Source organism: Hyla sarda, chromosome 9, assembly GCF_029499605.1.
Source record: "Hyla sarda isolate aHylSar1 chromosome 9, aHylSar1.hap1, whole genome shotgun sequence".
Classification (NCBI taxonomy): domain Eukaryota; kingdom Metazoa; phylum Chordata; class Amphibia; order Anura; family Hylidae; genus Hyla; species Hyla sarda.
In genome coordinates this window covers 73,143,213-73,280,248 of record NC_079197.1, presented here as the reverse complement: position 1 = coordinate 73,280,248, position 137,036 = coordinate 73,143,213, and the positions used below count along the sequence as shown (strand labels likewise).

Below are 137,036 nucleotides of genomic sequence, written 5' to 3'. Positions count from 1 at the left end.
AATGGTCTTTCAGCCATTTCCACGCAAATTGTGCATGAATTGCGTGCAAAAACGATGTCAGGCGGAATTTTTTTTTACCATTGACTTCTATTGATTTCTGCTAGCGGATTCCGCTTGAAGCATGAACATGCTCATTCTTCAAGCAGAACGGAATTCAGCGTCGGAATTCCGCTAGCAGAATTTCTGCAGTGTGAACAGGACCGCGGAAAAAACATTAAAGTCAGTGGGCAGAGGAGATGTGCATTAATTTGGAGCGGAGAATTCAAGAGGAATTACTCGAGCAAATTCCTCTTGAATTACTCCATGTGAACGCACCCTTATGGGGTATGTGGTCGCCCATTACAAGAGTTGCCCTCCTGTACCCTTTTCCATCCTGTGTGGTGGACTCTGTCAGTGCCCCCTGGGTCCACCTCTATTCTACAGACCCTAAGGGGGACATTTATCAAGGGATTTAAAGCTCTTTTTTTGCTTACAAAAGTCATACAAAAAGTCACATTAGCACCTAAGCAAATTTTTGTGTGACTTTTGGCTGTAAGCAAAAAGCTAAAAAAAAAAAAAAAAAAAGAGCATACAAGAGTAAATTATTTTTTTTAACTTTGCAGTGGTCAGGGATTAGTCGCACAAAAAGTCGCAAGCCCTCCAAAACAGCGTAAATGTAAGCCAGCCCGGAGTTGGCTTGCAAAACGGCTTTGGAGAGCAAATTTTTATATTTCCCGTTGGCAGCCGTGATCACAGCTCCAGCGGGAAATATGATATTACAACTGTACAAAGGAGCCCGGGCTGGCATCACTCTGCAGCTGCCTGGGCTCTGTCTGATTCTATCCCTGCTACCCTAACATAATGACGGGGACACTGATTTACATCCCCCCCCCCCCCTTGTCTTCCACCCGCCCGTGCTGCATATCTCTTATCTGTCTGCTACCTGTTGCAAAACTACAACTCCCAGCATGCCTTTACAGTGAGGGCATGCTGGGAGTTGAAGTCTTGTAGCAGGTAGGAGATGTGCGACGGGCGGGTGGGAAAAAGGGGTGATGTAAATCAGTGTCCCCGTCATTATGTTAGGGTAGCAGGGATAGAATCAGACAGAGCCCAGGCGGCTGCAGAGTGATGCCAGCCCGGGCTCCTGTTAACATACCTCAGCGCCGCAGAGTTTCTGTATCCCCTACTGTAATTTCATATTTCCTGTTGAGTCCCGTGATTGGCCGGAACTGAGCAGCCAATCACGGGACCCAGCGGGAAATTTGATCTGACAATAGGGACTCTGCGGCTCTGTTATATGTTAAAAGGAGCCCGGGCTGGCATCATTCTGCAGCCACCCAGGCTCCGTCATATATTATACCCCTAGTGCCGTTGTAAGGAACCCGGGCTGGCCTCACTGCAGCCGCCCGGGACTCCATCATATATTTTCCCTGCGGCGCCATGGTAAGGAGCCAAGTCTGACATAACTCTGCAGCCACCCGGGACTCCCACAACCGGGCAGGGAGATGTGTAGGAGCTGTCCTTGCCATCCCTCAGCACTGCGGCACACTCTGAGAGATGGGAGGGACGGCTCATGCACATGTCCCGGGTGGCTGCAGAGTTATGTCAGCCCGGGCTCCTTACCACGGCGCCACAGGCTTTACTGTAATTTCAAATTTCCCGCCAGGTCCTGTGTCACGGGACCTGGCGGGAAATATGAAATTACAGTTATTTTCTTATCACCCCCAGCCAAGGAGCGGATAACCACTCGCTTCCCTGGCTTGCACGACTACAACTCCCAGCATGCCCCCTAGCCGTGTGGGGCGGGTGACAAGCTTGTCACCTGCCCTCTGCTGCACAACTACAACTCCCAGCATGCCCTTACTGTAAGGGCATGCTGGGAGTTGTAGTTGTGGGGCGGGTGACAAGCTTGTCACCTGCCTTCTGCTGCACAACTAAAACTCCCAGCATGCCCGTTGTAGTTGTAAGGCGGGTGACAAGCTTGTCACCTGCCCCACAACTACAGCACCCATCATTTCCTTACTGTAAGGCCATGCTGGGGGTTGTAGGGGGGGACAGGTGACAACCTTGTCACCCGCCCCCTGCCGCACAACTACAACTCCCAGCATGTCCTTACTGTAAGGTCATGCTGTTAGTTGTAGCTGTGCGGCATTGGCGGGTGACAATAAATGTATTAACCTATTTTTCTTTTTTTCCCCTCATATCAGATCCTTGTATCCTGTGGACTACTTCGGATTCGGTGGACTGTGTCGATGACCAGCATTTTTTTTTTCCTTTCTGTTTAATGTTAATAAAATGGTTAAGGAGGGCTTGTGGGGGAGTGTTTTTTTGGAATAAATTGTTTTTAAACATGTTGTGTTTTAAAAAAATTTACTTTATAGGCTTAGTAGTGGAAGCGGTCTAATAGACGGAATCCATTACTAAGCTGGGCTTAGCGTTAGCCCCAAAAGCTGCTAGTGCTAACCCCTAATTATTACCCCGGTACCCACCACAACAGGGGTGCCGGGAAGAGCCGGTACAAACAGGCCCGGAGCGTCAAAAATGGCGCTCCTGGGCCTAGTCGGTAACAGGCTGGTGTTATTTAGGCTGGGGAGGGCCAGTAACAATGGTCCTCGCCCACCCTGGTAACGTCAGGCTGTTGCTGCTTGGTTGGTATTTGGCTGAAAATTAAAATAGGGGTAACCCTATGCATTTTTTTTTATTTATTTAATTATTTATGCAAAAAAAAAAAAAAAAAAAGCATAAGGATCTCCCTATTTTTAGTCTCAGCCAAATACCAACCAAGCAGCAACAACCTGATATTACCAGGTTGGGCTAGGACCATTGTTCCTAGCCCTCCCCAGCCTAAATAACGCCAGCCTGTTAACGCCTAGGCACAGGAGCGCAATTTTTGATGCTCCTGGCCTGTTGGTCCCAGCTCCTCCTGGCACCCCTGTGGCGGTGAGTAGCGGGGTAATAATTGGAGGTTAGTGCTAGTTGTTTTTGTGGCTAACACTAAACCTCGCCTTAGTAATGGACTCCGTCTAAAGACAGCTTCCACTACTAAGCCTGTAAAGTAAATAAAAAAAACAACACATTTAAAAAAACATTTTATTCCAAAAAAACACTCCCCCCACAAGCCCTCATTAACCATTTTATTAACATTAAACCAAAAAAAGTTGGTAATTGTACTCCTCTGAATCTAAACTAATCCACAGGATACATGGATCTGAAATGAGAAGTAAAAAAACAAAAAATTAGTAAGTACGTTTAGGGGGAAAAAAGTGGTTAGAAAGATGCAATGAACACACAAACAGACACACACACACACACTTATATATATATATATATATATATATATATATAGAAACCAAAAACAGGCGCAGCACTCCAAAAAACAGTGTGATTTAATATCTCATGTCAGCATTACAATGTTTCAACTCCTCCTGGAGCCATTTTCAAGTTTGAAAATGGCTCCAGGAGGAGTTGAAACGTTGTAATGCTGACATGAGATATTAAATCACACTGTTTTTTGGAGTGCTGCGCCTGTTTTTGGTTTCTGTCTATGGAGGACTTTGATCGAGTCTCTTTTTGGACGCTGGCACCACCATTGTTTGCTGGACTAGATAAGTAGTGCTTCATTATTTTGGGACTATATATATATATATATATATATATATATATATATAAATATCACATTTTTTTTCAAAGCTGCAAATTGGTGTTCTGAAGTCATTTATTGGTTTTTGCTTATGTGTGCTAAAAAAATTGTATTAAAAAGTGATTTATTGGTTTTTGCTTATGTAAGCAAACTATTGATATAATAAATGTGTCATACATAAGCAAAACCAAAAGCAAGAAAAAAATGCCTATAGAACTTGCTTACCAAAGCAACGATGATGAATGTCCCCGTAAATGTTTAACAGTGTATTATGTTATTTATTAATTTATCTTTCTGATGTTAATGTGCCTTTAACCACTTAAGGTCGCAGGGTTTTTCGGTTTTTGCATTTTAATTTTTTCCTCATCACCTTTTAAAAATCATAACGCTTTCAATTTTGCACCTAAAATTCCATCTTATGGCTTACTTTTTGCATCACCAATTCTACTTTGCAGTGACCTAAGTCATTTTACCAAAATATCCACTGGAAAAAAAAGAATTGTGCGTCAAAATTTAAGAGAAAATGCCATTTTGTAACTTTTGGGGGCTTCCGTTTCTACTCAGTGCAGTTTTTGGTAAAAATGACACCTTATCTTTATTTTGTAGGTCCCTACAGTTAAAATGATAACCTACTTATATAGGTTAGAGTTTGTATTACTTCTAAAAAAATCATTACTACATGCAGGAAAATTTATACGTTTAAAATTGTCATCTTCTGACCCCTATAACTTTTTCCGCTTACTCCGTAACTTTTCATCAGAGTGATTATTTGCCCCACGCCTGGCCCAGGAACCAGCGGCCATACCTCGGGTGGTGTAGAAGATAACCACGCCCTAGCATCACGAATACCAAGTGTTAATAACATCTGCCCTAAGGGTTACAACATCTGCCCTTCATCACACCATCACCACAGGTACAAAAACTTTTTGATTAGTTTTTATAACTTTTTTTGGGGAGGCAAAATGAAAAAAAATGTTTTTAATGTATTTTTTTTTTTTAGTGTTCACCATATGGTATAATTGACATATTTGTTACTATTAACTTAAAGGGGTGCTCCGGTGCAAACATTGAAGATAGATCTTGGGGGTCCCGTCGTTGCGGACCCCCGCGATCTCCGCTGCGGCACCCCCTTCAATCTGTGCTCGGAGCGAACTCTGCCCCATGCCTGATGACTGGCGATGCCGGCTGCCACGCCCCCTCCATCCCCCCCTAGAGGAGGAGGCGTGACAGCTATGTACTAGCCATCACGCCGTCACGCCCCCTCCCATAGACATGAATGAGGGGGGCATGGCATGACATTACTAATGCGGAAGCTGCAAGCTTCCATGTTCAGGATGTCGCCATTGCTGGCCCAGAGATCACAGTGGTCACTTTGGATAGGGGATAAGATGTTTACAGCGGAGTACCCTTTTAAGGGCATGCCAATTTTCATATTTGCACTTTAGCTTTTTTCTCCTCACCTTCTAAAAATCATAACTCAGTTTTACACCTACATACCCATATAAGGGCTTTTTTTTTGTGTCACCAATCGTACTTTGTAATGACATCACTAATTTCACCACAAAATCTGCGGCGAAACAAAGAAAAAAAAAAGCGAGAAGGCAGGTAAGGGCCCTCCCGCTGTCCTCTCAGCTGATCAGGACATCGCGGTTTCACTGCGATGGTCCCAATCGGCTCCGCTGAGTTAACTGGCACATTAACCCAGCATTATGCAGATAGCAGTCAGGACCCACTAAGTTTGAAGCGTTCTCCACTCGTGAGCATACTTCAAATACCGGTAACGGGACCAGGGCGTACAGGAACGCCCTGCGGCCTTAACCCCCACTTAAAGACCACAGGTTTATGCATTGCTGCACTATCGTATTTTCCAGCTTTACTTCCAAAAATCTGAACGCTTTCAATTTTGCACCTACAGACCCATATGAGGGCTTGTTTTTTGCGACACCAATTGTACTTTGTATGACACAAATCATTTCACCACAAAATCTACAGCGAAACCAGGAAAAATGGGGGGAAAAATTGGGGGGAAAAAACACAGTTTTGTAAATTTTGGGGGTCTGTCGATTCTACGCAGTGCACTTTTCAGAAAAAATTACACCATATCTTTATTTTGTAGTTCCATACTGTTTCAAGGATACCAAAATTAGTATGTTTTTTTTTTTCAAAACATTTTATTCATAGAAGCAAAGTGCATCAGATAGCATACAACCGTAGCAATGCTGCATAAGACATGTAATAAAATAGAATTACAATATTACAGATATGTAGAGACATGTAAGAGCACTTAACATCCGTCTTTTAACGTTTAGCCAGTAAGTTGCAGTATATCATTAAAGCAAAGAACTGTTACCATAAAACATAACATATAACATGACCCAACCTAATCTCTCACAACAATTCCTGTTTCCTCACGTGTCTACATCTCAGTTAGACCCTGCCAGGCTTTGGAAGTTGTCCTCCTATCAATCAGCTAAGTGACCAGGTGTTAAATCTGTACGTCCCGACCTGCAACCTCGATAATAGCTGGGATGCTAATACGCTAAATGGGCGGACACTTATGCGGGTAGTTCCAGATTTCCTAAGGAGCCCTTTAACCGTTCTATAGAGTACCATGCCGATGATTTAAAATGTGTTACAATCCTGAGCCTTTCACTTTCATCAGGTAAATGTTGTAAGTATCTATGCCATTTAGCAAAAAAGGATTTGGCATGTAGTTCCGAATTTCTGATTGCTAGCAGTAACTCCTTATGTAGTACCACATGAACCTCATTGAGAACTTCTGTCAAGGTCGGGACAGTTGGTACAAGCCAATGTCGTAAGAGACACTGTTTCGTCACCAGGAACACTAGATGAATACCCCTGTGCAATTTACCTCTGTCAGGTGGGTCAGAAGCTGTCGGAGGAAGAAAATGGAACAGGTAAAGTTCAGGTGTGAGCGGGAAGTCATGGTCCCAGACGTCATAGACATATCGTCTCATACCCTCCCAAAGCTGCTGTACTCCCGTACACTCCCATATACAGTGCCATAAATCTGCATCAATTAGCTTACACTTTGGGCAGTGGGTGAGATATGGGGAGGGGGGGTGGATGGCCCTTCCATTTAAAAGCGTACGTAGCCTTATGCATAATCCTCCATTGAATTTCTCTGAGTTGAGCACTTGGGGTGGCTCCAAATGCTGCCGCCAGACCTTCTCTAGACAACATCTGTAAATCAGGATTATCAATATGGGTCGACCATTTGGTCAGCGATTTGGCAGCTGCTCCCTTTAACGCTACATCCCTGATGTTTGCGTAGATGAACGAAAGGGAGCAGCTGCTGACGGACCTACCCAATATGCTATCAAATGGACTTCTCTTTTCTGCGGTGGCATAACTCCTATTCAGGCTATGAAAAAAAGAACAGAATTGATTATAGAGCCACTGATGGGAGGCAGGCAGAGCATATTTTTCACTAAATTCCCCCCACCTCAACAAGGAGCCATCCTGGGTTGACAAAAAAATCATTAAACGAGAGGATATTTTTGTTCTCCCACACCTTACGGTTCAGGTTAGTTGCACAATGTTTCAGGGTAGGGATATACCATAGCCCCAAAAATCTCGACAGACGCCAAGACAAACCATAAAGCTTGCGAACCGCTTTCCACGTTGCGATGGTATCGCGGTAGAGAGTATTCTGGCGGATTACCCAGGAATATCCCTGTAAGAGAGGTGAAGTAATGTTGGAAGGGAGCCTATGGGACAGAGATCTGTCTCAAGTACCGTATTGGAGAAATATCCTGTGTTCAGGGACCAGTCTCGGACATGTCGGAAAAGCGCTGCCAGGTTATAAAAACGAACATGAGGCAACTTCAGTCCCCCCACCTCCTTGCCCAGACATAAAATATCATAAGACACTCTCGGTCTCTTACCCGCCCATACAAATTTAGTGAAACTAGAGTGAATCCTTTTGACGTCGTCATGACGCAATAACAATGGAATTGTCTGCAACGGGTAGAGAAGCTTCGGGAAGCACATCATTTTAATCAATTGCACTCTACCCATCAGAGACAACGGCATCGATTTCCATCTGTCCAGTTCCCTTTCGATTTTGGCAATGAGGGGAGGATAGTTTAAATTATATACAGACAGAGGGGTGCGCCCTATTTTAATCCCTAGATATGTGATATAATTTCTTGCTACTTGAATCGAGATATCAGAGAGCCCCAAGTGACCACTCGATCCCAGGAACAATAGCTGACATTTAGAGGCGTTGATTTTGTACCCAGAAAAGGTACCAAAGTGTTCTAAGAGTGCTAGCGCTGGTTTAAGCTGTGCAATTGGATTTTCCAAGTATAACAGAGTGTCGTCAGCAAAACAACTGATTTTTATCTCATGCTCCCCCACCAATATGCCTTTAAAAGTATCATGTTGTAGAAAGAATTGTGCCAGGGGTTCTAAAGCTAAGTTAAAGAGGAGGGGCGACAATGGGCAACCCTGCCTCGTCCCTCTATGCAAAGGAAACGGTTGGGACAAATATCCGGGTAGGTGGATTCTGGCCAAGGGATTCGCATAAAGGGCCTTCAGAAATACTCGAAATTGTCCCAGTATACCAGCTCTCGTTAAGACCATATCCAGCCAGACCCAGTTAACATTGTAGAAAGCTTTTTCAGCATTGAGCGCTAACAATGCTGGAATCTGGCTGGAATCTGTTCTGGAGGATACCGCATTTTGTACCGCCAACACTGTACGCAGGTTGGAAACTGCTGCCCTACCCTTAACAAAACCCACTTGTTGCATCCCAATTAATTTTGGCAACAGCAGAGATAACCTGTTGGCCAATATTTTTGATAGTAATTTGACGTCTACATTTATTAAAGAAATGGGGCGGTATCCCTCCGGAAGGGAGGGATCCTTACCCAATTTATGTAGAACTTTAATATGAGCTAGGAAACCCGAAGGAATTAGGTCTCCGGTGTTCAAGATGTTTGTATAAACCGCCTGAAGCGTAGGGCTTACTTTGTCCTTTAATAATTTGAAAAACTCACCGGAATACCCATCCGGTCCCGGGGCTTTCTGACTTTTTAGTGTTTAGATTCCGGACCTGATTTCATCCAATGAGATAGGGGCGTTGAGCAAGGACCTGTCCTCTTCCGTTAATGAAGGTAAAGTAAGTTTGTCTAGAAATAACCTGGCAGCCTTCTCGTCACAGGGTTGGTTACTATATAGGGTTTCATAAAATTTTTGAAAAACTCCCACCACCTCTCTGGGGCGTTTACGGAGTACCCCCAAATGATCAAAGAGGGGTCTAATTGGGGCCACAGATCTCTGTCCCCTAGCCATGTTAGCTAAGAGCTTTCCAGCCTTATTACCATATCTATAAAATTCTGCTTTGAAAATATCACCATGAAACTTCTCTACAGCTGCCAGAGCTGTGTCGAAGTTCCTCTGGGCCTGTATCCAGGCCTGTCTAGTCTGTGCAGAAGGAGACACCTTAAAATCCGTATAGCTCCGTCTAAGGACCTCAGTTAAAGCGTTGTACCTGTCTCTCGCCCTTTTCTTGTTAAATGCAACATGGGCTATTATCTTTCCCCTCAGAACCGCCTTACCCGCCTCCCATAAAAGGCATGGGTCATCTGCATGCACCACATTATCTTGGAGATACTCCTCCCACCAGTGGCCCAATAGCTGCGCAAAGGACTCGTCCTTGACTAGAAAAGATGGGAACCTCCACACTTTATCTGATCCCGGTGGGTATGTAGGGATTACCTCTACCCCCACGGGTGCATGGTCTGATATCACCATATCATGGATGCGGGCCTCAGTTATCCTAGACAGGAGAGGCTGTGAGACCAATATATAATCTAATCTAGACCATGACCCATGGGAATGGGAATAATGCGTGTACTCCCTCTCAGTTGGATGGTGATGTCTCCATACGTCAAATAAGTGCACTGCCTGAGCAAGAGAGGACATATGAGACTCCGGAATGGGCATAAGTGTCTGGGTCCCCCTCTTCCTGTCTTCTAGTACATTCATAACTGAGTTGAAATCCCCCCCCTACTACAATGTCCGTCGTCTGGTCGCCCCGAATCCGATTAGTTAGATCGTCAAAGAATTCAGTTTTATTCGTATGCGGCCCATAAACATTGTAAATACCCAGTAGAGTGTCTCCCTCTTCCAGAAGTAAGTATTGTAGCAAGCCCCTTCCATCTTCCCAATGGGAGCGAACAGACTGTGCAAACTTTTTATGTAATAATATCACCACTCCCCCCTTTCTACCATCAGCCGGTGAACCAATGACCTCTCCAACCCACAACTTTTTGAGCCTGGCAAAGTCTTCCTGTAATAGATGTGTCTCCTGGAGCAACGCTACATCAGCCTTTAATCTCTGTAGGTGTCTGAGTACCATGGAGCGCTTTCCAGGAGACCGTAAACCCTTTACATTCCAAGTAAATATTTTCATATTATATGCACATGGAAAAGTGGATATCAAGCAAGGCTATACATAAATATATGTTAGGATAAGAGAACAACTTGGCAGATGAGTACTCGGTACTAAGATGTAGCAAATCTGGCATATCATTGTGAGAGCTATAAACAACAATTACAATTTCAATTTCCCCCCACCCGCCTCCCTCCGAACCCCCCAACAGAAAAAAAACAGTAAATCTGAATAACTCCAGAACCGTCAGTGAGCACGCTATCTTCCAGACTTCACTTTTTTCGCGAACCAAACTGGGGAGCTCACATCCCCAACCACTCACGCTTAAAAGCGACCTCAGCATACTCAAACACATAGGAGACAGACCGCGACCAACAACAGGGTATACACAGCGACACGGATACAAGGGATAGGGGAACTGCTGGCAAACAGAAATACGCAGGGGAGACAAGAGATAAACAGAAACAAACAAAAGGGGCAAGACACACAGAAACAGGGGTATGCAGAACCAGAAATATAGGGCGCCACTATAGGTAAGGTGCATTCCGACACCTCAGATCTCTGAACTCTGAACATCTGTCCAGGGACAAACAAACATTGCATAGCACTGTAAAAAGATCTGGACTCTCTCCTGCAATAATGAAATCCCTTATTAAACAAAAGAACACAATCTGCTGATCACAGGAGATAACCCCCAACAGTCAGATAAAAAGGAGAGATAAAAAAAATAAAACAAAAACAACATAATAAGACAATTCCCGTCATACGGAAAAATCAACCGCGGAAAAGAAAGAAAAAGGCAGTCATCACCTTCATAATGGGTCAGCCGAACTGACCTCTTAGAAATCAGCCAGGAAGCATCTCTTGAATCTCCAGTATAAGTCACTCCATAACTTCTAGTGCGGGCGGGGGGCTCTTATGGCGTCTGCGTTTGTTCTGTTCCGTCCCAGTGACCGCCACGCCAGCCGTCCGGGCTCTCAAAGATGCTTGTGCGTCCTCAGGTGTGGTGAATATTTCAGTAGAACCATCAGGTTTAAAGATGCGTAGGATTGCCGGATATTGCAGAACAAACTTCGTCTGTTGGGCCACTAACTGAGAGCAAATGGGAGAGAATGCTTTACGCCTTTTAGACACCTCAGCCGAGAAGTCATTAAACAGTAGCACACGGTGACCACGGATATTCAGGGGAGCTGTCATCTTCTTGTAGGTAGTTAAAATCAGGGCCTTTTCCGCATAATTGAGATATTTAGTGATCACCTGTCTTGGGCGAGTTTCAGCCCCCTTCGGCGAAGTGGCAGCGTGGACTTTCTGTGGTCCCAATCTGTGGGCGCGCTCTACTAAGCATCGGTTATTAATTCCCAACGCCTGTGGCAATTCCTCTGCACAGATAGCATGCAGTTGATGAGCCGGTATGGATTCAGGTAGCCCCACCAACCTGAGATTACTTCTCCTTGAACGATTTTCCAAATCGTCCATTTTGTCTTGCAGGGACTTAGTCATTTTGAGACACTGCTGTAACTTCTGTTTAGTAGACATAATTTCCACCTCCACTATGCTCAACCTTTCTTCCAGCTCAGAGATCTGGCTGGTATGTAAAGAGACATCACTCTGTATGCCTGTCAGCGCTGCAGCTATAGCTGTATCAATCTGAACTTTAATGTCAGGAAGGAGGATTTTTGCCACCTCCGCTGCCATCTGCACTGCTAGGGCTTGAAAAGATACAGGGAGGCCCTGGACCGGTGGACCCTCAGCGACATAATGTCAGTTGCACTTATCTGAGAGGTGTTAAGGTGCTGCGCTCCTTCCTCCACAACGGCGCGAGCTGTCGCCATCTTTCCTCCACCTATCTCCCCCGGCCTCTGAGGTGAGGTTCCTGTGCGCTGCGTCTGGCCGTCCCTGCCGCGGTTCACAAACCGATCCATCTGATGCGGCAAGCACACAGAGGAACGGGGGTACCGAGATATCCCGGAATGAGCAAGATTTGTAAGGCGGGGAGGTGTTTTAGTTGTGGTCTGGCCGGAGCTCCGTCTCCACACTCCTTCACATTCGCGCGCCGGAACCGGAAGTCCAAAAATTAGTATGTTTAAAATTGTCCTCTTCTGACCCCTATACATTTTTTTTTCTGTATACTGGGATGTGTGAGGGCTTATTTTTTCCACTGTGATCTGAAGTTTTTATCGGTACCATTTTTTATTTTGATGGGACTTTTTGATCGCTTTTTATACATTTTTTAGGGTATACAAAGTGACCCTGCGGTTTAATTAACGTTATATTTTTATAGTTCGGACATTTACACATGCGCCGGTACCACATGTTTATTTTTGTTTACATTTTTTTTTTTATGGGAGAAGGGGGGTGATTCAAACTTTTATTAGGGAAGGGGTTAAATCACATCTATTAACTTTTTTTTTGACTTTTATTTAGTCCCCATAGGGGACTATTACATGCAATCTTCTGATTGCATACACTGAACAATGCTATGCCATAGCATAGTATTGATCAGTGTTATTGGTGCTCTGTTGCTCCAGCCTGCTGAGGCATCCTGGAGCCAGTGGCGGATCCGGATTAATTTCCCCCCTCACATTCAGGACATCCCTGTGTCCCGAAAGATCTTTTCGGGTCACAAGGATGACATGGTTATCTTTCTGCGGCCCCCACAATAACTTTAAAATGCAGGGGCCGCCGGGAGGTAGCGCACGCAGGGATGTCACTGATGTCCTGTGCGTGTGCCCATAGGAGCAGAGCAGCAAGGACGCGCGCATGGCAAGTTACCAGAGGCACGTCATCTTCAGTCCTCCGACCACCGCTCCTGCCATAGCAGTAGATCGTGACCCCGGACCAGAGGAGCGGTGGTCGGAGCACTGAAGTGGGGTACACAGACATACAGCCTCCAGCCATACACTGTATATGGCTGAAGACTGTATGTCTGTGGGGAACTATACTGCCAACCTAATGGGGGGGGGACTAGACCCTAATGTGGGGGACCATACTGCCAACCTAATGTGGGGGAACTATAACCTAATTTGGGGGGAACTATACTGCCAACCTAATGTGGGGGAACTATGCTGCCAACCTAATGTAGGGGAACTACAACCTAATGTGGGGGAACTATGCTGCTAACCTAATGTGGGGGAACTATGCTGCCAACCTAATGTGGGTGAACAATGCTGCCAACCTAATGTGGGTGAACAATGCTGCCAACCTAATATGGGGGGAACTATGCTGCCAACCTAATGTGGGGGGAGCTATGCTGCCAACCTAATGTGGGGGGAACTATGCTGCCAACCTAATGTGGGGGAACTATGTTGACAACTTTATGTGGGGGGAACTATGTTGACAACTTTATGTGGGGGGAACTATGCTGCCAACCTAATGTGGGGGAACTATGCTGCCAACCTAGTGTGGGGGAACTGGGAACTATGCTGTGTAGTTAAAGCGGTACTCCACTGCCCAAGCATTGTGAACATTTTGTTCCGAACCCTGGGTGCGGGCTGCAGGGGTTGTTACATCACACCACGTCCCCTCGATGCAAGTCTATGGGAGGGGGCGTGTTGACCAGCGCACGATACTCTGATAGTGCCCCTCCCTAGACTAGACTCTGGATTCGCCCCTGCCTGGAGCATCAGACCAACGATTGGACAGTGAGGAGGCAGGTAAGCAACCTCCTGCGGTCCCTCTAAGCTGGTACGATTTCACCACGGCTGTCGCGAACACCCCGCTGAGCTAACCGGCATGCGTTTACTTCCGTTTTAGATGCCGCAATCAACTTTGATTGTGGCATCTAAAGGGTTAATACCGGACAAAAGCCCAATCGGCGATGTCGGGTATTAGCCGTGGATCCTGGTTGCTGATAGCAACCGAGACCCACTGGGTATAAAGCAGCACCTGAGCGTGCTTCACATAACAGGAGTCGACAATTGATGTAAATATACAATATACGTACCGATACACCCTGCGTCCTGAACAGGTTCAGTAGTATATATGACCTTTTGTGGAGGCAAGATGAGAAAAATGTTAGTTCTTTCTTTTTTTTTACTTCTTAGGCTAGGTTTACATCACTTTTATACAATACGGGACCACATACGGCTGGGGGGAGCTAAAACGGGCGCTCCCGTATCCCTGCCGTATGCGGCCTGTATGTAATGTATTTCAATGAGCCTACCGGATTGAAGCGCTGACTCCGGTCGGCTCATTTTTGTCACATGCGGTTTTCCCACTGGACCTTAAACCGTACTCCGTTGCTCAGCGTTTGGAACAAACTGTTATGAACGCTGGAGCTGGCACCGGGAGCTTGTGATGTCACGCCCCCTCCCATAGACTTACATTGAGGAGGAGTGGCAGTGACATCACGAGCCTCCACCCCACAGCACCTGTCACGGAGCGAAGTTGGATGTCTGGGGTGCCCAGGGCCGGATTAACGTAGGGGGCAGATGGAGCGGCAGCTCCAGGCCCCTGCATTAAAATAGGCCCGGGGGCCCGCACAGTAGATGTATATAGCCCCCACAGTATTATGTCCCTGTACTCACTGGCCGGCCTATACATGGTGACTAAAAGAGTGTAAAAAAAAAAATTATAAAAAAAAGTAAATACATGTGATTTAACACCTTCCCTAATAAAAGTTTGAATCACCCCCTTTTCTCATTTTTTAAATGAAATAATGTAGAAAAAAAACACTATAAACATATGTGGTATCGCCACGTGTGCAAATGTCTGAACTGATAAAATATAATGTTATTTAAGTTACACAGTGAAAGGCAAAAATAACAAAGTCCAGAAGTGCGTATTTTTGGTCGGAAAATAAAACACGGTCAAAAGATGTCATAAAAAAAATGGTCCTGATAAAAACTTCAGATCACAGCACAAAAAAATAGCCCTCATATAGTCCTGTATGCGGAAAAATATAAGGGTTATAGGGGTGAAAGCAAACTCATTTTTGTACAAGAATTTTTTTTAAATAGTTAAATAGAAATAACCTATATACATTGGGGATCATTTTAATCGTATGGACCTATAGAATAAAGATTGAGTCTTTTTACCAAAAAGTGCACTGCATAGAAACGGACGCACCCCAAAAGTTGCTAAATGGTATTTTTTTTTTCAATTGGTGATTGTGGTCTCGATCAGTATTTGAAGTCTGCAGAAAATGATGCAGGGGCCTCATTTTCGAGTTACGCCTAAGGCCTCCCAAATTCTAGAGCCACCTCTGGTTAACACTAAAAGAGGGCTGGCCCTGCGATGTCCCAGGCCGGCCCACAGGCTTACCTACGGCACTGGTGGTGACGTGGCTGTGTAACCTGCGTGCCCCAAATGACATTAGGGTAGCGTATGAGACTCCTCCCCCCGTTCGACCAGCGCCCGCCAAGTTTAGAAAACTACTGTGTGTGCTGTAGCTGCCACCTGCCTGAGGTCCCGCCGCCGGCGCATATTACTCTGCCCCAGGAGTTTCCCCCAAAGGTATCATTAGTCCACCAGGCATAAACTAACTTGATATTCAGGTGCACAGAAAAGCTAGGTGACAGTGTCTCACCTAGCTTTTCCATGCTCCTGAATGGCATGTCTGCTTGTAGTAGCTGAGCTATTATAAGAACATATGCCACTCAGGAGTATGAAAAAGCTAGGTGAATCATTGTCACCGAGCTTTTCTGGCTTCGTTAATGGCATATCTGCTTATCATAGCTCAGCTATTATAGACAGATTTGCCTATAACATATAATCAAAGCTGTCTATAATAGCTGAACTATGATAAGCAAATATACCATTCAGGAGCCCAGAAAAGTTAGATGACAATTTCTCACTTAGCTTTTTCATGCTCCTGAATGGCATATCTGCTTATAATAGCTCAGCTGTTATAGACAGCTTTGACTATATGTTATAGGCAAATATGTCTAGAATAGCTGAGCTATGATAAGCAGATATGCCATTCAGGAGAATGAAAAAGCTAGGTGAGAAATTGTCACCTAGCTTTTATGGCTCCTGAATGGCATGTCTGCTTATCATAGCTCAGCTATTATAGATAGTATAGTAGCTCAGCTATTATAAGAACATATGCCACTCAGGAGTATGAAAAAGCTAGGTAAAACATTGTCACCTAGCTTTTCTGGGTTCGTGAATGGCATATCTGCTTATAATAGCTCAGCTATTATAGACAGATTTTCCTATAACTTTTAGTCAAATCTGTCTTGAATAGCTGAGCTATGATAAGCAGATATGACATTCAGGAGCCCAGAAAAGCTAGATGACAATTTCTCACCTAGCTTTTTCATGCTCTTAAATGGCATATCTGCTTATAATAGCTCAGCTATTATAGAAAGCTTTGATTATATGTTATAGGCAAATCTGTCTATAATAGCTGAACTATTATAAACAGATATGCCATTCAGGAGCATAAAAAAGCTAGGTGTGAAGAGCTTTTCCTTGTTTCTGAATGACATATCTTCTTATAGCTGTACTACTTAATGCAGTGCTGGGTGATTGCTGCACCTAAAATGTTTCCCTACCAATTCTGCAGAAATGATATACGTCTGGAAGGAATCGTCACAGCGGTCCGAGTGAGATGGAAAATAAAATACAAGAGGACGACGCTGATGAGAGGAGATATTGCCTGTGAGTCCCACTAAGAAATGGCATTATAACCATTTGGGCACTATAGATAGGCGGGATTCACACTTGTGAAAATTTAAATTGTTTAAAGTGCATCTGTCGTATGTTAGTGTCACACTGCCGTTGCGCCCTGTCCTTAATGACGTCACAAGCTTCCTGCTCCAGCGTTCAGAACAGTTTGTTTCAAATGCTGAGCAGCGGAGCGCCCCATTAAACAGCCGTTAGGCCTTTTTTTTTCCCAGCCTTTAAAGGCAGTTTATGAGATGGGGCACAATGTACAATAACAGGTCCTGATGGATCCAATTTACTATAATGGGGTCTGTCGGGCGCCATTATTTTGTAACGGGACCAGCAGGAGAAGATGGCGCAAGCAGTCATTTTTCTCCCGCTATTCCCCCAGGCTCCCTTGACGGCCGTCATACTACCGTGTGCTAACGCAGTGTGAAAAAAGCCTTATGAATATTAAATTGCTAGCATAGCCATAAAAGATGTTGGTGTATGGATACTTTACATATCTTCATAGATGTTGTTTGATCCTTTATTTCACAAAAAAAAATATTACATTTTTTAGGGATACATTGAGTGTGAAAGAGGTGTAGCTAGGGTGCGCTAAGGCAACACTTCTCCGCATCTTCTTTGACACATGCATCCCCTATGCGCTGTGAATGGGGATTGTGATGCATGAGCGGTCCCGACAGGTGTGAACTCAGACCTGACATCCTGTGCATGCACCATCAATAGGGATTGTGGTTCACAACTGGCAACACATCACTGGCAAGCAAGCCCTGCGTGTTAACCAAAGAAGCAGCGGATGTGACGTCAAATCGGATAGGTGTTACAGTCTGGGGGCATAGAAGACCCTCTACCACAACTCTTTGACATTCTGAGTCCCCATAAAAGTGAGTTGTTTATTTTTTTTTAGCTAAAGAACAGATTCTATAAAGATATGCAACGTTTCCATACACTAACATATATTCATCTATCCTGGTAATTTAAAGGGTAACTCTCATTAAAACTAATTTTTGCTATTGCACTCCTTATGGTAAATGAAAAATATTTCTAATATACTTTGTTTAAAAAAAATGAAGTTTTCTATGTTTTATTTGTGCTTAAAAAAGCTCAAGAGCACATTTCCCCCCAACTCATACACAGACTTTGGACCAAAGTCCGAACACAGGAAGTGCCTCCTGGAGTGCCTAGGGGGAGGGGGGGGGTCCAGCCTCATCCAATCATAGCTCCTCTAACACATAAATGCCATATGCTGTTGGCTGGACACCTCCCCCCCCCCCCCCCTCAGCACTCCAGGCGGCACTTCCTGTGTTTGGACTTCGGTCCAAAGTCTGTGTATGAGTTGGGGGAAACATGTCACATGTTTTATGTTCATTAAATGGGCACTCTCATTAAAATTTTTTTTAGCTATTGCACTCCTTATGGTAAATGGAAAATATTTCTAATATACTTTGTTTAAAAAAAATGAAGTTTTCTATGTTTTATTTGTGCTTAAAAAAGCTCAAGAGCACATTTTCCCCCAACTCATACACAGACTTTGGACCAAAGTCCAAACACAGGAAGTGCCGCCTGGAGTGCTGAGGGGGGGGGGGGGGGGTGTCCAGCCAACAGCATATGGCATTTATGTGTTAGAGGAGCTATGATTGGATGAGGCTGGACCCCCCCCCCCCCTAGGCACTCCAGGAGGCACTTCCTGTGTTCGGACTTTGGTCCAAAGTCTGTGTATGAGTTGCGGGGAAATGTGCTCGAGCTTTTTTAAGCACAAATAAAACACAGAAAACTTCATTTTTTTTTAAACAAAGTATATTAGAAATATTTTTCATTTACCATAAGGAGTGCAATAGCAAAAAATTTTTTAATGAGAGTGCCCATTTAACCCCTTAAGGACCGGAGGTTTTTCCGTTTTTGCATTTTCGTTTTTTGCTCCTTGCCTTTAAAAAATCATAACTCTTTCAAATTTACACCTAAAAATCCATATGATGGCTTATTTTTTGCGCCACCAATTCTACTTTGTAATGACGTCAGTCATTTTGCCCAAAAATCTATGGTGAAGCGGGAAAAAAAATCATTGTGCGACAAAATTTAAAAAAAAACGCTGTTTTGTAACTTTTGGGGGCTTCCGTTTCTAGGTAGTACATTTTTCGGTAAAAATGACACCTGATATGTATTCTGTAGGTCCATACGATTAAAATGATATCCTACTTATATAGGTTTGATTTTGTCGGACTTCTGGAAAAAATCATAACTACATGCAGGAAAATTAATACGTTTAAAATTGTCATCTTCTGACCCCTATAACTTTTTTATTTTTCCGTGTATGGGGCGGTATGAGGGCTCATTTTTTGCGCCGTGATCTGAAGTTTTTAACGGTACCATTTTTGCATTGATAGGACTTATTGATCGCTTTTTATTCATTTTTTCATGATATAAAAAGTGACCAAAAATGCACTATTTTGGACTTTGGAATTTTTTTGCGCGCACGCCATTGACCGTGCGGTTTAATTAACGATATATTTTTATAATTCGGACATTTCCGCACGCGGCGATACCATTTATGTTTATTTTTATTTACACTGTGTTTTTTCTTTTATGGGAAAAGGGGGGTGATTCAAACTTTTAATAGGGAAGGGGTTAAATGATGTTTATGCACTTTTTTTTTGCAGTGTTATAGGTCCCATAGGGACCTATAACACTGCACACACTGATCTTTTACATTGATCACTGGTTTCTCATAAGAAACCAGTGATCGATGATTCTGCCGCATGACTGCTCATGCCTGGATCTCAGGCACTGAGCTGTCATTCGGCGATCGGACAGCGAGGAGGCAGGTAGGGGCCCTCCCGCTGTCCTGTCAGCTGTTCGGGATGCCGCGATTTCACCGCGGCTATCCCGAACAGCCCACTGAGCTAGCCGGCATGCTTTCGGTTTCACTTTAGACGCGGCGTTCAACTTTGAACGCCGCGTCTAAAGGGTTAATAGCGCGCGGCACAGCGATCAATGCCGTGCGCTATTAGCCACGGGTCCTGGCCGTTGTTAGAGGCCGGGCCCGAACCGCTATGACGCGGGGCCACGCCGTGGCCCCGCGTTATAGATCGGGAGTGGACACATGACGTTCCAGTACGTCATGTGTCCTTAAGGGGTTAATGAGCATAAAACATGTGACAAAATTGCTTTGTGTTGCGTTTTCATTTTATATACTTTGATAAAAAGGCCCATCACAATCTTCAGCACCAGGTCCATGATGCTCTTAATCCGGCCCTGGGGGTGCCGCAGCTGAGATCGCTGGGGTCCCCGCGATCAGACATCTTATCCCCTATCCTCTAGATAGGGCATAAGATGTCTCGGGGTGGAGTACCCCTTTAAGTACTGCATCCTTAAGTGGTTAATGACTAAGGAAAATTTTCAAAATCTGACATGTGTCCACTTAACTTATGAAAGCGATTCTGAGAGTTTTTTTGTGATATATTGTACTTTACATCAGCGGTAAATGTTGACTGATAAATTCAGCTTTTTTTGTAAAAATAATAATAATAATAATTTTGAATTTTTTTAGATATAAAATTTTCTGCTTGTACGACAAATAGTCATACCGCACCAAATTAACCCCTTGGGGATGGAAGGTTTTTCCATTTTTGCACTTTTGTTTTTCCTCCTTTTAAAAATCATAACCCTTTCAATTTTGCAGCTAAAAATACATATGATGGCTTATTTTTGGCGCCACCAATTCTACTTTGTAATGACATCAGTCATTTTACCCAAAAATCTACAGTGAAAATGCGATTTTGTAACTTTTGGGGGCTTCTGTTTCTACGCAGTACATTTTTTCGGTAAAAATGACACCTTCTCTTTATTCTGTAGGTCCATATGATTAAAATGATGCCCTACTTATATAGGTTTGATTTTGTCGTACTTCTGGAAAAAATCATAACTACATGCAGGAAAATGTAGACGTTTAAAATTGTCCTCATTTAGTTTTTAGCGGTACCATTTTTGTATTTATTGGACTTTTTGATCGCTTTTTATTAATTTTTTCAGGATAGAAAAAGTGAGCAAAAATACGCAGTTTTGGACTTTGGATTTTTTTTGCACATATGCCATTGATCGTGCGATTTAATTAATTATATATTTTTATAATTCAGACATTTCCGCCCCGCCTCTCTGGCCAGATAGCTTCGTGCGGTGGTCAATATGCACTATGGCAGAGCCGGAGATTGCCAAAGGCAGAGCTCCGGCTCTTCCATAGAGTTGTATTGAGGGGGTGTGTCAGCCGCCGATTTGTGCGGTGGTCAACACGCCCTCTTCCCGCGGGCTGCCGGGGCCCAGCGATCTGAAACGTATCCCCTATCCTTAGGATAGGGGATAAGTATTTCAGCACTGGATATCTCCTTTAAATGATCTTTATTAACTTTTTTTCCCACTTTTTTTTGCAGTCATCCTATAGTCTCCCATAGGAGACTATAACACTGCACACACTGATCTTTTACATTGATCAATGGTTTCTTATAGGAAACCATTGATAAATGATTCTGCCGCTTGACTGCTCATGCCTGGATCTCAGGCACTGAGCAGTCATTCGGCAATCGGACAGCGAAGAGGAAGGTAGGGACCCTCCTGCTGCCGCGGCGATCCCAAACAGCCCCCTGAGCTAACCGGCATTCGTTTACTTTCACTTTAGACGCGGGGTTCAACTTTGAATGGAACGCTTAAAAGGGTTAATAGCCACGGCTCCCGGCCGTTGTTAGAGGCTGGGCCTGACCCGCTATGACACAGGGTCATGGCGTGGACAGCATTATAGAAAGGGAGTGGGCGAAGGGTGTACAGGTACGCCCTCTGTTCCCTACAGGTTAAGGACATGCGCTGCATAGTGTCACTTTGTGCACAGCGCCGTACATTTACTGCACGTCTGACGCGAGCGCAGGAGCTGCACTCGCTTCATTCCCGGTGCCTTTATTCTGAGGGTCAATACGATTAAAATGATACCCATTATTACATACTTTTCTATTATTGTTGTGCTTAAAAAAAATCACAAACTTTTTAACCAAATTAGTACGTTTATAATCCCTTTATTTTGATGACCTCTAACTTTTTGTATTTTTCCATATAAGCGGCGGTATGAGGGCTCATTTGTTGCGCCATGATCTGTAATTTTTTTTTGATACCACATTTGCATGTAAAAAACTAAATTTTTTATAATTTTTTTAAAATAAAATGTATTAAAAAAGTAGCAATTTTGGACTTTTTTTTTTTTCGTTCACGCCGTTCACCGTACGGGATCATTAACATTTTATTTTAATAGTTCGGACACTTACGCATGCGGGGATACCAAATATGTCTATAAAATTTATTTTTTACGCTTTTTGGGGGGTAAAATAGGAAAAACCGGACGTTTTACTTTTTTATTGGGGGAGGGGATTTTTCACTTTTTTTTTTACTTTTACTTAAAAAATTTTTTTTACACTTGAATAGTCCCCATAGGGGACTATTCATAGCAATACCATGATTGCTAATAGTGATCTGTTCTATGTATAGGACATAGAACAGATCAGTGTTATCGGCGATCTTCTACTCTGGTCTGCTCGATCTCAGACCAGAGCAGGAGACGCCGGGAGCCGGAAGGAGGAAGGTGAGGGGACCGCCGTGCGGCGTTCTGAATGATCGGATCCCCGCAGCAGCGCTGCGGGCGATCCGATCATTCATTCAAATTGCGCACTGCCGCAGATGCCGGGATCTGTATTGATCCCGGCACCTGAGGGGTTAATGGCGGACGCCCGCGATCTCCCTGGCTGCGATCAGCAGCCGGGATCAGCCGCGCATGACACGGGCATCGCTCCGATGCCCGCGGTTATGCACAGGACGTAAATGTACGTCCTGGTGCGTTAAGTACTACCGCACCAGGACGTACATTTACGTCCTGCGTCCTTAAGGGGTTAAACGTCTCTTCTCAAGACTAAACAATTGTAACTCCTTTAATCGCTCCTCATAACTAAGATGTTCCATGCCCCATATTAGTCTAGTCGCGAGTCTCTGCACCCTTTCCAGCTCCACATTGTCCCTTTTATGGACTGGTGCCCAAAACTGAGCAGCATATTTCAGATGAGGCCGTACCAATGCTTTATAAAGGGGGGAGTATTATGTCCCTGTCCCTCGAGTCCATGCCTCTTTTTATACATGACAATATCCTGCCGGCCTTGGAAGCAGCAGCCTGACATTGCATGCTATTCTGTAGTCTGTGATCTACAAGTACACCCAGATCCTTCTCTACCAGTGACTCTGCCAGTTTAATCCCCCCTAAGACACACGGTGCATGCAGGTTATTAGTACCCAGATGCATAACTTTACATTTAGCCACATTGAAACTCATTTGCCAAGTGGATGCCCAGACACTTAGTCTATCCAATTCTTTTTGTAACCTATACACATCCTCTATAGACTGTACCGTGCTACAAAGCTTGGTGTCATCTGCAAAGATAGAAACAGAGCTGTTAATGCCATCCTCTATATCATTGATAAATAAATTAAACAACAGCGGGCCCAGTACTGAACCTTGGGGTACACCACTAATAACCGGGGACCAATCAGAGTACGAATCATTGACCACCACTCTCTGGGTACGATCCATGATCCAGTGTTCAATCCAGTTACAAACTAAAGTTTCCAAACCCAAAGACCTTAACTTACCTGTCAGATGTCTATGAGGGACAGTATCAAACGCTTTAGCAAAATCCAGAAACACTATATCCACAGCCATTCCTCTGTCAAGGCTTCTACTCACCTCTTCATAAAAGCAAATTAGATTGGTTTGACAACTTCTATCCTTAGTAAACCCATGCTGGCTATAACTTATTATACAATTATCCCCTATGTATTCCTGTATGTAATCTCTTATGAGATCCTTCAAACAATTTACCCACAATGCACGTTAAACTTACCGGTCTATAGTTTCCTGGGGAAGACCTAGAGCCCTTGGAATAGGATTCCATGAAAAAAAAAAAAAATTTAGACATCCAAGGGACCTGCAGGAAGGTAGGTATGCCTCCAGCAGACCAACATTGCAACCTTAGGAAGGGGAACAGAGTGATGCTGCTGTGGCTGAGAAAGTCCCTGGAGCCTGCAGAAAAATAGAATGTATGAGGAGCAGGAAACATGCAGACACCATTGGACCTTACCGGTAGAAAAGGTCCCGTGAACCCACAAAGATACACTTACACTGCGGAAGGTCACCTAGAAGAGAGACACCGGACTGCAGCCGTGGCATCAGCAGAAATGGAGGAGGTGACCTGGTGAACCAGAAAAACATACAGGCACAGTCTTTGTATGTGGCATAGGGACCACGGCCACACCAGTATCGCATACGGAAAAACACAGCAAAGTAAGATCCCAGCCTTAAGACAGAGTAGCAGGCATGCCAAGAAGAATCTGGTAAAGTAGGGAACAAACCGGCACGTGGAGCATTGTACAAAGGCCATGGTCCACCCGAGGAGAGTCACTTGGAACTACCCTTTGGCAGTGGGTTATACCAGAACCACCGTCCAATGGTGTGGAAAGAGTATGGCAGGTGACCCCGTCGTAGTAGTAGGCCATGCGGAAAACCGTCTGGCAGACTGGAATAGGATCCCTGAGTGCACAGGGTCACTCCATGCAACCTCCCACAGAAAGCGGAGAACTGGAGTGCGGCTCATCCAACAGGTGACCTGGTGGCGTAGAAGACCCAACAGACTAGGACTGTCTGAATGGCATGGATCCCATGTATCCATAGGGACCCTCCTCCAGAACCTCCACCAGGAGACATGAATAGGGGAAGGCTGAGGAGCTGTGGAATGCACCCGTCATCAGATAGGGTCCGCCGGAAATGCTTGGTCAGTTCTACGTATACCACACACGGCAGTGGGGCACCAGAACTCCAGCCACAGATACATCAGCAGATGAAAGGCGGTGTAGGAAACCATGCAGACTACTGTCTGGCGTACTGGCACGGGTCCAAAGTAGACGGTAGTGAGGTACCGGAAGTCCAGCCGTAGCTGCATCAGCCATGTGATGTGTGATAGTCCATGCAGACCGCTGTTCAGCTTACCGGTATGGGCCCAGAGAGGACAACGGGTAACTCCATGGGACCTGTAGCACAGAAGTGAGTTACCAGAACTCCAGCCACAGAGACATCAGCCGATTGATGTGTGACAGGCGGCAAAGGAACCATGCAGACCACTGTCTGACTTAGTGGTATGGTTTCATAGTGGACAACAAGTCATGCAGTCTGGCACCTCACAGTAGAGAGTTACCGGAACTCCAGCCGCAACTACATCAGCCGTGTGATAGGCGATGTAGGAACCATGCAGACCACTGTCTGGCTTACTGGTGTGGGTCCACCGTAGACAACGGTTCACTCCAGCAGACATCCTGCTCAGTAGTGAGGTACCGGAACTCCAGCTGCAGATACATCAGCCGTATGATGTGTGACAAGCGGCAGAGGAAACCATGCAGACCATAGTCTGACTTACTGGTATGGGTGCATAGTGGACAGCAAGTCATGCTGTCGGGCACCTCACAGTAATGAGGTACCGGAACTACAGCCGCAGCTATATCAACCATGTGATGACCATGTAGACCACTGTCTGGCTTACTGGTATGGGTCCATAGAAGACAATGGTTCACTCCAGCAGACATCCTGCTCAGTAGTGAGGTACCGGAACTCGAGCCGCACATACAGTACATCAGCCTTTGGAGAAGTGACAGGCAGCAGAGAAAACTGTGCAGACCACTGTCTGGCTTACTTGTATGGGTCCAGCGATCACCTCGCACTGGCAGTGGGGTCCCGAAACTTCAGCCGCAGATACTTCAGTCCTTGGAAAAGAGACTGGCGGCAGAGAAAACCATGCAGACCACTGTCTGGCTTACTGGTATGGGACCATAGTAGACAACGGGTCACTCCATCAGACTCCTCGCTGAGTAGTGAGGTACCGGAACTCCAGCCGCACATACATCAGCCGTGTGATGTGCAACAGGCGGCAGAGGAAACCATGCAGACCACTGTCTGGCTTACTGGCATGGGTCCATAGTACACAAAGGATCACTCCTTCGGACACCTCACACCAGCAGTGGGGTACCGGAGCACCAGCTGTGACATGCGAGACTACTGTCTGGCATAATGATATCAGGACCAATCCATGCCCCCGCAGGAATACTGCCATGGAGACCTACCGTTGAATGTGGTGAACCAGAGCACTAGCCGCGGATGCGGTAGCATGTGGAGAAGGGAATCATAGAGCATGACATGCCAATAACACCCTGAGGATGGGAGGCCGGCAGACCTGACAGATGCGGAATCTCAAAAGAAACCTGAGCACCTCACAGGAACGTAAAAGGGCTCGTACATTGTATGTTGTATGTGCTTGAATATATCCCCCAGAAGTTTCCAAGGAAACGTGAAGCTCAGGCAACCCGCCACGGCGGTTTGCCTATGCTCCATGATGGTGGGATTATGGATGCCAGAGGTACACCTCAAGCGAGTGTGGACCTCAAAGGGGTGCCAAACCACACCAGAAGGTGTTAGTGGCCAAGGAATACACATACATAAAAATATATTATATCATTTTTATTTATAGTTAATTAAAATTTTGTGAGAAAATATGGCAGGGCACCCTGCAAAGAGCTGCACGCAGTACATATGTCCCCCATATGCAACATGAAGCCCCTGGAGCAGCAATGGCACATAGCAGCGTGCTATAGGAGCACCTGCCAGCCGACGTACAGCTCCGAGGCAGGGGACAATTGCAGGCCGAAGCAACGAGCTCCCGTTGGGCTATGCCTGTGGAGCAGAGATTTGTCAGGAAGGGCCGCCGACCCTACAATGGAGAAGGGGGCGGAGCTAAGCATCACAGTGAGAGGGGATGGCTCCCAGCAGCACGTGAGCCGGAGAGGAGCTGCTTGACCTCCCGGTGCATTGCCGTAGAATGAGATTTGCCATAGAATGAGATGGTCCGCCTCCATCACATCCTATTGGCTCACTCTTGTCACGTGACATATTAAAACGTCACGCATCGATGCGCACAGCAGTGTCAGTTTGGCTATCACAGGGAGGGGATCTCCTCTCGCTGTGATAGCTGAAGCTGTACGGAGCTCTCATGGCCTCTGTGGCCCGACAGAAGTTCACACATGCACGCAGCTCATACGGCTGGCTCATATACATTTACTGTTGATCCACAGCGCTATGGGGATCCCGATGCCCGATGGCGCTGTCATCAGTGTGCGTCCCCGCGAGCGCCCCACGCCCACAACTCTACTCCCCGTCCCGTTAACGCTCAGGGAGCGGGGAACAGAAAGTAGAGCATCGGGCGCAGGTAAAGTAGTACTGCGCATGCGCAGCACTACGCGAATAACGTAACCTGCGCCCGATGCTCTACTTTCTGTTCCCCGCTCCCTGTGCGTTAACGGGACGGGGAGTAGAGCTGCGGGCGTGGGGCGCTCGCGGGGACACACACTGATTACAGCGCCATCGGGCATCGGGATCCCGATAGCGCTGTGGATCAACAGTAAATGTATATGAGCCAGCCGTATGACCTCCGTACAGCTTCAGCTATCACAGCGAGAGGAGATCCTCTCCCTGTGATAGCCAAACTGACACTGCTGTGAGCATCGATGCGTGACGTTTAAATATGTCACGTGACAAGAGTGAGCCAATAGGATGTGATGGAGGCGGACCATCTCATTCTATGGCAAATCTCATTCTACGGCAATGCAACGGCTCGCAAAATTGAGTAAGGGGGGGGGGGGGGGGGTTTGAAGAAGGGTGGCACTATGGCCGCCATGGTCCCCCTAAATCCTGTCAGTGGGATACCCCGGAGCGCACCTCCCGCCAGGTCTGCTGTGCAGGTGAGGAGGAAACTGCTCCAGCCAGCAGGACTGTCAAAGTGAAAGTAAAAAAGTCCCACCGGGAAAAGAATAGCGCAGCTCCCTGGCAACACCTTCACACCCCCCCCACCAGTTAGGAGTTGCAGACATATGCTCATTCGCGGGGGTTGGGGGGGGGAGTTTGTATACTAACCCAGCCGCCACATACTCACCCTCCAAGAGTTCAACCAGCTGGGGCCACCTGCATTAAGCCAGCTCAGAAGGCAGACAGGGGCAAATGGGGGACCCAGCCCCAGGGTACACCGCCAGACGCTGGTTGTTGGCGAGGAGGGGTTAACAGCCCATCCAGCAATGCACCGTGCAACTAGCTTGCAGGTGGATCAGGTAGCGCAATGCTCCAGTCGCCCCATGCTAGAAAAACTAAAGGAGAGAAAAACTAAACTTTAGACTGAAACTAGGAAAAAAACAAAAAAAGGGAGAAAAATACCAGGTCTGGGGAACTCCCAGACCTGTGTTTTGCCTCCTGCTGACACTAGCTAAAACTGGTTACCTCACTTCCAGTGCGCGGGTATATCCTACCACGTAGGAGCCTACATTCTTTTCCTAGTGTCAGCACCTCCTAGTGGCAAGAGCATATACCCATCAGTAAGGTGTCCCACAATAAAGAGCGACTGAGAAAGGGCTGAGTCTTTAAGGGGTTAAACAAAGTTTGTATGTTTTAGGTCACCGTATTATGACCCCTATAGCTTTTTTTCATTTTGTCGTATACGTTTTTTTTGTATATAACAGTTTATTTTCATTTTGCGTATGTGAATTTTTGATCACTTATTAAAAAATGTTGGGATGTGATTTAATCAAAATGCAGCAATTTCTGCCCTTTTTATTTTTTCACGTTTACGCCGCTCACCGTACAGGATCATTAACATTTTAATAATTAGGACATTTAGGCACGTGGCGATACCAGATTTTTTTTTTTTTTTTTACACTTTTTTTTCTTTAAAGGGAAAAGGGGGACTTAATTTCAAATTTAAATTCACATTTTTTTTTCTATATACTTTTTTTTAACCTTAGCGGTTATCCCGAGCGTGACTCAGGGTTAATTTTCCCTGCCAGGAGCGGTAACCCCGAGTCACGCTCGGGGTAGCATTATAGAGTTGCCGGGGTACGATATATCGCAAAAACAATCAAATCGCGATTTTTTGCTTTTTGCGATATAGCCCCCCCGGGAAAACATGCGATTATCTGCTCGGGTCGGCTCCCGTGGCAGGGGCCGGCCAGAGCAGGTAAAGACATATCTAAATACTAAAAGTCAGTGTTTCCCAACCAGGGTGCCTCCAGTTGTTGCAAAACTACAACTCTCAGCATGCCCAAACAGCCAAAGGCTGTCCGGGCATGCTGGGAGTAGCAGTTTTACAACAGCTGGAGGCACCCTGGTAGAAAAACACTGAGCCAAGTGTTAAAGGCCACCGGGAGGAAAATAAAAAAAAAAACCTTCTGCTCACCTACTCCTAGTCCCTGCAGATGCCGTTCCCCCTCCGTGCGGTCCGGGGTGTCCTCTCTTAATTATTCATCTTGTAGGACCATTCCTTTTTCAGCCAATCACTGGCCGCAGTGGTGGGGAAAGGACTTGTTCGGCAGCAAATACACTAGGTTTGAAATCTGCCCGGCAAACTTGTGTGTGTTGCTGCCGAACAAGAAGGTGAGAAGGGGGGGATGAATGTGACATAGAGGGAGAAAGAATGTGACAAGGGGGAGGAGAATGTGACAAGGGAGGAGGGAGAATGTGACAAGGGAGGGGGGAGAATGTGACAAGGGAGGGGGGAGAATGTGACAAGGGGGGGGGGGGATGTGAAATGGGCGGTGAGCACAAAATGGGTAGGTACAATACATAATGCCAAATTTCCATGCAAAAAAATGTACCACTTTTGGTAGAAATTTCCTGACAATCATACCGCCAGGGAAGTTAACAATTTTTTCCTACTTTTATTACAAATTATAGTCCCCATAGGGGACTATTTATAGCAATCACTTGATTGCTAATATTGTTCAGTGCTATGCATAGGCATAGCACTGAACAGCATTAAACTGTGATCTTCTGCTCTGGTGTGCTCTATTGCAGACCAGAGCAGAAGACACCAGGATGACGACAGGACGCAGGTGAGGAGACCTCCACCCGCCATCTTGAGTGATCGGATCGGCGCTGCAGCGACATGGGCGATCCGATCACCCAAAGTGCTGCACTGCCACGATTTGTATTGATCACTGCATCTGAGCGGTTAATGGCGCAATTGCGGATGTCTGCCATTACCGGCGGCTCCCTGGCTGCTGATAGCAGCTGCGACCCGACGTGCATGATTGCAAGCACCGATCCGATGCTCCTGTCATGTATAGGATGTAAATGTATATCCTGGCACGTTAAGTACCAACGCACCAGGACGTACATTTACGTCTAAAGTTGTTAATATAAAAAAAAATAATAATTCTGTGGTTAGTCTCTATTTACTCTGAGTGAGCTGTAGGAAAGAGTTATTATTAGGCCAACAATCAACCGTGTAAATTTCTTGATTTATCTTGCTAGGTGGGTGGTCATAGGGTAAAATCTGCGGTAAATTTTGGTAAAGGCTGGCTTAAAAAGAAATTTTTGATTTCTTCACTTGTCCCCATCCCAGCAGGGAGACTAGGATCCATTTTGGATATTTGGATTTGAGCCTCCAGCTGACTGAGACAGTCTTAAAAAGGGATTATCCAGGAATAGGCACCAAATACAGCACCACACCAAGGTTGTGAGTGTGTGGTATCACAACTGGGCTCCATTCACTTCAATAAAACTAAGTTGCAATACTGCACACAACCAGAGGACAGGTGGTGCTGTTTTTTTTTTTTTTGTTTACTTAAGAAATCCATTTTAATCCTGGATATACAAGTTTTCTGTTTGCCTATTCATACAGGCTCATGTTCATAATACCATCTCTGAACGCAGACCACATCAAACTAAGATGGGCTACAGCAGCAAAGGAGCACATCAGGTACCATTCGTGTTAGCCAAGAACAGGAAACCAAAGCTACAATTCGCACAGGCTCACCAAAATTGGACAAGACGACCGGAAGAACAAGGCTTAATCTGAGGAGTCTCATTCCAGCTGCGACATTCAGATGGCTGGGTCAGAATTTGGCTTAAACATAAAAGCATGAATTCATCCTGACTTGTAGCATAGTGATGTAGTGCTGTGGGGGACATTTTCTTGGCACACTTTAGGCCCCTTAGTACTAATTCAGCATCGCTGACACACAACAGCCTACATGTGTATTGTTGCTGACCATGTCCATCACCTCATTGTGCCCCTCTTCGGATGTCTACTTCCAGCAGGTCCTGGAGAGATTTTTGCTGATGAATTAGTTAAAACTAGTGTGAACTTGAAGCATGTTTAAGTCATAATTCCATATCATATTATTGGAAAAGGTTTTCCTGTCTGATCTTCTTTAGAGTAAGAATCTACAAAGTATCTCACCTTCAGCAAAATATAGCCTCTAGCATTGTACCGGCAGCGATGTCAGACAGCAGGAGCGAGTGCTGGCCGGGGGAGCCAGCGCTTGCTGTGTAAATTCCTGTCGGTCAGCGCGCACATAAAAAATCAAAGGGGGCGGATGCGCTGGGACCTGTGTGTCAATCACACTGCAGTCCTAGCACTGGGGTATAGGGGATAGGCGTGGTGGCAGGAGGGCATAGCAAACCCCTGGCCACACCCATCCGACTGTCAGTGACTGCCAGGGGTGTGGAAATAAAAAAAAAAAAAATAAACTACTTGTCCAAGGGACTAAAGCGGAACACAATCTACTTGTCCCTCAAGAAAATCCACTTGTCCTGGTAGATAAAATAATTTCAACCAAAATAGTATGATTCACCCCACTAGACCACCAGGGATGAATATAAGATCCCTTTAGACACTGCTGTCAATTTAACAGCGGTGATCTAATGATTTAATAGCGGCCACAGCGATCGCAGCATGCCAGGCTATTAGCGGCGGGAGAGCTGTAGCTAGCTACTTTTACACCCGAGGCCCCCCCCCCCCCATCTGACGCCTATAACTCCAATTTTTCCATATACAGGGATGTTTGAGAGTAATATGTGCTGTGATCTGTAGTTTATATTCGAACCATTATCGGAACTTTTATTAGGAAAGGGGCTTATTCGCATATATACGCACTTAAAATATTTTAATCACTATTTCTCAGTCTTCATAGGAACTTATATATGGAGCCTTTTGATTGGAAACCACTGAACAACGCTGTTACTGGGGGGGGGGGGGGGGGGGGGTTCTGCTTCTCCAGTTTGTGGTGCATTTTATTTTATGTGTCATTACGTTGCATTTAGTTACTAGATAACTACAACACCCAGCATGCCCTGATACAGCCTATGGTTGTGTGGGTGTTTCAGCATGTTGCACTGTATAGTACAGTTAAGGTTATTGTGTAACATGCTGGGAGTTGTAGTTTTGGTTTGTGTCAGCTGCAGAGCCATAGGCTGTGTCAAAGAATACTGGGAATTGCAGTTAGTAACTACAACACCCAGCATGCCCTGATGCAGCCTATGGTTCTGCAGCTGACCCAAACCAAAACTACAACTCCCAGCATGTTACACTTTATAGTTCAACAGTTTAGGTTATGGTGCAACATGCTGGAAGTTGTAGTTTTGGTTCGGACGTGTTTGTGTGCATCCGTGAGGCTCTTGGTTGGCGGGTGAGTATGAAGGTGCGGGTGGCCAGAAGCCACTAAAAATAAATTAAAAAAATTAGATAGCACAACTGGTGGCAGCACTTGTCAGTCATACATGCATGCATACACAAATACCCGCCGCTGCCCCCCCCCCCCCCCACATCATACATTACACACACATCACACACACACAGATCATATATGCACATACACTCACACCATAAATATACACCATAAATATACACCATACATATGCACACACCTGCCGCTTCCCACCCCACATCATACATTACATACACACACCATATATACACATGATACATACACCATACATATGCACACATCATAAATACACCCCCCCCCCCTAATCATACATTACATACATATACAACCACCCTTCCTGCCACTTGCATGCTCTGCCTCCTCACCTGAGCCGGTGTGAGGTGAAAAAAATCAAACCCATGAAAAATTCGGACCGAGGGCAGAGCCCGCGGTCGCATGTCTACAGGACATAAAGCCACGCCCCTTCATCCCCCCTCCCGGAGGATGGAGAGAGCAGCTCTGCATATAATACAAGAAGATAGGGGGACAATTAGGATGTACACAGCTCCTCCCCGCCCCTGCTCTGTCTACGCAGGACCTCACTTATCACGGGGAGGTTTCAAGTTTTCACGGGGAAAATACTGAGCAGGGGGAGGGGAGTGGAAGTGTGTGTGTGAGGAGACATACTGCACGGCACGGACTGGGGATTTCACCTCACACCGGCTTGAGGGGCTCTGAGCAGCGGCCCCGGCTACTGAAATCAGCTGGGGGCCGCTGCCCCTCCATACACCCTGAGCGCCGGTGTGAGGTGCAGACTTGCATTGGCTCCTGCGCCTCACACCGGCATTAAAAGAAAAATAAGGGGGAAGTTGGTCTGTCCCTGTTTGCCCGATACAGGGCTAAATCTATGAAAAATTCACCTGCCCGGCGCTCGGAACTACATGTTCCGGGCGTCGGGTGATAGGATTTCCACATCCCTGGACTGTAAAGAAAAAAAGTGTTTTTTGTGGTAATTACACCTGGAATAAAGAAGGTAAAAGTAATGCTGGATTACTAGTCTACACACAATACACAGACTATGGTTAGTTTATATGCCCCAAACTTCATGACAGTTGTGCTTTAACGATTTTATATCCTGGATCACTGAGATTCTTCAAAAATAACTTTCTCAAGACTTCAGCTGCAGAGGTTTTTTAGTATACAAGTAGAGTTTTTTTTTTTTGGCATATACCACACCCCATGTAATCCTTCCACATAAAAAGACATGTACAATTGTTTAAGAAAATTAGACAGATTAGGAAAAGCTTTATGTATACCAAAGAAAACAAATGTATACATAAAACAAAAGATTAAATCTAAAAACACTTTACTGAACATAAGAAATTACCAGTTAATACATATGAATAAAAAGTGACAATTATACAGCTGAAAAAGCCAACTGAGTTTATTAAATCAAATAGGCAATGTGCAGAGGCGCATTAACTTATCTAATCTGTTGCGGCACATGCTTATTTTCCACACAAACAATGCGTTACATCCACACAGTAAATGAAAAATTAATATTTCCCAAACAAATTTCTGTATGAGCAACATTTCAAGGAGTCCACAGCGTGCAAAGTACAAGTACATACACCAAATAAATCTCGTTTAGTCCATTAAATATGTGGGACATCTATCAGAAATTTGCAGTACGTGTGCTTTACACTCCTCCATAGCACAGTTCATTTCAGCTGCGCACCTACCATTCGTACAACTTACACTTAATGAGTTGGGATAATACAGGTTTAATATGAAGTCAGGCTGAGTAATTGTCAAATCAAGCAAATGTCTGAAGGGAGACACTTTGTGTGTGCTCTGATTTAAATGAAACTTTTCCCAAACAGGCCTGCTTGTAAACAAATGCCAGACATTAAAAGGCTACAAGTGGTTTATAAAACCTATAAAAAGGACTAGAACACCATTAATGATGCTTTGTGATTTTTTTTTTTTTACCTCTTTCAACCTGCACAGTTAGCTACAAGATTCAAGCTGAGATTCATTTTTGAGCTAGCAGACACACACAAACTCATGTTTAAAAGCCCAAACTTGAAGTATGCATATTGCAAAGACAAAACTAAAATTCTCCAAGAACAAATAACGGTCCATGGAGTTGTAATTGGATGGCGATTTGCAAGATTCCCTGTAAGTTTAGCCAAAAGAAAAATTAACGACAATGTCCACGTGTCTCCACAGTAAGATGACTTCACTGTGAAAATTTACTAGCAAGAAATATCCAAGATTAAGAGCATTCCTGGTTATGCAGATTCAGTGGTTTCCACAGGCTTGAGGAGATGATCAGGTTTATTGCCGGCTGCAAAATGCTCCCACATTAGTAGGTATAATCTCTCCAAATCCATAGTATACTGCTTGGTATTGAAGAGAGGACTAGATATCCTTTGCCTCCAAACTTTTGCACGGATCTTTTTCAGGCTGTACAAAAGAGGGAAAAAAATCTTATTACATCTTGTAAAAACCATTTACCAGGTACTACTTGCCAAATCAATCTACAGTACATTAAATTATTAACCCCTTAACAAACTGACTAATCAGGCCTGTTTGTCATGTAATTGTTTTCCTGTTTCCGTTCCTGTATTTAAAACCGCTAACTTTACTTTCTTATCAAAGCTAGAGATGAGTGGATCAAAGCTGACAAACCCGTATTCGTAATGAATTTAATGAAATATTTGATTCATAACGAACGCGAATATCACGCAAAGCGCTTCAATAAACTCCATTTACTGCGGTCCATGCTCCAGGACATCTAAAATGGCGGATCCACATGTCAGTACATGGAGCAAGGAACGCTGGGAAGGGAAGTAGGCCGGATGACCCTGACTCACATGCAGGATGCAGCCCATCAGCAACCAGTCACCCCTGTGATGTCACAGCCCTATATATTCAGCAGACATTTTGCAGCTCGTCATATTCATTACACTGCATAGAGATAGGATGGACATCGCTGTGTGTGTGTGTGTGTTACACAGAAAAGCTAATTCAAGCAGCGTTTCACATCCTAGTCACATCAGCGTTCTGGTGGACAGAGCAGTGTTTTTTTTTTTTCACTGAAAAGTATTTTTTACTGCAGCCATTAACCTCCCAGTTACTTTCTTCAGCATTGTATTAGGCTGGGTCCACACTACGTTTTGTCCCATACGGGAGCGCATACGGCAGGAGGGAGCTAAAACCTCGCGCTCCCGTATGTGACCGTATGCGCTCCCGTATGTCATTCACTTCAATGAGCCGACCGGAGTGAAACGTTCGGTCCGGTCGGCTCATTTTTGCGCCGTATGCGCTTTTACAACCGGACCTAAAACCGTGGTTGACCACGGTTTTAGGTCCGGTTGTAAAAGCGCATACGGCGCAAAAATGAGCCGACCGGACCGAACGTTTCACTCCGGTCGGCTCATTGAAGTGAATGACATACGGGAGCGCATACGGTCACATACGGGAGCGCGAGGTTTTAGCTCCCTCCTGCCGTATGCGCTCCCGTATGGGACAAAACGTAGTGTGGACCCAGCCTTACAGAGAGGGGCAGATCGCTTTGTGTTGCCTCATACATTTCAACAAGCTGCCTCAACTTCATAAACCTTTGCAGAGGAGGCAGGATTAATTTTTCAGCTCAATTCTGTGTCTTTGTTCCACAACAAATCATCTGCTGGTTATACTAGTCTGTAGACTGTATAATACCCAGCAGTCCATTCCTAATAGTCTTTGACAGAGTGCAATTTTGTGTTTAGTACACAGCTTTTTTGCGCTACAGCACTGTTGTGTTCTGCTGGTGTTGTGCAAAAATACTTAACCGTACCGCATTTTTGTGCCCTCATAAGTGCATACCACATACCTACATCTAAGTAGTGTACTATTTTGTATCTGTTAATCTGTCTAGGTCCTAAAGGACAGCCAAAAATAATCACCGGCTGGTGTTTTACTCCAATACGTTTATTAAGCATACTGTGGCGCATTTTTATGCCCTCATAAGTGAATACCACAAACCTGCATCTAAGAAGTGTACTATTTTGTACCTGTTAATCTGTCAAGGGCCTAGATACTGTGAAAGTCCAGGCAAAAGTACACACCTGCTGCTGTTCTAGACAAATACTGTTTTAAGCTTAGTGAAGCGTTTTGTACTCTCCTAATATACGCACTAAGTATGTCAGGCAGAGAAGTGCCAGTACGTGCACAGAGGAGTGGCAGAGGTCTAAATTAATCAGACAGAGGTCGCAGCAGACTAGGGGCAAGTGGCAGCAGGAATCGCAGTGAGAGGCCTGAGCTCCCGGTAGTGTCTCGATAAGCAACCCATCTGAAGTCATTGATTGGTTAACACGCTCATCCTCTTCATCACAAGTGACATCTGATACCCCCAGTCAACAGTTGGTGGGTTCCTCAGACACAACCCTCATAGTCTGAGGAACCCACCAAGTCATTGGCATAGTCCAGAAGCAGTCCCTGTCCTCCCATTGCCTCTGTCCTATGCTGTTCCATCCCCTAAAGTAGCATCTTATGCTGTGGGTTCAGTTCCACTATTCAGTGAGGACGATCCAATAGAGGACAGTCAGCAGCTACTGCCCAGCCACTAGGTGGGCAAGTAGTGATGAGGAGAGTGACGGGAGAAGAGTTGTTGCCAGGGTTCAGGGTCCTGAAGCAGAAACTTGAGGAATCTGAGGAGGAAATCCGTGACGTGCAGACACTTCTTGATGATGCCAATCGGATTTGGAAGCCGGGTGCAGAAGAGGCATCATCAATTCATCATCATCATCCTCATCAGGAGAAGAGGGTTGCAGGTTGTCCGTGTGGTAGCAGCTGAGCCAGCAAGGTGGTAGCATGGTTGGCAGTCAGCATGGTGGCAGAAGTAGAAATTCTGGAGCTAATCGTGCCCGGAGGAGACCAACTGCTTTGCAGCAGCTTACCTTCCCAGGAGGTAGTGGAACAGTGGTTCCTGGAGACGGTAGCAGTCAAGTAGTGCAGACTTTTGGTGGGAAAATCGGCTACTCGGCGGTGTGGCAGTTTTTCATCAAGCATCCCGAGAAGGTTCACATCGCCACATGCAAGATGGTCCCAATGATGGCCCTGCGTCAACATATAGTTCGCCATCATAAAGCGGCCTGGAAGAACCGTGGCTACGATGTAGTGGTCCAGCCTGCTGCACCACCCAGTGGCACGCCGCTCCCTCTTTCAGCCAGCCAAGGCTCCACCACCTCAGCTGAAGGGAGCTGTGTGTCATACCCTCCTTCTGCTGCTCCAGTTGCTTCTGCTCCTACTTTTAGTCAGCCATTCCGCCAACAATCCGTCGGCGAAAGCCATGTCCAAGAGACAACAGTATGCGCCCAATCATCCAATGGTGCAGAAGCTGAATGTGCTCCTGTCCAAATTGCTGGTGCTGTAGTCCCTCCCTTTTCAAGTGGTGGACTCTGCACCTTTCAGGAGAACTGATGGCTTGTGCCGAGCCGAGGTGGAGAGTCCCAAGCAGTCATTTCTTTGTGAAGAAGGCAGTACCAGCTCTGCATAATTTTGTGGAAGAGAAGGCAGTCCAGTCCTTGAGCCTTTCGGTGTGTACCAAAGTGCATGGCAGCGCCGACATCTGAAGCTGTAACTATGGTCAGGGACAATACATATCCTTTACGGCTCACTGGGTGACTGTGGTTCCTGCACAGCCACAACACCAACTTGGACAGGTCACGCCGCTTCCTCCTCCACGCTGTCAGGACGTTGGTCCTGTGACAGTGTGCAACTCAGTTGCCTCATCCTCCACCGTGTCCTCAGCCTCCACTGCCCAGACAAGTCTCAGTGGCCCTTCCTTCAGCATACCATTTGTGCAGGGAATGGCGGCTTCGCACCGTTCTTCACATGGTTTGCCTTGGTGAACAGAGTCACCCAGGGGAGGAACTGCTAAAAGTAATTTGTAAAGAAATCGGAGCATGGCTTACTCCATGAAAACTGGAAACGGGAACCATGGTGACTAACAACGGGAAGAACATCTCGTTTGCGCTGGGACTGGGAAGGCTGAGCCATGCGTTTGGTTTTGAAGCAGTTCCTGAATATTTCCCCCCATATGCAAGACATCCTAACAATGGGAAGGAAACTTTGCATGCACTTAAGCCACTCCCTCCTTGAGCTGCAGCATCAGAACTGTTTCTCCCAACAGTCTGATTTGTGACTTTGCCACACGTTGGAATTCCACCCTCCATATGTTTGACCGACTGTACGAACAGAGAAAAGCCATCACCGATTTCTTGATGATCCAAGCAGATAGGGATACTCCCCTGTGTAACTTCAATGTGAACCAGTGGCAGCTCATACGTGACACTTGTCGTTTGCTCAGGCCCTTTGAGGAAGCCACATTATTAGTAAGTGGCCAGGATTAAGGGATGAACAACATCATTCCACTACTTCATTTCTTACAACACGTGTTGGAAACAATGGCTGGTCAGGGCAATGGAGACATGGTACCTACATCTCACGGCCACATGAGCCCTGTGGGGCTGAACTGAAGGAGGAGGGGCACAGTTTAAGTTTCAACAAATGGGCGGTTTTTCTAGTAATCTGACAGGAGAGGAGGAGCAGCCAGAGGAGCTAGAGGGTTATGAGGAAGGCGAGAGAGGACCCAGACACACCGTGGCAGTATGCAGTGGAGACGGAGGCAGGGAGTCCCTCTGAGTCACTTGCACAAATGGCATGATGCATGCTCACTTGCTTGTGCAGTGACAGACAAATTGTCACCATTCGGCAGCAGGATGACTTTCTGGATCTCCACCTTATTGGACCCTCGCTACCGCCACAAAATAGGGGCATTTTTTTTTTTTTACACCAAATTAGAGGGACGACAAAGTGACCAACTACATAGACATCCTATGTAGTCAGTTGGTCGATGCCTATCGGCACCATCGTCCATCCTCTCGCAGGTCTGAATTGGGGGGCCTCCTGCACTCACCTTCCACTGCCATGGCTGCTGGGGAGGGGTGGAGTGGCAGGAACAGTACCAGCCTACAGTCACTAAGGAGTAGCTTTCTTCACCTGCAAAGTGATGCAACTCATCAACAGTAGGTACACCTAGAGCAGGACCTGAACCAGCAGGTGGTTGCATACCTTGACATGCCCATGCCAACACACCTTGAAGATCCACTGGACTTCTGGCCAGCGAAAACTTGATTTGTGGCCGTAACTAGCAGAGTTTGCCCTGGAAAAGCTGTCCTGCCCGGCCAGTAGTGTGCCATCAGAGCGGGTGTTTAGTACGGTGGGGACCATAGTCACCCCAAGGAGAACTCTTCTGTCCACGAAAAATGTGGAGAGACTGACCTTTGTGAAGATGAATCCGGCATGGAACAGCCAGGATTTCCAACCACCAATGCCTAATGCATCAGAGTAGATTGACCATGGTGCCACACTAACTTCACAAATATGGATAGTTCCATACAGATTTAAAGCGCTGCTCCCCAGTTACAAACATTCCTCCACATCAGACCTTTTTTCACCCATCTTCGTCACCAGGGACTGGTATTGCCACCCACCGCACCACTCTGTCACCAAGTCACTTTCAGGATTCCTGATGCTGCCACCTCCAGGCTGTTTCATTCAGCCACTATATCGTCTCCTCATACTTCAGCCACCTCCAGGCTGTGCCATTTATCCAATATATGGTTTACTGATGCTTCACCAAGCTCCAGTCTGTCATTCAGCAACTACATGATTTAGTGATGATGCTGGGCCTAGGAGATTACATATATATATATATATGTTTATGGTAGCACTAGGTACAATACATCTTCAATGGAAATTTCAAAATTCATCTTTTATTCTTAGAGATTGTGAGGCCCTATTGTCTCCTCATCTGCCGCCAACTCCAGGCTGTGCCATTCAGACATTATATGGTCTCCCCATGCTGCCAGAAACTCCAGGCAGTCATTCAGCCACTATAAAGGTCTCCTCATACTGATGCCACCTCCAGGTTGTCTCATTCAGCCACTATATGCTCTCTTCTCATGCTTGAGCCAAGTCCAGGCTGTGCCATTCAGCCACTATATGGTCTTCTCATACTGATGCCACCTCCAGGCTCTGTCATTGTGCTGCCATGTGACTCCTTGTTAGATTTGGTCCTTTGTACCCACACGCCAGGGCCTCAAACTTGGGAATTAAAATTTCAATTTCAAAATCCTCAATTTCAAGTTAAAAATCTTAAATTTCTATTTCAAAATATTAAATTTCAATGATCTGCTCATGCTTCTGCAAACTACAAGCTGTGCCATTCACACTATATGGTCTCCTCATGCTTCGGCCAACTCCAAGCTGTGTCATTCAGCCAATATATGGTTTACTGAAGCAGCTGGGCCTGGGCCTACATTTTATTTAAGGTAGTACTAGCTACCCTAAATGTTTAATTTAAATGTCAAAATTCATCTATTTATCTTAGGGATTGTGAAGCCCTAGTGTCTACTCATGCAGCTTCCAGCTCCAGACTGTCATTCAGCAACTATATGGTCTCCTCATGCTTCAGCCAACTCCAAGCTGTGCCATTATGACACTATATGATCTCCTCATGCTTCAGCCACCTCCAGGCTGTGTCATTCAGCCACTATATGGTCTCAATATATTGACTGTATATTGTAGGAAACGTGGGTATCCTTGAGTTACTCTCCCAGCATTATTGCCATGTTGATACCAGTAATAAAAGGAATATTGCCAAGGACTAGCAGAAACAGGGAACGGTGGATACTGACCACCAGCTGTTGGAATTGACTGACTATTCCAGTTGGTAGATTTACCATTTTTAAGTTCCTCAGTTCCAGTAGGCTTTAAGTCTTCTATTCTTTGTTGCGGTTCTTCAGTTGCATGAATTAAGTTGTATCATGGCTTCCTGTTCCTCCGATGAGCTAATGTCGCTGGAACACACAATACTTGTCATCTAATGAAGGATCCTTTTCTTCAGAGAACGTATGTATCATTTTCTTATTTTAAATCTCAGGGGGTATTCTGACATTTTCTTATTATAAAAGGAATTTTGGAATCTGGGAAAGGTTAAAAAAAAAAAAAAAAAAAAAAAAAGATTTTTATGCTTACCGTAAAATCTTTCTTTCTTTCTCGAAGGATCCATTGGGGGACACAGACCATGGGTATATGCTGCTGTCTCTAGGAGGCTTGACACTATGGCAACAGAAAAGTTGGCTCCTCCCAGCAGGGTATACCCGCCTCCGGGCAACTGAGCTTATCAGTTTTAGTCTCATAGTAATAAGAGAAGACCGACAGGTCAAGAGAAAAACCACAAACTGTCCGAGAAACCAGAAGAAAAAAGGTAACTGAACGCACCCTCGGACAGATAACTGAAATAGGAACACCAGAAAAAGGGTGGGAGCTGTGTCCCCCAATGGATCCTTTGAGAAAGAGATTTTACGGTAAGCATAAAAATCTCCTTTTCTCTAACGGCTCCATTGGGGGACACAGACCATGGGACGTACCAAAGCCGCCCTTTGGGTGGGCAAGGAAATCAGTCAGGTGGACGGCTGGACCACCGTCACCTGCAACACCTTATGGCCCAGACTAGCATCAGCTGATGCAAAGGTATGAATCTGGTAGAACCTTGCGAAAATGTAAAAAGACGATCAAGTGGCCGCTTTACAGATCTGCGAGGCCGAAGCCTTGTTGCGGAGGGCCCAGGATGCCCCAACAGAAGGGGTGGAATGAGCCAACGACAACTGTCCGTAAGAACATAAAAAAGGAGTCACACTACCGAAAGGAGGAAGTGACAGAGATCCGAACAGCCCTCACCACATCAAGTTTGTGGAGCAAAAGTTCCCTGGGATGAGAAGGGGCCGGACAAAGGACGGTAGGACGATGTCCTCATTGAGATGAAAGGCCGAAACCACTTTAGGTAAGAAGGGTGGAGCTGGACGGAAAACAACTTTGCCCTGGTGTACAACCAGGAAGGGAGAATGGCAGGAAAGAGCTGCCAGCTCTGATACTCTCCTAATAGTAGGTAATAGCAATAAGGAATGCCATCTTCCAGGCAAAGAGGAATGTCCCTGAGAGGTTCAAAGGGAGTGCCTTTCAGGGCACATAAGACCAAGTTTAAGTCCCAAGGGGGACCAGGGGACCGATGAGGGGGAGCGTGTGCCACTCCCTGCTTTCTAAAGTGAAGACAAATAAATCACAGGGGCCTGATTGGATACACCCAAAATTATTAAAAAAGTATAGTGGTGAGCTAGCAAAACCGTTAACAGATTTATTTAACCAATCAATGGTAACAGGAGCTGTCCCGGAAGATTGGAAATTAGCAAATGTTGTGCCCATTCACAAGAAAGGTAGTAGGGAGGAATCAAGCAACTATAGGCCAGTAAGTCTGACATCAATAGTGGGGAAATGAATGGAAACCCTACTAAAGGATAGGATTGTGGAACATCTAAAATCCCATGGATTGCAAGATGAAAAAAAACATGGGTTTACTTCAGGGAGATCATGTCAAACAAATCTTATTGATTTTTTTTGACTGGGTGATGGCAGAGGGGCAGTAGACATCGCATATCTAGATTTTAGTAATGCTTTTGACACTGTCCCACATAGAAGACTTCTCAATAAACTAGAGTCATTGAGCTTGGACTCCAATATTGTTGAGTGGATTAGGCAGTGGCTGAGTAACAGACAACAAAGGGTTGTAGTCAATGGAGAATATTCAGAGCAAGGTCTGGTCACCAGTGGGATACCTCAGGGATTTGTACTAGGACCAATATTGTTTAACCCCTTAATGACCAAGCCCATTTTCACCTCAAGGACCAGGCCAATTTTATTTTTGTGTTTTCGTTTTTTCCTTCTTGCCTCCTAAAATCCACGACTCCTTTATATTTCCATGTACAGACCGATATAAGGGCTTGTTTTTAGCGTGACCAACGGTACTTTGTAATGAAACCTCTCAGTTTACCATAAAATGTACGGCGAACCCCAAAAAACATTTTTAGGGAGGAAATTTTAATGAAAACCAAAATTTTGCACATTTTGGAGGGTTTTGTTTTCACACTGTACACTTTAAGGTTAAAATGATAGGTGTTCTTTATTCGGTGGGTCAATACGATTAAAATGATACCCATGGCTAGATACTTTTATATTTTTGTACTGCTTAAAAAAAATCTAAAACTTTTTGCACAAAATCAGTAATCTAAAATCGCCCTATTTTGACCACCTATAACTTTTTCATTTTTCCGTATATAGGGCGGTATGAGGGCTCATTTTTTGCGCGGTCATCTGTCTTTTTTTTTAGACACCACATTGGCATACATAAAACTTTTAGATCATTTTTTATAAAAAAAAAAGCAGGATTTGTGGACTTAAATTTTTTACGTTTATGCCATTCACCGTACGGGATCATTAACATTATATTTTGATAGTTTGGACATTTACGCACGTGGCGATACCAAATATGTTTATTAAAAAAAAATTACGCTTTTTGGGGGTAAAATGGGAAAAACTGACAATTTTCATATTTATTGGGGGAGGGATTTTTCACTTTTTTTTTTTTTTAATTTTTCAACTTTAATTAAATTTTTTTTTTATTTTTTTTTTACACTTTTTATGTCCCCATAGGGGACTATCTATAGCAATCGTTTGATTGCTAATACTGTGCAGTGCTATGCATAGTACACAGCACTGCTCAGTATTATCGGTGATCTTCTGCTCTGGTCTGCTCAATCGCAGACCAGAGCAGAAGACCCCGGGAGCCAGCCGGAGCCAGATGAGGGGACCTCCAGCTGTCATGCTGGATGATCGGATCGCCGCGGCAGCGCTGCGGGCGATCCGAGCATCCAATCAAAGTGCTGCAATGCCGCAGATCTGTATTGATCACGGCATTGGAGGGGTTAATGGTGGACATCCGCGCGATCGCGGATGTCGGCCATTACCGGCGGGTCCCCGGCTGCTGCTAGCAGCTGGAACCTGCCGTGTATGACGCGAGCACCCTTCCGATGCTCGCGGTCATACACAGGACAAAAATGTATGTCCTGGTGCGGGAAGTCCCGCCAAACCAGGACGTACATTTACGTCCGTGGTCGTTAAGGGGTTAATATCTTCATTAGTGATATTACAGAAGGTCTCGATGGCAATGTATGTCTTTTTGCTGATGACACAAAGATATGTAACAGGGTTGATGTTCCTGGAGGGATACGCCAAATGGAAAAGGATTTAGGCAAACTAGAAGATTGGTCAGAACTCTGGCAACTGAAATTTAATGTGGATAAGTGCAAGATAATGCACCTGGGGCGTAAAAACCCTCAGGCAGAATATAGATTATTTGACACAGCCCTGACCTCAGTATCTGAGGAAAGAGATTTAGGAGTAATTATTTCAGAAGATTTAATGGTAAGAAGACAATGTAATAGAGCAGCAGGAAACGCTAGTAGAATGCTTGGATGTATAGGGAGAGGTATAAGCAGTAGAAAGAGAAGTGCTCATGCCGCTGTACAGAACACTGGTGAGACCTCATTTGGAGTATTGTGCGCAGTACTGGAGGCCGTATCTGCAGAAGGATACAGATACTCTAGAGAGAGTTCAAAGAAGAGCTACTAAACTAGTACATGGATTGCAGGATAAAACTTACCAGGAAAGGTTAAAAGGACCTTAACATGTATAGCTTGGAAGAAAGGAGACAGAGGGGATATGATAGAGACTTTTAAATACATAAAGGGAATCAACATGGTAAAGGAGGAGAGCATATTTAAAAGAAGAAAAACTACTACAAGAGGACATAGTTTTGTTCTGATCAGACTTTTTGATCACTTTTTATTCACTTTTTTGTGGTATAAAAAGTGATAAAAAAATGCGCTATTTTGGACTTTGCAATTTTTTTGCGCGTACGCCATTGAACGTGCGGTTTAAAAAGCAGTATATTTTTATAAATCGGACATTTCCGCAAGTGGCGATACCACATGTCTTTCTTTTTATTTAAACTTTTTTTATTCTTGGAAATGCCGGGTGATTCAAACTTTTATTAGGGGAAGGGATAATTGAAACCGTTAATGATTTTTTTTTTTACACTTCTTATGCAATATTATAGCTCCTATAGGGAGCTATAACATTGCATTAACTGATCTTTTACACTGATTGATTCCTTCCTATGGAGATGGATCAGTGTTTTCGGCGATTGAATGCTCAAGCCTGGATCTCAGGTTTGAAGCATTCAAATCGGCAATCGGACTGCAGGAAGGAAGGTAAGATACCTTCTTCCTGTGCTACAGCTGTTCGGGACGCCGCGATTATACCGCGGCGATCCCAAACAGCTCCCTGAGCTAACCGTCAACTTTCACTTTCGTTTTTAGCCGCGCGGCTCAGCTTTGAGGGTTAATAGCGCGCGGCACCGCGATCAGTGCCGCGCGCTATTAGAGGCGGGTCCCAGCTTCACTATGACGCCGGGCCCGCCGCGATACGATGCGGGGTCACCGTGTGACCCCGCGTTATATCGCAGGAACGGGACACAGGACGTGCCCATACGTCCTGGGTCCTTAAGAGGTTAAACATGCATGGGATAAGGCTATCCTTCATATTAGATAGGGCCAGGGACTATTCATAGTATTCAGATTATTGGGCAGACTAGATGGGCCAAATGGTTCTTATCTGCAGACACGTTCTATGTTTCTATGTCCGGACATGAGAATTGGACGCCAGAGGATGTTGAAAAAGAATGGAAAGGGACGAAACTTGACCCTTAAGGGAGCCGAGAGCCAACCCTTGTTCCAGCCCCGAATGCAAAAAGGAAAGGAGTCGGGGAAAGGAAAACACGACCGGAGAAAAAGACAGCTTCACACCAACGAAAATAAGACTGCCAGATACGGTGCTAAATCTTTGCAGAGGAGGGCTTGAGCACCCTGAGCATGGTGCGAATCACCTGGGGAGAGAAACCTCCGGCCCTTAGAACCGCGGTCTCAACCGCCACACCATCAAATGCAGCAACAGTAAATTGGGGTGGCACAGGGGACCTTGAGATAGGAGGTCTGGACGAGGTGGGAGGCGCAGCGGTACGTCGTCCAGGAGGCTGACCACGTCGGCAAACAACGCCCTCCAGAGCCAGTCTGGAGCCACGAGAATGGCGGGAAAGCCCTCTGCCTTGAGTTTCCTCAGGACCCTGGGAAGGAGAGGAAGGGAACGGAACAGATAGGGTAGGGCAAAGCCCGACTAAGGGAGCACCGGGGCATCCACAGCTAGAGCCAAGGGGTCCTGGGACTTTGACACAAAAAGAGGAACTTTTCGGTTTTGGTGGGACGTGAAGGAGGTCCACATCTGGAGTGCCCCAGAGGTTGCAGATCTCTGCAAACACCTCCGGATGCAGGGACCACTCGCCGGGGTCAGCTGAGAAAATCCGCTTCCCAGTTGTGCACTCCCGGAATGTAAACTGCAGAGATGGCTGGAACCCTGAGTTCCGCCCAAAGGAGAATTTTGGTTATCTCGGCCATCGCCGCTGAGCAACCAAGTGCCGCCCTGGTGATTGATGTACGCCACAGTATTGGAGTTGTCCGACTGGACACGAACAGGGCGGTCCTGAAGGAGCTCCCAATGAAGCAGGCAAAGATAGATTGCCCTCAGTATGTTGATGGGGAGAAGGGCTTCTTGGGGAGACCAAAGACCTTGAACCGTTCGGTCCCTGAAAACACCTCCCCAGTCCGACAGACTGGCATCTGTCGTGACAACTTGCCAGTGGAGGGGCAGGAAGGAGCGCCCCTGAAGAAGCAGGGGAGAGCGAAGCCACCATAGAAGGGACCGACGAGACGGTTGAGAGAGAACGACCTTGCGGTCGAGAGACAGTGGAGATCTGTTCCAGCGTGAGAGAATCGCCAGTTGAAGAGGACGGTAATGAAGCTGGGCAAAGGGCATGGCCTCCATCACGCCTAGGACTTTCATGCAAAGGCGAAGAGAAACTGGGGCAGGGTTTCCGAAGTAATCGGACTCCTGACAAGAGAGTCCGCCACTTGTCCGGCGGAAGTCGAATACGGGCAGTGGCCGTGTCGAACTTGAGCCCCAGGAGAACCAGTGACTGGGAAGGAGAGAGGCAGGACTTGTCTTGATTGACCATCCAACCGAAGCAAGACAAGGCCTGGAGGGTGAGACCAAGACTCTCCAGATTCTGAGCCCTGGTTGGAGCTTTGATCAAGAGGTCATCCAAGTACGGAATCACCGAGAAACCCTTTGTCCTTAACAGGGCAACCAGAGGCGCCAGGACCTGGGTAAAGACCCACGGAGCAGTGGCCAGACCGAAGGGGAGAGCTACAAACTGAAAATGACCTGCCGGAACTGAAAAGCAGAGGTACCGCTGATTACCAGCAAATATAGGAATGTGGAGGTAGGCATCCTTGATGTCCACCGAGGAAATAAACTCCCCTTGATCCATGGATGCCACTACCGAACGGAGAGACTCCATTCGCAAATGGAGTAGAAGACGCTTGAGATCCACGACTGGGCGTATGGAACCGCCTTTCTTGGGGACCACAAAGCGGTTGGAGTAAAAACCCCAAAAACATTCCCAGGGAGGAACCGGGACAATTACTCCCTGGATGAGAAGGGACTGGAATGCTCCCCAAAATTCTTTTGCTAGCGAGGGAGACCGGGGGAAAAAAAGCGATCCCTTGGAAGGGAGGCAAATTAGTACCCGTTGGCTACCACGTCCCTGACCCAGGAGTCCTGAACGTGCGTGGTCCAGGCATCTTGGAAGAGTAAGAGATGACCTCCCAACCGAGAAAAATCCGCGGGTGGGGGCGTCCCTTCAGACCGAGATAGGTTTGCGGGTGCCTGATTTGGCCGCAAAACGGCCAGAAGTTATTCCTGCCTGGACCCTTTATTGGGACCAAAAGTCCGAAAGGACCGGAAAGAGGAGTACTTCCGACAGGAAGTAGTGCTGTGAGCCTTATTCTGAGGCAATAAAGAACTCTTTCCGCCCGTCGCTTCTGAGATAATCTCATCTAGGCGCTTGCCAAAAAGCAGAGAACCAACAAAGGGAAGTTCAGTTAGAGACTTCTTGGAGGCGGCTTCGGCATCCAAGGCAAGGTCTCCACCACATTTGCCAAGGTCTCTACCTTCTTGTCTGCCGGATCCATGAAGGCGGCCGCAACAGCCAATGGCAAGGAAGTCGCCTTAGAGAGGCAGGAGACCGGTGGATCCACAGTAGGGGAGGAAGTCCACCGAGCAATGAGGTCCTTGGCAAAGGGATATTGCGCTTGAACCTTCTCTGTTTCCTGAAACTTGTCAGTGTGCCTCCAGCAAGGAGTCAAATTCAGCGCGAGAGATGAAAATCTTGGGCATCGGTCGGACACAATGAAAGGAAACTTCTGGAGCTACGTCCGAAGTTCCTGGGTCTTCTAGGTGGAAGGTGTCCCATATGGCCGAAACCAATGAGTCCACCCAATCAGACACATCCAGGTGAGTGGGGAAAGAGTGGAGGCAGCCCTGGAAGAGGGAGATACTGATCTGGTATGCGGTTCTGGGGCGCGATGCTTGCGGCAAACTGGAGCAGAGGGGCAATGCCTGTGAGGGCAGCGCCTGTGTCTGCTAGAAGATTCAGGAGATGAGTCGGATGATACACCCCTATTACGCTTAGGAGAGCGGTTAATATAGGGAGAGTGGGTCTCTTTGGAGGGTCGGTGTATGGAGGACCTCTCCAAGGCAGTCACCACAGAACGGGAGACCTGAGCCAAGTCTTAAATAGACTGGGAGAGGGAGAGTACCCAGACTGGAGGGATAGCCGAGCCCACAGGGTCTGGAGGAGCATCCTGAGTAGAAACACCAGGGGGGGATCAGAGGGTGCAGTGGTACAGGCGGAACAAGTGGGTTCAACAGAACCAGAAATTTTTGTATTACAGCCCTTGCAGGTATAATAGGTGACCAGGGTCCCAGATAACTGCTAAGAGGGAGAAACAGGTCTGGGCTCGGACATAGTAAAATGGAACAGTCCTGGAGTCTGTGTTCCCCAGCAACGCAGCTGCTGTGAGCAGAACATCAGTGCAGCTGAGAGAGGGGGGAGGGGCTAGGAATGTTTGGCCAATGAACAGAGGGGTCTGTGAAGAAACAAAAGTGCCTCTGATTGGGCCAGAGAAACCCCTGTGAGCCCGCACAGCACTTGCTGGAGAAGGATTCGCGCACTAGAAAAAAATCCTAGCTGGCCGCGGGTGGGAGCTTAAGTCCGTGCAGAGCCCGCGGCCGCATGGGGATAATGTCCCCAGCTCCCAGCGCTGATCGCATATGCGAGCGACAGGGAGTGGGCAAATACACGTCCAGCACTTCACTAAGCTGGCGATGGAAAAACTATGTCAGGACGCGAGCTGCGGTCGGACTAAGCCGGCACTCGCATGAAAGTGAAAGTAAGCAGCCGCGGCTGCTGAGGGAAGAAGCTGGGAAGAAAACGCCAGCGCCAGTGTACAGTCCCACACCACTGCATTATGTTCCCCAATAAAGTAAGGTAGGACCCACAGTCCTTCCTAAACATGCCCCCATTCCTCTGTGAAGAGTGGTCCAGGTGATAAATAGGCCAAAAACTGGGGGTCTCCAGAGGTTGAAAGTCCCCTAGCCTGTAAGAAAAAGGGGGAAAAAATACTCACCTCAGACTGAAGAACTTACCTAATGAAGTCTTTAGTCAGCTTTGTCACCTGCATCATGCCGGACTGTAAAAGCGAGACGAGCAGGGAGGTAGGGGGACCCGGACCCCTGAGGTACAACCCCTGGCGCTGACTGTTGGCAAGAGGGGGTTGACCGTACATCCACGATGCCTGTGCCCCCTCAATCGCAAATGGGAAACAGTGAACGCTATGTTCCTTAGTCTCCACCTGAAAACGGAAAAGAAAAAGGGAGATAAAAAATCTAAACGTCCCTAAACTTGAAAATAAAAAATGAGAGATCTGGTTTGGGGAGAACCCAGACCAGCCTCTGCCTCCTTAGACACTAAGCTAAAACTGATTAGCTCAGTTGTCTGGAGGCGGGTATACCCTGCTGGGAGGAGACGACTTTTCTGTTGCCATAGTGTCAAGCCTGTGTCCCCCAATGGAGCCGATAGAGAAAGGTATTTTTAAGTGTACTGTAGTAAATTTTTCTGCCCTCCTAAGTGCATACCACATAAATACATCTAAGTAGTGTACTATTTTGTACATGTTAATCTGTCATGGATCTATATACTTTGAAAGGACAGCCAATAGTACACACCTGCTGCTGTTCTAGACAAATACTGTTTTAAGCATAGTGAAGCGTATTGTACTCCCCTCATATATGCAATAAGTATGTCAGGCAGAGTAGTAAAATTTCAATTTCAAAATCTTAAAAGGGGTATTCCAGGATTATTTTTTTTTATTTGACTATGCTAGAGGGGCTGTTAAGTTAGTGTAGTTCATAATATAGTGTCTGTTCCTGTGACGGTTTTCTCACAATTCTTATGTGATTTTCACCCCAATATTTATTTTACCAGCATACAAAATGACTGTTGTCTCAGATTTTTCCCAGCTTGCAATGCGGCCGAGACCTGAGTCACTAATCAGCCTGTCTGCTTCAATGGGTGGAGCAATCGCTTGGTGGGCGAGAGATCAATCTGCAAGAGCTGTAGGCACCCTGATTGAAAATCACACTGATTTGAATGGATGCAGCTCATTTATGTTTCAATGGGTGGGGTGGCTCATGTGTGGGAGGGAGGAATATGGAATTGTGGGATTTGTAGTAAAAAAAAAAGAAAAAAGTCAAACGTGTTAGGTCAAAGCAAAGTGTTCTACACCCCTATTGAGGCTCTCTGTAGTCCAGAAATAGTTTTTTAATAAATAAAATAAATTCGGATCGAACCAAATTTTTTCGAAAAATTTGGCGAAACGGCCAAATCACATTTTTTCAAGTTTGTTCATCTCTAAAAACAATGTTACCTTTATTCTACATGTGAGTACGACTAACAGTACCATCTGTGTGTCAGTCAGTCATTTGACGTTAAGGTGTTAAAAGGCATTTGGCCTATCTTAAAGAAGAAGTATCATGGACCAAGTCACAATTTTTTTTTATATCATGTGAAAGTGCATCAGCTCATCATTCTGACAATCTGCTCCTCATGTATCTCACCCTCTCCCTTCTCCTGCAATCCCCTCTGAAAGATCGGTACTTCCTGGTCCATGGAGGTCCCTGACTTCCTGTCTCCCATAATGCCTTCCAGTTCATCACAGAAGTAGCCCAGCCTAGACCAGTGCTTCCTAACCAGGGTGCCTCCAGCTGTTGTGAAACTAAAACTCCCAGCATGCCTGGGAGTTTTAGTTTTGCAACAGCTGAAGGCACCCTGGTTGGGATACACTGACCTAGACACTAATCACTTTCCTAACAGCAGGCTCAGTGTTTCCCCTCCCCCTGATTCTATTCTCAGGACATCGTCAGATTGTGATCAGTGCAGGGGATAGCAGGGATCTCCCCTCTGCTTCTTCTCAGGACATTGTGCTTGCTCTTATAAACACTGAGCTGGCTGTCAGATGCTTCCCTGCCGAGGAGATGAAGACGCTTGCTCTGCTCACTGGGGCTACTATGATTGGCTGAAGCTGCACATGGGAGGTGCCCTGGCCGTGCACAGAGCTGGCTGAGCTAACGGCAGCACACAGAACTATGGGAAATTGTGACATCACGGCCCCCAGCATAATGCAGCTCAATGGGGGCGTCGCAAGTCATCAGAACAGGGAGCTGCTGAACTTCTTCTCTGAACAAAGAAGCTAGAAAAACAGGTTTTACATACAAGATAGGTAAAGTCAGTGATTTACAAAGTGATATAACTTTTGCGTCTGCATTTAAAACACAATACTTTTTCTACATGAGACATCTCCTTTAAGCCCTACAATAATAGATCAGTGAGGGTCCGCTTCTTGGCATAAAAGTACTGATGCTCTGGCACACAGTACCCTGTTTCACCTACCAGGTACAGCTCCATACTTTTAGTATTGGCTATGTCCGTTATTGCAGCTCAGATCCATTCACTAGGTTTGGACACAGCTAAAGTAAAATGCAATACCAGTTACTAACACAAAGCTGTGCTTGGTAAATAATAAGGGGAACACAATACTTTTTACACAGCTGAATTATGGTACATAATGAGAATCTGATCCCTCAGCTTCCCAACAGATAGAACTTGAATTTTAAAACCTACATAGCATCTGTCATTTATCTAGGAATTAGAAAGCCATTTCATGAACACAGATTGACATTATTGATATCTTATTGGACAACTGATAAATGAAACTGTACAATCTTATTCCCGTTCATATCACTTACTATTCTAGGTCAGTTCCCAGTTTTACAGCTGTATCTTCATATTCTTGCCTGCTTTTAGCAATTAATTCTGGACATCCAAGACAGGTCAGCTGTGAAGCTGCAACCCTAGATGCAAGTGTATCACCTACAATCAAAGACAATTTTATTTTTTTATTTTACAATGAAGCTGTCTGTCACTGTTACCTTTTATATGCTGGCATACAGTACACAGTAGTTGCTCTCGCTGGCTCACAGTATTACACAGCTTTTAGCTGTGCTCAACATGCATATACAGTTCATAATGCAATCCAATTCACAACAGAAAGTTAAGCAGCAATTATCTTGCTAAAAGGCCTCTTTTTCTTTACTGTACAAGTAAGGCACAAGACAAAGTGCTTTGTAAGTATTTCAGATAAAGAAAAAGAAGAAATACATAACTCCTACCTCCAACATGACATTTTAGACAAGTAAAAGGAACGCTACATTGACAGGAAACTTAGCATGTACAAAGGCAGCTTGAATTTCAGAACCTTGGCTTACTGTCTACTCTACAATTAACTTGTGACAGAACTGTCTGCTGTCACCAACATTACAGAGTTCAATAAAAATGTGAGATTGTGCTGTACCTGGCATAGTGACCATTGGTGTCCCTGCCCAAAGGACATCCATTCCAGTGGTGTGCCCATTGCACAATGGTGTATCTAAACAAACATCAGCCAACTGTCCTCTTCGAACATGTTCTTCTTTAGGTGCAACTGGGGAGAAGATTATTCTGGACTGTGGCAGCCCCATGTTCTGGGCATACTGTTGAATATTAGGCTCTCCTACTGCAGGAAACCTTAACAGCCAAAGAACACTATTTGGAACTCTCTTCAGAATCTGAAAAGAAGAAACATGAATACCTTTTCAAATTAGGAAATATTAGCCAAATGTTATTGCAAAAGAAAGCAAAATACACTTCTGCAATATATACAGAGAATAGTTTATACACCCTCCCCACTGTTCACAAATCCAGCTAGTCACTTACATTTGCCCACATCTGCAAAGTAGGAGGGTCTATCTTGTATAGCTGGTTAAAGTTGCAGTACACCACAGCATCTTCTGGCAGACCATACTGTGAGCGTGTGGTAACAATAATGGTACGAGGAACCTCTTCGCCTGTAGCTGCTTTATTATTTATCTTGGGGGGAGAGAAGACATAACTTTAATAACACACCTAAAGGTGAATGTATATAATATACAGCTACATATTCACCATAATTCTGTTAGTGCACAGACTTGAAGTAGTTCACACATACACCTACCTGTGTTGTTGCCAGGCCGTTGCTAATATTAAATCCATTAATAGTTATCTGGATTTGTCCTCTATTGATCATTTCAATGATGGCTTCTGCAATTGTGTTCATTGGGATAACTGGCATGTTTAATGCAGAGTTACTATCAGCACTATCTGCACTCTCTGATCCTTTCATCTACAAAGAAAAGATAAAACAAACATATAAAAAGGTGGACAGACAAGCAAAAAAAAAAAAATGTCAATACTAAATAATCATAGTACAGTGCAAGTTATACTGAGACAAAAAGCAGCCCCCTAAAGGTGGATAACAAAAAATAAATAAATAAATAAAGTGGACCAGCATACTGCCATACACAGAAAGCCAGAATGTGAACAAAAAACAAATACTTTTCATAACATTGTAAAATGTGATCTTAATCTTACCTTCACAATTTTTACATCAGGAAGAGTTTCCAAAAATGCTTTTAACTCTATCCCATTTAGAACTATTCTGTTGTCATAGATATGGCCATTGGATTTGAAGTCTATCACAGCCTTTTTCTGTAAGAGATCACTAAATATCAATCTGTAAAATTACTAAGCAAAAAAAATAATCCAATACAAGTTATTTGTGTGTGTATTTTAGTCTGTTAGACATGAATGGAGGGGTTGTCACGTCTCCCGCTATGGGAACACAAGATTTTTTAGGACCTTTATAGCAAGTTTATTTTATTTTTATTTTTTTAACAAAAGCTACATATAGACGTAATTTAGAAAAAGCATGCTCATGCCAGACAAAAAGAAATTGTTTTTAAAACCCTAAAAAATTTAACATGGCAGTGTTGGTGTATACAGTTAAACAGTGTATGCAGCATATATATATATATACTATACCTTTAGATGAGGGAACATGTTGGCATGATCGCCAATGAAAAAAGTGTGGGGCATATATGCCATTTTCTCAGAGTACTGTTCAGCAACGTCAGTTGGAGAAGTCTCTTTGTCAGTGATAATATAATCCATGAATGGTGCCCCACTAGTTCCAGGATATCCCAGCCACATAGCCTTAAGACACCAATACAAATCAAAAATCAATCAATAATGATCAACCAATCAAGTTGTTACATAAAAATGTAGAATGCAGTACCATTCCTATTCTATATTAGGAGATATAGTAAGAATACAATTTATTTATTGTCTAGTTATGAAAAAAACATATACATATTACAAACTCTAAGTAGGGAGGGCCCCATACAGGAGATCGCAGGGGGGCCCCAGCAGTGAGACCCCTGCAATCAGACACTTATCTCCTATCCTGGGGATAGGGGATAACCGTGTGAAAAATTCAGTTCCCCAGATTACCCCTTTAAAATCTGTGAACCAGAAACATGTTTTTTATCAATATTCAGTAGAACCGATGACTAAGAACAATGCACATGGTTTAAGAGGGATGTTACTGATACAATTATGATTCAGTATTTAAAAATGTAACTACATATGTTTTTATGAAAAAATAAATAATATCCTGTTCTAAGCTGCTTACGCACCTGAATTGGAGCTGCTCTTAGTGCAAATAGTTCATTCCGTGCTCCTTTGGTGTAGCCATTCATATTAACTAGAATATGGACTCCATCCTGATGTATGCGATCAGCGGCTTTTCCATTACAAGGAATCTAACATAACACAAAAAAAAAAAAAAAAACATTATTACATTTGAAAGATAATTTACCCCTTCCAGTACTGGTACGTCATGGGTCAGGTCCGCGTCATAACCGGCAGAGTCCCGCTGCTATCAGCAGCTGACATCTGCCAGTAATGACACACATCAAAATGGTTAAATGCAAAAGCAACAACAACATTTAAACATTAATCTCTGGGTTCTCGGCTACCCATCTGCAGCTTCGCAATGTAATTGCAATCTGCAGATGGGTTGCCGGTAAGAATAGGGACTTTCCCGTCCTTTACGATGCTCCGTGGCTCATTGATTACCTAAGGCTGCCTTAGGTGGCCCTCTGTAATTAGGCACCAAAAACAGATCAATCTAATGATGGCTTATGATAGGCCCCGAGGTGGGGAGGGGGTGTGGGAGGTTAAAAAATGTGTTTAAAAATATTTAAAAATAAAAGGTTTAACCCCTTAAGGCTCATTTTGGCCTCAAGGACAAATTTTATTTCTATGTTTTCGTTTTTTCCTCCTCGCTTTCTAAAAATCATAACACTCATATCTTCATCCACAGACTAGTATGAGGGCTTGTTTTTAGCGTGACCAGTTGTCCTTTGTAATGACATCACTCACTTTACCATTAAAATGTATTGCGCAACCAAAAAAATACTATTTGTTTGGAGAAATTTAAAAGAAAAAAAAACACAACTTTGCAAATTTTGGAAGGTTTAGTTTTCACGCTGTACAATTCATAGTAAAAATGACATGTTTTCTTTATTCTGTCAGTCAATACGATTAAAATGATACCTATGATTACATACATTTCTATTATTATACAGATTAAAAAAAAACGCTAACTTTTTAACCAAATTAGTACGTTTAAAATCCCTCTATTTTTTTGACCTATAATTTTTTAATTTTTACGTAAAAGCAGCGGTATGAGGGGTCATATTTTGCGCAGTGATCTGTACATTTTATTGATACCACATTTGCATATATAAAACTTAATACTTTTTTTAATAATTTTTTTTTTTAATAAACGGGATAGATATATAATATTATATTATATTATATAATTATATTATATAATTATATATATATATATATATATATATATATATATATATATATATATATATATATATATATTTTAGGGATGTCCCGATACCATTTTGTTTAAGACAGAGTACGAGTACCAATACTTTAATTCTAGTACTCGCCGATACCAAGTACGAGTACTTATATTTTAAAGGAAATCTGACCCCAGGGTGACCCGGTCTCTGGCGCTGCTTAACGTATGATATGTGGGTCCTTGTTGTGTACAATGAAGGCTGTTGCTGTAGTATGAGCCAAGATCTCTCTTCTCCATTGGGCAGAACAGGGAATTTGCATTGTCGGTGAGAACAATGATCACATGTATGGACATTTATCAACGGGTTTAGTCAGGTTTTCTTTACTATAATTGTTGCAAAATTGTCGCAACTGCAACTACGCAATTTTTCGTGCGACATTTTGACTGGAAAGCGAGAAAAGCAAGTTTCCAAAAATTAACTACGTAGTAATAATTTTAAAATGGACTACGGGTAGTCAAGTATTTATTAACTGCGACAGTCGCAACTGCGCAAAAAAAAAGTCGCAACAGGGTTAAAAATTGACTAAATTTACTCCAGCTCAAACATGGAGCAGAAATAGCTACTACCAAAGTAAAAAAGGAAAAATTGCTTACGTGAAAGAAAATTATCAACAGGCTGAAACCAGTTGATAAATAAGTCACACATAAGCAAAAAAAAAAGTAAGGAAAAAATTACTAAAAAAAAAAGAATACATAAGCAAACATTGATAAATGTCCCTCCAGGTGAGCAGCGGCAGAAACCGGGTCACCTGAATCTACCTATAAATTCAAGTTAGTACAGGTGACTCTGCAGTAAGATTGCCTTTAATAGTAGGTAGTATTCCCTTGCAGACATTAGCAGCAGCCCCCTTGTAGACAGTGGGCCCCCATTTAGACAGCCCCAGCCCCCCCCCCCGTTTAGACATTAGTAGAAGCCCCCCTCCTTGCAGGCAGCTCACCTCCTCTATCGGGTGCTGGTGCTGCCGCTCCACATAATGGCGTCCTATGGAGGAGCATGTGACATACGTCCCTCTGCTTCCTCCGTAGCGTTACTCTGGGCGGAGGAGGTGGAGTGACGTGGGTGTCACATGCTCCTCCATAGGACGCATGATGCGGCCCGGAGGACGGAAGAACGGGACAGTGGAGCGGCAGCAGGTATCGGGCATGTTATCGGGGACATTAAACGAGTCCCCGATACCATGCAAAATAGCTAGTATCGGCCCCAATACCAGTATCGGTACATCCCTAAAATAATATAATTAATCTATATCATTTTTTTTTAAATTTTTTTAGGGATCGACCGATTTTGAAATGGCAGATAACACATACATACATACATACATACATACATACATACATACATATATATATATATATATATATATATATATATATATATAATTAGGGATCGACCGATATCAATTTTTTAGGGCTGTTACCGATAATCTGTGACCTTTCAGGCCGATAGCCGATAACTTATACCGATATAAGTTATCGGCTATTTCCAAATAATCGGCCAATCCCTAATATATTATTATATATATTACACACACACACACACACACAAAAGTGGTACCGTTAACTACAGCGTAAAAAATAAACCCTAACATAGCTCCGTAGGGGGAAAAATTAAGTTATAGCGGTCAGAACAAAACATTACCCGAGTTTGCTATCATTGGAATCACACTGACCAATAGAAGATAGCAAGTCAGATTTACCATATTGTGAACTCTGAAAAATGATTGCTCCTCAATATTGGGCAATTGCTTTTTTATTTTTATTTTGCATTACATATATTTTTTTCTGGCTCCGTAACACATTATATGATGACAAAAGTGCACAAATTTAAAAGTACAACTTGTCCCACAAAGATGAAGCCCTTATACAACTTTGCCAGTGGAAAAATAAAAAAAAGTTATGGGTCTTAGAATGTTAGGAGTAAAACAAAGTGAGCCAAAAATTAAAAAAAATTGCTGGGTCCTGAAGGGGTTAAAGAGAAAGTGTGGGAAAAATGATGCGCATTTCACACAGAGATAGACTACTTACCTGGGACAAGTCAATGAAGTGGTTTGCTTCTGCCATAACTTTTACACGAAAGTTTGTACCATCATCAGGACTAAGTGCATAACAGAAGATCTAGGGAAAAACAATTAATTACATTTGTCTGAGTTATTTCTAATTAAACTCAAAACTAAATATTCTTCCGTGATCTGAATAATATGATCAAGAAACTACACAAGATACATAATGCACAAAAGACTACCTAACATTAAGCAATTCCTTACCTCAAATTTATCTGAATTATGCATGCCAGGTATTGACTGCATCAAATGAGAGGTAGGGTGATTTCCAAAATCTGAGCTCACATAGCCCACCCTTAGTCTTCCATCACTGGCTTTCAAATCCTTTGGATGCTCATAAAGTGGCTTGTGAAGAACATTTATCTGCAGGATAACCACATTGCATATACCAATTACTATCAGATGTAACAGTCAAGTATCCCATGTTTAATATTTGCTTAACCCAGTAAAAACAATCCCAAATTATATACATAATGCTGCAGTCTTACTTTGTCTAAACACAGGTTTCCATGCCTTTCGGCAATAGCTTTCCTAAAACCATGAGACAATGGATACAGCATACTATGGTGTGGATGTACAGATGGAAGTCTGTTCTTATCCAGCTGATCTGCAACAATACTGACTAATTTCTTCATTCGTTCATCGTAATCAGTCCAATCGCAGACAATCTGAAAACAATCACATTAATATAACTCAATAAAAGAGATTTAAATGAACAAATTAAGACAGGGACATTGCAAAAAAATAAAATAAATACATCACAAATAGAAAATATCATTTTTTTCTAAATATTCAGTTTGGAAAATCCAGTATTCCAGAATCCTCCACCCAAATATAAATATTTTAGAAATTAAGCATTAAAAAAGGGTTTCCCCAAGGTGTACCATAAAATGCTTATAAAAAGGTAATCTGCTACTGGCACAACCACCAATTCTGCTCAACATGTTCATTTTGGTTCTGGCTGCCCCAAAAATGGTGGCTGCACAAGCCCTCACATATGATGACACTACCCTAAAAAAAGCCTTTAATCATTTACAGTCTTACCTGAAGACAATGTGCCAAGTTGCAATATGCATCTGGGAAATCTGGTTTAAGCTTCAGAGCAGTTCTGTACGAAGCAATTGCTTCTGGTATATTACCAGAGTCCTATGAAAAAACAGACATTTAAAAAAAGGTATAAACAAAAGAAAAAGGAAACCATTCAAATGTTTTACCTCCACAAGGACGAAGGGTGTACAGGTACACCCTCGCGTCCTAGTACTTAAGGACCAAGGGCGTACCTGAATGCCCTCGGCGTTCCCGTTCACCACCAGTAACCGGGCGGTGAACGGAATGGGATGCCTGCTAAAATTGTTCAGCAGGCATCCCGTGCCAATGCCTGGGGGGGGGGGGGGGGGCGGCGATTCCAAGTCCTATGGGTCTCAGGTGACCCGGAAAATAATGGTGATTGATGCTGTCCGAGACAGCACCAATCACCCTTGCCCAGCAGGAGTGAGGTGGCACTGGTGCCACCTCACGATAGCCCTGAATCAGGACTCCTGCGGAGCGACGTCACTAACAGCACCTGCCTCGCCCCTAGTCCGGAGGGCGAGAGCTGGCAGTGTCCACCAATAGAGGGGGCTCTCGATCAGGACCAGCAACAAAAGAAGCAGAAGGTAAGAAATGTGCCCCCTGCTGTTGCATAACTACAACTCTCAGCATGCACAAGAGGGCATGCTGGGAGTTGTAGTTATGCAATAGCAGGAGGCACACCACTATAACTCCCAGCATGCCCTTTGGCAGTCTGTGCATGCTGGGAGATGTCGTTTTGTAACAGCTGAAGGCACACTGGTGCGGAAACACTGAGTTAGGTAACAGACTAACTGTTTCCACACCAGTGTGCCTTCAGCTGTTGCAAAACTACATCTCCCAGCATGCACTGATAGACCGTACATGCTGGGAGTTGTAGTTTTGCAAAAGCTGGAGGTGTACGCGCAACACTTTTCTTGAAAAATTGATGCTAAAACTTGAAGTTCAAAAAGTAAAAACATGTCAATTTTGAGATGCAAACAAAGTAGGCATATTGTATATGTGAATCAATATATAATTTAATTGGCATGTCTATTTTCCTTACAATTGTCAAAGTTAGAAAAATGCGAAATTTTCAAATTTTTCATAACATTTTGGAATTTTCAATGAAAATTTACCACTAAACAAAGAATATGTCACGGAAAAACTCTCTCAATATCAAATTATAAGTAAAAGTATCCCAGAGTTATTAATGCATAAAGTTACAGTGGTCAGATGTGCAAAAAATGCTCTGGTCCTTAACCTTCCCTCTTTGGCAATTTTTCATTTTTTCACTTTTGTTTTTTCCTCCTTACCTTATAAAAATCATAACCCTTCCAATTTTGCACCTAAAAATCCATATGATGGCTTATTTTTTGCGCCACCAATTCTACTTTGTAATGACATCAGTCATTTTACCCAAAAATCTACAGCAAAACAGGAAAAAAATAAAAAAATAAAATAAAAAACATTGTGTGACAAAATGGAAGGAAAAAAAAAACGCCATTTTGTAACTATTGGGGGCTTCCGTTTCTACACACTACATTTTTGGGTAAAAATTACACCTTTTTATTCTGTAGGTCCGTACGATTAAAATGATACCCTACTTTTATAGGTTTGATTTTGATTTTGTTTTATCATAACTACATGCAGGAAAATTTATGTGTTTAAAATTGTCCTCTTCTGACCCTTATAACTTTATTTTTATGTGTAAGGGGCAGTACGAGGCCTCATTTTTTGCACCGTGATCTGAAGTTTTTATTGGTACCATTTCTGTTTTGATCAGACTTTTTGATCGCTTTTTATAATTTTTTTATGGTATAAAAAGTGCCCAAAAAAGGAGATTTTTGTTTTCTTACCGTAAAATCTCTTTCTTGAAGGATCCATTGGGGGACACAGACCATGGGTGTATGCTGCTGTCTCTAGGAGGTGTGACACTATGGTAATAAAAAAGTCAGCTCCTCCCAGCAGGATATACCTGCCTTCAGGCTCTGAGCTAGTCAGTTTAAGTTCCAGAGCAATAGGAGGAGACCAACAGGTCAAAGAAAAACCCAAAACCGTCCGAGAACCAGAAGAAAAACATAACTGAACACACGCTCAGACAGAAAACCAAAGGAAAATCCCAAAAAGGGCGGGAGCTGTGTCCCCCCAATGGATCCTTCGAGAAAGAGATTTTACGGTAAGTAAACAAAGATCTCCTTTTCTCTATCGGCTCCATTGGGGGACACAGACCGTGGGACGTACCAAAGCCGTCCCTTGGGTGGGCAGATAAGTAATCAGGCGGACAGCCGATCCACTGCCGCCTGCAACACTTTACGACCCAGACTAGCATCAGCCGATGCGAAAGTATGAACTCGGTAAAAGTTCGAGAAAGTGTGCAAAGACGACCAGGTAGCTGCCTTGCAAATCTGCGAGGCCGAGGCTCTATTCTGGAGAGCCCAGGATGCCCCAACGGAAAAGGTAGAATGAGCCACAACTCTGAAAGGAGGAATCTTCCCCTTACAGCGATAGGCTTCCGAAATGGCGGACTGAATCCACCGAGAAATGGTGGTATTGGAAGCCGGTTGTCCCTTGCGACGACCTTCCGTAAGGACGAAGAAGGAATCACACTGGCGAAACGAAGAAGTGATTGAGAGATAAGACCGAACAGCCCGAACTACATCCAGCTTGTGTAGTAAGCTCTCCTTAGGATGAGAAGGAGCAGGACAATAGGACGGGAGGACAATGTCCTCATTGAGATGAAAGGCAGAGACCACCTTAGGCAAAAAGGAAGGATCTGGCTGGAAAACCACATTGTCCTGGTGGATCACCAGAAACGGAGAACGGCAGGAAAGAGCTGCCAGTTCAGACACCCTCCAGATGGAGGTGATCGCAACAAGAAAAGCCCCTTTCAAAGAAAGAAGGCGGAGAGACACCTCTCTAAGGGGCTCAAAGGGTGCACCCTGGAGGGCACTCAGAACCAAATTCAAGTCCCAAGGAGGAGAGGGTGACTGATAAGGAGGAACAGCGTGCGCCACTCCTTGCAGGAAGGTCCGGACATGAGAACTAGAAGCCAGGGGCCACTGGAAAAGAACAGCAAGGGCGGAAGCCTGACCTTTAAGGGAACTGAGAGACAACCCCAGTTCCAACCCTGACTGCAAAAAGGAGAGAAGACGGGGAATCGAGAAGGTTACCGGGGAGAAGTCCTGAGAATCACACAAACGAAAATAAGCCTGCCAAGTACGGTGGTAAATTCTTGCGGAGGAGGGCTTACAAGCCTTGAGCATGGTGTGAATGACTTGGGGCCAGAATCCACGGGCCCTCAAAACCGCAGTCTCAACCGCCACGCTGTCAAATGCAGCGACTGTAAATTGGGGTGGCAAAGAGGACCCCGAGAGAGTAGGTCCGGGCGGAGCGGAAGGCGCAGATGAGCGTCGTCCAGGAGCCTGACTACGTCGGCATGCCACGACCTTCGGGGCCAATCTGGAGCTACTAGAATGGCGGGGACGTCCTCTGCCTTGAGCTTCCTCAGCACCCTGGGAAGGAGCGGAAGAGGAGGGAACAGATAGGGTGGGGCAAACCCCGCCAAAGGAATCACTAGGGCGTCCACGGCCAGAGCCTGAGGGTCCCGGGACTTGGACACAAACGGAAGGATCTTCAGATTGTGCCGGGACGCGAAGAGGTCCACATCCGGAATGCCCCAGAGGTCGCAGAGCTGCGCGAAGACCTCCGGATGAAGAGACCACTCGCCAGGGTCGGGTGAGGACTGACTGAGGAAGTCCGCTTCCCAGTTGAGCGCTCCCGGAATGTGAATCGCCAAAATGGAAGAACCTTGCTCTCTGCCCAGGTGAGAATCTTTGTCACCTCGGCCATGGCTGCCGAGCTGCGAGTGCCGCCCTGTCGATTTATTGTCCGAATGATCGCGGACAGGACGGGACTGAAGACGGGACTCCCAATGAAGAAGACAAAGAAGAATCGCCCGTAATTCCAATATGTTTATCGGAAGAAGGGTCTCCAGGGGAGACCAGAGTCCCTGAACCGTCCAATGCCTGAACACGCCGCCCCAGCCCGACAGGCTGGCATCCGTTGTAACAACCTGCCAGTGAAGGGGAAGAAACGACCGCCCTTGGAGAAGAAGGGGGGAGCGGAGTCACCAGAGCAGAGACTGACGGACCCTGTGAGGGAGAACAATCTGACGATCGAGGGACAGAGGGAGACCTGTTCCATCGAGAGAGAATCGCCACTTGAAGGGGGCAGTAATGAAACTGGGCAAAGGGAACGGCCTCCATAGTTGCCACCATCCGACCCAGGACTTCCATACAAGTGCGGATGGAGACTGAGACCTGGGTCCGAAGGGAGTGGACCCCCGACCGAAGCGCCCGACGTTTGTCCGGCGGAAGACAAATTCAGGCAGAGGCCGTGTCGAATCGAAGTCCCAGGAAGGTTAGAGACTGGGTAGGACGGAGGACTGACTTGTCCCGGTTGACCATCCACCCGAAGCGAGTCAGGATGTGGAGAGTGATGCCCAGATTCTCCAGAGTCTGGGCTCTGGTTGGAGCCCTGATGAGAAGGTCGTCCAGATAGGGTATCACCGAGATTCCCCTTGACCGCAACAGGCCCATCACTGGCGCAAGGATCTTTGTAAAGACCCAAGGATCCGTGGCTAGACCAAAGGGGAGGGCTATGAATTGAAAGTTCCAGGGACGCCACCACCGAATGGAGAGATTCGATTCGGAAGTGGCGGATGAGAAGGTGACGGTTGAGACGCTTGAGGTCTAGGATTGGTCGCACAGAACCGTCCTTCTTGGGGACCACAAAAAGATTTGAATAGAAACCCGAAAACGTTCCCCTGGAGGAACAGGAACGATAACCCCCTGGAGAAGCAGAGACTGGAGAGCCGCTCGAAATTGCTTCGCCAGAGGAGGAGAACGGGGGGCCCGGGATCGAAAAAAATGATCCCTCGGAAAGGAGGCAAATTCGATCCGGTAACCGTTGGACAACACGTCCCTGACCCAAGAGTCCTGAATGTGTGAGGTCCAGATGTCTCGGAAAAACAAGAGACGACCTTCCACCCGAAAAGAAACCGCGGGTGGGGGCCTCACTTCATGCAGAAGTGGGTTTGCGGTTGCCAGATTTGGGTGCAAAACGGCTGGACCGGTTGGAGTCCGAATTCCAAGACGGGTGTGCCCGGAACAAGGGAGCTTTCTTGTCCCACGAGGGCGCTTGCCCGGACCCTTTACTGGGGCCAGAGATCCGAAAGGAAAAGGACTTCCTTTGGGAAGTAGGGCGAGCCTTATTTTGAGGTAACAAGGAACTCTTACCTCCCATTGCCTCAGAGATCATCTCATTAAGGCATTTGCCAAAAAGACGGCCTCCCATGAAGGGAAGCTCAGCGAGAGACCTTTTGGAAGCGGCATCCGCATTCCAAGCTTTAAGCCACATAGAGTGGCGGAGAGCCTCTAGGTGACCCACAGCAAAGGCAGAACAACGGGCTGACTGCATGGAAGCTGCGCACAGAAAGTCCCCAGCTTTAGCGCATTGGAGAGCCAGAGCAGATAGATCCTCTGGGGGGGATCCCACTAAGATATCCTGATGGAGCTTTTGGCACCACTCCAACAGGGCCTTGGACACCCATGTCGAGGCGAAGATGGGAAGAAGAGAAGAGCCAGCTGCTTCAGAAGCGAACTTTGCTAAAAATTCTACCTTCTTGTCCGCGGGATCCTTGAAGGTAGCGGCATCTGCCAGAGGCAGTGTAATCGCCTTAGAGATCCGGGAAATTGGTGAATCCACTGAGGGAGTGGAAACCACCTTAGCAACAAAGTCCTTGTCAAATGGATAACGTTCTTGAATTGTCCTGGAGTGACATCCGAAGATCCTGAGTCCTCCAAGTGCAAGGTGTCTCTTATGGCTGTCACCAATGAGTTCACCGTTGCAATTGAGTCCGGGCGGTCCTCTGAGTCCGATGCCTGCTCGGAAGCCTCGTCCACCAGTTCACCAGGGGAATGTGAATGAGTAGAGGCAGTCCTGGAGGGGGCGACCCAGACAGAGTACGCGGCTCTGGCGTGGCAGAGCGGCGACTCCGAGAACGTCCTCTGGAGGAGTGACGTTTGTGCCCAGATAATAGGGGGGTGGGCGGGACCCGCAGGGGGTACGCTCACGTCTATCTGAAGACTCAATGGAAGAGTCAGACGAGGCACCCCTAGTACGCTTGTAAGAGCGTGAAGTATGAGGAGATGAGGAGCTGGCCCTCTAAGAGGTCCTGCGCAGGGAAGACCCTTTCAAGGCGGACACCACTACCCGGGAGGCCTCAGCCACCGAAGGGGAGATTTGGGTCAAGTCAGCCATATACTGGGTCAGGGAAGAAATCCAGGCTGGAGGAGCGGCTGAACCTACCGGGACCGAAGGTGCATCAGGGGGTACCAGGGGGAACAGTGGAGGAGGCAGGGCAAGTGGGCTCAGCAGAGACTGACATTTTGGTATTACAGTGCTTACAGATAATAAGTCACTGAAGATCCAGGTTCCTGTTTAGAGGGAGGAACAGCCCTGGGTACGGACATAATGTGGGGAAAAAAAAAGGAGACAGGAACTTTCCCTAGTCTGTGTCCCCTGAGAACTCGCTCCGTGCAGCCAGAGAGACTGAACAGGCCAGCCAATAGGAAGGGAGGGGCGTGCCTGAAGCAAGGCACACAGTAACAGACCCCTTCACACTGAAAATCGCGCCCACGGCGCTGATTGGAGGCTGGTTCGCGCCTCTGAGAGCCCCCACAGCCCTACGGGCGGAGTTACAGACCTGCCGAGAAGAACTGTCATGGCGCCCACTCCTTGTCCCGAGCACCATGTCTAGCCGCATATGCGCTCGGGGGAAGAGAGCGGGCGGCCTAAACGCCGGCAGAGACGGCCGGCGAAAGTGAAAGTAACCGGCACTGAAGCGCCCGGCTCGGAGCAGCGCCGCAGCTTGTCAGTCGCGATAAGGCGCTGCCGGCAAAGGGAAAGTAAGGCGGCGGTGAGAGCGCCCGACCCGAAAACAGCGCCGCGGCTGACAGCTGAATATAAGGCGCTGGACATAGTTGCACCTAACACACACACACACACATATATATATATATACCATAAGTAAAGTGCCCCATAATACATGCCCCCTCAGGTGCCACTGCTCCCCCAGAAAAAAGTACAGCTCTTGTATATGGCAGCCCCATAGGCACCGTTCACACTACGGAATTTCAGCGGCGGACATTTCCGCCGCTGAAAGTGTTCCGCGCAAAGAAAGAACATGTTAATTCTTTACGCGGATTCCGAGAGCGGACCATAGCCGTCAATGGTGACTGCTCGGTGCCCCGCGGCCCTAGCGCCGAAGCAACCTCAGCGGCGGCCGCCAGGCGGAATCTCCGCTCGCGGAATTCAGCAGTCAGAATTCCGTAGTGTGAACGGGGCCATAACCTGAATGTGGGCCAAAAACAGGGGGTCTCCAGAGGTTGCGAGTCCGTACCTATGGAGAAAAAAGGGGGGTACTTACCTCAGTCAGAAGAACTTACCTAATGGAGTCTTCAGTGAAGTCTTCAGTCAGCTTTTTGCCCCTGCATCACGCCTAGCTGCTATGCGCGAGCGAGGCGAGCAGAGAAATAGGGGGACCCGGACCCATGAGGTACCAACCCAGACTGACCGTTGGCGAGGGGGGGTGAACCACGCATATACGCAATATCTGTGCCCCCTTACTCGCAATGGGGAAACAGGGAACCGGAGCCCCTGAGCCCCCACCTGAAAACAGAAAAGAAAAAGGGATAAAAAAAAAACCAAAAAACTAACACGTCCCTATACTAGGAAAATAAAAATCAGAAGACCTAGTCTGGAGAATCTAGACCATGTCCACCTCCTTCAGACACTAAGCTTAAACTGACTAGCTCAGAGCCTGAAGGCGGGTATATCCTGCTGGGAGGAGCTGACTTTTTTTATCACCATAGTGTCACACCCCCTAGAGACAGCAGCATACACTCACGGTCTTTGTCCCCCAATGGAGCTGATCGAGAAATACGCTATTTTGGACTTTGGATTTTTTTTTTGCACGTACGCTATTGACCGTGCAGTTTAATTAACAATATATTTTTATAGTTCGGACATGTACGCATGAGGAGATACCACATATGTTTATATTTATTTACACTTTTTTTTATGGGAAAAGGGGGTGATTCAAACTTTTATTAGAGAAGGGGTTAAATCATCTTTATTAACTTTATTAACCCATAGGGGACTATAACATGCAGTACATTGATTCAATATGCTGATCCCTGCCATTAAATAGCAATACATTGATCAGTGTTATCGGTGGTGATTACTCACGCCTGGCTTTCCCTCCTGTTGCGTTCTAGCTAATCGGGACATCACAATTTTACCGAGATGGTCCCGATCAGCCTGACTGACCTGCCGGGAAGCTTTTTCTTTAACTTTAGACGTGGCGATCAACTTTGATCTAAAGAGTTAATGCCAGACATCAGCCCGATCGGCGATGTCCGGAATTAGCCATGGGTCCTGGTTGCTTATAGCAACCAGGGACCCGGGTATGATGCACTCTCACCTGCTGAGCGCGCATCATACCTTGTGAGCCGCTTATGGACGTTTATAAACGTCCATATACGGCAAGGGGTTAAAGGTCAAAATGGTCTTCGTCCTTAAGGGGTTAATAGTGTAAGTCTCATTCAAGCACAGATTAACCCCTTAAGGACCCTTGACGTATGCATACATCATGACACGCTGGTACTTAAGGACCCATGACGTACGCGTACGTCATGAATTCCGGTCCCCGCAGTGCGCCGGGCGGGGATCGGACCAGGATGCCTGCTGAAATCATTCAGCAGGCATCACGTGCAAATGCCCAGGGGTGGTCATCAGACCCCCCCAGGTCGGAATTCACACCTGCGATTTGCTGCGATTCCGGTGATGCACCCCCAATCACCCACTGTATCTATGGGAAGGTGGCAATTTAGTCGCCCCCCCCCCCCCCCTGCAGAGATCGGAGCCCCCATCAGGAGAGAAGAAGCCCCATAGAGCAGGGACAGAATAAAACCCAGGGACAGGTAGAACTAAAAATCCCCTCCCCCTAATAGGTCTGGCGCAATTTTTCAGCATGACCCGGGCCCTATTAGGGGTTCAGGGCGCTGCATTTGGCCCCCCATTTTTTTTCTGGCCACAGCACTTTTTTTTCCCCCCATACAGTTACAGCCACACCAAGCACACACACTACATACTCCAACCCCCCCCCCCCCCCCCCCACACACACACACACACACACACACCAGCTCCCCCCTCACCAACGCCCCCCCCCCCGACAAGTGTACCGGAGCCCCCTTCACGGATTCCGGAGTTTGTTGGCGACTCCGGAATCCAGATTGACTCAGCAGAGTTCACTGAAATTTACTATTTCAGTAATTTTTTCAGTGACTGCTTTGTTAATCACATGGTGGAGCAGATGGATCTGTACGCCCAGCACCCAGATTCTTTTTTGGCCAGGTCCAATGAATGGTACGCCATTGATGCAGCAGAAATGAGGAAATTTTGGGACCTCTTGCTGCATATGGGCCTGGTCAAAAAGCCAAGTGTCAGGCAGTACTGGAGCAGGAACGTCCTATACAAGACCCCGCTTTACATTATGGTCATGACACGGAAGCAGTTCGAGGCCATTCGGAAATGCCTCCATTATGCAGATAATGCGGCATGTCCACCCCGAAGTGATCCCGCCTATGACCGGCTTTACAAAGTGAGGCCGGTTAATCACTTTGGGGCCAAATTTTTCGTCTCTTATCAGTTTTAAGAGGAGACTCATCTTCTGCCAGTATTTTCCCTCGAAGCGGGCACGGTATGGCGTGAAGCTCTATAAACTTTGTGAGAGTATCTCCGGGTACACTTACAAGTTTAGAGTGTATGAGGGACGAGATTCCCGTATTGAACCCCCAGATTATTCCCCCACTCTGGGTGTTAGCGGGAAACTCGTTTGGGACCTTATGAACCCATTGCTGGATAAGGGTTACCACGTGTATGTGGACAACTTTTAGACCAGCATTCCTCTGTTCACATCCCTTGCCGCCAGATCCACGTCCGCTTGTGGGACCGTGCGGAAGAACCAGAGAGGCCTCCCTCTAAATTTTATCCATACACCTATTCCAAAGGGTGAGTCCCGTGCCCTTACATATGAAAACCTGTTGCTGGTCAGGCATAAGGATAAGAGGGATGTCCTTCTGCTGACCACAATTCATGGTAAAGGCAGCTCACCTGTCCCTGTGCTAGGTACCACAACACCGGTCCTCAAGCCTGATTGTATTCTGGACTACAATCAGGATATGGGGGGAGTTGATCTTTCTGATCAAGTCCTCAAGCCATACAATGCCATGCGCAAAACACGGGTATGGTACAAAAAAAGTTGCGGTTTACTTGGTACAGGTTGCCATGTACAACTCTTTTGTACTGTACCAGAACGCTGGCAACACAGGGACATACCTTCAGTTCCAAGAAGAAGTCCTAAAGGTCCTGATCTTTGGCTACTGGGAAAGAGCAGGCCGGACTTCCCAAGGAACTGGAAATATAGGTGCCAGGATCGTCCCAGGTGAAGTCCCCCACACTGGAAAGAAGTGACGGACCCAGAAAAGATGCAGAGTGTGTTACAAGAGGGGGATACGGAAGGATACCACCACTCAATGTGACACTTGCCCTGATCATCTGGGCCTCTGCATAAAGGATTGCTTCAGGGAGTATCACATTTCCATGCAGTACTAAAATTTCCCTTCTCATTTTAATTTTCCACAATTTGACCCCAATGTACCAAGTCCAGAGTACATTCCAAGTTTTAACCCCATAAACCACTAAACTGCCCAAAATAATGTTTCTTCTAAAAAAAAAACAAAAAAAAAAAAAAAAAAAAAAAGAAAAACACTGATAAGACATCTTGGGGGTATTAAAAAAAACATAAAAAAGGGTCATGGGTACCTGAGGCACTATCATCGGGGACTTTTTATGTTGCCTCAAATGGGCAGCGCTCTTTCCACTTGAGCGGTGTGCACATTTGAGATAACAGGTTAGGGACGGCCACACACATCACATTCCCAGAATGACGATTCAGAGCATAGGGTTTGGGGTGGGCCTATTTTTTTTTAGTTTTGGCTATGCTCTAGGTCATCATTCTGGGAACATAACCTGTTTTATAATTTTATGTCCGACTGTACCCCATTTTAGTTAGTGTACCCCAGTTATTTACCCCATGTAATGCCCCTTGAGAGGGGGGGGGTCCCTCTGTTCTGGCTCCATAGGCAGCAATGCAAATCTCAAGGCCCTGACTGCGCTCCTGCACCTCAGAGGAGTGTGCACGCTGTTTATGTCCAGATATGAGGTATGTCCTTACTCCAAAGAAATGTATTTACAAATTTACCATGACATTTTCTCCTAATACCACTTGTGAAAATGAAAAATTTGGGGTAACCCCAGCATTTTAGTGTAAAAAAAAATAAAAATTTTTCCTTTTCACATCCCACTTAATGAACATTTATCAAACACCTGTGGGGTGTTAAGGCTCACTGTACCCCTTGTTACGTTCCTTGAGGGGTGTCTTTTCCAAAATAGTATGCTATGTGTGTGGTTTTTTTTTTCTGTTCTGGCACCACAAGATCTTCCTAAATGCGATAAAAATTTCCTCTCACCAAATATGACTTTTTCTATTCTGAGCATTGTAGTTTGCCCGTAGTGCACTTCAGGTCAACTTATGGGGTACCTCCATACTCAGAAGAGATGGGGTTACAAATTTTGGGGGGGGGGGGGGGGGGGGTATTTTCTGCTATTAACCCTTGCAAAAATGTGAAATTTTTTTTTTTTTTGGGGGGGGGGGGGGGGGGAAACATTTTTGTGAAATTTATTTTACATTTTTTACATATGCAAAAGTTGTGAAACACCTGTGGGGTATTAAGGCTCACTTTATTCCTTGTTACGTTCCTCAAGGGGTCTTGTTTCGAAAATTGTATGCCATGTGTTTTTTTTTTGCTGTTCTGGCACCATAGGGGCTTCCTAAATGCAACATGCCCCCCAAAAACCATTTCAGAAAAACTTACTCTCCAAAATCCCATTGTCGCTCCTTCGCTTCTGAGCCCTCTACTGCGCCTGCCGAACACTTTACATAGACATATGAGGTATGTGCTTACTCAAGAGAAATTGGGCTACAAATACAAGTATGCATTTTCTCCTTTTACCCCTTGTAAAATGTCAAAAATTGGGTCTACAAGAACATGCGAGTGTAAAAAATGAAGATTGTGAATTTTCTCCTTCACTTTGCTGCTATTCCTGTGAAACACCTAAAGGGTTAAAACGCTGACTGAATGTCATTTTGAATATTTTGGGTGGTGCAGTTTTTATAATGGGGTCATTTGTGGGGTATTTCTAAGATGAAGACCCTTCAAACCTGAACTGGTCCCTGAAAAATAGTGAGTTTGGAAATTTTGCGAAAAATTGGAAAATTGCTGCTGAACTTTGAAGCCCTCTGGTGTCCTCCCAAAATAAAAACACGTCAATTTTATGATGCAAACATAAAGTGGACATATTGTATATGTGAATTTAAAAAAATAAATACATTTTGGAATATTCATTTTCCTTACTAGCAGAGAGCTTCAAAGTTATAAAAATGCAAAATTTTCAAATTTTTCATAAAATTTTGCGATTTTTCACCAAGAAAGGATTCAAGTTACCACAAAATGTTACCACTATGTTAAAGTAAAATATGTCACGAAAAAACATTCTTGGAATCAGAAAGATAACTAAAAGCATTCCAGAGTTATTAATGTTTAAAGTGACAGTGGTCAGATGTTCAAAAAATGGCCGGGTCCTAAGGTGTAAAATGGCTGGGTCCTTAAGGGGTTAAAGACCAAGCCCATTTTCACCTTAAGGACCAGAGTTTATTTTGCAAATCTGACCACTGTCACTTTATGCATGAATAACTCTGGAATGCTTTTACTTTTCATTCTGATTCAGTGATTCTTTTTTCATGACATTAACATTTAACAGTGGTAAATATTGGAGTTACTTGCATCCTTTCTTGGTGAAAAAAAATCCCCAAATTTGCTGAAAAATTAAAAAATTTTGCATTTTTTAACTTTGAAACTCTCTGCCTATAAGGAAAATGGACATACCCAAATAAAGTATATATTGAGACATATTGTATATGTAAATACTTTATGTTGGCATCATAAAGTTGACATGTTTTTACTTTGGAAGACATCAAAAGGCTTCAAAGTTCAGCATAAATTTTCCAATTTTTCACAAAATCTTCAAAATTGGAATTTTTCAGGGACCAGTTCAGTTTTGAAGTGGATTTGAGGGGTCTTCATATTAGAAGTACCCCATAAATTACCCCATTATAAAAACTGCATCCCTCAAAGTATTCAAAATGACATTCAGAAAGTGTGTTAACCCTTTAGGTGTTTCACAGGAATAGCAGAAAGGTGAAGGAGAAAATTTAAAATCTTCACTTTTTACACTTGCATGTACTTGTAGACCCAGTTTTTGAAATTTAACAAGGGGTAAAAAGAGAAAAAGCCCCCCCAAAATGTGTAACCTAATTTAGCTCGAGTAAGGAAATACCTCATATGTGGATGTCAAGTGCTCTGCGTGTGCACTACAAGGCTCAGAAGGGAAGGAGCGACAATGGGATTTTGAGAGTTTTTCTGAAATGGTTTTTGGGGGCCATGTCACATTTAGGAAGCCCCAATGGTGCCAAAAAAATAAAATAAATAAATAAACAAACAACCTGGCATACTATTTTGGAAAGAAAAATCCCCTCAAGGAACATAAGGGGTACAGTGAGCCTTAACACCCCACAGGTGTTTGACAACTTTTCATTAAAGTCTGTTATGTAAATGAAATATATATTTTTTTTTTCCCCTAAAATGCTGGTTCCCCCCCCCCCCCAAATGTTACATTTCTACAAGGGTTAATAGGAGAAAATGCCGCCCAAAATTTGTAACCCCATCTCTTCTGAGTATGGAAATACTACAATGTACTATAATGCTCAAAAGAGAAGGAGTCACATTTGGCTTTTGGAAAAGTAGATATTTTTTTATCCTTACCATAAAATCTCTTTCTCCGAGGATCCATTGGGGGACACAGAACAGTGGGTTTATGCTCTTGACACTAGGGGGCGCTGACACTAGGCATACAAAAAAAGGTCAGCCCTTCCTGGCAAGATATTCCGCGCCTACTGACCCTGAGCTAATAAGTTTAGTCCCAAAGCAGTAGGAGGCAACAGACAAAAGAAACCAGTAGGAGTCGGAGGGAACCAAACAAAAAAGGAGCCGAACCTCCCCTCAGACAAAAAAACAAAAACAAAACCTGTGCACAAACTATGGGTGGGTACTGTGTCCCACCAACGGATCCTCCGAGAAAGATTTCACGGTAAGCATAAAAAAAAAAATCTACTTTTCTTGATCAGAAACCGTGGAACATACCAAAAGCAGTCCCCGTGGTGGGAAGAAAAGGATCCAACACAGAATCAGGCAGAGGACTGAGCCACTGCCGCCTGCAACACCTTACGGCCCAAACGGGTATCAACAGACGCGAAAGCATGCACTTCATAGAATACAGTGAAAGTGTGCATGGACGACCATGTGGCTGCCTTACAGACTGGCAGGACTATTGCAGAGAGACCAAGAAGCTTCAACGGGGGGCAATGCAGAGTCACTCGAAAAGGAGGGACCTTCCCTTTGCATTTGTACGACTCTGAAATGGCCGAACGGATCCACCGTGAAATGGTTACCTTGGAAGCTGGAAGACCCTTGTGACTACCCTGAGGATTCACAAAAGGAGTCCCCTTGACGAATAGAGGTGACCAAAAGATAGATCCGGACAGCCCGAATGTCCAGGCTGTGAAGGGAACGTTTCAGACACCCTTCGAATGGAAGTGATGGTGACGAGAAAGGCAACCTTCCACGAAAGGATGAGAAGGGAGGCATCCCGAAAGGGTTCAAACGGAGCCTCCCTCAAGGCCCCGAGTACCAGGCTGAGGTGCCACGGAGGGGTGTGGGATCTGAAAAGTGGGACCTTATGGGCCACAGTGTGCAGAAAGCTGCAGACATAAGAATTGGAAGCCAGTTGCCGCTAGAACAGAATAGAAAGGGCTGACACTTGACCCTTAAGAGAGCTGAGGGTCAAATGCTGATCCAACCCCGATTGGAGAAAAGCCAGAAGGTGCGGAAAGGAAAAAAAAAAGGACTGTGCCTCGCACCACCGGAAATAAGTTTTCCAGGTACGGTGATAAATCCTGGCGGATGAGCGCTTCCATGCTCTAAGCATGATACCAAACATCCCGGAGGAAAACCCCCGTGCTCTTTATACCGTGGCTTCAACCACCACGGCGTCCAATGCAGCGACAGTAAACTGGGGTGGCAAAGAGGACCTTGTGAGAGCAGATCTGGGCGAAGAGGAAGACGTATCGGTACGTCAGCGACCAGCCGAATCACGTCGACATAATACCCGCGTCTGGGCCAATCTGGAGCCACCAGAATGGCATGAACGCCCTCCGCCTAGAGTTTCCTGAGAACCCTTGGCAGGAGAGGAAGGGGCGGAAAGATGTAAGGGAGACGGAAGGACGACCACGGAACGACCAGAGCGCCCACCGCCAAGGCCAGAGGGTCTCGCAACAAAGCGGGGAACCCTCCTGTTGTGGCGATACGCGAAGAGTTCCGTGTCCGGGGTCCCCCAGAGATTGCAGATCTGTGCAAACACCTCTGGATTGAGAGACCACTCCCCCGGATCCACGAGGAGCGCCTGAGAAAGTCCACTTCCCAATTGTCCACCCCCAGAATGTGCATTGCAGAGAGAGCAAGAACTCGAACCTCGGCCCAGATCAGAATTCTGGAGACCTCCTCCATCGCAGAGCGACTTTGTGTGCCGCCTTGGCTTGATGAACACAGACCGGCCGATCCTGAAGGAGACTCTCCCAGTGGAGGAGGCAAAGAAAGATGGCACGGAGCTCCAGAAGATTGATGGAAAGGCGGGTATCCTGAGGAGACCAGAGACCCTGGACCGTCCGGTCCCGAAACACACCTCCCCAGCCCTGGAGACTCGCAACGAACGACGACCTGCAAATGGAGGGTGAGGAAGGACCTCCCTAGAAGAAGAAGGGGAGAATGGAGCGAAAGAAGGGACCACCGAATTGCCAGGTGCAGAAGGATCTGTCAATCCAGAGAAAGGAGACTTGTCCCACCTGGCCAGAATGGGGGCAACAATGAAACTGGGCAAAGGGGACTGCTTCCATGGCAGCCACAATTCGGCCCAGGACCTCCATGCAGAAACAAATTGGAATCAGGGAGGGGCGGTGGAGACGATGGACACCCAGCTGCAGGGAGCACAGTTTGTCCAAAGGAAGGCGAACACGGGCTACCACGGTGTCGAAAAGGAGACCCAGAATTATAAGAGACTGGGAAGGGGACAGTTGAGACTTCTCCCAGTTGATCACCCAGCTGAAGGAGGATAGAGTCTGAAGCGTGATCTGAAGGCTCTCCAGGTTTTGGGACCAGGACGGGGCCTTGATTAAAAAGTCATCCATGTAGGGGAGAACTGAGATCCCCCGGCTCCGTAGAATGGCACCACTGCCGCCATGACCTTGGTGAAAACCCTGGGAGCAGTAACCAAGCCAAAAGGGAGCGCCACAAATTGAAAGTGGCACACCTGAACAGTGAAGCAAAGGAAACGCTGAAGGTCCGGGAAAATAGGGATGTGGAGATATGCGTCCCCGATGTCCACCGACGAAAGAAACTCGCCCTGGTCCATGGAGGCCACCACTGATGGGTGAGACTCCTTCCGAAAATGACGGAGACGCAAATGGCGATTGAGTAATTTGAGGTCCAGAATGGGGCGGAAAGAGCCCTCTTTCTTGGGAACAACGAAGAGGTTCGAGTAGAACCCGGAAAAACACTCCCGTGGTGGAACTGGCACTATCACTCCCTGAGAGAGAGGAGTGTATGCAAAGCGACCTGAAAAGCTGCTGCCAAAGAAGGGGAATGCGGAGGGTGGGATCAGAAGAAACTGTTCTTGGGGATGGAAGCGAATTCTATCAGATAACCCTTGAAAATGACGTCCCGCACCCAAGAGTCCTGGACCTGAGCCAGCCAGATGTCCTGGAAAAGAGACAGGCGACCTCCCACCCGAGAAGACGACGCGGGTGGGGGCGCCCCTTCAGGAAGTAGAAGGCTTACAGGCACCTGGCATGGCCGAAAAACTGCGGGAACCGTTGTCCGACTTCCAGGAAGGACGCGCCTTGAAAGAGGGAGCTTTCCTAGGCTGGGGGTGCGCCTGTTTGGGAGGGCGACCCGATGCAAATGGCCAAAAGGAAGCCATTTTCCGATGGGGCTTGTTCTGTGGCAACAGAGAACTCTTCGGCTAGGTTCAGACTACGGAATCTCCGGGCAGAAAATTTCCTCCCAGAGATTCCGAGTGCGGCCAGCGCTGACTGAATCAGACAGCGCTAGGACCCCGCGGACACTGCAGTCTCCAATAGACTGCAATGTTTTCCGTACGGATTTCCGCCTGAAGAAAGAGCAACCCCTTTCTTCAGGCGGAATTTTCCAAGTGGATTTTCCGTTCACAAATTTCGCTTCACAAATTCTGAAGTGTGGATTTGTGAACGGAAACCCATTCACTACACTATATATTTTAGCGAGCGGCACTTCGGCATGCAATTTCAAAGAGGAATTGCAGGCGGAAATTCCGTAGTCTGAACCTAGCCTTATCCGTACCTTCGGAGATAATTTCATCCAGCCATTTCCCAAAGAGCCCGGATAAGGGTAACTGTTAGTTATCTCTTTGAAGCAGCATCAGCATCCCACGCCTTCAGCCACATGGAGCGGCAAATGGCGACCAAGTTACCCAAAGCAAAGGCCGCGCAACGAGCAGACTCTAAGGCCGCAGAACAGAGAAAGTCACCGGCCTGAGAGAGCTGGCAGGCCACGTCCACCAATTCCTCCCTAAAAACACCCGAAAGGATACCCTGGCGAAGCTGGGAAGCCCAAACAGAAACCGCCTTGGCCACCCAGGTGGAACCAAAGGCGGAAGGAATGAGGACACTGCCGCTTCAAAGGCGGATTTCGCCAAACTTTCCATTTTCTTGTCTGCAGGATGCTTAAGTGATGCTGCATCCGCAAGAGGCAGAGTAGTGGACTTGGACAGACGGGAGACCGGAGGATCAACCGTAGGTGGTGCTGACCACTTGGAGACTAGGTCCTGAGGAAAGGGAAACAGAGCCTGAACCTTCTTGGTTCCCTGAAATCTCCTTCCCAGGTGTTTCCAAGCTAAGTCCAACAAGGTGTCATGAGAACTGAAAGCCTTGGGAGTACGCCAAAAAATATACTCCCCTTACACCCGCCACACTTACCTAAAGACTTCTTCAGCCAGTTTTTCAGTTACCTGCATAACGTTATGCTGCAACAGACAGGACGAGCAGGGAAAATAGGGAGACTTGGACCCAAGGTGTGACCCCAGGGTGCAGGCTGTTGGCAGGAATGGGTGAACACTGAATTTTTGAATGTTATGCCCTGTGCCCCTTAGCCGTGTATGGGGGAACAAGTAGCACCATGCTCCTGAACCCCACCTGAAAACAGAAAATAAAAGGAATAAAAGAACATAAAACAAAAAAAGATGACCAGATCTGGAGAGCTCTAGACCTGTGTCTTGCCTCCTATGACACTAAGCTAAAACTGATTAGCTCAGGGTCAGTAGGCAGGGTATATCCTGCCAGGAGGGGGCAGACCTTTTTTGTATGCCTGGTGTCCACACCTGCTAGTGGCAAGCGCATATACCCACGGTTCTGTGTCCCCCATTGGTTTCAGACTGAGAAAGCAAATTTAGCTGAAATGGTTTTTGGGGGGCATGTCGCCATTTAGGAAGCCGCTATGATGCCAGAACAGCAAAAAAAAACACATGGCATACTATTTTGGAAACTACACCCCTCAATGAATGTAACAAGGGGTACAGTGAGCCTTAACACCCGACAGGTGTTAGACAAATTTCAGCTAAATTTGGACGTGAAAATGAAAAATTTGATTTTTTTTCACCAAAATGCTGGTGTTACCCCAACTTTTTCATTTTCACAAGGGGTAATAGGAGAAAGCCTCCCAAAATTTGTAACCATTTTTTTTGAGTATGGAAATACCCATGTGTGGATGTAAAGTGCTCTGCAGGCGAACTACAATGCTCAGAAGAGAAGGAGCGCCACTGAGCTTTTGGAGAGAGAATTTGGTTGGAATAGAAGAAGTTGGGGGCCATGTGCGGTTACAAAGCCCCCCCTTGGTGCCAGAACAGTGGACCTCCCCCCCACATGTGACCCCATTTTGGAAACTACACCCCTCAAAGAATTTAATAAGGGGTGCAGTGAGCATTTACACCCCACTGGCGTTCGACAGATCTTTGGAACAGTGGGATTTGCAAATGAAAAATTTCATTTTTCATTTTCACGGACCACTATTCAAAAGATCTGTCAGACACCTGTGGGTCTAAATGCTCACTGCACCCCTTATTAAATTCTGTGAGGGGTCCACTGTGGGGGCTTTGTAAACACACATCAACGGCTTCAATTTCGGACACATTCTCTCTCCAAAAGCCCAATGGCGCTCCTTTCCTTCTCATCATTGTAGTTCGCCGGCAGAGCATTTACATCCACATATGGGGTATATTCTTACTCAGAAGAAATGGGGCTACAAATTTTGGGGACTTTTTTCTATTTTCCCTTGTGAAAATGAAAAAATGTAGGGTAACAACAGAATTTTTGTGAAAAAAAGGTTTTCATGAAAATTCTTCAAACACCTGTGGGGTGTCAAGGCTCACTATACCCCCTGTTACATTCTGTGAGGGGTGTAGTTTCCAAAATGGGGTCACATGTGGGTATTTATTGTTTTACGTTTATGTCCGAACCACTGTAAAATCAGCCACCCCTGTGCAAATCAATTTAGACCTCAAATGTACATGTGGGCTCTCACTTCTGAGCCATATTGTGCGCCCACAGATCACTTAACACCCACATATGGGGTAGTTCCGCTTGTGAAAATTAAAAAGTATGGGGCAACACTAGCATGTTAGTGTAAAAAAAATTCATTTTTTTTACACTAACATGCTGGTGTAGACCCCAACTTTACCTTTTCATAAGGGGTAAAAGGAGAAAAAGCCTCCCAAAGTTTGTATCACAACTTCTCCCGAGTACGGAAATACCCCATATGTGGCCCTAAACTGTTGCCTTGAAATACGACAGGGCTCCAAAGCGAGAGCGCGCCATGTGCATTTGAGGCCTAAATTGGGGATTTGCATCTGCCACAAAAATACTCTACGGCAGTGTTTCCCAAACAGGGCATCTCCAGCTGTAGCAAAACTCCCAGCATGCCTTATGCCTGTCTGGCAATACTGGGAGTTTTTCAACAGCTGGAGGCTCCGTTTTGGAAACAGTGCCGTACAAGACTTTTTTTTTTTATTGCAGGGGGGACTGTGTAGGGGTATATGTCTATGTAGTTTACTTTTTATTTAGTGCTAGTGTAGTGTAGTGCTTTTAGGGTACATTCGCACGGGCGGGGGTTTACAATGAGTTTCTCGCTGGGAGTTTGAGCTGTGGTGGAAAATTTGCCGCATCTCAAACTTGCAGCAGAAAACTCGCTGTAAACCCCCGCCCATGTGAATGTACCCTGTACATTCACATGTGGGAAGGGCAGGTCAAACCTCCAGCTGTTGCAAAACTACAACTCCCCGCATGCAGTCACAGACCATACATGCTGGGAGTTGTAGTTAAACAGCTCCAGGCACATTGGTTGCGAAAAAGTTTGTTACTTAACTCAGTGTTTCGCAAACCAGTGTGCCTCAAGCTGTTGCAAAACTAGAACTCCCAGCATGTACGGTCTCTGTGGATGCTGGGAGTTGTATTTTTGCAACAGCTGGAGGCCCACTGGTTGCAAAACACTACCAGTTAGGACACAATCTGTTTCACAACCAATGTGTCTCCAGCTGTTGCAAAACTGCAACACTCAGCATGCATTGACAGTCGAAGGGCATGCTGAGAGTTTTAGTTTTGCAACAGCTGGAGGCACAAAAGCTGGGGGGGGGGGGGGGGGGTTGCACGGGGTGGCTGCTGAAGGCGGGGACCGAAATTCCCACGGGCGTAACTATGTCTGTCCTTAACTACCAGGACGTCCTATGTCCTTAAGGGGTTAAATATTTACTTACCTTATGAATGGATGCAAGGTTACTATGAGCATCAGCAAATGCTGGATTGATCTGAATTGCTCTGGTATAGCATTGCAATGCTCCTTGGACATCTTGCATCTCCTTCAGTGTGTTACCCATGTTTGAATAGGCATCAGCAAATGTTGGACTGATTCTGAAAAGCAAATTGATCCTTAAGAAATCATGCACGCCCACACACAAAAAATGTTATTCAAAACTTTATCATAAAGCTTGTATTACCGAATGGCTTCCTTGTAATGCATGAGAGCTTCTTGAAGCTTTCCTTGTTGTTGCAGAACACTGGCCAGATTTGAATGAGCTGCTGCAAACTCTGGGAAAACCTAAAACGCATAACGTGCTTTATAGATTCATTTTGAGCGTAAAATAGGAAATTCAACAACTATGTGAGTATGTACCTCAAGAGCTTTCCTATAGAGACGTACAGCCTCCTCAATGTTTCCTTGTTCTCGTTTAATGTTTGCAAGGTTGTTTAAAGAATCAGCATGAGTTGGACAGAGGCGAAGAGCAGTATTGTAGCATTCTTCTGCATCAACCACCTTAAAGATAAAAAAAAATAATAATGTATGTTACCAGTGCAAGCAATTTTAAGGCATAATTTAGTATACTACAGTCAATATATAAATAGAAAAGAAAAAAAAAAAGGAAAAAAAGGGCATTAGTAGCTGGGTTCTTCTGCACCTAGGTTTTGAGATGTCAGATTTATGAATAAAAAAATCCCCATAACTTTACTTACACTGCCTTTTTCCTTGAGAGCATTGGCAAGATTGCAATAGGCATCAGGAAAGTGTGGTTGAAGCTCTATAGCCCTTCGGTATGTGTCAATGGCTAGATCAATAAGCCCTTGTTCATAGTAGACACAAGCCAAATTTCCATGAACTACAGCATGATTTGGGCTGAGGCTAAGAGCTCGTAAATATGCTGCCACAGCTCTACAAGACAAACAGAAAGAAAAGGCATTCAGTTACAAAAAGAAAGCACATTCATTTCTAACGGTGTGATCTTCAGAGAACTCCAAACACTCAAAACAAGAAGACAAAAGATTGCCACCAAACGCAGTTTTGCTTTAGGGCATTTATAGAATCAAATAAATACATTCTGCTCCATATGACAGATTTTCTTCCAGTCCTTCCAGTATATCAATGTAATAAAAATGACTGGTGATGAATATTGAATGTTCGCCCACCACGGAAAATCCCAATGCGGACATTGCCCCTGAATGCGGAGGACCGCTAGGACTCCATGAGAAGTTCCCAGAAAGAATAGATATGTCTATTCTTTCTGTGGACACCAGAATTTGAATTCCGCACCAGATGTTTACAGCACAGCAGAATCCTATTGAAATCAATGGGACTCTGCTGTGAAATCTCTGTGTAGAATTCTGCATTGCCGTTTGAACATAGCCTTAGAATACTGGATTTTTAAGTTGATTGGTCCTTAATTTGATTGAAAATACTCTAATGAGCTGCATTAAATCTGGTTGGCCAGAGTCATCATTGCAGCTTCAAAGTAAAAGTGATTGTCACTTTGCATACAATGTAAAGGCTGCATACACAGGTGTCAAGTGTATAACAAATAAATAAAAAAATAAAAAATTTGACAGCTGGACTTGGCCATGTTACATTATGTAACAACTTCTCTAACAGAAACACTAGATGCTTCATGACTAAACTAATTACTCCGCCAGCAATGTGCAAATCTGCTACTATTGCAGATTTTCTGTGGACCCATTGAAGTGAATGTTAAAAGGGGTATTCCAGGAAAAAAATTTTTTTTATATATCAACTGGCTCCAGAAAGTTAAACAGATTTGTAAATTACTTCTATTAACCCATTCCCGCTATTGGACGTATGCATATGTCCAGGCGAACTACACGTTCGCGCAAATGGACGTATGCATACGTCCAAGCGATCTCCTGCTCTGCCGCAGGCAGCGCAGGAGATCGCGAGTGGGACTCCGCTGTCAATCACAGCCGGAGTCCCACCGCAGCTGCCGGGGCCGCGATCGCGCCGGTCCCGGCAGCATTAACCCCATAGATGCCGTGATCAGTTCTGATCACGGCATCTATGGTGTTTGCAGGGGGAGCGCTCTCCCCCTGCCCACCAACGGCTGCGCCGCGATAAAATAAGGGGGATCGAGGGTGTCCAAGACACCCTCGATCCCCCTTGAAGAGATAGGAGTGAGGTGGCAGGGGTGCCACCCCTCCTATTGATCGGCGGAGCGACCGACCAATAGCAGACTGGGGGCGGGGGGTTAAAGTTCGGTTCCCCCCGCTATGCCCACCTATCGGTGTCCAAGCACAGCGAGGGGAACCATGTAGTAGCAGCGACGGTCACTTACTCGGCGGCGGCTGTAATCATGGCGGCGGTGGAGGCGAGTATGGCGCCGAGTGTCCGGGAGTCTGTTGCCTAGCAACATCTGCAGGGCGACAGTTTGGAGAGTGGTCTCTAAACTGTGGCCCTCCAGATGTTGCAAAACTACAACTCCCACCATGCCTTGACAGCTGTTTGCTGTGTTGGCATGCTGGGAGTTGTAGTTTTGCAAGATTTAGAGGGGTTCAGGCTAGAGATCACTGACAGTGGTCTCTAAACTGTAGCCCTCCAGATGTTACAAAACTACAACTCCCAGCATGCCCAGACAGCAGTTTGCTGTCTTAGCATGCTGAGATTTGTAGTTTTGCAACATCTGGAGGGCCACAGTTTAGAGACCAGTGTCAGTGATCTCCAGCCTGAACCCCTCTAAATCTTGCAAAACTACAACTCCCAGCATTCAGGAACAGCAAATGGCTGTCTCGGCATGCTGGGAGTAGTACTTGCGTGCCTCCAGCTGTTGCATAACTACATCTCCCAGCATTCCCTTTGGCAATCAGTACATGCTGAGAGTTGTAGTTCTGCCACAGCTGGAGGCACACTGGTTGGGAAATACCGAGTTAGGTAATAGGTTCTATTACCTAACTCAGTATTTTCCAACCAGTGTGCCTCCAGCTGTTGCAAAACTACAACACCCAGCATGCACGTTCTGTCAGTGCATGCTGGGAGTTGTATTTTTGCCCCCTCCCCCCTCCCATGTGAATGTACAGGTTACATTCACCATGGCGGCAGATTACAGTTAGTTCCCTGCTTCAAGTTTGAGCTGCAGCCGCAGCTCAAACTCCTAGCGGGAGACTCAGTGTAATCCGCCGTCAGTGTGAATGTAACCTAAAAACACTACACTACCATAAAATAAAGGGTAAAACACTACATATACACACGTACACTGCACCCCCCCCCTACCACCACACCCAATAAAAATGAAAAACGTATCCTACAGCAGTGTTTCCAAAACGGAGCCTCCAGCTGTTGCAAAACAAAAACTCCCAGCATTTCCAGACAGCCATTGACTGTCCAAGCATGCTGGGAGTTTAGCAACAGCTGGAGGCACCCTGTTTGGGAATCACTGGCTTAGAATACCCCTATGTCCACCCCTATGCAAATCCCTAATTTAGGCCTCAAATGCGCATGGCGCTCTCACTTTGGAGCCCTGTCTTATTTCAAGGCAACAGTTTAGGGCCACATATGGGGTATCGCCATACTCGGGAGAAATTGCCTAACAAATTTTGGGGGGCTTTTTCTCCTTTTACCCCTTATGAAAAGGTAAAGTTGGGGTCTACACCAGCATGTTAGTGTAAAAAAAAAACATTTTTGTACACTAACATACTGGTGTTGCCCTATACTTTTAAATTTCACAAGCGGTAAAAGAAAAAAAGCCTCCAAAATTTGTAACGCAATTTCTCCTGAGTACGGAGATACCCCATATGTGGGCGCAAAGGCTCAGAAGGGAGAGTGCACCATGTAAATTGGAGGTCTAAATTGGTGATTTGCATAGGGGTGGCTGATTTTACAGCGGTTCTGACATAAGTGCAAAACAATAAATACCCACATGTGACCCCATTTTGGAAACTACACCCCTCACGGAATGTAATAAGGGGTACAGTGAGCATTTACACCCCACAGGTGTCTGACAGATCTTTGAAACAGGGGTCTGTGAAAATGAAAAATAAAAATTTTAATTTGCACAGCCCACTGTTCCAAAGATCCGTCAAATGCCAGTGTGGTGTAAATTCTCACTGCACCCCTTATTACCTTCCGTGAGGGGTGTAGTTTTAAAAATGGGGTCACATGTGGGGGGGTCCACTGTTCTGGCACCACGGGGGGCTTTGTAAATGCACATGGCCAAATTCTCTCTCCAAAAGCTCAATGATGCTCCTTCTCTTCTGAGCATTGTAGTCCGCCCCCAGTGCACTTCACGTCCACTTATGGGGTATTTCCATACTCAGAAGAGATGGGGTTATAAATTTTGGGGGGTATTTTCTGCTATTATCCCTTGTAAAAATGTAAAATTTGGGGGAAAACAAGCATTTTAGTGTAAAAAAAAAAAAAAAACAATTATATGCAAAAGTCGTGAAACACCTGTGGGGTATTAAAGGTTCACTTTACCCCTTGTTACGTTCCCCAAGGGGTCTTGTTTCCAAAATGGTATGCCATGTGGGTTTTTTTTTTCTGTCCTGGCACCATAGGGGCTTCCTAAATGCGGTATGCCCCCAGAGCAAAATTTGCTTCCAAAAACCCAAATGCGACTCCTTCTCTTCTGAGACCTGTAGTGCGCCAGCAGAGCACTTTTCATCCCCATATTGGGTGTTTTCTGAATCGGGAGAAATTGGGCTTCAAATTTTGGGGGGTATTTTCTGCTATTACCTTTTTTAAAAATGTAAAATTTTTGCTAAACCAAGCATTTTTGGTAAAAAAAAAAATTTTTTTTTTTACATATGCAAAAGTCGTGAAACACCTGTGGGGTATTAAGGTTCACTTTATCCCTTGTTACGTTCCTCAAGGAGTCTAGTTTCCAAAATGGTATGCCATGTGTTTTTTTTTTTTTTGCTGTTCTGGCACCATAGGGGCTTCCTAAATGCGACATGCCCCCCGAGCCAAATTTTCTCTCAAAAAGCCAAATATGACTCCTCTTCTGAGCATTGTAGTTCGCCCGTAGTGCACTTCAGGTCAACTTATGGGGTACCTCCATACTCAGAAGAGATGGGGTTACACATTTAGTTTTTTTTTCCTGCTATTAACCCTTGCAAAAATGTGAAATTTTGGGGGAAACACACATTTTAGTGAATTTTTTTATTTTTTTTAACACATATGCAAAAGTCATGAAACACCTGTGGGGTATTAAGGCTCACTTAATTCCTTGTTACGTTCCTCAAGGGGTCTAGTTTCCAAAATGGTATGCCATGTGTTTTTTTTTTTTTGCTGTTTTGGCACCATAGGGGCTTCCTAAATGCAACATGTCCCCCAAAAACCATTTCAGAAAAACGTACTCTCCAAAATCCCCTTGTCGCTCCTTCGCTTCTGAGCCCTCTACTGCGCCCGCCGAACAATTTACATAGACATATGAGGTATGTGCTTACTCGAGAGAAATTGGGCTACAAATTCAAGTATAAATTTTATCCATTTTACCCCTTGTAAAAATTCAAAAATTGGGTCTACAAGAACATGCAAGTGTAAAAAATGAAGATTTTGAATTTTCTCCTTCACTTTAGGTGTTTCACATGAAAAGCAGCAAAGGGTTAAAACACTTACTGAATGTCATTTTGAATACCTTGGGGGGTGCAGTTTTTGTAATTGGGTCATTTATGGGGTATTTCTAATATGAAGACCCTTCAAATCCACTTCAAACCTGAACTGGTCCATGAAAAATATCGAGTTTGAAAATTTTGTGAAAAATTGTAAAATTGCTGCTGAACTTTGAAGCCCTCTAATGTCTTTCAATAGTAAAAACATGTCAATTTTATGATGAAAATATAAAGTAGACATATTGTATATGCGAAAATATTTGGAATATCCATTTTCCTTACAAGCAGAGAGCTTCAAAGTTAGAAAAATGCTAAATTTTAAATTTTTTCATCAAATTTGGGGATTTTTCACCAAGAAAGGATGCAAGTTGCCACAAAAATTTACCACTATGTTAAAGTAGAACATGTCACGAAAAAACAAATCTCGGAATCAGATTGATAAGTAAAAGCATTCCAGAGTTATTAATGTTTAAAGTGACAGTGGTCAGATGTGGAAAAAAGGGCTGCGTCCTAGAGGTGAAAATGGGCTGTGTCCTTAAGGGGTTAAAAAAAAAATCTTAATCCTTTCAGTACTTATGAGCTTCTGAAGTTAAGGTTGTTCTTTTCTGTTTAAGTGCTCTCTGATGACACGTGTCTCGGGAACAAACCAGTTTAGAAGCAAATCCCCATAGCAAACCTCTTCTAAACTGGGCGGTTCCCCGATACCCGTGTAATCAGAGAGCACTTAGACAGAAAAGAACAACCTTAACTTCAGAAGCTCATAAGATCTGAAAGGATTAAGATTTTTTAATGGAAGTAATTTATAAATCTATACAAAAAGAATTTTTGAGGCTCAAGGTCTTTGGATAAGGAACACACTTGTTGGTTAAAATATATGAAATATTTATTAATTAATTACTATCAACTGATAGTCCGGGATCACAGGGCCCTTGTAAATCCACGGAATCAGAAGATTCATAAAAAAATATAAAATCATAAAATTCATATGTATATTCATAAAATAAAATTATATATATATATACACATCTATAGATGTATGAGACCACTGTAAAGGGTAGCAGCTATTTCAAATCGGCACTCTGGATAGTATTTGTATATAGATAATGTCCATCAAAGTGCCAGTGCAGTCCTGAAAAAATATATAACAAAGTCTATCACACTTATGAATGTCCTTTCAAAACAGTAAAGTGGCAGTTGAATAATATTCAGGTGTCTGTGGCTCCAAACTTAGATGTCGCTCTGTATGTTATATAGAGCAATCCTAGGATGCTGTATTCCACAGCGGTAAATTCAAACTATGCGCATAGTGTTTGGGAAAGGTTTAGCTCACCGGTCCTGATGCGATTCTCGGGAGGTAACTTTACCATTCCTTGCTTGTCCTCAGCGATGTCAGGCAGCCGTCCGTATGTATATATGTATAATGTATATATATATAATTTTATTTTATGAATATACATATGAATTTTATGATTTTATATTTTTTTATGAATCTTCTGATTCCGTGGATTTACAAGGGCCCTGTGATCCCGGACTATCAGTTGATAGTAATTCATTAATTAATAAATATTTCATATATTTTAACCAACAAGTGTGTTCCTTATCCAAAGACCTTGAGCCTCAAAAATTCTTTTTGTATAGTACTCCCTTTTCAGACACCTTGGGTACAGGTGTTAGTTTGAGTTGCCCGGGTCATTCTAGTGAAACTTTCCGCAGGAGCCTCTCCGTCTTTTTTCTAATTTATAAATCTGTTTAAATTTCTGGAGCAGTTAATATAAGTTTTTTTCCTGGATAACCCCTTTAAGAAAACTTACAGGAGATTTCCCGCAGTTGGAAACCTGGTGTAAGTTTATCTAAGTGTGAACCTACCCTTATTCATTTTCAGTAAGGCTGGGATCACACTGTGTTTGTGTTTAAGTTAAACATATACATTTTAATCTTTAAGAGGAGCAGAATCTGTTTTCCTTTGATTTAAATTATAAACAAAACCACAGAATTCTGAAAAAAACATTTAATCAGTACAGAGGCACCTTTACCACCAAGCCATTTACAAGAGTTTTTACCTGTCAAATATACGAGCCTCTTTAAGGACATTTCCCAAATTAATGTAGGCATCCAGAAAATTAGGATCGAGAGTTACCGCCTAGGGAAAAAAAAAAAAAAAACAAACATCAAAAAGTTTGATCCAAATTATTAGTGTAAACAAATCTCTATGGATTTAGCTCCCAAAAATCTGGCACGTCTGATCTCAGAGAACATTTGAATCTAGGAGCCCAGATATGACAGAAATGATTGCGCTTTTTAACCACTTAGGCCCAGATTTATCAAACTGTGTGATTTACCCACAGCAACCAATCACAGCTCAGCTTTCACTTTTCCAGAGCTCATTAGCCGAGCTGTGATTGGCTGCTATTGGGGGGGGGGTTGGGAAAAAGAAAATCAAAATTTTTTCTCTCACGCAATTTGATAAATCTGGGCATTAATGTTTATTGATAGGCTGGGGGCTCTTCACAACTAGGAGAGGGAAACAATACTTCCATAAATGGAAACCATTGATCAATTCTTCTCAAGAGATACATGACTGTGGAGTTTGTACATACCACGGGGCACTGCACAGCGTGTCTTAGTGGGACTCTGGGGAAGTTACAGATATAACTTACTATTAATGTATTATGCATTTCTAATTCAGGTATCTAATAGTTGTACAATGTGATCCTCCTGTATTATGCCCTGTATTTTATATACTGTTTATGTTTATTAAGTTGAGTTTGAGGTTAAGAGTGTTAGTCGTACAATAACTGTTCGCAATGGACACATTTTAAGTGAAAAACAGAGGCGGTAGGAGCATACATTTCTTGATGTCTTGAATACTCTGCTACGGTGGGACTCAGTTGGACTTTCGTGTGTGAAATTGTACAGATTTATTCTGTCCTACTCATCACTCTTGCTATTGTATTATGCCTCATTTATGGGCTTTGTATATTTAATATTTTTTATTTCATCATATATGGTGTAATATGCACTTCTGTTAACTTTTTTCATGAAAAATCAATAAAATGTTGCTTATAACATTTTAATAGGAACACAGATTTGAATCAAGTTTAACTTTCTGATCTATTACAGGACATTTTAACAAGTCAGCAAGTTGCCAAACTGAAGTAAATAAGCACTCCAAGGGAATTTTTTCGCTTATTCGCCCTACTGAATGCATGGAATGCGCAGTCACCAGAAAAGGTGGCACCTTCCCTCTACGACTGTACAATTCCAAGATGGCAGAACGGATCCACCGCGAAACGGTCACCTTGGAAGCCGGAAGACCCTTGCGACCACCCTCCGAAATCACAAAGAAGGAGTCACCCTGCTGAAAGGAGGTGGTGACGGAAAGATCGATCCGGATAGCCCGAACGTCCAGATTAGGTAAGGAACGCTCCTTAGCATTGGATGGAGCCAGACAAAATGAAGGAAGAACGATCTCCTCGTTCATGTGAAAGGAGGAAACCCCCTTGGGCAAGAAGGAGGGAGGCGGCTGAAAAACCACCTTGTCCTGATGAAGGATCAAGAAGGGAGAGTGACAAAAGAGCCGCCAGCTGGGAGAACATCCTAATGGAGGTAATCATGATGAGGAAGGAAAATGGCGATTGAGTTGCTTGATGTCCAGAATGGGATGGACAGAGCCCTCTTTGTCAGGGACGACAAAGAGATTAGAGTAGAACCCCGAAAAACGCTCCCCTGGAGGAACTGGTGCAATCACTACCTGAGCGAGGAGGGTACTTAAAGCTACCTGAAAGGCCGCCGCCAAAGAAGGGGAACGAGGAGGGCGGGATTGGAAGAAACGATCCCAGGGAAGGAGCCCCTCCAGCACGCCGGATGCTAAGATTGGGCGGAGTTAAGTGCCGGACCAGGCACAACATGCCCGAGAAGCAGGCGAAAATTAAAGTAAACTGTGGAGCTGGCCACGCGACCGCAACCCAGATGACAGGCTCTGCGTTTGGTGCGCCAGATCCAGTGTCAGGGATGGCAAAGGCAAGGGGGAAGAGAGCTGCACTGCGGTCCCCGGAGCCCCGACACTGCAATATATAAGACCAGAGCCTGCATCCCTGCCCCCTATACTAATAAAAATGAAAAATCCCCCTGGGGCCCCAGTATAAGGGGCCGCCTAAGTAAGGAAGAGAGAAGGAGGGGGGAGGGAACTCACCAAGCGACCATCATATACTCAACTAAGAGGTCTTCAGCCAGCTATTTTTCACCTGCGTTCCATCAGGCTGAGACAGCGGGACGAGCAGGGAGGATAGGGGGACCCAGCCCAAGGTGCAACCCCAGGTGTTGGCCATTGGAGGGAAGGGGTTAACAGTGCATACTCTATGCCCCGTGCCCCTTAGCCGCATATGGGGGGGGTATATCCTGCCAGGAGGGGCCGTTCTTTTTATATGCCTAGTGTCCGCAAGATATACCCACGGTCTCTGTGTCCCCCAATGGAGCCGACCGAGATATTACAGGGGGGAAAAAAAAAAAAAAAACAACATATGCACACAGCCTCTAGGGAGGTGAACTACTATACATACTGACCCGAAAGAAAAGGCGGCAGCAGCAGTATACATATGAAGCTGGGTAGGGAGGGGTCTGTGAGCAGTTAGCATGGATCTGATAGGTAATTATACCCTGCAACTCTCAGAAAGGTAGTCGACCCAGGACAGAGATTCATGACATTAAACACTGATTTTCTGTGAGTCAGGCTAGTGACCACATGATCCACTTACAGTAACAAGACGTACAGATGCAGCGGTGCTGGAACAGATCACACATTAGAAATAGTGAGGGTTAGGTAATGTTCCCATGGGTGAATGTCCACAGGAATATTACACAGAAGCAGATTCCAACTGATTTCAATAGGTTTCTGCTGCATTTGTGCACACAGTGGAAATCCGTTTCCAGTATGCGCAAAAAGAATAGACTTTTTTTCTGAAAATTCCACTTGGCAATGCATTGCTGTCCATAAGACATCACATTTCCGAGTGGTCCTAGTGCCCACCAGATTAATCAAATGTTCAGAATGTCAGATCGTGTTTTTCGGCCAAAGTGTGCACTATATGGGAATAAAACCTGTAGCGCTTCTTTAAATGATACATGTGCAAACATACATAATACAAAAGGACGGGGAAAAAAACAAAAAACTAACTTTAAGAAAATTATGGAGGCATAGGAAATGTGACACATACCTTCTCAAAATGATGAATTGCGAGCCAGATCTCTCCTTGTGCATTAAATACACACCCAAGATTACTCCATGCCACTGCAAAGTTTGGCTGCGTCTCAATAGCTTTTAGGTAACATGCCTTAAAGGGTTTAAGCAGAGGAAGAGAAGGATGGGATTTTCGAGAAAACAAGAAAAAACAACAAGAAACAACCATGTTAGAATACATTCTCCAAACCGCAAAAAGTGAACCTGCAGCATAGGCTCGCCAGCGCTTGAAACACTGCGCAAGTCGATGAATCCTATGCCAGCGCAAACCCACACCCAAATGCAAGCAACCATTTCTTAGTTAAGCCATTATGAACTCATGAATTTGATTTCACTGACTAATTACGTAAATGATGCACGATAATAAGTACAATGCATTCTTTGTGTCTTTAACCAGAGGATGTATTAACACAGCTGTACAATAGTTATGCGTGAACAATGAAAAGAAAAAGAAAAAAAGTGGCACAGAAACCAGAAATGTTAAGATTGCAAGCAGGTCTGGGTCCCTGTAATGCAAGCGCAAAAATCGCAAGCGCTTCCATGCTAAAGAGCAGCCCTACGCTGTTGGCGCAAATCGCCGGCGCTTTGGCAAAAGTAAACAGCCAACCTGATTCATTGACCCAATATACAGGACGAAAAACAAAACAGGGAAATTAAGATCCAAATCCTTCCCTCCCATAATAAAACCATAAACCCAATGTTTAACATACTATGGGTTAACGATCAAGTTGACTGTTTGCTTGGATTCCTCCCCAGGCAATGCGCAATTCGCAGCGCAGCCTTTGCGTTACTGCAGGCTCACAGCGCATGATGAAGAGCAGAACGATTCAGTCCAAACAAAGAAGAAATAAAAAAGGAAAAAAATAATGAACATCTGGAAGAGTTAGAAGCTTACATCTAAACTAGCTCCAATTTCTCTTATATAGTATATTTTCCTTTAAAGAATTGTGGCCATTGGTATATAATTTTTGAACTTTTAATTGCTTGTAAATAAAACATTTTAAGCCGTTTTCGAAGCCACAAGACAGAAGGATTCAGGCATGGAGCAAATGGTTTTGTTGTGGCAGTTACAAACCCGTTACCATATTTCTCATGTGACTTTTCGGTGCGTTCCTTGCTGGAAGAGGAGGAGGTGCATGTCTGCCTAGATCCAGGCCTCGAGCTCCCTTCAGCGAGGCACCTTACGCATGGAATAGCAGTTTTCACCCACCTGAAACCTTCTAAATACAATATCAGTGGTAAAAACCAAAAACAAGAGAGAAAATAAAACAATATCATTAGTAAAAGATCTCAACAAAGCAAGTGAAATGCTTTTGGATATGCTCTATGATTCAGACAAGGACAAAGCTGGCTTTCATGTTTATCATGCAGGAAGTTCGGGATGGTGGCAAAGTGCATAGCTGGAAGAAAGGCTTTCACTGTCAGCTCATGAATTTTGGTTTTATTACGAGGAACCAGCTGGCTTGATACTGGAAATGCACTGATTACAAAGAAAGTCATATTTGATTGAAATGTGTCCTTAATTCCTTGCCAAAGAAAAGTCTCCTACTAGGTGCCTCCAGAACTCTGAAATAAAGAAATCAGCATCCTATGCAGGCGCGGTTTTGCTCCTATGCAAGTGACGTTAAAGCAGCTGTGAAGTGTAATGTGTTAGCTGTCCATTTGATAGACTGAAAAACCACACAACGTGACAAAATTCAAGGTTATGTACTACTGCTCCATAGCTTAAAATATACCACCAGATTCCTTTTAGAGATCCCACCAGTAACATAATTCAGCCACACTAACTTAAAGGTCTCATGACAAATGGAAAGCTACTCTACATTAACACTCCATGCGATTGCATGCGCGTGGGGTTTGGAGTAACAGAGGATATTCACACTTGCCTCACGTTTCTCCCAACTCCTTTCCCTAACGCCGCACGACGCACAAGGTGGCTTGTAACAAGACTGCAAAAATCCACAATTACAGTTCACAACCAAGTGCAAAGCTGTAAAATGTATTAAACATTTCCAATGTGCTTGTTTTCTTTGAACATTAACTGCTAGAAGCCACCTTTATATACCATTTTCTTTCCATCAGTCCATTTTCTTTATACAAACCAGCCTCAATCCTGCTTAACACAGACCATCCTTTTATGATGGTAAAGTATTCAGAATCATACTTTTATTTTTATAATAGCCTTTCTTCCATAAAGAAGAAACATGTACTGCGGGGACAGAAGAGTTTAAAAATAAAATAAAACAAAAAGTGGGCTCTTTGGTTGGGGTTTGAAGTGCCTCTAAGTTCATCAGCTGAGATGACCTAGTGGACTAAGACCAATTGTAAATGGTGACAATTTAAGTCATGGTAAGAATTAAGAAGTACCTCTGTAAAATTGGAAACCTCTACATGGGTTTACCAAACAGCAGGACAGCTCCTCAGTGTTTGGAGGTGCTGCATTACACTGTACTCCTTGGATTATGCTTCTTAATTTACAGCCTCATTCTATTAACACACCGCAGTAAACACTGGATAAAGCTAAACTGTGGCAGAACTGATGATTCAGTGCACTGATGCTGCAATAGAAAAAGTTTAATGGCAGGAAACCAGCAACGTACCTTAGCTTCTTCTAAGCGACCTAGGGCTTTAAGCAGATTACCCAGGTCACTGCGTACACAGTACAAATCCTAGCAGAAAAAAATATTTATGTAAATAAGAAGTGAATATATAAGGAGGAACAAGATCACAAGCAGGACATTTTCTAAAATGTCAAACTCAGTCTAAATAAGCAAGAAATCAATATAAAGTTATGAGGCATCAAGCAACATACAGGAGTTGTCTGATCCCCAAAATCCCTTACCATCTGGTCTATTTGAGCCTATGGAATGACAAAGCAGGTAGCAACCCCACCCCCAATGATCTAGAGGGGCTTTGGCAATCCCAGTCTGTCTATGTATTACAGGGAGAGCCATTTATTTATCCTGTAGTGGCCACTGTAGAGGAAGTGTTAACCAGCCACACATCCCCAGCAACAAAGCAAAGTACGTTGTTTGCTGGGGGTCTCAAAAGTCAGAGCAGTGATGAGTACCTGTGGCAATAAGGCAGCTCCTTAACACTAAGATGCGCAATATAGTAATTTGGAGAGGTCACAGGTTATGTATAACTTACAGGATTGTACTGAAGAGCTGACACATAGGCCTGCACTGCACCCTCCATGTCACCAGCTGCCACAAGAGCAGCAGCAAGATTTATATATCCATCGATGAAGTCCGGTTTCAGCCGTAGTGCATGCCGATAATGCTCAATGGCCTCCTGCAGCTGTCCTCTTTCTTTATAGACATTTCCCAAGTTGGAATAGGCTTCTGCCAGTAGTGGATTCTGCTTAATTGCCAGTGTACTAAAATGTGCGGACCTGCACAAAAACAGCAAAAATTCCCAAAATCACAAAGAAACACCTAACTAAATATAAAACAACATATTATGCTACTTTCTGTGTCTACCCTTTCCTAGAGCCTCCACTTTTAGACTCGCTTTTATTAGAGATGAGCGAATTTACAGTAAATTCGATTCATCACGAACTTCTCGGCTCGGCAGTTGACTTTTCCTGCATAAATTAGTTCAGCTTTCAGGTGCTCCGGTGGGCTGGAAAAGGTGGATACAGTCCTAGGAGACTCTTTTCTAGGACTGTATCCACCTTTTCCAGCCCACCGGAGCACCTGAAGGCTGACCTAATTTGACGCAGGATAAGTAATCAACTGCAGAGCCGAGAAGTTAGTGACGAATCGAATTTACTGTAATTTCGCTCATCTCTAGCCGTTATAGCTCACTTCAGTCAGTGTTTGTACTCTAGCTCATTCAAGAGGCTTTAAACCAAAAATCAATCAAACTCCAGATGTTCTAATCCACGCACTGATCCCTCCACATAATGTATGAAGTCTATACTAGTTAGTGCTAGGGTAAATGCCTATATGCAAATTTTGAAAAATTGATAGATTTTGCTAAAGCTATTCTAGAGGGGAAAAATCAAAACAAAAAATACATTAGAGAAAACTATACCTGCAATTATATGGGAAAAAACAGATGTACAGTGGTCCCTCAACATACGATGGTAATTCGTTCCAAACGACCCATCGTTTGTCGAATCCATCGTATGTTGAGGGATTCGTGCAATGTAAAAAGTGCATTTAATACTCCCCTGTCCCCACCGCTCTGGACCGCGTCCTCACCACTCCCGATGCTGCCCCGGCGTCTTCTTCAGGATCCTCCGACTTCTTCAGCATCTTCTCCGGTGTCCGGGCCTCTCTTTCTGGTGATGTTATTACGTTGCTGCGCCGGGACGGCGTGCGCAGCGACGTAATAACGACGCCGAAAAGCGAGGCCCGGACACCGGAAAAGACGCGGAAGACGCCGGAGGATCGCGAAGTGGACCCGGAGCAGTGGGGATAGGTAAGTGAACCTGTCCGGGATGCTTAAACTGCTATCCGACACCAGCTTAAGCATTTTGCGCTGTCAGATAGCAGTTAATGCGATGGCCCCGACTTATAAAAGCATCGTTATATGTCGGGGCCATCGCATGTCGGGTGGGTTACTGTATTCATAAAAAATGCAAAAATGTCTTAGTGCGGAACAATTCGGGAGACAACGCCCTCTCAAAAAGCGTGTGAGTAAGGGAGAATACTATGAGACAATTAAAGCGCAACTGTCATGGAAATTATACCCCCCAGACTAATACCGTGATGATGATATGTGTAATGCAGCTGTACTTTTGGCTGCTGTTTATCACTATCAGCAGGAAAAATAGTTTTATCGTGCAGTCAGCAACAGTCGGATAGGCGTGGCTGGGGATAGCAATGCCCCACCCCCGCCACGCCTATCCCCTGTAAGTGAGCGCTGGACCACTGTGTGATTGACACACAGGTCCCCTGATGTCCATGATGTGCGGGCCGGCATGACTCCACTGAGCCTATACATATAATGTGCACCTTTATGTTATATGAAATACAGTGCCCGTACTCCTCTTCTTTCTTCTCATGGTGCCGGAGACGCGCTGCTTCTGCTTTCACTATAGGCAGAGAGCTCGCTCCCTGCCTCTAGCACTGCGCAGGCGCACTGAGCTGGTGGCAGACAACGGGAGCGAGCTCTCTGCCTATAGTGAAAGCAGAAGCAGCGCGTCTCCGGCACCATGAAAAGAAAGAAGAGGAGTACGGGCACTGTATTTCATATAACATAAAGGTGCACATTATATGTATAGGCTCAGTGGAGTCACACCGGACCGCACATCATGGCAATCGGGGGGTGGGGGACGTGTGTGTCAATCACACAGTGGTCCAGCGCTCACTTACAGGGGATAGGCGTGGCGGAGATGGGGCATTACGATCCCCAGCCACGCCTATCCGACTGTTGCTGACCGCTCGATAAAACTATTTTCCTGCTGATAAAGAGTGATAAACAGCAGCCAAAAGTACAGCTGCATTACACGTATCATCATCTATACTATCATGTTATTAGTCTGGGGGGTATAATTTCCATGACAGTTGCGCTTTAAACAGTTTGTGCTGTTGGGCATGTATGTACTGTGTTATTTACCAGGTGACTACTTACAGAAACTGTATGGAGGGAACTGTATACTATTTTTTACAATTCAGGCTTTCTTCCCATTTATCAAATGTGTGAAAAATGTCCTAGTGACAAAAGGGTTAATGGGGCTTGCTTTCATTTTGCTTTCCTAGGCTGAATCCCCTCACAGTATTTTGATCAGTATTTTAATCTAACCAGGAATGGAATCAACGCTGAAATTTACTTATATATATATATATATATTATAATATAATTATATATATATATATATATATATATATATATATATATATATATATATATATATATATAATAATAATATAATAATAAATATATATATATATATATATATAATAATATAATAAATATATATATATATATATATATATATATATAATAATATAATAATAAATATATATATAATAATATAATAATAAATATATATATATAATTATATAATAATATATATATATATAATAATATATATATATATAATAATATATATATATATAATAATATATATATATATATAATAATATATATATAATAATATATATATATATAATAATATATATATATATAATAATATATATATAATAATATATATATATAATAATATATATATAATAATATATATATATATAATAATATATATATATAATAATATATATATATATATATATATATATATATATATCTCCTTCTTCCCTACAACAAAAGCACATGTATACAGAACAGGGAGGAAATACTGACCTGTCTAGTCTGCGACACTGAAAGTGAATAGAAGAGAGAAGTAGTAAAACACCAGTGTTATCAGGCTCTTGTCTCCAAAGCTGCATGCAATGTCTTTCAGCGGCTTCAAAGTCCCCTGCCTGATATTCACGATGAGCCAACTCCGCCAACCCTTGGAAGGAAAGCATACGTTTCGTTGGTTCTAGAGAATCATCAAACATCCAGGGGGAAAGGAAAATTAGACAATGGCAATAAAAAAAAAAATTGAAAATAAATAAAATAAAAATGCCGGAAACTAAAAGGTGATGCATTGCAAAAAATAAAAATAAATAATGAAGCATGATACAAGTAAAAGTCATTAGTGCCTTGGTAACAACAACTAACTGATACACTGAACTAAGGTCTGGTTCACATAAGCAATGAGCTCCATTCAGAGGAGCTCTGCTAGCCGAGTCTGCGCTAATTACGGGAGTTGAGCTCAAGTCCTATGAAACAGGCCCCAGACTGAAACCAAATGGACCCAATTCAAAGTCTCTCACTTGGACTTGACAGAGCTGAAGAATCTGGTGGCTAATGCGACCAAATCGGAATTTGCTATGGATGCCGAACATTTTGTGTTAAGAACTGAAGTTCTAGCTGCATAAACATCGAACATCTACAGTAATCTGTCCGTCCAGATTTACCCCAAAGGAGGTCCCTTTCCTTAAGAGGAATTATAAAAGGTAAGCACTAGGAAGTCATTTTTTGGCTTTGAAAAATATGTAATCCTAACATGCATTAGCCTTAACCCCTTAAGGACTCAGCCCATTTAGGCCTTAAGGACTTTCCGTTTTTTCCTCCTGGCCTTCTAAAAATCATAACTTTTTATTTTCATCCACAGACTAGTATGAGGGCTTGTTTTTTGCGCGACCAGTTGTCCTTTGTAATGACATCACTCACTTTACCATAAAATGTATGGCGCAACCAAAAATAAAATACTATTTTTGTGGGGAAATAATAAAAAAAAAACGCAATTTTGCAAATTTTGGAAGGTTTCATTTTCATGCTGTACAATTTACGGTAAAAATGACATGTTTTCTTTATTCTGTTAGTCAATATAGTTAAAATGATACACATGATAATATACTTTTCTCTTATACCGCTTAAAAAAAAAATAAAACATTTTTAACCAAATTAGTGCGTTTAAAATCCTATTTTGCTGACCTATAACTTTCTCATTTTTCCATATAAGTGGTGGTATGAGGGCTCATTGTTTGCGCCATGATCTGTAATTTTTATTGATACCACAACTTTTAAATACATTTTATAATTTTTTTCGGGAATGTTCTAAAAAAAAAAAGCAGCAATTTTTTTTTAGTGTTCACGCCACTCACCATACGGGATCATAAACATTTTATTTTAATAGTTTGGATATTTACGCACGCGGCAATACCAAATATGTTTATCATTTTTTTACTTTTTGGGGGTAAAATAAGGAAAAAGGGACAATTTTAATTTTTATTGGGGGAGGGGATTTTTAAAATTTTTATTCACTTATTTTTTCACTTTAAATGCCCCATAGGGGACTATTTATAGCAATCATTTGATTGCTAATACTGTTCAGTGCTATGCATAGGGCATAGCACTGATCAGTATTATCGGTGATCTTCTGCTCTGGTCGGCTCAATCTCAGATCAGGGCAGAAGACCCCAGGAGATGGACGGAGGCAGGTGAGGGGACCTCCGTCCCCCATTATGGATGATTGGATCCCTGCGGCAGCACTGCAGGCGATCCGATCATCCATTTTAGTGACCGCACTGCCGCAGATGCCGTGATCTGTCGACCGCGGATGTCGGCCATTACTGGCAGGTCCCTGGCTGCTATCAGCAGCCGGGACCTGTCGCACATGACCCGAGCATCGATCCGATGCTCGTGGTCATGTACAGAACGTAAATGTACGTCCTGGTGCGTTAAGTACAACCGCAACAGGACGTACATTTACGTCCTGCGTTGTTATGGGGTTAAAGGGGTTATCAGCAAATAAAATGTTTAATATGTTACTCAGCCAATTACTAACACTGCTACAGCCATCGATTGGTCAAGTGGACCATCCCTGCTAAGATGAGTCCATCTTGGAAGTAGGAAGCAGACAAGTAGGGTACTAGATGACATCACAGCAGGAGCTGCAGGGAACCTAAGTAGGTGAGAATTTATATGGTTGTTATGGCCCAAACAACATATACAACATGTTATATATGCAATTAACTTCTTCAAACATACTCACTAAAGGCACTAATGAATGAAACATAAAATATAAAGTGGATGTATGGATGCAGAGTGATAATGAAGGGGGTGGGGAGGGAGACCATAATACAGCTTCTTATTCATTTGGTTCTGCAGAGTAGACAAAGAAAATACTCATACTTTACATTCTGAATATTAAAGAAGAGGAGTGATGCACTGAATAGTGCACTAGATAAGGGATATAACATGCAGGGCTGTGGAGTCAAGGAGTCGGACAAAATTTTGGGTACCTGGAGTCGGCAAACATTGCACCGACTCCTACTAAATTTAGATTGGAATTAAAATTAAAATTCACAAAAAGTTATAATTAATGACTTCTCTACTGTGAGAATAAAGATCAATGCAAGCAGTGCCTCACGTAACCGCAAAACGAACACGTTAAGGGACCGTGAAGAAGCATGCTTTTCTTGTGCTTTACTATATGGCACACAACACACAATTAGGAGCAGCAATACTTATACTTTCCATAGTGTTGTGTTCTGCGGTTACAGGGAACCCATGGGTAACCTAGCCCCTCACTGATAAGAGATTAAGTAAATATGTTTTTTTGCAGGACTAGAGACACTTGTATAAGTAAAGGGAATGGAGGGTCAATAGTTCAAGACTGAAGCTGTAAACCATTGGTAAAACTGCTGCCATTCAGCTAAGGCTATAAAAACTTGTAAACTCGATTGTTAGCTTAAAGGGGTACTCCGCCCCTAGACATCTTATCCCCTATCCAAAGGATAGGGGATAAGATGTCAGATCGCCAGGGTCCCGCTGCTGGGGCCCCCAGGATCGCCGCTGCGGCACCGCGTTCGCTCTGTGCGTTATGACGGGCGATACATGGGCCAGAGCATCGTTATGTCACGGCTCCGCCCCTCATGCTGTCACGGCCCGCCCCCTCAATACAAGTCTATGTGAGGGGGAGGGGCAGTACACGCCCCCTGCCATAGACTTGTATTAAGGGGCGGGTCGTGATGTAACGAGGGGTGGAGCCATGACGTCATGCTAATCCGTCCCCTGTATCGCCCGTCATTACGCACAGAGCGAACCTAATCTGTGTAGTAATGAAAGCGCGGTGCCGCAGAGGCGATCCCGGGGGTCCCCAGCAGCTTTGGATAGGGGATAAGATGTCTAGGGGTGGAGTACCCCTTTAAACATGACTATGGGATTCTACTAGGGAAATTATGTTTTATAATAAATGCCCCTTCCTGGATCCTCCCAGTGCCCTATCTTCAGCAGCAGATCAGCACACAAACGGTTCAATACAGTAGACTGTTTGCTTCCCAGCCAGTAGTCCTGTGGTAATGACATGTATGTTGCCTTTCTTTACTTCAAGGAATGTATAAAATCCATTTGCATATTAATACAGAGGAGTCGGAAGTACAAAAAACTCCGGAGTCGGAACATTTATCTACAGACTCCAAAGCCCTGATAACACATGCTATCAAAAGCAGGGTAATTCCCATAAAGCGCAAGATTTATTACATGTAAAGCGTTTCAAGGGCGTACTGCCCTCTTCCTCAGAAAAGAGTGCAGTATGCCCTTGAAACGCATTACATGTAATGAATCTTGCACTTTATATGAATTACCCTGCTTTTGACAGCGTGTGTTATATCCCTTACCTAGTGCATCACTCCTCTCATTGATGTATTCATGCCCATGTGAGTAAAGGGAGTGAGCTCCAATCTATTGGTAAACTACTACCACCCTCATTTCCATTTGGACGTACATGTCCACAAAGCCTGCTGAGCGTTGTGCCTCCTGGATTGCTCAACACCATCCGGTGAGATTTATCCTAGCCTAGGGATCTCACCGTGATTACAATCAGTCCTTTCACATTGGAGCTCTCTTTTGTCTTTTCAGTTGTCTGCCTTGGAATCTTAAAGGAGTTCTGTACTGAAATATAACTTATCCCCTGTCCGAAGGATAGGGGGATAAGTTATAGATCGTGGGGTGTCTGACCGCTAGGACCCCCTGCGATCTCATGAACGGGGTCCTGTTGCCCATAGCAATCCCCTGCCTACTTCAGGGGGCCCTGATGCTGGAGACGCAGCCCCGCATACAATGCGGGTGCTGCAGAGCGATCGCGGGGGGGGTCCCAGCGGTGAGACCCCTGCGATCAGACTCACGGATGCCCATTTCCCTCCTGAAGACGTTGCTGCTGCAACAAAACATGTAGAGGGGGCATATTCAGTTTTTATCAAAACCTCCCTTGTGTCTCATTAACCAGTGATACTGCAGATCACTGGCTGCGACTAACTACTAGGAAGCAACCAGCTCATAGTTCACCAATTATATAGTTATATACACACACAAGGAGGTCTATTTTAATTCAGTTGATCACCATATCACTATTATTACTGTTACTTTAATAAAAGTTAAGTTTTAGGGGGTGGGATTAAGAAGGGTATTAGTGACCCAGGGTCTTGTCCCTGGGTATAGGGAGCTGTAGTACCTGCATTAATAGACAGAGCGCAGCGAGTGTAACTTCTGACAGCCGCTGTGATCTGTCTATTAATGCAGGTACTACAGCTCCCAGAAATGAGTAGAGTGTGCTCCATGTTGGGAGTAGTAGTACTTGCAGTTAAGGAAAGATCAGAGCGAATGTCACTCCTGACACCCGCTGTGAACCTCCTGTATAATGTATAGATGGGGCCGGCCGCTCTTCTATGGTCCCCTGCACTGACGTATATATACACATATTCATATTTCCCACAGAGAGCTGTGATTGGCTGGACCATCTGGCCAATCACAACTCTCTGTGGGAAATATGAATAGGTGTATATATACGGCAGTGCAGGGGACCATAGAAGAGCGGCCGGCCGCATCTATACCTAAAAAAATAAAATGTAAAAAAAGATAAAAAGATAAAAAGACACACACACTACATTTTTATTATTGTCGGCTACATTTTTAGATAAAATTTTTTCCTTCAGTACTGTATCTTTTTTATACATTTTTTTTAATGGTACCCTACGAAAGGTTATTAAAAAAAAAAAAAGGTATCTCCATCACTTTTTTGGATCACTAAAGTCCAAAAAAGAAAAACCGCCAGCAAAAACATTAATGTTAAAACCCACATATCGTTTTTCTTGGCGTTTTTTCACTCTCAGACTTCTATGGGAGAAAAACGCCACAATTTTGACAAAAAAAAAAAAAAAAATAGTCAGTGGCTCAACCTGCTGCAATTTTGGAAAACCGCCAAGGAGCTGTAAAACGCCCCAAAAAAATATGAAAAAACTTCAAAAAGGAAAACCGCCAAGTGGAATAAGATTTTTGCAATTTCTCATTGATTTACAGCTAACATCTGGCTGCAGCGTTTTTGGCGGAAAAAACGCCATGCGGCAGAATTGTCGTTTTTATTGGCCTTTTCTCCCCCAAAAAACAAGTAGAAACTTAGCCTGAGGGTGTGTTGAGACATTAAAGGGGTAGTCCAGTGGTGAAAAACTTATCCCCTATCCTAAGGATAGGGGATGAGTTTGAGATCGTGGGGGGTCCGACCGATGGGGCCCCCTGCGATCTCTCTGTATGGGGTCCCGGCTCTGCGGCCAGATAGCGTGTGTACGAAGCGGCGGCCGACACGCCCCCTCAATACATTGATATGGCAGAGCCGGAGATTACCGAAGGCAGCGCTCCGGCTCTGCCATAGAGTTGTATTGAGGGGGCGTATCGTCCGCCGCTTCGTGCGGAGGTCGACACTAGGGATCGACCGATTATCGGTATGGCCGATATTATCGGCCGATAATCACGATTTAGGGCATTATCGGTATCGGCAATTACCTTGCCGATAAGCCAATAATGCCCCGCCCGCCGCACCGCGTCGCACCCCCCACCGTGATGCTGGGCGGTATATCAGTATGGATTTTTGCCCATACCGGTCGGGCCCCTCCCCCACCCTCCGAGTCAATAAAAAAAATTAAACTTACCTGTAATGGGGGTGGTCCGGGCCATCCATCCTTCCTTCCTGTAGTGTCCGGGGGCGTTCCGGGTGAAGAGTGAACCGGTCCGGGCTGTCTCCGGCGGTCATCTTCTCCACTCCGGGCAGGCTCCGGCCTAGTACACTGCATAGACGCCGCTACGCCGTGACGTCAGGTGCATCGCTGCGCACGGGCGTCACTGCGCAGCGGCGTCTATGCAGCGTACTAGGCCGGAGCCTGCCCGGAGTGGAGAAGATGACCGCCGGAGAAGAAGGACAGCCCGGAGCAGTTCACTCTTCACCCGGAACGCCCTCGGACACTACAGGAAGGAAGGATGGATGGCCCGGACCACCCTGACAGGTAGGGGGAGAGAGGCGGGTGGTGGTGGTGGCGGCGGCGGCCTATGGCCCCGCAAAAGCCACTGCAGATCATTGATTTAAAGCACCCGCTTTAAATCAATGATCTGCAGCGGTGTCGCAGGGGGTTAAATGGCCGATAACTTATACCGGAATATCGGTATAAGTTATCGGCTATCGGCCCTAACCTGCACTGATTATCGGTATCGGCCCTATAAAACCCGATATCGGTCGATCCCTAGTCGACACTCCCCCTTTCCGTGGGCTGTCGGGGTTCTGTACAGGAGATCTCGTGGGGCCCCAGCAGTCGGACCCCCCGCGATCTGCAACTTATCCCCTATCCTTAGGATAGGGGATAAGTTGTTCACCACTGGACTACTCTAAGATTTTTAATTTCAATTAATACAAAGCCATGAACAGAACATACATTTTAAAATCATAAAGACAAGACAGACCTCCTGTTTTCAAATACATGTCTGCCTTTTATGCAAAAATTGCAATGAAAAACCTTAAAGAGGAGTACTGTGGTGCCATACAACTTATTCCCTATGCAAAGGATAGGTGCTAAGAGTCTGATCGCGGGTAGTCCGAGCACTGGGATCCCCATGATCTCCTGCACAGAACCCCGGCTCTCCCCAGGAATGGAGCATGTTTTTTTTTGTTCTATGGGAGAGCCCTAGATAACCGGATAGAGCACAAATCCCCCTTTTATGAAATCTGCGAAAGGGTACGTTCACACGTGCGGATTTTTGCAGCGTATTTCACTGCGGATCCGATGCTGAAGGACCTCCTATATGCTGCGTTTATATGTGCCTGCTCGGAGCGGCAATACACCGCTACGAGCAGACACACTGCGATGTATACTCTCACATCTCAGCAGCTCTCGGCCTAGCTCATTGAGCAGGGAAGCGGCCGCAATGTGTGCGAGTACACTGCGCATGCGCGGCGACTCGCACATCGCAGTGTGTCTGCTCGGAGCGGTGTATTGCCGCTCCGAGCAGGCACATTTAACCCCTTAAGGATGGAGCCCATTTTCCGTTTTTCCCTTTTACCTCTTGTGAAAATGAAAAGTATAGGGCAACACCAGCATGTTAGTGAAAAAATAATTTTTTTACACTAACATGCCGGTGTAGACCCCAACTGTTCCTTTTCATAAGGGGTAAAAGGAGAAAAAGACCCCCAAAATTTGTTAGGCAATTTCTCCCGAGTATGGCGATACCCCATATGTGACCCTATTATGTTGCCTTGAAATACGACAGGGCTCCAAAGTGAGAGCGCCATGCGCATTTGAGGCCTGAATTAGGGACTTGCATAGGGGTGGACATAGGGGTATTCTATGCCAGTAATTCCCTAACAGGGTGCCTCCAGCTGTTGCTAAACTCCCAGCATGCTTGGACAGTCAATTGCTGTCCAGAAATGCTGGGAGTTTTTGTTTTGCAACAGCTGGAGGCTCCATCTTAGAAACACTGCCATACAATACGTTTTTCATTTTTATTGGGGAAGGGGGGTGGTGGGGGGGGGGGCAGTGTACATGTGTATATGTAGTGTTTTACTCTTTATTTTATGTTAGTGTAGTGTAGTGTTTTTAGGTTACATTGACACTGGCGGCGGATTACACTAAATCTCCCGCTAGGAGTTTGAGCTGCGGCGAAAAATTTCCCACAGCTCAAATTTGTAGCGCGGAACTCACTGTAATCTGCCGCCAGTGTGAATGTAGCCTGTACATTCACACGGGAGGGGGGGGTCAAAACTACAACTCCCAGCATGCACTGAAAGACCATGCATGCTGGGAGTTGTAGTTTTGCAACAGCTGGAGGCACACTGGTTGGAAAACCTAGAGTTAGGTTCTATGACCTAACTCAGTATTTTCCAACCAGTGTGCCTCCAGCTGTTGCAAAACTACAACTCCCAGCATGTACTGATTGCGGAAGGGCATGCTGGGAGATGTACTTATGCAATGGCTGGAGGCATGCAAGTACAACTCCCAGCATGCCAAGACAGCCTTATGCTGTTCCTGAATGCTGGGTGTTGTAGTTTTGCCAGATTTAGAGGGGTTCAAGTTGTAAATCACTGTCCAGTGGTGTCAAAACTGTGGCCCTCCAGATGTTGCAAAACTACAACTCGCAGCATGCCCAGACAGCAAACTGCTGTCTGGGCATGCTGAGAGTTGTAGTTTTGCAACATCTGGAGGGCTACAGTTTGAGACCACTTAGTGATCTACAACCTGAACCCCTCTAAATATTGCAAAACTACAAGTCCCAGCATGCCCACACAGCAAACAGCTGTCTGGCCATGCTGGGAGTTGTAGTTTTGCAACATCTGGAGGGCCACGGTTTAGAGACCACTGTAAACTGTGGCCCTCCGGATGTTGCTAGGCAACAACTCACCTAGCAGGACCCGGAAGTATTGCTGCCGCCGCACGTGGGGGAGGATCGCGAACGGGGATCCAGGTAGGGACCTTCGGCGCCGACCTTCCCTGGACGGTTCCCCCGTTTTGCCCGGACACCGACAGGTGGGCAAAGCGGGGGAACCGAACTTTAATCCCCCCTCCCCTGGTCTGCTATCGGTCGGTCGCTCGGCCGACCAATAGCAGGGATAGGAGGGGTGGCACCCCTGCCACCAAACTCCTATCCCTTTAGGGGGATCGAGGGTGTCTCGGACACCCCCGATCCCTCTTATTTTCCGGGTCACCAGTGACCCGTATGACCCGGAATCGCGCAGATCGCAGGTCTGAATTGACCTGCGATTTGCGCGCATCGCAGTCATGGGGGGGTCTCAGGACCCCCCTCTGCGATGTGCCGGGATGCCTGCTGTTAGATAACAGCAGTCATCCCGGTCCGATCACCGCTACCGGTGACGCGGCGCTCCCGGAACCCCGCAACGTACATGTACGTCGCCGCGCGCCAAGTGACACTTCGCGGCGCCGTACATGTACGTCGCTCGTCGTGAAGGGGTTAAGGGCACTATACAGATGTCCTTCAGCAGAGGATCTGCAGCGTAAAATACGCTGTAAATCCGCACGTGTGAATGTACCTAATCCTGACAAGCAGTAAAAAATGCCCACTATTAACTCCCTTTTATATGCATGCCGAAAATAGTATTAAAAGCAGGTGGAAATGATTAATAAACACAGATTAGTCACAATCTTCCATCATACACCAGCTATTTTTATTTTAAGAGGTTGCCTGGGTAATGATCTCTCTAATGGCATTTAAGGGTGTTCAAAATATAAATGATACATATACACACATAAATAAAATAAAAAATATATTATATATATGAATATTTACCTACTGCCATTCCCACAGCACTATTTTCCACTTCTGGGTGACAGGACGTTCCTGCTCCAGAGAACAGACATGCTCAGTAGTGGGGCCTGGCATCATCAGAATGGCGGCAGATGAGAAGGTTTTTTTTTGTTTTTTGTTTTTTAAACACACCACACCTTGAATTTCATTTGTCTAGTGTCCCAGCGGTTTTTAAGGGGAAGCTAGAAGCAGACCCAGCAGAAAGGAGCAGACCCAGCAGAAAGGAGAGAAATTCTCTTTATTACCAATTACTTTTGATTCCACTTTTGGCTTAAACTAGTGCTGGGCGGTATGACCAAAAATGTGTATCACTGTTCTGATCAGAAGCTCTGCAGTGCCCGTGGCCCACTGGCTTTCTACTCTTGCAGGGGGAGGTGACCAAGACCAAAGAGCTGTCAAAGGAGCTCAATCTGGGGCTCCATGCAAGATCTCACCCCATGGTGTCAAAATAATCGCAAGAACGGTGGGACCTAGTGAATGACCTGCAGAGAGCTAGGATCAAAGTAACAGAGGCTACCATCAGTAACACACTATGCTCGCAAGGGACTTAAATCATGTAGTGCAAGATGTGTCCCCCTGGTTAAGCCAGTACATGTCCGGGCCCGTCTGAAGTTTGCTAGAGAGCATCTGGATGCTCCAGAAGAGGATTGGGAGAATGTCATATGGTCAGATGAAACCAAAGTAGAACTTTTTGGTAAAAACTCAACTCATCGTGTCTGGAGGAGAAAGAATGCTGAGTTGCATCCAAAGAACAACATACCTACTGTGATGCATGGTGGTGGAAACTTCATGCTTTGGGGCTGTCTTTCAGCAAAGGGACCAGGACGTCTGATCCGTGAAAAGAAAAGAATGGGGCCATGTATCATGAGATTGTGAGTGAAAACCTCCTTCCATCAGCAAGGGCATTGAAGATGAAACGTGGCTGGGTCCAGAGGAGATCTGCATGGAGGAATGGGCCCAAATACCACAGAAACTAGTGCTGGGCGGTATGCGATATTCATACCGAAAAATGTTTCCTTAACGATATGAATGAATGATCAGCCGCAGTGCGCTGTCCCCACATCGGGGAACTAATCATATGTGACCCGGGGCACTGTTCTGCTTCTCTTCCCCCCGATTTCTTTGAAAATACCATGAAAGCACCATAACTTACAAAAATAACGTGATACACATTTTTGGTCATACCGCCCAGCTCTACCAGCTCTACTGTGTGAAAACCTTGTAAAGCCATACAGAAAACGTTTGACCTCTGTCACTGCCAACAAAGGGTATATAACGAAGTATTGAGATGAACTTTTGTTATCAACCAAATGCTTATTTTCCACCATAATTTGCAAATAAATTCTTTAAAAATCAGACTGTGATTTCATGGATTTTTTTCTCATTATGTCTCTCACAGTTGAGGTATATACCTATGATGAAAATTACCCCCGCGGTCAGACACTTATCTCCTATCCTGTGGATAGGGGATAAGACGGTAAGAACCAGAATTCCCCCTTAAATAAGAGAAAACAAATATCTGGTGGAGATTTTCCAAGTTGTCTTATAGTAAAATTCTTTGATTCCTATAGCAACCAATCACAGCTCAGCTTTAGTTTCTCATGCTGCTCTGCTAAAATGAAAACCGAGCAATGATTGGTTGTTATTGGCAACAAACAATCCTACTATAAGACAACTTGATAGATCTGCCACAGTTTTGTCCCCTTGACCAGCTTTAAAAACTTATCCTGGCTTTTTTTCTGATGGTTTTTGACCAGTGGCATATATAGATAGATACTTTAGTACGTGTATCCTCCAGCATCATCACAAGGGTGTTTGCAGTTGTCATTCATTTGGTGCGTGCTTTGCACCAAAGTACTTTCATCTCTAAGAGGCCGAATACATTCCCCCTTCTGAACAGTATGATGGCGGTTTATTTATTTATATATACACTGCTCAAAAAAATAACGTGAACACTTAAACAACACAATGTAACTCCAAGTCAATAACACTTCTGTGAAATCACACTGTCCATTCGGGAAGCAACACTGATTGACAATTTAACATGCTGTTGTGCAAATGGAACAGACAACAGGTGGAAATTATAGGCGTTTAGCAATACACCCCCAATTAAGGAGTGGTTCTGCAGGTGATGACCACAGACCACTTCTCAGTTCCTATGCTTCCTGGCTGATGTTTTGGTCACTTTTGAAGGCTGTTGTTGCATTCACTCTAGTGGTAGCAGGAGACGGAGTCTACAACCCACACAAGTGGCTCGGGTGGTGCAGCTCATCCAGGATGGCACATCAATGCGAGCTGTGGCAAGAAGGTTTGTTGTGTCTGTCAGTGTAGTGTCCAGAGCATGGAGGCGCTACCAGGAGACAGGCCAGTATATCAGGAGATGTGGAGGAGGCCAACAACCCAGCAGGACCACTATCTCTGCCTTTGTGCAGGGAGGAGCACTGCCAGAGCCCTGCAAAATGACCTCCTGCAGGCCACAAATGTGCATGTGTCCACTCAAACGGTCAGACACAGACTCCATGAGGGCCCGACATCCACAGGTGGGGGTTGTACTTACAGCCCAACACTGTGCAGGACGTTTGGCATTTGCCAGAGAACACGAAGATTAGCAAATTCACCACTGGCACACTCTGATCTTCACAGATGCAAGCAGGTTCACACTGAGCACATGTGACAGACGTGAGAATCTTAAAACGCTGTAGAGAAAGTTCTGCTGCCTGCAACATCCTCCAGAATGACCGATTTGGCGGTGTGGGGGGGGGGGGGCATTTCTTTGGGGGGCCGCACAGCCCTCCATGTGCTTGCCAGAGGTAGCCTGACTGCCATTAGGTACAGAGATGAGATCCTCAGACCCCTTGTGAGACCATATGCTGGTGCGGTTGGCCTAATGCAAGGCAATGCTAGACCTCATGTGGCTGGAGTGTGTCAGGAGTTCCTGCAAGTGGAAGGCATTGATGCTATGGACTGGCCCGCCACCCAGACCTGAATCCAATTGAGCACATCTGGGACATCATGCCTCGCTCCGTCCACCAACACCATGTTGCACAACAGACTGTCCAGGAGTTGGCGGATGCTTTAGTCCAGGTCTGGGAGGACATCCCTCAGGAGACCATCTGCCACCTCATCAGGAGCATGCCCAGGTGTTGTAGGGAGGTCATACAGGCACGTGGAGGCCACACACACATACACATTTTGACCTGTTTTAACCTCTTAAGGACTTGGGGCGTACCTGTACGCCCTAAGCCCGGTGTGAAAAACGGGGTCACGCCGTGACCTTGCATCACACCGGGTCGGTCCCAGCTGCTAACGATAGCCGGGACCCTGGGCTAACAGCATGAGGCACCGATCGTTGTGCTGCGCGCTGTTAACACTTCAGACGTTGATAACGCTGTTAACCCTTCAAAGTTGATCGCCGCGTCTGAAAGCGAAAGTAAACGGTTCCCGGAAGCTCAGTCGGGCTGATCGGGACATCGCGATAAAATCGCGATATTCCGATCAGCTGGGACGCAGGCGGAGGTCTCCTTACCTCTCTCCACGGGCGTCCGATCGGGGATTGATTGCTCCAAGCCTGAGCTACAGGCTTGAGCAATCGAGCCCCTATCTGACTGATCCCTGCAAAGCTATGGCTTTGCAGAGATCAGTGTGTGCAATGCTATAGCTCCCTATGGGAGCTATAACACTGCAAAAAAAAAAGTTAAGGTCATTTAACCCCTTCCCAAAAAGTCCGATCAATACAAAAATGGTACCGATAAAAACTTCAGAACATGGCACAAAAAATGAGTCCTCACACCAGCCCGTACGTGGAAAAATAAAAAAGTTATAGGGGTTAAAAGATGAGAATTTTTAACAAATTTTCCTGCATGTAGTTATGATTCTTTTCCAAAGAACGACAATATCCAACCTATATAAGTAGGGTATCATTTTAACTGTATGGACCTACAGAATAAAGATAAGGTGTTTTGTAACTTTTGGGGACTTCCGTTTCTACACAGTGCATTTTTCGGTAAAAATTACATTTTTCTTCAATTTTGTCGCACAATGATTTTTTTTTCCGTTTCGCTGTGGATTTTTTGGTAAAAAGTACAATTGGTGGCGCAAAAAATAAGCCATCATATGGATTTTTAGGTGCAAAATTGAAAGCATTAGGATTTTTAGAAGGTGATGAGGAAAAACGCTGCGTCCTTGAGGGGTTAAAGGACATTACATCAAAGTTGGATCAGCCTGTAGTGTGGTTTTCCACTGTGATTTTGAGTGTGACTCCATATCCAGACCTCCATGGGTTGATAAATTTGATTTCCATTGATAATTTGTGTGTGATTTTGTGGTCAGCACATTCAACTATGTAAAGACGAAAGTATTTCATACGATTAGTTCATTCATTCATTCATTCAGATCTAGGATCTGTTATCTTAGTGGTCCCTTTATTTTTTTGAGCAGTGTAGATGAGTGTGGTAATTGCCCCCCAAGGATGTAAAGCCAATCAAACCTATTTACTCTCTAAAACCCAATGTAGCAGACTTGTGGAGTCTACAATTCTTTTTCTAGAGTTGGTTCATTTATTTATATACCATGTCAAACAAAGGAGCCCTTCTAATCCTGTCACAGGTCCACTCCAATTACTTAACAAGATGACAATCCATCAGATGCTTTGAAGAGTATGACTGTGTTTTCTGGATTTTCTAAGCTGTTAAAAGGCAGTCACCTTGGTGTATTGTAAACCCCTGACCCACTAGATATGGTGAATTAGAAATAAAATGATCTGTGTGTAAACATTTGTTGGGGGAACAAAGCAAATATCCAAAACAACTTGCTACCATAGTTTGTTAAATCGGTGGAGGGGATAATATATGTTTTAATGACTTTGCCATAAATGTATGGAAACATATGACTTCAATGGTCACATAAGATTGGACACTATTTAACAGTAAAATGTGCTAAAATAATAGGGGAAATACATTGATAAATGTGGGCCAATGAGTCTTGGGAAGAAGAAACTATGAACACAATGCTTGATGTCCTTTGCTGTCTTTTCAGAACTAAAATTATCAATCTATGTAGCTAAAAACTGCTAATAAAGCACCTAAATTAGCTGTCATCACCATTAGTAGTCTATTCAGGTAGCAAGTTAAGAAAAGAGTAATCCAGAGGGTCCTACAGACATCTGTAGCACTTGGGCGTGAGAGCCAAGGTCAGGCATAGGCAACCTTTGGCACTGAAGATATTTTGGACTACATCTCCCATGATGCTTTGTCAGCATTTTGGCAGTAAAAGCATCATGGGAGAGGTAGTCCAAAACATCTGCAGTGCCTTAGGTTGCCTATGCCTGACCTAGGTCCATTCAGACATTAACAGGACTCCGCAAAGGAGTTGTATATATTGTTAAGACCAGCTGGACCCCCTAGGAAAAGCAAGAAAACATTTACCAAACAAAACCATTGGAAAAGGTTTCCCCCAGCTTTGTTCTGACAAAATCCTATCCTGTCATCTAAATGGGGCTTTCACCTTGGCAACAATAGAATTCCCCAGTGTTGTTCTTAAAGAGAAAGTGTCATCAAAAAATAATTATTTAAATCAGGTTTGTATGGTAACCAAACTTTATAAAAATAAAAAATTAGGTGATTTTTTTCATTTTCCACTTTTGTATTTATATATTTTATAATAATCCTTAAATAAAACAAGCATCTTATACAGCAGAACCCCAACATCTTCAGTGGTGAATCTTAAGTTTTCCCTTACACTGTCTTCTATACTGCCAATATCATTTAGAGAAGTTCACTAGCCAGTCCCCCCCTCCCCCTTCTATATCAGGGGTGGAAACACAATGGCTTCCTGGGAGGTATCCTGCCATGATATCGTATGCCCCAAGCAGGCGTGAGCATTGTGGACCACTGAAGTGGCAGAGGCGGCCCAGGAACACCAGTCTACACACTGCTTCCTCAATCTTTTAACCTCCAAATTAAATAGGGAAGGCAGTAGTGGAAACCACATGATCAGATGCCCCTGAAAAAAAGGCCTGTGTAATGTCAGACACCACTTCAGTGCAATGTACATGATCTTGACAGGGGGACAGTACAGTAAAGAACAGACCCACATCCAATTCCAATCTCATTTATTCTACATACATATGACAGCCAATACGCCCCCCCCTTTCTAAAGGGGGAGGGGCATCAACTCTAAATGTTCATGTGTGGTCGTGCTAAATGTATACCCTGTTCCTGTATACACTAATGTGAAGTGAATATACAGACTGTAATGTGCCTGTATACACTAATATGCAGAGACTATACACACTAATGTGCCTGTATACACTAATATACAGTGACTATACACACTGTAATGTGCCTGTATACACTAATATGCAGAGACTATACACACTAATGTGCCTGTATACACTAATATGCAGAGACTATACACACTGTAATGTGCCTGTATACACTAATATGCAGAGACTATACACACTAATGTGCCTGTATACACTAATATGCAGAGACTATACACACTGTAATGTGACTGTATACACTAATATGCAGTGACTATACACACTGTTATGTGCCTGTATACACTAATATGCAGAGACTATACACACTAATGTGCCTGTATACACTAATATGCAGTGACTATACACACTAATGTGCCTGTATACACTAATATGCAGAGACTATACACACTAATGTGCCTGTATACACTAATATACAGTGACTATACACACTAATGTGCCTGTATACACTAATATGCAGTGACTATACACTGTAATGTGCCTGTATACACTAATATACAGTGACTATACACACTAATGTGCCTGTATACACTAATATACAGTGACTATACACACTTATGTGCCTGTATACACTAATATGCAGTGACTATACACTGTAATGTGCCTGTATACACTAATATGCAGAGACTATACACACTGTAATGTGCCTGTATACTAGGGGTGTGAATCGCCAAGAATTTGGCGATTCGATTCGAATCGCGATACCAGTGTGGCGATTCGATATATCCCGATATATCGCGATACCGTCTAGGTGACGATACATCGCGATATATCCCGATATATCGCCCACCTGGGAGCATTCATAGATCCCAATAGACGCCGCTGTCAGCTTTGACAGTGGCGATCTAGTAGTCCGGTGCGCACTTTTCTTATGTTATCCCGTCCGGGCTGCAAAATAAAATAAAACGCACTTTATCTTACCTGCCAACGAGCCCGCGGAGCTCCAGTACAGGTGTTCGGTCCCCGGGCTGTATTCTTCTTACTTCCTGTTAGTCCGGCACGTCACATGGAGCTTCAGCCTATCACCAGCGGAGGCGGGACATCGCTGCGGCTGGTGATAGGCTGAAGCTCCATGTGACGTGCCGGACTAACAGGAAGTAAGAAGAATACAGCCCGGGGACCGAACACCTGTACCGGAGCTCCGCGGGCTCGTTGGCAGGTAAGATAAAGTGCGTTTTATTTTGCAGCCTGGATAGGATAAAATGAGAAAAGTGCGCACCGGATACTCCTTTAATAGCCAGCCGCGGCGATTGCCGCATGCTGGCTATTAGCGGCGGCCCCCGGCTACTGAAATCAGCCGGGGGTCGTATAGTACGGAGTGGGCACGAGTCGGAGCCCGCTCCATAGCCGTGTCAGATCCGGCCTGCCCGGCTCCACTAATGTGGAACTTTTATCTCCTGATGCCCGGGACATGACATGCTGTTCCGGGCGTCCGCAGATAAAAATTCCACATCCCTAAAAGAATCGATTCAAAAATATTTTGAATCGATTCTGTATCGGCAAATGAAAAATCGCGATTATCGCGAGAATCGATTTTTTCTTACATCCCTACTGTATACACTAATATGCAGAGACTATACACACTGTAATGTGCCTGTATACACTAATATGCAGAGACTATACACACTGTAATGTGCCTGTATACACTAATATGCAGAGACTATACACACTGTAATGTGCCTGTATACACTAATATGCAGAGACTATACACACTGTAATGTGCCTGTATACACTAATATGCAGAGACTATACACACTGTAATGTGCCTGTATACACTAATATACAGTGACTATACACACTAATGTGCCTGTATACACTAATATGCAGAGACTATACACACTGTAATGTGCCTGTATACACTAATATGCAGAGACTATACACACTGTAATGTGCCTGTATACACTAATATGCAGTGACTATACACACTGTAATGTGCCTGTATACACTAATATGCAGTGACTATACACTGTAATGTGCCTGTATACACTAATATGCAGTGACTATACACACTGTAATATGCCTGTATACACTAACATGCAGAGACTATACACACTAATGTGCCTGTATACACTAATATGCAGTGACTATACACACTAATGTGCCTGTATACACTAATATGCAGAGACTATACACACTAATGTGCCTGTATACACTAATATGCAGAGACTATACACACTAATGTGCCTGTATACACTAATATACAGTGACTATACACACTAATGTGCCTGTATACACTAATATGCAGAGACTATACACACTAATGTGCCTGTATACACTAATATGCAGAGACTATACACACTGTAATGTGCCTGTATACACTAATATGCAGTGACTATACACTGTAATGTGCCTGTATACACTAATATGCAGTGACTATACACACTGTAATATGCCTGTATACACTAATATGCAGAGACTATACACACTAATGTGCCTGTATACACTAATATGCAGTGACTATACACACTGTAATGTGCCTGTATACACTAATATGCAGAGACTATACACACTAATGTGCCTGTATACACTAATATGCAGTGACTATACACACTGTAATGTGCCTGTATACACTAATATGCAGTGACTATACACACTAATGTGCCTGTATACACTAATATACAGTGACTATACACACTAATGTGCCTGTATACACTAATATGCAGAGACTATACACACTAATGTGCCTGTATACACTAATATGCAGAGACTATACACACTGTAATGTGCCTGTATACACTAATATGCAGAGACTATACACACTGTAATGTGCCGGTATACACTAATATGCAGAGACTATACACACTAATGTGCCTGTATACACTAATATACAGTGACTATACACACTTATGTGCCTGTATACACTAATATACAGTGACTATACACACTGTAATGTGCCTGTATAAACTAATATGCAGTGACTATACACACTGTAATGTGCCTGTATACACTAATGTGCCTGTATACACTAATATGCAGTGACTATACACACTGTAATTGGCCTGTATACACTAATATGCAGTGACTATACACACTAATGTGCCTGTATACACTAATATGCAGAGACTATACACACTAATGTGCCTGTATACACTAATATGCAGTGACTATACACACTAATGTGCCTGTATACACTAATATGCAGAGACTACACACTGTAATGTGCCTGTATACACTAATATGCAGTGACTATACACACTAATGTGCCTGTATACACTAATATGCAGAGACTACACACTGTAATGTGCCTGTATACACTAATATGCAGTGACTATACACTGTAATATGACTGTACACTAATATGCAGTGACTATACACAGTAATATGACTGTACACTAATATGCAGTGACTATACACACTAATGACTGTACACTAATATGCAGTGACTATACACAGTAATATGAATGTATACTAATATGCAGTGACTATACACACTAATGACTGTACACTAATATGCAGTGACTATACACAGTAATATGAATGTATACTAATATGCAGTGACTATACACACACTGTAATATGACTGTACACTAATATGCAGTGACTATACACTGTAATATGACTACACTAATATGCAGTGACTACACACTGTAATATGACTGTACACAGTAATATGACTGCACACAGTAATATGACTGTATACTAATATGCAGTGACTATACACACACTGTAATGACTGTATACTAATATGCAGTGACTATACACAGTAATATGACTGTACACTAATATGCAGTGACTATACACAGTAATATAACTGTACACTAATATGCAGTGACTATACACAGTAATATGACTGTATACTAATATGCAGTAACTATACACACACTGTAATGACTGTATACTAATATGCAGTGACTATGCACTGTAATATGACTGTACACTAATATGCAGTGACTACACACTGTAATATGACTGTACACTAATATGCAGTGACTGTACACTAATATGACTACACTAATATGCAGTGACTACACACTGTAATATGACTGTACACTAATATGCAGTGACTACACACTGTAATATGACTGTACACTAATATGCAGTGACTATACACTGTAATATGACTGTATACTAATATGCAGTGACTACACACTGTAATGTGCCTGTATACACTAATATGCAGTGACTATACACACTGTAATGTGCCTGTATACACTAATATGCAGTGACTATACACACTGTAATGTGCCTGTATACACTAATATGCAGTGACTATACACACTGTAATATGACTGTATACTAATATGCAGTGACTATACACTGTAATATGACTATACTAATATGCAGTGACTATACACTGTAATATGACTGTATACTAATATGCAGTGACTACACACTAATATGACTGTATACTAATATGCAGTGACTACACACTGTAATGTGCCTGTATACACTAATATGCAGTGACTACACACTGTAATATGACTGTATACTAATATGCAGTGACTATACACTAATATGACTGTACACTAATATGCAGTGACTATACACTAATGTGCCTGTATACACTAATATTCAGTGACTATGCACTGTAATATGACTGTACACTAATATGCAGTGACTATACACACTAATGACTATACTAATATGCAGTGACTATACACTAATATGACTGTACACTAATATGCAGTGACTATATACACTAATGTGCCTGTATACACTAATATGCAGTGACTACACACTGTAATATGACTGTACACTAATATGCAGTAACTATACACAGTAATATGACTATACACAGTAATATGACTGCACACAGTAATATGACTGCACACAGTAATATGACTGCACACAGTAATATGACTGCACACAGTAATATGACTGTATACTAATATGCAGTGACTATACACACACTGTAATGACTGTATACTAATATGCAGTAACTATACACAGTAATATGACTATACACAGTAATATGACTGCACACAGTAATATGACTGTATACTAATATGCAGTGACTATACACACACTGTAATGACTGTATACTAATATGCAGTAACTATACACAGTAATATGACTATACACAGTAATATGACTGCACACAGTAATATGACTGTATACTAATATGCAGTGACTATACACACACTGTAATGACTGTATACTAATATGCAGTGACTATACACACACTGTAATGACTGTATACTAATATGCAGTGACTATACACACACTGTAATGACTGTATACTAATATGCAGTGACTATACACACACTGTAATGACTGTATACTAATATGCAGTGACTATACACACACTGTAATGACTGTATACTAATATGCAGTGACTATACACACACTGTAATGACTGTATACTAATATGCAGTGACTATACACACACTGTAATGACTGTATACTAATATGCAGTGACTATACACACACTGTAATGACTGTATACTAATATGCAGTGACTATACACACACTGTAATGACTGTATACTAATATGCAGTGACTATACACACACTGTAATGACTGTATACTAATATGCAGTGACTATACACAGTAATATGACTGCACACAGTAATATGACTGTATACTAATATGCAGTGACTATACACAGTAATATGACTGTATACTAATATGCAGTGACTATACACACACAGTAATATGACTGTATACTAATATGCAGTGACTATACACACACTGTAATGACTGTATACTAATATGCAGTGACTATACACAGTAATATGCCTGAACACAGGAATGGAGCTCGATACAGTAATGGAGCAGTAATAATGTGGGCTGCACACGGGGTCACTTTTCCAAGCCTCACACATTAACCCCTTAGTGTCCGCAAGCGATGTCTACGGAGCGATCCACGTAACGTGATGCAGTCTGCTGGGACTGTGTGTCGACCGGATACAATGAATCCTCCAGGCCGCTTTGTTATCCGGGCACCGCGCCCAGGGATCCCCTCGCCCTCTGTCTGTATCCTCGGCCGGTACCTAATAATATTTCATAAGATAAAAGTCCCAGTGTAATCTCACGTCCTACCTGTACTATCCGCCACGCTACCCACTGATGCTGCCATGTCGTCAGGGAGTCCGAACACAATCCTGCCCCGGCCTCACTCAGCACGGTGAAATGGCGCCTAGCAGTAAGGACGGACCTATTTCCAGCAAAAATAGGCCGCAATCTCCTTGCGCGTTTGCTTCAGCGATTCTGATAGGAAAGGCTGAATGAAAACACTTGTTTGAAAACGTATAGCCCCCAAGTGTTTACACCGATATTGGATAAACGGGAGTTTCGAGAATATTAAAGTTATTATACGTCTATGTGGAAACGCAAAGTATCCTTCCGCCCAGTGCAATGCGACAAACAGAGTAGGCTGAGCATGCGCCGCTAGGCTCCTCCAACTGGGAGCCCAGATCTCGCCATTTTTGTTTTGGGAACTTGTTCTCAGGAACCTGGCATTACGTAGAACGTTAAAATGTGTACTGTAAGAAAATGGCGAATTATGTGACATGTTCAAGATAATAGATAGTGAAGTAGAAAATTACCACCTACATTATTATTCACATTGTTTTAATGATTGTCATGTTTGATGCTATCCTGTATAGTGAAACAATTGCTGAGTGTAAGGCAGTGTGGGGAGGCAGTGGGAGTGAGTAGTTAGTTACCCAACAGTGAAGCGGACAGACAGGAAGTCATAGCACACACAGCATGAGGCTGCAAATGCTGTGTGTGAACAGTGAGTAAAAAGTTGCAGGAAACTTGTGTTTTAAGTTGGTGGAGACTAGCTTACCAGTTGATACATGCTGGGTTTGTGTAGTCAGTGACTGCATGGTCTAGGATTTTGTTTGTTCCTGTGTTATGTATTATATTTATCCTGCAACCTGTATATTAAAGGGGTACTCCGGTGCTTAGACATCTTATCCCCTATCCAAAGGATAGGGGATAAGATGCCTGATCGCGGGAGTCCTGCTGCTGGGGACCCCCGTGATCTTGCACGTGGCACCCCGTTTGTAATCAGTCCCCAGAGCGTGTTCTCTCCGGGTCTGATTACCGGCGACTACAGAGCGGGCGGCGTGTGACGTCACACCTCTGCCCCCATGTGACGTCACGCTCCGCCCCTCAATGCAAGTCTATGGGAGGGGGCGTGACAGCTATCACGTCCTGTGTATGACCGCGTGCATCGAAAGGGTACTCGCGTCATACACGGCAGGTTACGGCTGCTAGCAGCAGCCGGGGACCCGCCCGTAATGGCCGACATCCGCGATCGCGCGGATGTCCACCATTAACCCCTCCGATGCCGTGATCAATACAAATCATGGCATTGCGGCACTTTGATTGGATGATCGGATCGCCCGCAGCTCTGCCGCAGGGATCCGATCGTCCAGCATGACAGCCGGAGGTCCCCTTACCTAGCGCCGGCTGTCTCCCGGGGTCTTCTGCTCTGGTCTGCGATCGAGCAGACCAGAGCAGAAGATCACCGATAATACTGAGCAGTGCTGTGTCCTATGCATAGCACTGCACAGTATTAGCAATCAAATGATTGCTATAGATAGTCCCCTATGGGGACATAAAAAGTGTAAAAAAAAAAAGTTGAAAAATTTAAAAATAAAAAGTAAAAAAAAAGCCCCTCCCCAATAAAAATGAAAATTGTCAGTTTTTCCCATTTTACCCCCAAAAAGCGTAATTTTTTTTTGTAATAAACATATTTGGTATCGCTGCGTGTGTAAATGTCCGAACTATCAAAATATAATGTTAATTATCCCATACGGTGAATGGCGTAAACGTAAAAAAAAATTAAAAGTCCAAAAATTCTGCTTTTTTTTGTCACATTTTATTAAAAAAATGTATAAAAAATTATCTAAAAGTTTTATATATGCAAATGTGGTATCTAAAAAAGGACAGATGACGGCGCAAAAAATGAGCCCTCATACCGCCCTATATACAGAAAAATGAAAAAGTTATAGGTGGTCAAAATAGGGCGATTTTAGATTACTGATTTTGTACAAAAAGTTTTAGATTTTTTTTTAAGCGGTACAAAAATATAAAAGTATCTAGCCATGGGTATCATTTTAATCATATTGACCCACAGAATAAAGAACACGTCATTTTTACCGTAAAGTGTACAGTGTGAAAACTAAACCCTCCAAAATGTGCAAACTTTTGGTTTTCATTTAAATTTGCTGCCTAAAAATTTTTTTGGGGGGGTTTGCCGTACATTTTATGGTAAAATGAGAGATTTCATTACAAAGTACAATTGGTCATGCAAAAAACAAGCCCTTATATGGATCTTTAGATGGAAATATAAAAGAGTTATGGATTTTAGAAGGCGAGGAGGAAAAAACGAAAACGTAAAAATAAAATTGCCTGGTCCTTAAGGTGAAAATGGGCTTGGTCACTAAGGGGTTAAAGAACTGTTTACCTGCTGAATAAAGTAGAAACATGTCCTGTGGCTGTGTCAAGGACAATCCCAGAGCTAACTCTAGGGTGAAATCCCTACAATACATATTAGCTCCATACTGTTAGTGACCAAATCCTGTATACTGAGACCAGCAATACTAGTATATAAGGAGCAATATTGTCACCATACATATTGCTATCCTACTGTTACTGATAATTCTGTATACTGAGACCAATTTTACCGATAATATCAGTATAGGAGGAATATTATCACCATACATATTACCATCACATTGTAACTGACGTAATCCTGTATACTGAGACCAATAATACCAGTATATAAGGAGGATTATTATCACCATGCATATTACCATCATACTGTTATCCACTAAGGGAGATTTAAAGAGTACCTGTTATGATCTTGTTATATTTTATAACCCTCCAAGTTAACTGTCCCCATCATGATAAACCATCCTCTGCCTTTATATTTATTATTTTTTAGTTTTCTACCTTGATAGTGCTCTGTATTTTCTGTTCAGTTTCAATCAGATTCACAGACTGGGAAGGGACATTCCCCAGCAGGTGGGACATCTTCATCATACAGGGGAGAACTTCCTCCTTCACTCTGCTACACACAGCCCACAGCGGTTCAGTGTGTGCAGCATTGGGTGTGTCCCTCTTGAGCTCTCCAGGACTTTCAAGCAAACTACAGAGGCAGGTGTTCCAGCAGCCTTTCCCAGAAGTGTGGCAGCCTCCTGGGGAGGGCTTTCCTGTATGGAGCCCCGGGAGTCCTGGGCCTGCACTTCCCCTTCTTCCAGGCTGGCAGGGGGTGGAGAGAAAACTGCAACCGCCATTGTTCCAGCCAGAGGAAGGAGATCTACCGGTGTGGCAAATAACTGAGGTTGGCAAGAGAAGACCTGCGCGGGACTCAGAGTCTGGCAAACTTTGGGTCCAAGAGAAACAGGCCAGAGCTGAAAAAAAGGATCCCAGCCCTGAAAGCTGAGATAATGAAGCTGGAGGAGAGGAGGGCAGAGATCCTGGAGGGGAGCATTCTCTTCAGGGAGAAACTGGAGAACAAAGACTGTTTTGCCGCCATGAAATCCCCAGGTAAGGTGAAAGTGGAGGTGGATGATGGGGAGAGTAGTGGCGGTGAAGAAAGTGTGGACGGTGGTGAAGGTGTAAAGGAGGAGGAGGAGAAGGTGGAGGAAATTGCACAAGTGGCAGAGGTGAATGCTGTGCCTGTAGCTACTCCCTATAACACCCAGAACACCCAGGACAGCTACATCGAGCCAGCATAGGTGGCACTACCATCAAGTGACAGTGAGGAGGATGATGTGGAGAGTGAGGCTGGGGGATTATTAAGGGCAATTGTTATGCAGGAGTCCCCAGCCCACCTCCAGCATTTTACCTTTGGAGACGAAAAATGTGAGGATGTGGCAGTAAGGCGTAAAGCTAGGAAACAAGATTCAGAAAACAGTGCAGTACGTGTTTTTTCCTTTCCAGCAGTCTGGGCCAGCTGCAAAGCTGGTTCAGGCTGCTGGGCCCCCCAGACTGCCAGACCCCGTTTCTGTGGTGGAACGGAGCCCAGCATGGTGTCAGAAAAGGCTGCGGACGCAATAGATGTGAAATCCACCCATCCTGCCGGTAGGGAGGGGCAGGATGGGCTCATGGTGGGCAGTGACGAGGCGAGTTATGCTGCTGTGTGCTCAGGGGATGGTTCCCCGAGTGCTGTGGGCATTAGCAAAGCCGGAGGGCACTCCCCTGTGAGGGGGGAGTGTCTGGGTGCCGGTGATGGAGAGTGGTGGGTCCATGTGCTCGGGGGCGGTCCCCTGAGTACTGTGTGTTCTGTGGGGCACTCCTCTGTGAAGGGGGGAGTGTCTGGGCACTGGGATCAGCTGCAGAGCCTGTGCGGTCAGGAAAACCAAGCGATGGCGCTGTGGGAGGAGCAGGGGTGCGCTTGGAGGGGCAGCTCCAGACTCAGGAGGTTACATCACCCATGGAGCAGGAGTCACCAGCGTCGACCCCAGCAGCAGATAAGCCAGAACAGAAGAGAATAATAAGACCAGCAACACTACAAGTCCTAGCCAGCCCAGAATCTGTTAGTCAGGTCAAGAGTGCAGGATGTGTGAATGCTGAGTGTAGTAGTGTTGTGGATGAGAGGAGTGTTTGACGGGAGTGTCAGTGGAGTGAATGTTGGTGTGAGTGGTATGAATGGAAAGTCTAGTATGGATGGAAATAAAGAGAATGAGAGTAGTGGTGTGAATGGTGGTATTAGTGGCTCTGGTTCTGTGTCTAGGTCTGGGTCTGGTCCGGCTCCCCCCGTAGTGACTGCTCCTAGGAGCTATGTCAATGTTGCTGCCGGGGTTCAGGGGGGTCCCCGTCTCCGTCCGGCTCTGGAGGCCATTTGCAATAGCGCCTCCTAGGGGCTCTGCGTAGGGGCGACAGGTCGATCCAGGTCGAGGGAAGGGGTGAGGTCGACCTGTCTTTCTGGATAGAGAGGCACAGTTTGGGGGCTTTCTGAGAGCGGAATGGGGAGGTGGTCTGGTCCCTCCCGACACCCGGGCAGGACAATAACCGTAGGAGTGTGGTCTTTCTGATTTGGAGGGGCGAGGATGCGTGTCCACCTTGCGCTAAAGTGGTTGAGCTCCTCCTTCAGATGGAATTCAGGGCGAGTGACATCTTTTCCCTTATTCACCCCTACGGTTCGTCCGAGTTTGATGTCAGTTTTGTTCAGCCAGAGAGTCTTGAACTTTTTTGGTCAAACTATGAACTGGCAAAGAACTAGCCTGGCTGGCAAGATTTTGCCGTAAAGGCGACTTACTGCCAGAACTCGGTCAAGAAAGTGACCGTTTTGACCCGTAACAAGTCACTTTCTTGTTATGACATCATGACCTGGCTTGGATGGTAAGGGGATGTGACGGACATGCCCAAGAAAAACTTGGATGAGCACGGGATCTGGTCCGGGGTCTGGACGTTTTCCGTCAAACTCAATCGTTCAGGGAGTACAGTTGCCCACATTCCGTCAGCCGCCTTCCTTGGACATGATAGGATCCAGGTCTTCTACCAGGGGCAGACTAAAGTCTGTCACAGGTGTGGCCGCCCCAGCCACTTTAGCGCAGTCTGTACTGTGCAGGTCTGCGCTTTGTGTGATGGGGTGGGTCATCTGGCCGCATCCTGTAGGCAGATCCATTGCCACCTGTGTGCTGTCCTCGGGCACCCTTTTAGCCGTTGTCCTAGTGCCTTCGCCTGTGCAGGGATGGGGGTGCAACAGGGCTAATGAGGAGGAAAAAGGGCCCTGCCAAACTAAGGCGGGAGGAAAATCGGAGGAGGACTAGGGAGCGAGAGTGCCCAGGTGACGGGGTAGCTCCAACCCCTGCTCCTGAAGCTGGCCCTGTAACTGCTGAAGCCCTGAAGAAGAATGTGCTGGATGAGGAGATCAGGAGGCTTCACAGAGAGGAAGGCAATATGGCCGACCCTTCCGATGCCTCCCACTATGAAAGTGTGGATGAGGAGAGTGGGGAGAGGCCCAAAAAAGAAAGATAAGGGCAAAGGGAAAGGGAGAAAAAAAGAGTTCAGAGCCCTCTGTTCCTTGTACTACGGGTCAGGTCCAAAACGGAAGCCTGACTGCCCCCCCGATTGACTTGTCAAACCGGTACCTAGTCCTCGATACCATCTCCTCCCCCTCCTTGGAGGTGGAAGGTGAGGAAAGGGTGCCTAGGGAGAAAGAGCCTCTGGGGGGAACTGGGCCCTGTCCTGTTGAGGCACCTTCCTCGGAGGGCATGGCTAGACCGAGGCCGGATGGAGACGGGGATCAAATGGATCAATCTGAATCTAAAAAAAGGTCCAAGAGTGGTCCTGCCCTCTCATCTTCTTCGGGGGATTAGGGGGCAAAAAAAGAAGGGAAAACAAAAGTAAAGGGTGTGGCCGTCTAATTTAATCACCCTGTATGGTTGCACTCACCTCATTGATGCTGGCATCTTTTAACTGTGCCAGCATAAAGTCTGATACGGCTAGATTTGCAGCCTTTGATTTTCTCGGCCGAGTTGAAGTCGACCTTTTCTTTTTACAGGAGACCAGGTTGTCACATCCAGCCTCTGGTTAAAGCCAGAAGAGATTGGAGGAGCTGTCCCTCCCACTGGTCTCTTGCGGCTGAGCCGTATAGTGGGGTGGCAGCCCTTTTTACCGCTCCTGTTAAATGCCAACGGGTTATTGAATTAGAAATGGGGAGGTGCCTGATCTTAGATGTCTTCATGAAGGGACAAGAGCTCCGGCTTTTAACATCTATGCCCCACAAACCAGGTGGGGCTGTAAAGATCTCTTTATGAAGATAAAGCCCTTTCGTTTTACGAGTCGGCAAGTGATTTTTGGAGGGGACTTCAATAATGTCACGAGGTCCCAAGATAGGAGAGATTCCAATAATCCGCTGACTTATGACTGTGTGGCCCTTAATAATATAGTTAGGGAAGCTCGCCTAGAGGATGCCCACATCCGGAGCCCCTCAGGCCACCCAGGTTTCACCTTTCATCGAGTTAGCTGCAGGTCTAGGTTAGACAGGTTTTATTTAAAGGAGGAAGCCGTCTCTTCTGCAGTGTCCGTGGTTGAGGTGGAGTTCTCTGATCACTGTATGATTTTGTTTTCCTTGAATGTTTCAAAGACCCCCCAGATGGGTAAAGGTTATTGGAAGCTGAATTCGTCCCTCCTGGAGGAAGCGGAGGTAAGACAGTCCTTTGAGGATTTTCTTCAGAGTCAGGTGCCTTTACTGGACCTATGTAGTAGTAAGTCAGAGTGGTGGGAGATATTTAAGAAGCGGGTTGCGGGGTTCCTCAGCCAGCTCTCGAGCCTGAGGAGGAAACTCAAACTTCTCGTCCTGACTGGAGGTAGCCGGGAGGATATCTCCAGAGTGAAGTCCTTGCTGATGAGGTGTCAGTACGATAGGCACGCATCTTTGGTTTTTGAGAGGGATTACGGAAGGTACCGCTCGCCCGACCCTTACAGAAACTGCAAGATGTCAGTGAGTAGTAAAGTTGTTTCAGGACTGATTGATAGTACGGGATCTCTGAATCTGTCCAGATCAGGGATCTTGGAGGTTGTCAGATCCTTCTACTCGCACCTCTTGGGAAGGAAGGATCTGGATCGGGATGTGATGTCGGGTTTCCTGGCTGAAGCCATTCCTGAGCCAGGGGTAGACCCCTCTCTTGGTGTTTTGGCAGAAGAGATCAGGGAAGAGGAAGTGAGACTGGCGATCGAGGGGCTTGCCCCTAAGATGTCACCAGGTCCGGATGACTTAACATCAGAGTGGTACAGGACCTTGATGAGCCCTCTTGACTGAGGAGTCAATGAGGAGGTCAGCCCTGATTCTTCTCTCAAAGGGTATAGATCCCAGCCGTATTGAGAATTGGAGGCCCATAGCTCTTCTCAGTACGGACAGGAAGCTTCTGGCTAAGATATTGTTTAATCGGTTGGTGAAGTTTGCACCTTAAGTGCTGTCTTTAGTGTCAGGGAGGCAGTGGAGCGGAGTAGTGCAGGTCCCTGGAAGGGGTACTTGCTGTCCTTGGATCAGGCCAAAGCATTTGATCGGGTGAACCCCAATACCTCTGGTCCGGCCTCATGAGATATGGCTTACCAAGTACTTTTGTTAATTGGCTTAAGATCTTGTATGCAGGGGCAGAGAGTTTCCCTCTGGTGAATGGCTGGTCTGGCCACTCTTTTGAGGTGGGGTCCGGAGTCTGTCAGGGTTGTCCTTTTGAGCCCGCTCTTATATGTGTTCGCGATCGATCCCTTCCTTAGGAGGGTGAGTCGCGGACCATTGGCGGGAGTCGGGATGAGTCTGGCGGAGCCGGCTGTCACCCAGAGAGCGGTGGCGTACACTGAGCGGTGTAACTATTTTCGTCTCCTAGCAAGAGAGAGAGGAGGTCGATGTGGTGATGTTGGAGGTTGACCACTACTCGGAGGCATCCGAATCTAAGATCAACCGGGATAAGTGTGAGAGTCTCTGGCTGGGACGGGGGGATCCCACGTTTGATCTCCCGGACACGCTTCCAGGGCCCCAAGAATCAGCAAAAGTCTTAGGCATCACATTCGGCCAGGAGGATTATCCCACCAAAAACTGGGATGGTTAGCTCCAGGATGCCACTCAGAGGGTGAACCAGTAGAAGGGTTGGTCTTTGACCCTCAGGGAGAGGGTACATCTGATCCAATCGTACCTGCTCCCTTTGTTTATCTATCTGGGCAGCGTATGTATCTTGCCAGTAGTGATGTCGCGAACATAACATTTTCGGTTCGCGAACGCGAACTTCCGCAAATGTTCGCGAACCGAAGAACCGCCATTGACTTCAATGGGCAGGCGAATTTTAAAACCCACAGGGACTCTTTCTGGCCACAATAGTGATTTAAAAGTTGTTTCAAGGGGACTAATACCTGGACTGTGGTGTGCCGGAGGGAGATCCATGGCAAAACTCCCATGGAAAATTGCATAGTTGATGCAGAGTCTGGTTTTAATCCATAAACTGCATAAATCACCTATTATTCCTAAATTCTTTGGAATAACGTGCTTTAGCCCCCTTTAGGCAGCACATAGAGCCCCCCTTTAGGCATCACATAGTTAGATCCCCCCTTTAGGCAGCACATAGATCCCCCCCCATATTAGGCAGCACATAGTTAGAGCCCCCCTTTAGGCAGCACATAGGTAGAGCCTCCCTTTAGGCAGCGCATAGAGCCCCCTTTAGGCAGCACATAGTTAGATCCCCCCTTTAGGCAGCACATAGATTTCCCCATGTTAGGCAGCACATAGTTAGAGCCCCCCTTTAGGCAGCACATAGATTCCACCATATTAGGCAGCACATAGTTAGAGCCCCCCTTTAGGCAGCACATAGTTAGAGCCTCCCTTTAGGCAGCACATAGAGCCCCCTTTAGGCAGCACATAGATTCCCCCATTTTAGGTAGCACATAGTTAGAGCCCCCCTTTAGACAGCACTGGTTTTATTTCACAGCCAAAAAAGCTGATCTTTGGAGTATGGCAGTCTTGGTACCAGTAGAACCTCTCTCCTATGGAGAGGTTTTTCTTTTGATGTGCCCTAGGAGTGGACATGGGTGACAAAGAGGTTTAGAGGGGTATAGAGGATTGTACATGGGTGACAGTGGTGTAGAGAGTGTACAGAGGGGTGTAGAGGAGTGGACAGAGGTGACAGGGGTGTAGAGGAGTGGACAGAGTGGTGTAGAGGAGCGAACAGAGGGGTGTAGAGGAGCGTACTTGGGTGACAGGTGTGTAGAGGAGTGGACAGAGGGGTGTAGAGGAGCGTACATGGGTGACAGGGGTGTAGAGGAGCGGACAGAGGAGTATAGAGGAGCGTACATGGGTGACAGGGGTGTAGAGGAGCGGACAGAGAGGTGTAGAGGAGCGGACAGAGAGGTGCAGAGGAGCGGACAGAGGGGTGCAGAGGAGCGGACAGAGGGCTGCAGAGGAGCGGACAGAGGGGTGTAGAGGAGCGTACATGGGTGACGGGTGTAGAGGAGTGTACAGAGGGGTGTAGAGGAGCGTACATGGGTGACAGGGGTGTAGAGGAGTGGACAGAGGGGTGTAGAGGAGCCTACATGGGTGACAGGGGTGTAGAGGAGTGGACAGAGGGGTGTAGAGGAGCCTACATGGGTGACAGGGGTGTAGAGGAGTGGACAGAGGGGTGTAGAGGAGCGTACATGGGTGACAGGGGTGTAGAGGAGTGGACAGGGGTGTAGAGGAGTGGACAGAGGGGTATAGAGGAGCTTACATGGGTGACAAAGGGGTGTAGAGGAGTGGACAGAGGGGTATAGAGGAGCATACATGGGCGACAGGGGTGTAGAGGAGTGTACAGAGGGGTATAGAGGAGCGTACATGGGTGACGGGTGTAGAGGAGTGAACAGAGGGGTGTAGAGGAGTGGACAGAGGGGTATAGAGGAGCATACATGGGTGACAGGGGTGTAGAGGAGTGGACAGAGGGGTATAGAGGAGCATACATGGGTGACAGGGGTGTAGAGGAGCGTACATGGGTGACAGGGGTGTAGAGGAGTGGACATGGGTGACAGAGGGGGTGAACATGGGTGACGGGGGGGGGGGGTGAACATGGGTGACGGGCGGTGAACGGGAGTGAAAGGGATGACAGGAGGGGTGGACGGGAGTGAAAGGGATGACAGGAGGGTGAACATGGGTGACAGGAGGGTGAACATGGGTGACAGAAGGATGAACATGGGTGACAGAGGGTGAACATGGGTGACAGGAGGGGTGAACATGGGTGACAGGAGGGGGTGGACGGGAGTGAAAGGGATGACAGGAGGGGGAACATGGGTGACAGGAGGGTGGACCTGGGTGTACAGGAGTGGACATGGGTGACAGAGGGGTGTAGAGGAGTGGACATGGGTGACAGAGGGGTGTAGAGGAGTGGACAGAGGGGTGTAGAGGAGTGGACATGGGTCGACAGGAGGGTGAACATGGGTGACAGGAAGGGGGTGGACATGGGTTACCGGGGGGGGGAGTGAAAGGGATGACAGGAGGGTGAACATGGGTGACAGGAGGGTGAACATGGGTGACAGGAGGGTGAACATGGGTGACAGGGGGGGGGGTGGACAGGAGTGAAAGGGATGACAGGAGGGTGAACATGGGTGACAGGGGTGTGAACATGGGTGACAGGAGGGTGGACAGGGGGGGTGGACAGGGGGGGTAGACGGGGGGTGGACGGGAGGTAAAGGGATGACAGGAGGGTGGACATGGGTGACAGGAGGGTGGACATGGGTGACAGGAGGGTGGACATGGGTGACAGGAGGGTGGACAGGGGTGACAGGAGGGTGGACAGGGGTGACAGGAGGGTGGATGAGGGTGAACATGGGTGACAGGAGGGTGGACAGGGGGGGTGGACAGGGGTGACAGGAGGGTGGACGGGAGTGAAAGGGATAACAGGAGGGGGTGAACATGGGTGACAGGAGGGTGGATGAGGGTGAACATGGGTGACAGGAAGGTGGACAGGGGTGAAAGGAGGGTGGACAGGAGTGAAAGGGATGACAGGAGGGGGTGAACATGGGTGACAGGGGGGGTGGACGGGAGTGAAAGGGATAACAGGAGGGTGAACATGGGTGACAGGAGGGTGGACAGGGGGGGTGGACAGGGGTGACAGGGGGGGGTAGACAGGGGGGGTGGACGGGAGTGAAAGGGATGACAGGAGGGTGAACATGTGTGACAGGAGGGTGGACATGGGTGACAGGAGGGTGGACAGGGGTGACAGGAGGGTGGACAGGGGTGACAGGAGGATGAACATGGGTGACAGGAGGGTGGATGAGGGTGAACATGTGTGACAGGAGGGTGGACAGGGGTGACAGAGGGGTGGACAGGGGTGACAGGAGGGTGGACGGGAGTGAAAGGGATGACAGGAGGGGGTGAACATGGGTGACAGGAGGGGGTGAACATGGGTGGCAGGATGGGGTGAACATGGGTGACAGGGGAGGTGGACGGGAGTGAAAGGAATGACAGGAGGGTGAACATGGGTGACAGGAGGGTGGACATGGGTGACAGGAGGGTGGACAGGGGTGACAGGAGGGTGGACAGGGGTGACAGGAGGGTGGATGAGGGTGAACATGGGTGACAGGAGGGTGGACAGGGGTGACAGGAGGGTGGACAGGGGTGACAGGAGGGTGGACAGGGGTGACAGGAGGGTGGATGATGGTGAACATGGGTGACATGGGTGACAGGAAGGTGGACAGGGGGGGGTGGACAGGGGTGACAGAGGGGTGGACAGGGGTGACAGGAGGGTGGACGGGAGTGAAAGGGATGACAGGAGGGGGTGAACATGGGTGACAGGAGGGGGTGAACATGGGTGACAGGAGGGGGTGAACATGGGTGACAGGGGGGGTGGACGGGAGTGAAAGGGATGACAGGAGGGTGAACATGGGTGACAGGAGGGTGGATGAGGGTGACAGGAGGGTGGACAGGAGGGTGAACATGGGTGACAGGAGGGTGGATAAGGGTGAACATGTGTGACAGGAGGGTGGACAGGGGTGACAGAGGGGTGGACAGGGGTGACAGGAGGGTGGACGGGAGTGAAAGGGATGACAGGAGGGGGTGAAAATGGGTGACAGGAGGGGGTGAACATGGGTGACAGGAGGGGGTGAACATGGGTGACGGGGGGGTGGACGGGAGTGAAAGGGATGACAGGAGGGTGAACATGGGTGTGAACAGGGGTGACAGGAGGGTGGACAGATGCGAGTTCAGTGCTCATGGCAGAGGTCACAGATTAGAAAAATCGGATACTTCTCTGGAGCTCGCAGGATCCGTGTTGGTGGTCAATCAGGTAAAAGACTCCAGGTATGATAAAGAATTCAGTCTTTATTTCTTCATCATGGCAAATGGTTTGGCAGCATAGGCACATTGGTTTGTTGCACCTGAAAGGTGCCTATGCTGCCAAACCATTTGCCATGATGAATCACACTTCTCCAGTACCAACACTGGACAATCTTTCCCCATAAAGAAACATCTCACATGCCAATCCAACTACATTGTGTACCTCATCTAATGTGAATGTAGGAAGCAATATGTGGGCAGGACCACACAACCCCTACATATTAGATTGAACCAACATCGGGCCAACATAAGGAAAGGCTACCAACTGCACGGATTATCGCGTCACTGCAGCCGACATCACCCTGGAAGCACCAACCCCATAACAATTATACCAATTGACCAAGTGCCGGGACATCTTACCAATAGATTCGAAGCACTAGTCAGAAAAGAGATGTTTTGGATCTTCAGCCTGAACTCCTTACAGCCTCAGGGCCTGAATGAAATAACCGAATTAATACACTGACCTCCACATCATACTTTTCCTCTCCCCGTCCTAGCAATATCCCAAAAATCAAGCCCTTTTGCCAGGAACCAAACCCCTAGCTCCTTGGCCCCCAAGTCTTACATAAATTCCACTCCGCCATTAGATAGGCTTGCCTATCCCAACTGAGCAATGCATGTGATCCGAAACACCCAGACCCCTGAGCTACCCTATCCAGGTACCCTAGATGGGTCTACTCCACATCCAACCCTACAGGTCCATGTCCACCTAACCACCATGCCTTGGTAATTACCTCCTCCTTGATATGCGCCGAACAATACCATCTACCAAGACATATAAACCCTTTACCCACCTTGGCATGCGTCTAAACAGTGGACGTCTGCATCACAAACGCCCACTGTGTAGTCTCTATGTGTACCCACATTCTTGTTGTCTTATTGACATCATGACACCTGGATGTCCACTTTACTAGTAAAAAATACACAGAAGCCTCTTCACCCCCGTGTTCATATGTCACTGTCAATATGTGGAACCCTGACACCTGTTCTACTAATAATAATAATATATGGGACTGCGCCTCCAGCGCTCACAACGGCAATCTGATACATTATTGTATATTTGTCTTGCTTCACATCCCTATGCCAAAGCAGTAGTTGTAATGTGGCCAACATTACAATTGCTGTCAGTAGAGTCCTCCCGCATCTGCGAACCACTCACCTCCAGCCTCGCTGATATGCGGCCGTCCGCGCATGCGTGGGGCAGCGGTGGTCCACAGACGGGGGGACTGCAGCGCCTTCCAGGTACCGCCACAGCCCCTCCCACGCCGACCCGATGGCCTGCCAACTGCAGCAGAAGACGGCGACAGTCACCAGGGACCCCAACAATATCTAGAACGCAGTACCAGCATGCACCCACGTCCGGACGACACTGAGCGCCAGTACCGGACCAGGTGAACTCACTGCCATGGAAAAGTCTCCCTCCCACTTATCTTGGAACCCATGTCGCTCTGGCATATCAAGTTTGAGGATCTCTTTGTAACCCACAGTGATACCCCTCCTAAACGTCTCCCCGTTAAGAAAGTGACACTCAAAGGGCGTTTTAAGTGTAGGCGTCGGCCACCGAAGTGAGTCAAGGAAATGTCGCAATCTGAGGTACATGTAAAAGTACTTATTAGATATGCCAAATGTAGTGACCAAAGAAGCAGAGGGAACAAGTCCGTCTTCCACCATTATGTCTGAGGCAAGCGTAATGCCTTTAACAGTCCAGTGACTGAAGTCAATGTCAGGTAAGTAGTCCCCAATTGCTGCCAGAGGGATATGTTGTATCCGGGGGGGGGGAGCAGTACTTTGCTAATTTTGGATTTGCTCCACAACCGAACCGCTGCTGCAATAGTAGAGTATGAGGAGGAGGGAGAAGCAGTAGGATTGAAGCGTAAGGTCCAAAGGAAGCGGAAGAGGGAAGGACAGGAAAGAAGAGCAGCCTCAATGTCCACCCAGTGTGGAGAATCAGCCTGTCACCACCATTTCTTCAATTGATCAAGCAAAACAGCCTGATAGTAGGCCCCCAGGTTGGGGACCCCCATCCCACCTCTACTGGTCGGCTGGTATAAAAGAGACGCCCTCACTCTAGACTTCTTACCTGCCCAAATAAATTGCAGTAACATCCTCTGGAGTTGAGCTATGTAAGAAGCTGGGACCACTACTGGGAGGTTTCTGAAGTAATAAAGGATCTTGGGCAGGATCATCATTTTTGTCGCGGCTATACGACCAGCCCACGAGATAGGCAGTAGGGAGTAACCGTCCAGATCTTTACTAATCTGAGTTTTGAGCAAAGTGAAATTAACAGGGATCAATTTTCGGGTTTGTGAAGTTAGCGTTATACCCAGGTAGGAGATCTGGTCTATTTCCCAATTGAAGGGGTATCTGGACTTAATATCACGTTCAATCTCCACTGGTATATTAAGAGCTAGGATACTGGACTTCGAAGCGTTGAGTTTATAATAACTAACCCCGGAGAATCTATCAATAATGTCCATTACTGCAGGTAGGGACCTCTGAGGATGGGTGAGACATATAATGACGTCGTCGGCAAAATGTCCAATCCGATGGTCCGAACGACCAACTGTTATCCCAGAAATCTCCGACGACGCCCTTATATGATGAACATAGGCTCCATGACCAGGGTGAAAATTAGTGGAGACGGGACAGCCCTGTCGTGTGCCATTACTCAGAGGAAATCTCTCCGAGAGCGCTCCAGAGGAGAATACTCTCGCCGAGGGGCTCGTATAAAGGGCCATAACAGCCATACTAAAGTAAGAGGGGATGTGGAATTTATGCAGTACCTCTCTAAGATCTCCCCAATGTATCCGATCGAACGCCTTCTCCGCGTCCAGGGAAAGGAGAAGAGAAGGCGCTCGATCGGATTGGGCCTTGGTTATCAAGTTTAGAAAGCGTCTTGTGCTAACATCTGCCGTCCTCTGATAAATCCCACTTGGTCTCTAGAGATAAGGGATGGCAAACACATATTCAACCTAGTGGCGAGCAGCATGGCATACAGCTTAATATCACAGTTAAGTAGTGAAATAAGACGATAGCTACCGTGTCGTCAGGCCGCTTACCCGGTTTGGGGATGGTAACTACCAAGGCCTCTAACATTTCCTTAGGAAGGGAGCCAGTCCCAGCAATATCATTAAACGTCCTGGTCAGGTACGGAGCCACCAACTCAGCAAACCACTTATAAAAGTCGTTGATGATGCCGTCCGGCCCAGGAGATTTGCCATTTTTAAGAGCACGGATACATGTGATCACCTCTTCCTCCGTAAAGGGTCTGTTCAAATCCTCAGCCTGCTCGGGGGACAAAGAGGGGAGAGACACAGAAGTGAGAAACGAAGAGATAGCCGCAGGCGACGGTTGGGGTATGGCAGTATCAGAGCTTAAATTGTATAACTGCTCATAGTAAGCAGCAAAGCAGTTTCCAATTCCCTGAGGGTCCGCCAGCTTGGCCCCCCGGGGGTCAGTCAAGTAAGCTATCCTCGACCTCGCTACCTTCTTTTTAACTTGTTTAGCCAGGAGTTAGCTAGTTTTGTTGCCTTGCCAGTAATAGGACATCTTAAGTCTACGCAGGGCCAGTTCATAGGAGTGTAGGGACAAGGAGTGCAATTCAGATTGGAGTTGGGAGATTTCAGCAGCTACCGTCGGGGAATAGGAGTCTTTATTACTACGGTGAAGGTCAGCTAGCCTTTGTTGCAGGTCCAAAGTGCGAGCAAGTCTCTTCTTTTTATCATGGGCAGTCTGGCTAATGAAGTGACTCCTAATGGTGGCCTTAAATGCACACCAGAGCATTGGATTCGAGACGTTGCCACTGTCATTGACCTGGAAAAAGGCAGGAATAACTGCGGCAGTAGCCTCTGCGTATTCCGTGTGATGAAGAATCATGGGATTAAGCCTCCAGACAGAGACCGGGTGTTGCAAAAACTTTTCTCTAAGTGAGACACTAATTGGAGAGTGGTCCGACCACTCAAGAGGTAGGATTATGGTCTGTATAATCATCGGTAATAGTGACTTAGAGGTGAGGATATTATCAATATGGGAATATTATCCGTGGGCAGTGGAATAAAAGGTAAAATCACATTCGGTGGGGTGGGAAACTCTCCACGCATCATAGAGCCCGTACTGAGAAATCAGGGAAAAGAAGCCTGTCGGACCCGCCCTGGGATGTACAGCAGTAGAGTCTACCTGAGGC

At 45.4% G+C, this 137,036-nt stretch overlaps 1 protein-coding gene across 3 annotated transcripts; it reads right to left on the bottom strand.

Annotated features, from left to right (window-relative positions):
- Positions 1-33,677: 33,677 nt before the first annotated feature.
- OGT (O-linked N-acetylglucosamine (GlcNAc) transferase) lies at positions 33,678-120,445 on the bottom strand. Of its 3 annotated transcripts, none has more exons than XM_056539531.1 (22): positions 120,136-120,445; positions 98,049-98,229; positions 94,887-95,130; positions 94,337-94,405; positions 91,714-91,830; positions 88,561-88,640; positions 81,626-81,821; positions 81,288-81,428; positions 81,112-81,212; positions 80,872-81,025; positions 59,671-59,772; positions 59,115-59,294; positions 58,831-58,989; positions 58,592-58,681; positions 55,320-55,445; positions 54,667-54,837; positions 54,217-54,333; positions 53,801-53,968; positions 53,524-53,676; positions 53,123-53,375; positions 52,518-52,641; positions 33,678-34,718 (listed from the first exon to the last, which is right to left on the bottom strand). In XM_056539531.1, exons 1-22 carry the CDS (start codon positions 120,170-120,172, stop codon positions 34,544-34,546), a joined length of 3,138 nt encoding a protein of 1,045 aa, XP_056395506.1. In that variant the 5' UTR covers positions 120,173-120,445; the 3' UTR covers positions 33,678-34,543. The 3 variants fall into 3 exon arrangements, with proteins under 3 accessions (XP_056395506.1, XP_056395507.1, XP_056395508.1); XM_056539532.1 differs by having other exon boundaries at positions 98,049-98,199; positions 120,136-120,444; XM_056539533.1 differs by lacking the exons at positions 94,337-94,405; positions 94,887-95,130; positions 98,049-98,229; positions 120,136-120,445 and adding an exon at positions 92,819-94,215.
- Between the last annotated feature and the right edge of the window lie 16,591 nt (positions 120,446-137,036).

Bases quoted from the DNA above. Each gene is read 5' to 3' on its own strand.
- OGT (XM_056539531.1), bottom strand. From the start codon at position 120,172: ATGGCAGCATCAGTGGGTAGCGTGGCGGATAGTACAG. The intron at 94,406-94,886 runs GTAAGTTATACA...TTTTTCTGCTAG, and splicing joins CAGCTCTTCAGTACAATCCT to GATTTGTACTGTGTACGCAG. The intron at 91,831-94,336 runs GTACGTTGCTGG...AAACCCTTTAAG, and splicing joins GTCGCTTAGAAGAAGCTAAG to GCATGTTACCTAAAAGCTAT.